Source organism: Chiloscyllium plagiosum, unplaced genomic scaffold (assembly GCF_037043375.1).
Source record: "Chiloscyllium plagiosum isolate Xiang-an unplaced genomic scaffold, Cpla_swu_hap1 HiC_scaffold_38, whole genome shotgun sequence".
Taxonomy (NCBI): domain Eukaryota; kingdom Metazoa; phylum Chordata; class Chondrichthyes; order Orectolobiformes; family Hemiscylliidae; genus Chiloscyllium; species Chiloscyllium plagiosum.
This window is the reverse complement of record NW_028270176.1, coordinates 59609252-59753430: the sequence shown is the minus strand read 5'-3', so window position 1 is coordinate 59753430 and position 144179 is coordinate 59609252.

Here is a 144179-nt window from a genome sequence, read left to right as displayed (position 1 = left end):
TGAAAGATGTGTCTCAAAGCTGCTGGGACCCCCTTTCCAACTTGGACCAACAGCCTGCCACATGCCATTTCATTGTATCTGAGCTTCACAATGCCAGCGCTCGATACACTCGGGATTAAAAGGACAACACCAGGGTAAGGTACAGGAAAACAAACAATTAATTAACTGATAACATGTTGTGAAAATATGGATAAGGAGACGGGGAGTGGGACTAACTGGAGAAGTGAGACAATGGTTGGTCCAATCACAAGAATGAGTGCATTCAATAAAATTATTGCCAGATCAGTTGAAATGGTTGGTTGCATCAAATTGTGAATCTGCCTCACAGAACCATTCCAGAAACCATAAACTGGGACAAGGGACTAGCCAGAATGGAGAGCTTGCAGATCATACTAGAGGACTACTCTATAAACTGGACTATCTGCCCAGCATGGGACCCATTGGAATCCTTTGCCAGTATATTGCTCCGATATGTGCACAACAGAAATGTCTTGCACGGGAAGATTTGTAACCCATGCAGTCAGTGACAGTAACTGGGATCCCACAAATGTGTGGCTCTGCATCTCCACGGCCGAAATTTAAGGCAAGAGATTGTTTGTGTGTGTGTGTTTGTGTGTGTGTGTGTGTGCACGCGCGCGCGCGCGCGTGTGCGTGTTGGTGGCAGTAGACATGAAAATTATTATTTGAGAGAGAATAGACATAGAGGAAATCAGTTTAAATGTGAACAACTGACAGGGCTTTGTGTCATTAACAGAGGGAGATTGAGGACCGTGTCCTAGACAGAGGTAACGATGCGATTGTGAAATTAAAGTAAAGGCATTGCCAGACCCAACAACAATATAAAGCAATCCGTACAGGAATGATGGGATTTTGGTCTGTCTTTAGGTACTAGCCATGGAATACTGACTCAGATTTGGTTAAGCAGCAGCAGATTATTGGCTTTATTTAGACTATGTTTCATAGCTGAAGGTTCAAACAGCAGATGCGATGAACCAGTGAAGTATATTCTGTAGTTGTCAATACTTAAAATTAGGAATAGTCAGGATATGGAGTCTGTAATCAGCTAGTGGCTAAAGGGATCACCGTAGTAGTGACTCGTCTGTTTCAGATTCCGTTATTGGCCAGGGATGAGATGGAGTCAGAGGAAGAAAATAAAGTTTGCATCCAGAACAGAAGACAGTGACCTCCAAGCTTTCAATATTTAAATAGCAAGGGCAGTGATGCAATGAATCATGCTTCATAGCTGAAAGTGAGTAGGTCAACCAACATGCATAGAGACAGAACTAAAGAAGGCGAGAAAGAATGAACAAGTTCACTGTTGTTTTTGTGGTTTGGAGCGTGAATACTTACAGAGTAGGGTAAATGAAAAGAACAGTAATACAGTCGCACATGGTTAATGCAAATAATATATCGACAGTGAAACTTACCAGGGACACCAACAATAGCCAGGAAAGGATAATAAAAACATTGAATAATGGAAAGTGCACATCTGATACGCGATGATAACGGCAACCAATTATATGTAGAAAGAATCCAAACATAATAGGATAAACTCCGGTCCATTGTTGGAACTTTCCAGTCTGTTGTTCTCAGATTCTGATCCACTGTTGGAACTGTCCAGTTGAATGTTCTCAGTTTCTGATCTCTCCCTCTCTCTGGAGCAGCCGATCCCTGTTAGTGCTATAAGTGATACTCCCGCCCATACCATGGGATAACATATTGAATGGAGCCCTTTTATCATTAAAAGATGGAAACACTCCACTGGGATAATTAGAATCCATGGAGACTGACATTAGTCACAGTCACCAAACAAAACAAGTTCAGTTAACCAGTTCCTTACACCATTTTACATAACACAATGAAAGGGAACATTTACTCGGTTTGGATGGAATGGATGAGGTTTGCTGAGGTATAGACCATAAATCTTTCAATCTTTTTAATCTCTCTTCCCTGTATGTGGGAATATTGTCGGAACACTGCACCGTCGTACATGTTTCAACCTGTTTATAAAAGGAGACAGGAATAAAACAACAGACGAGCTGCATAAAATGTTTGGTGGAGACGTTTCTAGATACCTTTGTGTAATGCAGCTCCAAGTTTGAAATTCCCTGTTATCAAGTCCTTTCTTAACCATGTGACAAAATTCAGAGCATTGGAATTGCTGCTCAGGAATAGGGAGAAACAGGAGGGAGTCACTCAACTGCTCGAGACTGAGATACAGGGAAATCTGGAGGCTAGTGAGGCCCCAGATTTCTGTTCCCCAGGAACAGGAGGAGGCTACTCACTACCCACCAGTCTGGGACACTAGGAGAAAAGGGTAATTGGCTTGTTACTAACATAAATATCTGAATAAGTTGCGTGAGCGAGCCATTCAATCCTGCTCCAACATTCTTCAAAACCATGGCTGATCTGAATGTAATTCCCTCATTCCATTTTACACAGATTCCCCTCTCTGCAGACTCTGCTCCATCTGTTGTCATGTTGCAGATTCAGATGCTGTAACTACAGTAACCATGTTTCATCCAGCTTTGTGTCTCCAAAGCCTCTTGTCTTCCTGAATTTCCACAGTAGCTTAAAACACAGCCTCTAGGAAACCATCCCCAGTATTTCCATGAATGTACAAAAACTATAGTTAATTCAAGTGTCAGTCAAATGCAAATGCGAAGCCTGGTCTGAATCACTAACAGTTGTGGGGATCCCTCATGTGACTGAGCACATGAGCAGCAGAGAGTGGTTAATACAGGCGTTCAATGGATAGGCACAGAGCAAGTTACAAAGATGTGCCTCAAAACTGCTAAAATCCCACTCTCCAACATGAAGCACAGGGCAGGACACTGGGACACACACAGAAAAAACACATGCACACAGACACATTAGCATCTTTAAAATATATCTAGATAAGCTATGCTTAAAGATGGGATCAAGGCTTGTTGTGAGAAGGCAGGCGAATTGGCTTGAAAAGCATGTCAGCCATGATCAATAGCTCAGTAGACTGGATGGGCCAAATGGTCTTTTATTCTGCTGTAATTATTACGGTCTACGGTACATGCATTTGTCTGTGCTTGCGTGTATACTTGTATGTGCATGTGTCTGTGTATATGTCCGTGTTTTTGTGCCTGTATTCTTGTGTGTTTGAGTGTGTCTGTGTGTATTTGTTTGTGTGTGTGCTTGAGTGTACTTGTCTGTGTATGTATCTGTGTGTGTGTCTGTGTATGTTTGTGCTCCTCAGTATTTTTAGAAATGGAAATATCAATGTACATTTTTGTAATTTCTATTCTGTTTGACATTCAACTTTTCATCATAGTTTGAGGAACTTTGTTTTCGTCATGAATTTGTTATTTGAACAAATGAAGGAAATCAACCAGACCTCTTCTGAGGATGACCCTGACCCAAAGTGAGACCTATATCATTGGACACATCATCAACCTGGTTACACTGGTAATTTGCTGTGACCAATGGAGAAGTGGCAGTAGAAAAGAAAACAATTACCCAACAACCCAAGGAACTCTGGACCAGTGAGCCTGACATCAGTGGTGGGTGAGTTGTTTGAGGGGATTCTGAGGCAAAGATGGTTTGGGAAGCGTCGCCATGGATTTTTGCATGAGAAATCGTGTCGCACTAATTTGACTGAGTTTGTTAAAGAGGTGACAAAGCAGATTGATTAAGGCAGTGTTGTAGATGTTTTACATACATTCTGGAACAATTTGTTCGACAAGAGTCTGCATATTAGGCAAGTTAGTAAGGTTAGGTCACATGGGAACCATCGCACCCAAGCCAATTGAATCCAAAATTAGATTGAAGAGAGGAAACAGAAGTTGGTAGAGGATTGCTTTTCAGATTGGAGGCCTGTTTTAAGATACAAGGGGAAATATTTTAGAGGGAACATAGATGCAATGTTTTCATACAGAGAAAGGTGTCTATATGGAATTATCTGCCAGAGGAAGTGGTGGAGTCTGGCATCTTGATGGGTAACTGAATAAGGAGGTTTAGAGGTATATGGCCCAAATGTGCTCAAATCAGACACGATCATAATGGGATGTCTGGTGAGCACTAACACATTAGCATGCTTTATGACTCTATAAGAGGGAGGAGCGGAAATTCTAAACAGGCATTTCAAGTGGGAATTCTCTTCACCACAAGTTTGATATGTCTCTTTGTATATATTTATTCAACGTTGAGTTAGTTAAATATTGGACAGAGAAGTGATTCTTGGATAATGGCACACAGACAGGAAAGTGGAGCAGAGACTACAACCAGATCAACGACAATCTTAGTCCCTGGGAGAGAAGGCTCAAAGTGTCTAATGACGCACTCCTGCTCCTCAGTCACATGCTTCTGTGTTTCATTCAGCCCATCAAACCGGCAAGACAGGAGCAATTAGAGTCTACTTACTCCTATCACAGAAACAGAGGAGATCATTCAGCCCCTCAAAACTGTCAAAAGCAGTTTGAGCTGGTTTGGAAAGTGTAAATGGAAAACCCAGGCTGGGGTGTGAAAGAGGCTCCTCATCACTCCTAACCGAGCTTCCCCTTTCTGCAACTTGTGCTTCGTTTGTTGGTCAAGTTGTAGACCCAGTTTCACTGTGAATACAGCCCCCATTGCTCACCCAGAGATGTTCCAGACAATCTGGTAATATTCAATAACAGAGCTTCCAGGAAAATAACAGCCTCTATTTTCCAATAATAGAATGTGAGAAGGCCACTAACAGGGATATGTCATTCATCCACACGCCACCCACCCCCAATATTCACCCACAATAAGATCATAAGGTCTAATATCCTCTTTCATGTCCAATTCTTAACAGCCCTCAACTCTGACTGGTCAAAAAGCACTCCCTTCCCCCACACTGTCACTTATTGATATGAGCAAAAGGCGTGAACACAAGGGCTCAGGGAAGAGTGACCGGCCCTGACATCAAGGTATCATTTAACTAAGGACGGTCTCAAGGAGCCTGAACAGGAGTGCGCATAATGGGATTGAGTTGTAAACTTCCCTGGTTAGAGTGATTTAAAGCATAAACCCAATGATTGTTGTTTGTGTACAAAAATCCATGCAGTCCTGGACATGTCAGGAAAAGATCCTCAAGGTAACTTCCTCAGCAAAAACATCTTCCGCTGCTTCATAAATATCTTGCCCCACCACAAGATTAGAAGTTGAGGTGTTCACTGAAGATCACACAATATGCAGGGAAAATGCAGCTCCTGAACAAGTCTGCGTCCATGTGCAGCAAGACCAGGACAACATTCCGGCCTGTTCTGTTGGAAGTATCGGTAACATTCATGTAACAGTGCTGCTGGAAGCTGCACATTTCCACAGTTAAAAGGAGGAGATTATTCAGCGCCTCATGCTTGCTTCACAGGAATATGAGGAAGTCATTCAGCTCAATGAAATTATTGGAGAAGTGTAGACACAGCCCATTTAGTGCTTCCAACCAATTACACAGGAAGAGAAGGAGTCACGTGTTATGGACTACAGCATAGCTCCTCAAAATATTTGAAGGCGTTGGCCTAGACTCTATTAATAATTAAGTGTTCTGATACAGTAATATCCCATAAACATGTACTTGGTAAAAAGGAAAGATCAGACACAGATTCTCAGATGCAGTTCTCCAATCGAGGAGGGAAAACAAATCAAGTGAAAATTTAGAGAGAGTTATAGCCAGGAAACTTCCACTTAAGATTCCAACTCTGTGGAGACCCCAATAGCTTCTGATGTGACTGAGAAACCAAACCACTTCCTGTTATATGGATGCCAGAACTGCACATAGTATTCTATCCTTGGCCCAACTAATGAAATGTTTAACTCATATTATGTCGCCTCGATGAATAAACACTATGCCTACATTCCCGTGTGATTTCTTAACTGGCTATTAGACTGTCCAATCACATTCAGGGATGTGTGGAGAAATACCTTCTGACCTCACTAGTGTTCTACTATTCATTGAATTCTCCCCTGTCTGGTTCCTTCTTCCAAAGTGCATCACATCATATTTTTCAGGGTTCCATTCCATCTGCCATTGATCTGACCATCTGACCATTCCACCTGTATCTTCCTGTAACATGAGGCCTTCCTCCTCACTGCCAACCACCTGGCCAATCTTTTCGTCAAACAGAAAATTACTTATTGCGCTCAGCCCCTACCTGCACCACCGTCTCCACATTCACATTTACATCATTTATGTTTACCACAAATATTCAGATACACTGCACTGCTCGCTGTGGTACACGACCAGACACTGGTCTATTTCTACCATCTTTCCAGTAACTTGGGACCACATGGCTGTTCTCCAGTCCTCTAGCACCTCCCTTGCGTGGTCAGATTCGACTTAAGCATTTAGGTCAGGACATTTCCTCTCTTGTCTCCAACAGCATCCTGCGATACAACACTTTTGGACTTTTTATCATCCAAAATCATCAATCCCAACTTGCACCTTATATCAAACTGTTCGAGAGCTTCCCAGTCCATCTTCTTGAATTCTGAACCCGCATCTTGTTTCTCCCAAATAACACAGATGTGAAGCTCTCATGTCACAGTCTATGAATGTTCCCCAGTTTCACATTTTGATTACCCCCTTGGTTTAGAAATGGGTCCTAATTTTTCCTTGGTTATTTTGTTCAGCTTAATGTTTTTGTAGAACATCTTGGGTTCCCCCGAATTTTGCCTGCTTCACTTCTCTATGCTCTTGTATTAGTCAGTCTGCTGTGGTTGAGTTTTCTACGTTTCCCTGAGATCACCTCTCATTCTTTGAAACAGTACAGAACACAAGTTTAATCTCATCCACACTACACGCAGTCTGTGCAGAACGCCTTTACTTCGATATTCCAATTTCCGTTAACTGAAGGCCAACTTCACTTTTACCTTTCCATTTCCAATAGTCACCCCTGAACCATGTTGGTTCAATTTTATTTTCTATTCACTTTCTGACCTCTTAAACATCCACTTGAATATCTAATTATATCACGTCCAAATGTTCTCCACTGTCTCCCCCTACAAAGAACAGATTCAAACCATTTCAAAAAAAGTTTCTTAACAGTGATTATTCAGGTGAGATCCAAGATGGCGGCGATCCAGTAGGTCTACCCTGCTGAGCTCTGCACCAGAACCCAGTCAAAGTGATGCATTCACCCTCTCTTTCTTCCCTATTGTGGTAAAATCGGTCGTTTTTGATTCCCAGTATTGCTCTATGCCATTTTAAGTGAGTAATGAAAATGACTAAGGGAAAAGGACCATGAGGATCACAATCAGCAGGGCACTGCAGCAATGGATGCGCCCGCGCCTGTGATGTCGGCCTCTGCGAACGCTCCAGTGGAATTATCTGTGGAGTAGAGCCTGGTCTCGGAGTTCAGAGCCTCGAGAGAAGATTGATTCAGCGATGGAGGAGATCCAAACCAGGCTGGAACTGATCTCAGCCAAACTGCAGAAGCAGGACCAGGAGACGAGACATGTCGGGCCGTGCATTGTTGACGTGGAACAGCGGACGGCGGCTTCGGAAACCATGGCTGAACCCTCGGTGGGTCGGGTCTAAGCCATGGAATGGTAGGTTACGGCCTTAATAGAGTAGGTCGAGGACCACGAAAATCGGGGCCATCAGAAGAACATCAGCCTGGTCGGGCTACAGGAACGAGAAGAAGACGGCCAGCTGGTCAGCCTTTTGGAGCAATGGCTCACACATTTTTTGAAGCTGGAAGTAAGGACTGACTGGGTGCGCGTCGAGTCGGCCCAGTGGGTCGCAGTGTGCAAGCCTGGATCAGACCAGCACCCCCACCCAGTCCAAGTGCAAATCCAGCACGATAAACAAAAAAAAAGTGCTGTAAGCTTCTCGAGCTCTGGGGAAGGATCCATAGACTCTGATCTACTAAGGATCTAGAATTATGTTTTTCGAAGACTTTCTACGGCTGTGATCCGCAAGAGGCAGGTCTTTGATAAGATAAAAAGGAGGCTGAGGGATGCGAATATTCTGGTAGGCTATCTGGCAATATTATGTTTTAGCCATGGAGGGTCTGTATTTAAGTTTGAATCACCGGAAAACGCAAAGGACTTCCTGTACACCTTAAAATAGTCTGTCTGGTTCAAATAATATGGACAATGATGTTGTCTTTGATTTCTCTGGGGTTTCCCTGGTTAACCTCGCTTTCTTTTTTATTATGTGGATGTCCCATTTTTCCCTTTTCTCTCTTCTCCTTTCTTCCTTCATTCCCATTATCCTTTGTTTTTCTAGCATTTGCTTTTCGTTTCTCTCACTGAGCTCTGAATGGGAAAGTGGGTTGGGGATGGTGTGGTGGTTACATTTTGTTTCTCCAGGTCAGCCTCGGGTCAAAGTATGGATGGGACGGATTGAACACCCATTTTACTGTTCTTGTTGTACGACGCGAGCAACTTCTTTAAACTTTGTTTTGATGGGTTTCGGGAGCAGCTTCAGCTAGGAGGAGCCATGGGAGATTAGTGGGTAATATGAACACCGTCTGCAGGAAGGGGGAAAGTCTCCACTTATTTGTGTTATATGTTGGTTCATTGTAGAAATAGTTGTTAGAAGTTTTGATTTGGATGTTATTGCATTTATATTTTCAAGTTTTTATGAACTGTTTACTGCTTACAATTGGCGCTCTATACATGGGTTTCTTCTTCCAGTGGTTATGGGCTGCTTCAGATGGCTATGGCTAACCTCTCTTTTGAATGGTGCACTTGGAACATTAAGGAGAGTCGCTCACCGATTAAGAGTAAAAGATACTTTCAAGCCTCAGAAAGGAAGGGGTCGATGTCGCCTTTCTATAAGAAACACATCTAACCGATAAGGAGCACTTAAAGTTACAGCAGGGAAGGTTCGTCCCGGTGTTTATTTCATCCTTTAAATTGAAAAGTAGAGGAGAAGCTTCACTCATTGATACAAACCTTCCACTTCAGTTGTTTGGCCAAATTAAGGACGAACGTGTGTGGTTTTTGATCCTTAAAGCTTTAAAACATGGAGAGAAATATGGGACCTTGTATAATATTGCCCCAGCACACCCCCTCAAATGCACTTTCCAGGTTGACGACCCTTGGGGAACATCGTACAATTAAAGGGGAGACTTTAGCCGACTTGTGGACCCCGAAATGGATAGGATGTCAAGGGGTCACACGGGTGGACGTTTGAGATGTCTTTATCCTGAAGGTAGGGACTTCACCTTTTTTCTAACCCACGTCAGTGCTATACCAGTATTGACATGTTTTTGTTCCATTGGAGCTTTCAAATTCGATGCTGCCCTGCAAAATTCAGATCATGCAGCAGTGTACGTGGATGTTAAGGCCGATGGCGATGGGACAAGCTCGCAGCACTGGCGCATGGATCCTTGCCTCCTGAAAGATAGCAAATCCATTGAATACTTTTCGCGGGAATTTAAGTCTTTATTGGGACATTAACTTGGGTACGGCCAGCAATCCATCTGTGTTCTGGATGACTGCCAAGGCCTATGCCAGGGGTTTGATTATTTCTTAGTCGGTGACTCAGATGCGGCAGAAGGCAAAGCAGGAGCGTATGTTCAAGGCTTGGCTGAAGGCAGCTGAGACAGCATACTTTGACAGACTGTTTGTTACTAAGTTGCAGCAGATTACAGCCCTCTGGGCTGCTCTGAACACTGCGCTTATCCAGACAGCAAAGAGAGAAATTTCCTTTGCGAAACAGAGGTTATTCGAATATGGTGCTAAACTGAAAAGGTATTTAGCGCACTTGGCCAGAACGTATAGCGCCCCCAATCTATTACATCCATTAGAGTGGGTGCTGGTACTATCACCTGCGCTTCCAAAAGGGTTAATGCAGCATTCAGAAAGTTCTACTCTGGGTTGCTCCAATTAGAGGATTGTGCGGACAGATTGGTGAAAACGGAGTCCATTTTAAGACCCTGGACATCCCAGGAATAACTTCAGAGCAGGAGTCTCTTTTGAATGCCCCTCCGTCATTCAATAAATACAGGATGAGGTCTGGCAGCTCCAGAGTGGCAACCCGACCCAGATGGCTTGTGGAGTGAGATTTATAAGGTGTTCATAGACATGATGGCTAGCCCAATGTTGGATGTATTCAATTATTCTTGCAGACATGACAGCCTCCCATCCTCTCAGAGAGAAGCAAACATTCCTCTTATTCTCAAGAGAGGGAAACCCAAGAGGATTGTCTATTTGTATAGGCCTATAATGTTATGAAACGTGGAATTTAAAATTTTGTCGAAAATACACACGTTGAGGCTGGAGAAGATCTTGTCCTTCATTGTGAAAGAGGACCAGACACGTTTTATTAGGAGTCGTAGTTCCTCTATTAGTGTTAGGAGAGTGCTAAATATGGTTCACGTGTGCCAGCAAGGTCGATTCCAGGCTTGGCAGTCTCCCTGGATGCAGACAAAGCATGTTATTGGGTGTAGTGGCCATACTTTTTTATGTCTTGGAACCGTTTGGCCTTGGAGGTGTCATTGCCTGGTGGATGGCTGAATTATATAGTGACGCAAAAGCAGCAGCAGTTCTCACTAATGGTATAAGGTCTAATGGTATAATTTTAGCATCGGCAGAGGCAGCCGACAAGGGTGCTACTCTCACCATTATTATTTGCATTCGTGATAGAGCCAATGGCGGAGGTCGTCCAGAGGGACCCCAATATAACTATCCTGGAGGTAAAGTCAGGAAGGCATAACATCATCCTTTACACACATGACGTTCTTCTCTTTCTAACTAACCCGATGACATCTGTGCCCCGTTTAATAGAAGTGACTGATTTATTTGGATCTTTCTCGGGTATAATATCAATAATATGAAATCGGAGGCTATGACTGTTGGGGATGTTATTCGAATACCTGATTATGGGAGTGCAATCCGATTCCCTTTCAGATGGTCACAAGGGGGCTTCCTCTATTTAGGCATTTATATTGCACCGGCCTTCGGTCGATTATATAAAGCAAACTTCGTGCAGGTGCTCGAGAAGTTAAGACAGGACTTTCGGCTCTGGGACGATATTCCAATATCCTGGTTGGGTAGAATACTTCCGGTTAATAGGAATGTACTTCTTCGTTTCTTCTATCCAATGTGAATGGTCCTTTTGATGCTCTCCAGGCCGGTGCTATGGAGGCGTTACAGTTGGTTAAGCTTGTTTATCTGGCACCACACGTGTCCTCTTATGAAGCTCGCCAAATTGCAGCTTCTGCGGGAGATGAAGGGTGTGCATTTTCTGGACTTTTAAGAAATTGCAACTAATTTCCCTGCAATCGTATGTGGCTGGTTGGGCTTGCAAAGACCCGCGGTCAGTTTGGCTGGACATTGAGACATCCCAGGCAAAATGCCCCCTCATTAATCTATTGTTCATGGACAAGATGAGGACTGTTATGGACCATTGCAGAAATCCAATTGTCCTTAACATAGTTAAAGCAAGGAAAGTGATGCGACAAAGTGAGAGCAATTTACAAGAAAACCTCCCCTTTTACTCCCATTGTAGGATTGGTAGGTTTCCAGCTGGGATTGATGGATTCTGGCTTTTGGCTCTGGGAGTTTCCTGTTTGGGAGAATTATTTGACGTGGTGGTCATGATGGTTTTTGAGCAGCTTAGCCAGAAATATGAGTTATCTTGCAGAGGCGTCTTTCGTTAATCTCAGATGAGGAATTTTATACAGAAAAAAAGACTACATTAATGGTCAGTCCCTAAAAGTCGGAAATGGAGAGAAGCATGCTTCGGTCCACAGGTGCTCTCTCGGTCAGCGCCCTTTATCATTTATTACGAGGTAGTGTCTCAGAGTACAGAGAGTGGTTGTATTGAATCTGGGCTCAGGATTTGTGGGTGGAGATCTCACCAGAGGAGTGGGAAGATATTTGGGAGAACGTAAGAAAGATTTCAATTTGCAATAGGACGTAGGCGATGTAGTTGAAGGTACTTCATTATGTTCAATTGACACCGGAGCAACATTTCAAATTTAAGACAGGAGCGTCCCCAGTGTGCCCCAGATTGACAATAGATATTGGTATCTTATTTATTGCTTGTGATCATGCCACAATCTTTGTAGGTATTGGTGCACTATAGTAAGTGTTTTGGAAGGAGTCTTGGGAACCGAGGTCAAGGCAGATCTCTTGTCCTTCCTCTTGGGTGCGCTGAACCTCCCCTCTTTGGACTTGCATAGGAAGAAATTATTTAGTATTCTTTCATTTTGTGTGAGGAAGAACATTCTGATGAACTGGCTTCCAGGAAACTTCCCAGGACTCTCAACGTGGTGTAGGTTAGTTATAGAGCCCACCCCCTTGACTTCCTTACGAGTATGGGCATCAGAAATTGGAACATTTTTATAGGACGTGGCGGCCCTATTTCAACCATATAGACATGGTTTTATTGGCTATATTGGTCAGGGCATTTCTGTAACGGTGAGGGCTGTGTCTGGTGGCCCATGGGCCTCTGAGAAGAAGAATTCTGAACAAATATGGGTATGGCAACTCATGCTATTGGTGATGGGGAGCTTTGGTATGATTGTGCTAAGTGTTGTAGCTTCATGTAATTTAATTTAATTTGCCTTGGCTCAGCTCGGTTTAAACTATGTTTTGTTTTGATTTTGTTTTGACATCGGCCCATTGATTGTGTGCACAAGGAAGAGAATGAGTCAATTCAGCCACTCATACCTCTTACACAGCAACCAGAGTAGGTCATTTCTCGCTATGTGTCAATTATACAGGATTGGAGGGAACGAAGAGAATATAGAGAAGTGAGAATCCAAGCTTATCGCCTTCGCGATGTAATATAAAGTAGTGAGAAAACTGCTAGAATTTGAGAAAATTGTTAAAATCGATTATTCTGGAATTAATGAAAGGACATTTGCAGCTTCAAGCCACAATCCATCAGAATCAGCATAACTTTACAAAGGATGAATCGTATTTTCATTATTTGGTTGCGTCTTTAAGAATGGGACAAGCAAGCTGCATAATGGGGATCCTGGAGATATAAAATCTGGACATGCAGAAGACATTGAATAAGGTATGCACAAAGGATTAATCTGCCGAATAAGATCGCATATGGTTAGAAGTAATTTATTCACTTGGACATAGAATTGGCAAAACAAAGAATTGCAGTGAAATGGAATAACTGGTTCATTTTCTGTTTCCAAAAATACATACGGCTCAGTCCCCAGGCCCCAACTATTAGCAATCAATACTATCACTTGTTTGAGGCGATAGATAGCTATAAACAGTTTTTCAGAAGACACTAATTCAGGTGAGAAAATTTAATGAATGGATAAGGATAGGTTTGGCCATTATTTGGCAGATGAAACGATACACTGAAAAGTATGAGGCCGTTTTGGTCGGTGTAACAGAAGGCAACTTATTATCCAAACAGAGGGAAACTACAAAGGGCTTAGGGACAGAGGGATCTGGTATCCTCAGCCATATCGCAAAAAAACACATATGTGGGTTTAGTAGATAATGAAAACGGCAACTGCAAATTTGGCATTTATTTCTGAAAGAATAGATTATAAAGCGAGGGAGGCGTTCCTGCAATAATGCCAGGCATTTGTAAGATCGAATTGAATACTGTGTACAGTTTTGGTGTCCTGACTGTAGGAGGGATGTAATTACCATGGAGGCAGTTCAGCAGAGGTTTACCAGATTTATTCCAGAGATAAGGAGTTTGTCTTCTGAAGAGAGATTGAGCAGTTCAGGCCCATACTTTCAGGAGTTTAGAAAAATGAGAGGAGATGTCACTGAGGTCTGGACAATGTTAAAAGTGATTGATAATGTCGATATACATTGGGTATTTCCTCATGTGGGGCAACCTACAACAATACATCATAGTTTTAGGATAAGTGGAGAGGAATTAAAACGGTGATGAGAGAACTTCTCTCAAAGGATTGTGAATCTGTGTAATTCACTGTTCCAGAGTGCAGTGGATGGTGGGGCATTCAATAACTGAAGGAATATGGTAGGTGGGCCGGAAAGTGGGACTGGGACCGAGATGACATCAGCCATGATTGTATTCAATGGTGGAGCAGGCTGACATCAGCCATGGTTGTATTCAATGGTGCAGCTGGACGACATCAGCCATGGTTGTATTTACTGGTGGAGCAGGCTGACATCAGCCATGATTGTATTCAATGGTGGAGCATGCTGACATCAGCCATGATTGTATTCAATGGTGGAGCAGGTTGACATCAGCCATGGTTATATTTGCTGGTGGAGCAGGCTGACATCAGCCATGATTATATTCAATGATGGAGCAGGCTGACATCAGATAAGATTGTATTCAATGATGGAGCAGGCTGACATCAGATAAGATTGTATTCAATGATGAAGCAGGCTGACATCAGAAATGATTGTATTCAATAATCGAGAAGGCTGACATCAGCCATGATTATATTTAATGGTGGAGCAAGCTGGAGGGCCTGGATTGCTGACTGATGTTCCTCGTCCGCATTCATCCCTTCGAATGTGTTACACAGGAAGAGGAGAAGGCTGATTATCGCACAAAAAGCAGGCACTCCGGATAAATCAGATTTAATCAGTTTAAAAGAATGCAACTGGAAGCGTCACGCAGTGACCAGTGCAGGGTCCTCAGCTATTTACAATCCATATCAATGATCTAGAGTAGTGGAACAAATGTACTGTAACTAAGTTTGTCAATGGAACTAAGATAAACAGGAAATTAAATAATCAATGGAAGTTGTACAGTCTGTAAATGGATATGGACAGGTTAATCAATGGATAAAAGTTTGGCAGGTAGGATTTAACGTCATATATAACCGTCATTTTCTTCCAGGAAGAACGGCAGCAGTATGTTACTGAAAGACAGAGTGATTACAGGACTTAGTGACACCGTGCGTACTGGAAGATTCACTCTGAGCCATTCAGACATGGCAAGTGTTGCTCCATCACTCTGATCGTCTGCTGTCTGATGTTCCCAGCGGGCCTATTGCTCTCATCCATCATATATATCCTCCGTCACTGAATGATGACTCTGATGTTGAGATCGGAGAGATGATGGAGCTGTCACCCTCTGCTGCCCTGAAAGTTCTGGAACATAGAAGCTGAATGAAACTGTGACCCTAAAAGCCACTAGCAGCACCGTCCACCACCCCGCCCCTCCCCCACCCCGGTGTGAACTGTAGATCGTGTTGAAGGAGGTTTAACTGTTCTGTGACCAGCTCCTTGTTCAGTCAGGGCCCCTCAGTCTCGGCTCCTGTGTTAAGTGGAGCTTGGGAAGCTGTTCCTAGAAAACCCGGGGTGGATCCAGCAGATCCCTTTCCACACACACTCACTCCGTGGTTTCAGAGCTTCCCCTCTCTGCAGCCTCTGCTCTATTTTGTGTCCATGTTGCAGACCCAGATGCTGTAACTATCGTCCCCATGCTGCCTCCGGAGTTGGGTCACCAAATGCTCAGTTCTTCCTGAATGTCTGAGGGAACTCACAGCACAACCTCCAGCAAACCATTCCCATCACCTCCACTAACATTCCAATAACAGGAGTCAGTCCGGAGCCCCTCAGTTCCAAGATCGATGCCTGATACTTAACAATAATACTCTAGTGACTTCCTCGTGTAACTGACAGCATGATCAGCTGAGAGGAACAAACACAGATGTTCATTGAACAGGCACAGACCAAGTTACAAAGACGTGACTCAAAGCTGCTGGGACCCCCTGTCCACCATGGAGCACTACATGGAAAACACCGGGTAGTGAACAACAGCCCAACACACACTCCACTGTCCATGGAGAACCACATGGAACACATCAGGAAGTGAACAGCCCGAGACACACCATTTCATTGTTTCTGAGCTTCGCAGTGCCAGCTCTTGATACATTAAGGATCTAAATGGGACCCACTGCTGTGATGTATAGAAGAGCATGAGCCGTGCACTTTGCACATTGTTTCTGAACTTCATAATTACGTCCCCGGGGATTCAGGGATATGAGCACCAACGGCCAGGTTAAGGTACAGAAAGACGGATATTCGTGTTATATTTGGATGATTTCTTGATCAACAAGTTGAATAAATATGGCTCTTCTCAGAGAAATGGGATTAGCTGGAGGAGTCAGACAAGCGGGTCCAGTGACAAGAATAAGAACATAAAATAAATATGCTGACAGATCTTCTCAAATGATCAGCTATGCCAGACACAAAATCCACCTCACAGAATCAGATATCATAATCCAGATGAGATATCTATTCAGCGTGAAGCACTGTGCAGACGAGGCTAATGTACCGCTCAATACAACCCAGCAATCTGTACAGACTGTGCAGATCACATTAGTCCACGGGGAGCTGTGCAGTGAATAACTCTCTAAACCTGGAGCCGTTACCTTCCAGCATGTATACCATCCCAGTGCATTGCTCAGTAATACTGTGTTTGATCACTGCCCAGTGTCAGGAAACTTGCAGCCCATGCTGGAAGTGACAGGATGTGCAACTCCCATCCATTTACAGCTCCATATCTTCATTGTGCCAGGCGCTTTAGAACACCTAGTCAAGAGGATGGATAATGCTTACTTAAGGTTAAGGAGGCAAGGGTTAGACAGGGTTGTAGAAGGTTGCAAGGTAACCAGGAAGGAACTGAAGAATGAACTCAGGAGAGATATAAATGGGCATGAAAAATCCTTGGCGGGTAGGATTAAGGTAAAACCTAAGACGTTCTACACTTATGTGAGGAACAAGAGGATTGCCAGAGTGAGTGTAGGGCTGATCAGGGATAATAGAGGGAACTTGCGCCAGGAGTTGGAGGAGGTAGTGGAGGTTCTTAATGAATGTTTTGCTTCAGTGTTCACTAATGAAAGGGACATTGCCGTTTCTGGGGACAGCATGAAACAGGCAGATATGTTAGAACAGGAGGATGTGCTGAAAATTTTGAAAAACACACGGATAGATAAATTTCCTTGGCGAAACAGGATAAGCCCTAGGATACTATCGGAAGCGAGAGAAGCATTGTGCGATGATCTTTGCATTCTCACTGTCCACTGGAGTCTTGCCAAATGAAAGAATGCTGGCAAAAGTTATTCCCTGGTTCAAGGAAGGGAACAGGGATAACCTTAGGAATAATTGGCCAATCAGTTTTACGTCAGTGACGGGTAAAATATTGGAGAGGATTTGAGAGGCAGAATTTATGAATACTTGGAAAATTATTAATGATTAGAGACAGTCAGCATGGCTTTGTGAGGAGCAGGTCGTGCCTCATAGATCTTATTGAATTCCTTCAGGATGTGACAAAACACGCTGATGAATTAGAGCAGTGGATGTGGTATATATGGATTTTAACAATGGAATTTGATAAAGTTACCCACGGTAAGCTCATTCACAAAGTAAGGAGGCATGGCTTACAGGGAGATCTGGCTGTCTGGATGCAGGATTGGCTGGCCCACAGAAGACAGAAGGTGGTGGTAGATGGGTCATATGCAGCCTGGAGATTGGTGACCAGCTTGGTGATCTGTTCTGGGACCTATTCTCTTTGTGATTTTTTTTAAATACGAGAGTTGGATGACGAAGGAGAAGGGTGGGTTCATAGGTTTGCCGATGTCACGAACTTTGGTGGAGTTGGTGGTTAGTATGGAGGGCTGTTGTAGGTTGAAACAGACATTGTCAGAACTGAGCTGATGAGTGACAGATCGAGATAAATCTGGAACAGCGGGAACTTGGGGCCCATGTCGATAGATGCTAAAAGTTGCCATCCAGGCTGAGGCTGTTGTTTAGAAGCGTATGATGTGTTGGCTTTCACAGCCGGGGAACTCAGTTTCAAAGCTGTGAGGTTTTGCTGCAGCTCTATAATTCCACTGTTTAACCCACTGTGATAAAGTTGAATGCTGTTCTGAATTGAGAGCTTCCAAGTACTTGTCATATGACTAGCTAATATTTTCACGGTGTACTGTACAATTGAAACGATGTTACATTTGGCTGTGAAACAGCTATGTTCAGCTTTGGTTGCTCTTTTGACAACTATTCGAATTTAACCAATCAAGTTGAAATTATGTCCCACTATACTAAACCCAATCGATTTTAAGTTTATTGTTTTGCCAACATAAACCAAGGGAATGAGCTGATGTTGAGGGAATAAAGAGGCGCACATTTTGAAAGTTAGACGGAGAGTAAACTACCATCGTGAGAGTCTGCCATGAACAACATTTTCTGTGCAAGATACATTTTTTGGACGAAAAGCCCTTGCATGAAAAGACAGAACATGACCCTGGGAAATATTCAGTGGAAAGAAGGAGGGCATTGGAGACTACAGCCACTGTCTGGACTATGTAATTTTAACACAGTTTTTCTTTAATTGGAAGAGTATATTGTTACTGGTGGAGGAAGGTAACAAACAGTTCAGAGAAAGGGAAGCTTAGAGTTGGGAATAACTGTTGTTGTTCAATGTTCACTTTTAGAATTAAGGAATACATTGATATTATTTTGTATTAAATAGTGGAATTTGTGAGCTCTCTGTCACTCGACTTTAACAGATTATGAGCGAGGTGAACTTTTCTGAGTGTTTGGTTTCATTAGCAGAGTTTAAACTGTGGAAGCCAGGGGTGTGCCTTGCTTGAATGATTTAGAATTAGTAGAATCCCTACAGTGTGGATACAAGCCCTTAGGCCCAGCAAGTCCATTTCGACCCTTTGAAGAGTAGCCCACCCAGACCCATTCCCCTACCATCCTATATTTACCCTGACTAATGCCCCAGCCTACACATCCATGAACAGTAATGGTGATTTATCAATAGCCAATTCGTCTAACCTGCACAGCTTTGAATCCTGATGCTGTGAGGCCGCAGTGCTATCTACTGAGCCACTTCGTTTTATTTGAGGGAGAAAGAATGACATCATTTGATCAAATAACTTGTAAGTATGGACTACCTAGTAGCGTCCACTTCTTTTTTTTTCGAGATCAGAGAGTTGATTTAAAAAAAAACACACACACTTTTTACAGGCTCTTACAGATCCGATAGAGAAAAGCGGGTGCTTAGTGCTCAGAATACACTCTGTCAGTACCCTTTGTCATTAGTTGGAGAGTGTCCCCTCAGACGAGACTGTGCAGCTTTGTGATGTTTGCGAGAGAGAGTTGCGGGTTCAGAACACCTCGGAGACATGGGAGGATATTTGTGAAAAGGCTCGAAGGATTTTGATCTGTAATAGGACCCATTTCATGCAGTTGAAAATTCTTTATAGGGTCTATTTGACCCCAGATTGTCTCTCAAAGTTCAAAGTGGGATTATCTTCAGCATGTCCTAAATGCAGGATGACTACAGGCACTCTTAATCATAGCTTGTTGTCCTGCTGGAGGCTTCATATATATTGGAGCACTGTGTTAGGTGTGATAGAGTGGGTCTTAGGGACTGAATTGAATATGGACTCTGTTTTTCTTTTCCTGGGCCTGCTCACGGTTCCTTACGCAGATGCACGAGGAAAACATTATATCCTTACTTTCTGTCCTCGGAAAAATATTCTGTTGTGTTGGATGTCTGGGTCGTTGTAAGTTCTTCAAGGAGAATATCCCTTTGAACGTTGTTACCAGTACGGTTCACCAATAAACAGAGATTTATATAATATATCGCAGCCCTCTTTGGATTACCATAATACAGGCTTATCTGCCCCTCTAAGAAGGGCTTATATGTAGCCATGACGATATTGTGTAATTTATCTAATATCCAGCGAGGAAGAATTATGAACATAAAAATGTGTATCAGTCAATGCCCTTGAAGAACGAGAGCTATCATTTTGTTACGCTGAGCTGTATTATTTATTCATTATTTATTGTTTATTTTTGTTTTTTCTTCTGTCCATTCAATGTTTTAAACTTGTTTTGTATGTACATGCACATGAGTGTATTTCTTTTCAGTTATTTGAGTTGTGTCGTTCTTCGGTTATTATTTTATTAAAAATCTCTTTTTTTTAAATTTAAAACGCTAAAATTGATAGAATACATACCCAAAGTACTCTCATTAGACAGACCACTCATGGTAGTTTATCCTGAGGATCACCACACCTCGCCTGATGGGGTGAGGTTGAGAGAGTGTCCTCACCATGGGAACCTCTGTCAGTATGAGGAATTGAACCTCTGCATCACAAACCTGCCGTCCAGCCAACTGAGTGGGAGACAGTGCAACTGTTACACACAGAAACGGTCACAGACAAAGAGCAAGAGAAACTTTCATAATAATGAAAAGGGTTCAATTCAGGTAACAGTCAAAATAACGGCTGAGGGTAAAAACGTTCTCTGCTCGAAATTGTGTTTTATAACAAGACGTGTTTAGAAGCTATTTTTGGTTTGATATTATTAAGGTGAGTCAAGTGAGATAACTCAGAATTACTAAGTGTGATTGGATGTCTATAACCATTGCATAAGTATAGAGTTTTGTTTGGTTTGTGTAAAGCATGCTGACCGTTGCATGAAAGTTTAAAGCAGATGGAATATATTGTTAGGAGTGTCCGTCCCCATGGGAAATGCCCTAGAACAAGCGCTTGAAGAAAACCGGGGAAAAAGTGCCTGAGTGTTGTCTCGTAAGTGACAGGAACCCAGAGGGTTGAAAGACTGAAAGCTCCTGCAACATGGAGCTGGCAAAGCAATTAGATCAGCCGGGACCTTATTTAATGCTAGAGCACGTAAGAGGGCTGAATGGCCTCAGCATTGTTTGAAATGTGGGTGATTTGAAAACTACAATCTCTATTCCTTCCTCTTTGTGTTACACACTGGGGCACTGCCATTTTCCTGAAACTGGGAATTATTTGGAACATTATCTGGAGCATTCCATAATCAGCATTCTCCAGAATATTCTATAACTGTGTGGAAGGTATTGTAAAGGCGACGGAGAGAGAGAGAGAGAGAGACAGAGTGCGAAGGTGCTGCATGCAGTAGTGAGAGTGGTGGAACATGAGCTTTGTTCAGTGGTCGGTGCTATAACAGATAACCAGGGAGTGTGAGGGAGCAGAGACAATACGGTTACCCTTATCCTGACAGAGTGATTTAAGATTATTTTTAACTTTGTACACCCCAGTCCAACACCGGCATCTCCAAATAATGGTCATTGATGCTTGTCCTGTATTGCTGGACATTTCTTCAGACCGCTGATACGGCACTGAGCTGGTTGGTGAGCACAGACCATGCTCGGTGGGTCTGGTCGTGTGGCTCCCTCTGGGAAGAGAATGGTTCCCCTCTGTACTAGCCCACCCACCAGGACCTTCGTGTCCCTGTTGAACCACCGTGGTGTAATTGCCCCTTACCAGCCATGCTCAGGGCAATCTGTGCAGGGCTGCTCAAAACTGAGAAAGGTCAGTCTTGTGCCCCTTGGCCTTTTAAAGATGGCACCAGTGCCAGGGATCACGGAATATCCAGGGGCATCCGGGCGACTGTGAGTACCTCCAATCATGATGGGTGGGACAATCGGGCTGGCATTCAATGAGAGGTGGGTGGGGTGGGGGTTAGTTAATGACGTGTGTTCGATAAGATAGCACCAGGAAACTAGCTCAGCTTTGTACAGACAATCCCTCTGTCACACTCAATGAAAGTGGCACAGAGACAAATTACTGCTTAAAAATATGTTGCTGGAAAAGTGCAGCACGTCAGGCAGCATCAAAGGATCAGGAGAATCGACGTTTCGGGCATAGGCCCGAAGAAGGGGCTCATTTGATGCTGCCTGACCTGCTGCGCTTTTCCAGTAACACATTTTTAAGCTCTGATCTCCAGCATCTGCAGTCCTCACTTTCTCCTAGTTGAGACAAATTACTGTTTTTTACAGCTCAATGAGTCGAAGACTCTGCTGTCCTCACTCCCAATTACAAAGTTGCAGGACAAATGCTCATTTAAAACTGTCCATCGCCTGAACTCACAGCAATATCCCATTCACTCATAATTCTTCATCATACTGACCCGTGCTGCACGATACTATCAAAATGTCTTCATTTTAGCATACTGAAACCTGTGAACATATCCTTCCATGACATTTTGTCTCAGTCTCCCACTCTCTGTGTCAACCCCAAAACCCACTCATTTACAGTTGTACTGCACTGGAACAGGCAGTTCGACCCAGCTGTCACATGCCAACCAAAATGCCCATCCACACTCACCCCATTTCCCTGCCCTTGCTCTGTATCCCTCTAATCCTTTCCTATCCATGTATTTGTCCAAGTGCGTTTTCAGTGTTATTATTAACCCAACTCAACCACTTTCACTGGCAGCTCAGTCCACATGCGTACCACACTCTGTGTAAAAAACTTGTCCCTCGGGTTCTTTTTTATTTTGTTCCTCACTAACCAGAAGCAGATGCCTTCTTGTCCTCGATTCCCCAATGTTGGGAAATAAAAATTGAAGCATTCAACCCTATGCACTGCTCTCATGATTTGATAAGATCTACACTTCTATAACAACCCCCTCAGTTTCCTACGCTGAAATAAGTTGTAACCTGTACAAATTCTCCCTATACCTTCGACATTTTAGCCCAGGAAACATCTTTGTAAATTTGTTCTACACTCTTTCTATTTCAATAGTATCCTCTCTAGAACAAAAATGAACACAATATTCCAAATGCAGCCTTATCAACATCCTGTACAACTGCAACATAACGTCCCAACTTCTATATTCAATGTCCTGATGACGACCAGTGTGCCAACAGCCATCTTCACTGTTCTCTGTATTTGTGACTCAAATTTCAGACAACCGTGCTCCTGATCTCCAACGTCCTTTTGGTCCACTACACTCCTTAAGACCCTCTTATTCATCATTAAACTGCTACCTGGATTTGACTTTCCAAAATGTAAGACTAGATTAGATTACATTACAATGGAGAAACAGGCCCTTCGGCCCAACAAGTCCACACCGACCCGCCGAAGTGCAACCTACCCATATCCCTACATTTACCCCTTACCTAACACTAAGGGCAATTTATCCAATTCACCTGACCTGCAACCCACCCATATCCCTACATTTACCCCTTACCTAACACTAAGGGCAATTTAGCCAATTCACCTGACCTGCACATCTTTGGACTGTGGGAGGAAACTGGAGCACCCGGAGGAAACCCACGCAGACACGTGGAGAACGTGCAAACTCCACACAGACAGTCGCCTGAAGCGGGAATTGAACCCGTGCCGCCCGCGGTGACGTCACACTTACCTACATTAAACCCCATTTGCTATTTCGCAGCCCATTTCCCCAGCTGATCAAGGAATTTCTGCAATTTCTGATAACGTTCCTCACTGTAAACGATGTCTCATAGCATCTGCAAACTTACTAACCTTGCGTTGTGCACTCTCGTCCAAATCTTCGATATAGATAACAAACAGCAATGGTCCCAGCACAGACTCCTGAGGCACTGCACTATTCACAGGCCACCAGTCCGAACAAGCATACCTCCACCATAGACATTTGCTTGCTAACTTTAAGTCAATTATGTCGCAAATTTGCCAATTCACCTTGGATTCCATGAGATTAACTTTCTAGAGTGGCCTACCATGTGGAACCTTATCAAAAACCTTACTGAAATCCATATAGACTATGTCCACGACTTTGCCCTCATCAACCTTCCTAGTCACTTTCTCAAGAAACACTAACAAAATTCTAAGGCATGATCCGCCATGCACAAATGCTGACTGCTGCAAGTCAAACTCTTTCTTTCCAATTGCATGCACATCTTATCTCACAGAACCTTCTCAAGCAGTTTACCGAAAACAGATGTGAAGCTTAATCGTCTATATTTCCCAGGCTTCTCTTTGCAGCACTTCTTGAATAAGGGCACAACATTTGCTACTGCCCGGTCTTCCGGGACCTTGGCCCCTGACCTGTCTTCTCTCACCTCTTGCAGTGCTCTGAGATATATCTGGTCAGGACCAAGAGATTTATCTGACTTTATGCATTCTAATATGTCCAAAGGCACCTCTACTGTGATATGGACTGTACCAAGGTATGACAACTAACCTCCCAAAGGTCACACGTTTTCATGTCTTTCTTCATGGTAAATAAAAAGGTAAATTGAGGACCTCGTCCATATCTTGCAGTTTTGCACGTGCATGTCCATTTTAGATTTTAAGGCGAACTATTCTCTCTCTAGTTTGTTTTTTGCTATACTGAAAGAACATCTTTGAGTTCATCCCAGTCTTCTCAGACAAGCCTATCTCATACCCTCATTTCACCTCGCTGATTTCTTTCTTCAGTGAACTCCTGTATCCCCTGTGTAACTCCAGGGATTCCCTTGATTCCAGCTGTCTGAACCTGAGCCACGCCTCTTTTTTGCTGGTCAGAGCCTCAATATCTTTTGTCATTCAGGGTTCTGTCTTCCAGCCTCACCTTCCCTTCACTCTCACAGGAACACTTAGTCATTGAACTCGAGCTATCTCATATTTTTAAATGCCTCCCACTTGCCCGAGATCCGTTTACCTGCAAGCCCCTATCTAATTCCGACAAAATTCGCCTTGCCCCACTTCAGAACTTGAATCTGTGGAACAATTTTGTCCCTCCTATAACGTTTTCAAAATTAATAAAACTTAAGGCACTTTTCCCAAAATGTTTCCCGACTTTACCACCATCACCTATCCTGCACTATTTCCAAACAGTAGGTCGAGTTTGTTCCTTTCCGAGTAGGACCGTCTATATGCTGCTTGTGGAAACTTTCCTGAACACACTTGACAAATGTCATTCCATCTCCGTCCTTAAACCTCTGGAAGCCCCAGTCTAAATTAGGAAAATTAAATGCACCTGTTATGACAACCCTATTGCTCCTGAAATTTTCACCAATCTCCCTGTATATTTGTTCCTCCAATTCCCATTGATGATTTGAAGGCGTCTAGTACAACCACTATAACATCACCATCCCCCCTTACTTGTTTTCACCATCCACAAAACCTCATCGGATATTATCTCAGTTATTTCATCTTTAAATACTGAGTGATACTCGCCTTAATCAGAACTATTGGTATTTAATTTTTTTCTATTTACATCTCGTCCTCGCAGTGATTTTCACATCCGCAGCACCCCTTGTCAAGGCACAATGGAGATATGGAGCTGTAAATGGATGGGAGCTGCACATTCTGTTACTTCCAGCATTGGCTGCATGTTTCCCCATGCTGGGCAGTAATCTAACACAGTGTTGCCGAACAATGCAACAGATCGGTTTATATAGGAATGACCCAGTGCGGTCTGCACAGCTCCCCACGCTGGACATTTAGCCAATTATTATAGATCAAGCATTGGAGTGGGCTGCACAGAGTTCCACTCTGAACATTACCGGATTGCATGCAGCTGTATGCTAGTTGGATCTACACAGTGCTCCATCCTGAACACATAATGGATGGGCTGGTTTTGTGAGTTGGATTGTGAATGTGAGAGAACTAAACATCCCAAAATGCCTTTATTTTGTGTTTTCATTCTTGTGATTGGATCCTTCAAATCTTGACTCATCTGGTTAGACCGATCACTCAGGATGAGTCATGGTAACTGTTGTTACAGCATCTGGGTCGGCAAACTGACCAACAAATGGAGCAGAGGCTGCAGAGGGGAGTCTCTTTAAAATGGCATGAGGGAATCACAATCAGATCAGCCGTGTCTTAGTGAATGGTGGGGCAGGATTGAATGGATCACTAATGCAACTTATTCATAAGTTTCTGTAACAAGCAAAATCTCCTTCTCTCCAGTGTCCCATACTGGAGGGGAGTGAGTCACCTCTTCCTGTTCCAGAGTAACAGGATCCTGGGGCCTCACGAGCCTCCAGGTTTCCCTGTGTCTCATTCTCGAGCAGGGCAGTAACTGTCTCCTGTCCCTGTGTCCCAGTCTCAAGCAGTTGGGTGACTGCCTCCTGTTCCTGTGTCCCAGTCTCGAACAGTTGAATGACTGCCTCCTGTCCGTGTGTCCCAGTCTCGAGCAATTGTGTCACTGCCTCCTGTTCCTGTCTCCTAGTCTTGAACAGTTGAATGATTGCCTCCTGTTCCTGTCTCCCAGTCTCGAGCAGTTGAGTGACGCTCTCCTGTTCCTGTGTCCCAGTCTTCAGTAGCTGCCTTGAGAACCGCCTACTGATCCAAGGTTTGTGAAAATACATGTCACCCTTCTGTTTCTGTGTAACAGACTCCAATAGCTCTGTGCTCCCCTGCTGCTCCTGTTGAGTGGAGTTGAGGGCCAGAATGGCCTCTTCACATTCATTACAGCTTGTCTTCATGAAAGGCCTTTCTTCTGTTTCTGTAAAACACCATCAAAATCTGAATGATGTATTTTTGAATTTCACTCTCAATAATTGAACAAACCAGCTGACAGAAGCTGAATAACCTCCTCCTCCTCTTCCTGTGTTATACACCCAAGAGTCAATAGAGTCTCAGAGATGTACAGAACGGAAAAAGACCTTTCAGTGCGGTCATCCATACCCACCAAATATCCTAAATAATTCTCGTCCCCCTTGCCAGCACTTGGCCCATCTCCCTCTAAACACTTCCCATGCATGTACCCGTTCAAATGTCTTTGAAATGGTGTAACTGTACCTGCCTCCACCACCTCTTTTGGCTGTTCAATCCATACACACAGCAGTCTCTGTATGAAAATTGTGTCCTTCATGTCCTTTATAAAATCTTACCCATCTCAACTTAAACTTTTGTCTTCTAATTTTCAACTCGCCTGTGCTGGTGTGAAGACGTTGATTGTTTACCTTATCTATTCTCCTTATGATTTTATAAAACTCTTGAAGGTCACCTCTCAGCCTCAGCACTTGAAATTAGCCCCTGCCTTTTCAAACTTTCACTGTAACACTAACCCTGCAACATCTGCAACATTTTTAAAAAATCTCTTCTGCACCTTTTCAAGTTTGACAACATCTTTCCGACAGCAGGGAGACGAGAATTGAAGGCAATATTACAAAAGTGGTCAAACTATTGTCCTGTGCAGGTGTAACATGTCATGCAAACGCTTAGACTCAAAGCACAGACCAATAAAGGGAAGATCAACAAGTGACTTCCTCACAATGCTGTCTACCTGTGATGGCACTTTCAAAAAACTGAGAAACTGCACCATAAGGTGACACAGTAGCTCAGTGGCGAGCATTGATACCTCACAGCACAGCTATCTGGGTTTAATTCCATCCTTGAATGACTGCCTGTGTGGAGTTTGCACATTCTCCCCGTGCTTGTGTGAGTTTCCTGCGGGTGCTACGTTTTCCTCCCACATGCAAAGATATACAGATAAGTGTAGATTGGCCATGCTTAATTGCCCATAGCACCCAACGATGTGCAGGGGATGTGGTTTAGCCATGGGAAATACAGTCTCAGAGGGATACGGTTGGGGTTTGTCCATTGGGATACTAGAGGGTCGGTGTAGACTCCATGAGCTGAATAGCTTGTTTCCTCACTGCAGACATTCCATGATTTCTATGGAGATCTCTTTGTTTGGCAAGTTTCATTAAGACCCTACGTATATGTCTTGCCTAGATTTATCTTGCAAAAATGAAACACTTCACATTTATCTTAAATAAACTCCATCTGCCACTCCTTGGCTCACCTAAGCAAGGTCCCATTATAGTCTGAGATATCATTCTTCACTGTCGAATACACCACCAAATTTGGAATTATCTGCAAACGTACTGACAATACATCATATATTCAAATCAAATGATTGCATAAGTGATAAAAGGCAGTGGGCCCAATTTGAATCTTTGCTGCACGTCACTGGTCACGGGTCTCCAAGTTCAATGAACTAATGTCCACTGTAATGCCCTGTCTCCAATCTTCAAGATAATTTTGGATGCAAATTTCAAACTCTGCCTGGATTCCAGGCAATCTCACCTTGCTAACCAGTCTACCATGTAGAAAGTTTTGTTTATCTTCCTCAATTCCATAAAGACAACATTCACTCCCCTGTGTTCATCAACCACCTTCAACACTTCTTCAAAAAATTCCATCAATCAGTGAAACGTGATGTCCAATGTACAAAGCCCTCTTCAGTTCTTGTCTTTCCAAATGCATATACATTCTTTTCCTCAAGAATGCCTCCAAAAAGTTTGTTACCATTGACGTCAGGCTCAACGGCATACAGTTATTTGGTTTTTCCTTACATTCTTTAATAAATGACACTATGTTAGCAGCCCTCCAGTGTTTTGACACATCACCTGTGGAAATCAATAATACAGATATATCAGCAAAAGGCTGAGCAATCTCTTTCCTAGCTTCCCATTAACTTTTGGGATACAACTGATCAGTTCCCAGAGATTCGTTCACCTTTATGTGTTTTACAATGCCCAACGCCTCCTTGAAATACAGACATGTTTCAAGATATCACAATATATTTCTTCATTATCTCACTCTTGTAACACCCTCCACATTAAGTACTGAGGGGACATACTTGTTTAGTATCCCTCCCATCTCCTGCCATTCCACACATATGTAGCTTTACTTATCTTTGAGGGGCCCTATTTTCTCCCTCGTTAATCTTTTGCCATTAAAGGAATTGTGGAAATTCTTCAATGTTTCGTTAACCTTTTTTTCTAAAGCATCTCAGGTCCACATTTTTCTGGCCAGATTTCCCCATTGACTACACCTACTGCCCTTACACTCCTCTTGGAATTCACTTGATCTCAGCTCTATTTACCTTACATATGCTTCCTTCCTTACCTTGAAAAGAGCATCAATATATCTATCCATTCGGCACTCCCTGCACCCACCAGCCTTCCTCATCTCACTAATACGAAAACATTGGCTCAGGACTCTCTGAATCCAGGTTTGATGGCCTAGCAATTTCCAACCATCCCTTTACCTCTGAATAGGGTAACCCAATCAGCCTTTCACAGGGCTCGTCTAAAACTTTCAAATTTGGCCTTATTCAAAGTTAGAACATTAATGTTTACATCAGGTCTTTCCTATTCCATAACAAATTTAAAACTAATATTTACTGCATAACGGATTTGAAATGCTAAATAAACTCTTCCTGTTCCACTGTACCAGGCTCGAGAGGCTGAATGGCGTCCTCCTGCCCCTGAATAACAGACCCGAGACATTAAATGACACAGCAATCTGTGGATTACGTGCAGCGGTGAAACTGTATCTGACGGAGGTCCATCCCTTCTCAGTTGCAGAAACACAAATAACACATTGTACTCCAGGTGCCCTCTCAGTAACACCTCATACAGCTGCAGCGACACATCTCTTTGTTTTGAAAGATTGTGTTGGCAAAATGTGCCAACATTCCATCTTTCCACCTTTTCAAGTATTAACAAGCTAATATGGGCTGAATGGCCTTCTCCTCTCCCTCTGCAAGAGGCCCATAGGGACAGAATTCCTTCTGCCTGTCGCTGGGCAACGGTCACAATGCCCTGTCTCAAGGTTATGAAAGGATTTGGTAACAGAGCACTTAAAACCAGGAGTAGCCTCAGACTTGTCAGTAAGTACCGTACTTTGTGTTAAGGTACCTAGGAGCTTGCCCATCCGACTTATTTATGCAGCCGATCTGTTATTTTATAACTGTCTCCTTTCATAAACAGAGTGAAGCATATATAGACCCCTGCAGTGTGCTGCTAATACTCTCATACACAAGGAAAGAAAGATTTAAAATATTGAAATATTTATGCTCTATCCCTCAGCAGCGCTCATCCATTCCATCCAAACCCAATAAATGCTCCCTTTTATTGTGATATGAAAAGTGATGCAAGGAACTGGTTAACTGAGCCTGTTTGTTCAGTGACTGTGATTAATGCCAATCTCCAAGGATTCTAGTTATCGCAATGGAGGGATTCCATCTTTTAATGATAAATGGGCTCCATCAATGCGTTATCCCATAACATGAGCGGGAGCATCACGGACAGCATTAACAGGGGATCAGCAATCCAGAGAGAGGGGGAGGAGAGATCAGAATCTGAGAATATTAGACTGGAATTTAACAACACTGGATCAAAATCTGAGAACATTAGACTGGAATGTTCCAACAAAGAATCAGAATCGTAGAATATTTGACTGGAATTTTCCAAGTATGGATCAGAATCTGAGAATATTTCACTGGAATGTTCCAACAATGGATCCGAATCTGAGAACATTAGACTGGAATATTCCAATAATACACAGGAGTTTATCCGATTATGTTTGGATTCTTTCTGAAATGGGTTGATTGTCATTATCATCGCGGATCTATTTCGCTCTTCGCATTATTCAATATATTTATTATACTTTCCTGGCTACCGTTGCTGTCCCTGGTAAGTGTCACTGTCCAGATTTGATTTTGTATAAACCAGTTATGACTATATGGCTGTTCTTTCATATAGTCTACACTTCTTGCCACTATTACTGTTCCTGTTAAAACTCTGAATCCAGATATTTACTCTACAGACCACTATTAACTACATAATGAACGTGTTCAATTACTGTCTCCCTCTCTGCTCTGGCAGTGTTACTCATTGATCTCTATGTTGACCTCCTCAGTTTCAGCGGAGAACCGCAATGTATTGTATCATTATCTTTGTTATTTAAATACTAAGAACATGGAGGTCACTGTCTACTGTTCTGCTTACTAACTCCACTTCCTTCCACTGTTTCCAAACCATCCGTGGCCAAGATCTGCGGTTCAAGCAGACATGTCATAACTGTGGGTGATCCCTTTGACTATGAGCTGATTCCTGATACCATGCCCTGACCATTTGTAACTTGAAATACTCACTATTCCAGAAAGTATCTCACTAGCTTATTCTATCCGTTGTTTGAATCTTGGGCTTATGAAATACAGTCTTATTGAAGCCAATAATCTGCTGCTGACGTTCCCAGCTTCAAACTTGCTGAAGCAAATCTGATTCGAACTCACACCAAACTCCCATCCATCAATCATTCATGTGCATGCCGATGTATATTGCTGTTGAGTCTGGCAATGACTTTATTTTATCATTCTCAAACACTTTACCTCATCTGACCATGAAACTTCTCTCGTTCACTGTCTGTTAATTAACAAAAAGCCTGCCAGTTGTTCATATATAAAATGATTTCCTCATTGTGTATTCGTTTAAAACAGGAAGTTTCGGATTCAAATACGCCAATTGCATACACACAGGTTCTCTCTCTCCCTCTCTGATAAAAAAAACACACACACACGCGCGCACAGACACAAACACACAAACACGCACACACTCATCAAATCTTCCCTTTGTAGGCAGTAATTTGATGCGAGTATAATTTGCATAAAGTTTCCGATACTCTCCATGCTGGGCAGTTAGTGCAGTTTACTGAGTAACACTAGCATGGTCTGCACAGCCCTCCATGCTGGCTTGTCATCTTGTCCCAGTTTATGTTGCTTGAGGTGTTCTATGAAGCAGATTCACAATATGATAGAACAAATCATTTCACCTGATCTGGCAATGCCTTTATTCAATGTTCTCATTCTTGTAATTTTACTCTGGAAGATCTCAATTTTCCAGTTAGTCCCACTGCCTTACGTCCACAATTTTCCTTACGTCCACAACATCTTCTCAGTTAATTAACTGTCTGTTTCTGTCTTTAATGTGAATCTTTCTGTCTTTCTGTATCTTTTCCTGGCATTGGGCTTTGGTTCCCTAGTGTACTGAGTGCTGGCATTGTGTACCTCAGATAGAATGAAATGGTGCGTGCCAGGCTGTTGTTCACTTTCCAGTATGTCCCATGTGATGATCCACGGACAGGGGTGTTTCAGAAGCTGGGACACGTCTTTGTAACTTGGTCTGTATCTGTGTTTGTCCCGCTCAGGTGACCTTGCGATCAGTAACACGAGGAAGCCCACTGAGTAAAGGACCGTTCATCTAAATTGGGTGACAATGTAGTCTCTTAAAAAAAGTTATTTGCTCCTTGTTTTTTTTTTAAATAAGACACCTTAAAGGCCAAGTTGCCTACTGAAAACGGCTCAAGTATATAACTTACGAGGCGTTTAGGGTTTTTAATAAATAGTAGGAACAATGGCCAGCTCACACAGACCAGGCTTTTTAGATGTTTTTCTTGTAGCTGTAACAATCACCAGATGCTTGGGGACCCAGAAGGGTTGGAAGTTTTAGTAAATTATCCTTAGCTGCTAATCTTTCTGAGACCTTTCTTGATGCTGTTTGCTCCTGGATTGGAGAACTGAATACAAAAATGTATGTTGAATGCTCCTTTTTGCCAAGGGTTGTGTTTAGGTGATATTAGTACATTGGGACGATTTATTTGTAGAAGGTACTGTATCCATTATTCGTTTAAGGTTTCCAATAGTTAAGTTATTCTAAATTCTTCTTCATTTTGTATGGATTTCCATTAGAGTGTTGAAGTATATTGTGTTTTAATTAATGTTAAATGGTCTGACTAGCAACGTCACATCTGGAACTTCACATCTATCTTTTAAATAAGGCAAGATTGGCATCACAGCTACCTTCTTAAAATAGTTTGAGGCAGTCTGGTTGGTCCATTGTAAACTGGGGACGCTTGTCTGGTTCTAATTCGATAATACCAAATTGGATTTAGAATTACAATCCCTACAGTGTGGAAAAAGGCCATTCGACCCAACACGTCCACACTGAGCCTTCGAGGAGCAACGTCCCCATTCCTCTACCTTATTATCAAATGTTTCCGCCGCCTAAGGCACCTAATCCACACATCCATGAAAACTATGAACAATTCAGCATGGCCAATTCACCTGACATGCACATCTTTGGATCGTGGGAGGAAACCAGAGCATCCAGAATAAGCTCATGCAGACACTGGACATTATTCACCGGGAGGCTATTGCGTTCAAAGGTCGTGTATGGTAGTTGTTAGTGTCTTTGGTTCCGGATGTTGAATTCGGTTGGTTTGAACAGTGCTTTGTGAATAAAGATTCTTTCAGTCACCAAGAGTTCTCTGGGTGTGGAAGAAGTGAAGTTGGGGGTTTTACAAAAGGTAATGAAGGCAAAGCTGGAGTGGGTTGCGTTTGTCTGTGAGAAAATGCGAGATAATTACAACTAAAGCTCGGCAATTACATTTGGTGGAAACGCCATCAGAATCTTTAGAAATGGCGAGAATGCAGTTTCAAATGAGGCACTTTGAACATGATAAGGAATTCAAACAGTTTGAATAATGATGAAAAGCAGAAATAAAAGAAAAGGAAATGAAGAAGAAAGAGAGAAAAAGAGACAAGAAAAGCAGAGAGTTTCAACTACAAAAGTGAGCAGTTAGACATGAACCCAAGGTCCCGGTTGAGGCCCTCCCTATGGGTACCGAATTTAGCTATCAACCTCTGCTTGGCCACTTTTCACTGCTGCCTCTCCAGAAGTCTGCCTTGCAGGATGGTCACCCGAAGGTCCGAGGCTGAACGTGAGCAGTTAGAGAGGAAAGTTGACATAGAAGGCGGCGATGAAGGTAGACGGTCGGTGGGATCAGGAGGATAGTGAGGATGAGCAACCCTATAGTAGCCGAAGGCCTAATGGGATTCTGTTTAAATACATCCAGGCATTATCTACACTTGATGAGAAGGATGGGGGAGCCTTTTTAATTTCGTTTTAGAAAGTGTCTAAACGAATGCAGTGACCATGTGGATTTAGTTGATCCAAACCAAGCTGATAGGTATTTGCAGCCCCATCGGAGACGGTATCTGGCCAGTATAGGGAGGTGAAGAAAGCCTTCTGAAGTGCATATGACCATGTGCCAACAGACAGTGTTTGAGGATTCTAAAGTAGCGTCCCTGGTTAAATGTACATTGAGTTTGAAAGGATCAGACAAAGTAATTTTGAAATGTGGGTAAGGGTATTAAAAGTAGAGCAAACCTATGATGCTCTTAGATTCTTATTTTGGAGAAGTTCAACAATTCACTTCCTGCAGTCGTGAGAACTCGTGTGGCAAGATTAGAAGCTGAAATGGCTGATGATGATGATTGGGTTCAGAAATCAAAGTTTGGTTTCCTTGAGAGGTTGAGAAGAATGTGCCTTTAAAAAACTGCCAAACCTCAAATAGATGATTCTTCATAGCAAGCTGCCCAGTTTTCAGGACAACGCCATACAACCCTGTCACAGTAGGCGCTGCAATACATATCAGAGTCCTCCATTACATGTGAGGACTCCTCCCACCATGTACGTGGCAAGTACTTATGCGACTCAGCCAACGTTGCCTATCTTATACGTTGCAGACAAGGATGCCCTGACGCATGGTACATTGGGGAAACCGAGCAAAGGAAACGGCAATGGATGAATGGTCACCGCATAACAATTAACAGACAGAAGTGTTCCCTCCCAAGTGGGGGACACTTCTGCGGTCCAGGACGTTCAGCCTCGGACCTTCGGGTGACCATCCTGTAAGGCAGACTTCTGCAGAGGCAGCAGTGAAAAGTGGCCAAGCAGAGGCTGATAGCTAAATTCGGTACCCATAGGGAGGGCCTCAACCGGCACCTTGGGTTCATGTCACACTACAGGTGACAACCAATGCACTATATACACGCACGGACACACACACAGAGTCATTCCTATACATACATGTGCACAGACACGCACACAGACCCTCACCCACACCCTTACAGACACACAAACTCCGAAACTCACATATGCAGCCTCTCAGAGACTTTGACCACTCTACATTCATGCACAGACATATACCCTCTCTCACACAGACACTCACAACCTCCCACTCCAGACACACACACACTCCCACACTCACACATTCACCCCCTCACAGACTTAAGACACTCTACACTCACTACACACACATGTACACCCTCTCACACTCACAACCCCCAACCCAGACAGACACACACACAGACAGACAAAAAAAGCCACAGGCACACTTATATGCTTGTGAGGTGAATTTGTACTTACAGAGTTACATTGTACTTTGCTCAAAAACTGCACGAATTATTGTAAAACTCGATTATCTCACTTTTTAGATTAGAATCAATCTAAACATCATAGACATAGACAGAGAACACAGGGCGCTAATACCCTTGACATATTGTGTAACTAACCCAATTGTTACAGTTAACCTGAGAATGCAACTTTTAAAAAGAAGTGAAACTATCATGGTTGTATTCGAACAGATGAAAGACTCAACGGAAAATCAAGGTAATCTTAGTTACATCACACTGTAAACTTTTGCTATAAATTCTGTGCCTTGCAATTGTGTCCTCCACTATCACCTGATGAAGAAGCGTCGCTCCGAAAGCTAGTGTGCTTCCAGTTAAATTTGTTGGACTATAACCTGGTGTTGTGTCATTTTTAACTTCACAGTATGGGTGGTAGAGATAGACCAGGGAGTACTAGATCACTGTTAGCGAAACTACTGGAGAAAATATTGAAGGAGAAAATTGAACTCCAATCAGAGTAGCAAAGTTTCATCAGGGATAATCATCATGACTTTATCAGAAGGAAAGCACATCTAATGAATTTGCTTGAATTAGTTTGAGGAGGTCGCTTAATTAGTTTTGCAGCAAGGCCTTTGACGAAGCTCCATTTGGAAAACTTTAAAATAAAGTAAAATCTCATGGAATCAAGAATAATGTGACAAGTTACAACGAAAAATTTCTTATTGGCAGGAGACGGAGGGTGGTGGGAGAAGGTTGTTTGTGTGACTGGAGACCAGTGTCCCCTGGTGTACTACAGGGATCTCTGTTGTGTCCCTTATTATTTGTGGCATTCATAAATGGTGCAGATGTGAATGAAAGGGTGGGTGAAAGGGTTGGGGATTGTGATAAGTAAGTTTGTGTTTGCCCGCTTGGTTGGCAGTGAGGAGAAACCTCTTAAGTTGCAGGAAGATACAGATGGAATGGTCAAATAGTCAGATCAATGGCAGTTGGAACGGAACCCTGATAAATGTGATGTGATGCACTGCGGAAGAAGGAACCAGACAGGGGAGGACTCAATGAATTGCAGCACACTTTGAAGCTCAGAGGGTGCTTCTCCACACATCCCTGAATGGGACTGAGTAGGGTAATGAACTAGTTAAGAAGTGGACCTTGGGTGTAGCGTTTATCAATCGAGGCATAGATTATAAGAGCTATACAGAATGTTAGTTAGGCCAAGATGGAGTACTCTATGTAGTTCTAGAAGCCACATAAAAGAAAGGATATGGTATGTATGCAGATGAGATTCACCATGATGTTCCCTTGGATAGAGCATATCAGCTATGGAGAGAGGCTGGGTAAGTTCGGGTTGTTTACTTTGGATCAGAGAGGCTGAGTGGGATGTGATTCAGAAGGATAAGATTACGATGAGCATGGACATGTGTGGATAGACAACAGCTGTTCCTTTTAGTCAGATAGTCGAGAACAAGCGAGCACACTTTTAAATTGAAGGATATGAGGATTAGAGAGAATTTGAGGATTGCTCTTCACCAGGGGACTGTTGGGGTCTGGAATGCTCTTCCTGAGAGGGGGGGTTATCTCAAGTAACCTCACAACGATCAAAAAGTACTTGAACGAGCAATTGGAAGTGTCATAACATTCCCTGCTATGGACCTGGTGTTGGAAAGAGGGAACAATATAGATCGTGCTGTATTTCTGTTGGTCTATGCTCCTGTGAGTGTATGGTGTGGAAGGTCAATTACTGAGTGGCTGAAGGCAGCATTTGATGGGTTTCTGAAGAGCATATTCACAAGTGTTATAAGAGTGAACTGGAATAGCTTGTCAAATCATGTCAATGTGAGAAGTATAAGAGAACAAGTGCAGTTTCCTGACAATCTGAAACCCGAGAATTGTGAATAGGGAACAGGAAATTGGCAGAACAATGAAACAGCTACTTCAGTTCTGTCTTCACAGAACTTTCTAACAATACCAGGTGTGGAAAAAGGGTCTAGTACATGGAACATAGGACATAATAAGTAAATGGTTTAGGAGAAATAAATGGTCATAAACAGTAACACGGATTTATCAAATGGTAATTATGTTTGAAAAACGGACTGGGAGACAAGCGTTTGGATTTTCAGGAATGTTTTGGTAAAGCTAGTTTGTAAAATGAAACCTGAGTGGATTGAGTTGAATATATGGGCATGTTTCTAGAATGGGACAGCTGGCAGGAAGCAGTGAATAAAATGAACAGACTCGTCAAGCAACAGCATGACTTTGTCTGTAAGGTATGATTCTGTGAGTACGAGTATGTCCCAGACAACCCATCATCTTCTCCGGATATCTCCTGTCTCACCAGCAGGACAGACACAGCAAAAGTGGCGGCGCAATGGGATACAGTTGGAAGGAAATTTCTCTGGAAGTCCTCAACAGTGACTTCATATCCCATGAAGTCTTATGATGTTAGTTTACACATGGGAAAGAAAACTTCAAACTGAATACCATGTACCAGCCTATCTTAACAGATGAATCAGTACTCCTCCATGCTGAAAAACACGTGGAGGAAGCACTGAGTGTGGCAAGGACGCGAAATGTACTCTGGCTTGGGGATTTCAATGTCCACCACCAAGTGTGGCTCAGCTGCAGCATTACTGATCGAAGTAGTCGGGTCCTAAAGGATATAACTGCAAGACTGGGTTTGCCGCAGTTGGTGAGGGAACTAACACGAGGGAAGAGACATTTGACCTCATCTTTACTAATCTGCCAGTTGCAGAAGTATCTGTCCATGACAGTATCAATAAGAGTGACCATCGCATAGTCATTGTGGAGACAGTCACACCTTCACATTGAGAATAACCTTCATCATATTTGGCGGCACTATCAACTAAACAGGACAGACTTTGAATACATCTAGTAGTTCATTTCTGGGTTTCCATCGATAGCAGCAGAACTCTACTCCCGCACGGCCTCATGGCCTGGCATAGCCCACTTGCAACAATTACCATCAAGCCAGAGGATCAACCTTGGTTCAATGGATGTGCAGGATGGCAGAAGCAGCACCAGGCATACCTGAAAATGAGTTGTCAGCCTGACGAAGCCACCAAACAGGACAACTTGTGCGCCAAACAGCATAAGCAGTAAGTGATAGACAGAGCTATGTGAACCCACAAGCAACGGATCAGATCTAAGCTCTGCAGTTCTTCCACATTTTGTCCAGAAACGGTAGGGACAATTAAACAAGTCATTGGAGGAGGAGATTCCACAAATATCCCCATCCTTAATGAAGGAAGATCCCAGCACTTCAGTGTATAAGATAAGGCTGATGCATTTGCAACAATCTTCAGTCACAAATTCTGATTGGATCATCCATCTCAGACTCCTCCAGTGGGTCTCAGTAATTCTGTTACCAGCATCAACCAATTCAATTCAGTCCATGCAATATCTAGAAACAGTTGGAGACACTGAATACTTAAAAGGCTACATACCCTGACTACATTCTGGCAATAGTACTGAAAACTTGCGCTCAAGAACTTGCCACGTCCCTAGCCATGCAGTTCCAATACAGTTACAAGAATGACTTTTACCCGATTGTGTGGAAAAGTACCCAAGTATCTCCTGTACATAAAAAGCAGAACAAATCCAATCCGGCCAATTACCACCCCATCAGTCTACTCTCGATCATCAGTAAAGTGATGGAAGGTGTCAGTGCTTTCAAGCAGCACCTGCTCAGCAATAACCGGGTCAATGACGCCCAGTTTGGCTCCACCAGGGTCACTCAGCTCCTGACCTCATTACCTTGGTTAAACATGGACAAAAGAGCTGAATTCCAAAGGTGGGGTGACAGTGACAGCCCTTTAAAACAGGTTGCCTTTGACCAAGCGTGGCATCAAGGGGCCTTAGCAAAACTCGAATCAATATTTATCAGAGGCAAACTCCCCGCTGGTTAGATTCATACCTGACACATAGGAAGATGGTCATGGTTGATAAAGATCAGTCAACTCAGCTCCAGGACAGGTCTATAGGAAACCCTCGGGGAGTGGCCTAGGCACAGGCGTCTTCAGGGCTGCTTCATCAATTACCTTGCCTCCAATATAATGTCAGAAGTGGGGATGTTCGGCAATGATTGCATAATGTTCAGCAACATTTGTGGCTCCTCAGATACTGAAGCAATCCATGTCCAAATGCGACAAGATCTGGACAGTATCCAGGCTGACAGGTGGCAAATAATATTGACGCCACACAAATGCCAGACCGTGATCATCACCAATACAATGCATTTACAACACTGCCACTTGGCATTCAATTGTGTTAGCATCACTGCATCCCTCAATATCAAAATCCTGTGGGGTAATCATTGCTCAGAAACTCACTGGACTCGCCCACACAAACGAAGTAACTACAAGAGTAGGTCAGAAGCTATGAATACTGCGGCGAGTAACTCACCTCATGACTTCCAAAGGCCTGTCCATAATCTATAATGCATAACTCAGAAGTGTGATGGAATACTCCCCATTTGCCTGGATGAGTGCAGCCCCAACAACACTCAATAAGCTTGATACCAACCCCGTTTGACTGTCACTTCATCCACAATGCTCCACCATCAAAATTCACCAGCAGCAGTTTTTTTTTCCTATCTTCAAGCTGCACTGATATGATTCACCAAAGATCCCCAGACACAATTTTCACAACAAACGACCACGTCTATCTAGAAGGACAAGGGTAGCAGATATATGCGGACACCACCATCTTCAAGTTCCCTCCGAGCCGTTCACCATCCTGACTTGCAAATAGAACACAGAACACTACAGCAAAGAACAGGACCTTCAGCCCATGATGTTGTGCTGACCACTGATCCTCATGTACGTACCCTCAAGTTTCTGTGACCATATGCATGTCCAGCAGTCTCTTAAGTGTCCCCAATGACCTTGCTTCCACAACCTCTGCTGGCATTCCACGTTCTCACAACTCTCTGCGTGAAGAATCCGCCTCTGCCACCGCCTCTTTCCTTTCCTCCAACCAGCCAAAAATTATGACCCCTCGTGTTAACAATTTCCGACCTGGGGAATAGTCTCTGGCTATCAACTCTATCTATGCCTCTCATTATCTTGAATACCTCAATTAGGCCCCTCTCCTCCTCCTTTTCTCCAATTAAAAAGTTGGAGCTCAGTCAACCTCTCTTCATAAGATAAGCCCTCCAGTCTAGGCAGCATCCTCGTAAATCTCCTCTGAACCCTCTCCAAAGCATCCACATCTTTCCTATAACAGGGCGACCAGAACTGGACACATTATCCCAAGTGCGTCTAACCAAAGTTTTATAGAGCTGCAACAAGATCTCACGGCTCGTAAACTCAATCCTCCTGTTAATGAAAGCCAAAACACCATATGCTTTCTTAACAACCCTGTCCACTTGGGTGGCCATTTTAAGGGATCTAAGTACCTGCATACCAAGATCCCTCTGTTCCTCCACACTTCTAAGAATCCTGTCTTTGATCCTGTACTCAGCTTTCAAATTTGACCTTCCAAAATGCATCACCTCGCGTTTATCCAGGTTGAACTCCATCTGCCACCTCTCAGCCCATCTCTGCATCCTGTCAATGTCCTGCTATGCCTACAACAGCCCTCTATACTGTCAATGACACCTTCAACCTTTGTGTTGTCTGAAAACTTGCTGACCCATCCTTCAATCCCCTCATCCAAGCCATTAATAACAATTACAAACAGTGGAGGCCCAAGGACAGAGCCCTGTGGAACACCACTCATCACAGACTTCCAGGCAGAATATTTTCCTTCTACTACCACTCGCTGTCTTCTGTTGGGCAGTCAATTCTGTATCCAGACAGCTAGGTTGACCTGTATCCCATTCTTCCTGACCTTTTGAATGAGCCTACCATGGGGAACCTATCAAATGCCTTGCTGAAGTCCAAATACAACACATCCATGGCTCGACCCTCATCCACTTTTCTAGTCACATCCTCAAAGAACTTGATAAGGTTTGTGAGGCATAACCTGCCCCTCACAAAGCCGTGTTGACTGCACTTAATTAAGCCATGCTCTTCCAGATGGTCATAAATCCTATCCCGCAGAATCCTTCCTAACACCTTGCAGACGACAGACCTGAGACTTACTGGTCTGTAATTGCCGGGGATTTCCCTATTTCCTTTCTTGAAGAGAGGAATTACATTTGCCTCTCTCCAGTCCTCAGGTACGACTCCGGTGGAGAGCGAGGATGCAAAAATCTTCGCAAGTGGCGAAGCAATTGCATTTCTCGTTTCCAAAAGTAGCCAAGGACAAATCTGGTCCAGGCCTGGCGATTTGTCAATCTTAATGTTTGACAAAATTTTCAGCGCATCAGCTTCCTCTATCTCTATCCATTCCAGCATGCACACCTGCTCTTCAAAGGTTTCATTCACTACAAAGTTCGTTTCATTCGTAAAGATAGAAACAAAAAACTCATTTTGGGCTTCCCACCTCCTCAGACCCCACACACAAGTTCCCTATGTTATCCCTGATCGGCTATACTCTTTCTTTGACCATTGTCTTATTCCTCACATAAGTGTAAAATGCCTTTTTGTTCTGCCAAGCCTTTATCGTGCCCCCTCCTGGCTCTCCTCGGATCATTTTTGAGCTTCTTCCTCACCTGGCTGTAATCCTGTAGAGCTGACCAAGACGCTTGCTTCCTCCACCTTACGTAAGCTGCCTTCTTGCTTTTGACGAGAAGCTCCACCGCTCTCGTCATCCAAGGTTCCTTTATCTTACTCCTTCTTGCCTGTCTCAGAGGAACACATTTGAGCATCACTTGCAACAACTGTTCCTTAAACAGTCTCCATATGTCTATAGTGCCCTTTCCATGGAGCAATTGCTCCCAGTCCATGCTTCCTAACTCATATCTAATCGCATCATAGTTTCCACTTCCCCAATGAAATATCCACCCATTTTGCCTAATCTGCTCCTTCTCCATAGCTATGTAGAATGTGAGGCAGCATATATCACCATTCCTTCACTGTCCTGGGTCAGAATCCTGGAATTCCCTCCCTAATAGCATTGGAGGTCAACCACAGCGTGGACTGCAGCGGTTCAACAAGGCAACTCACCACCGCATTCTCAAGGGCAACTAGGGACGGACAATAAGTGCTGGCCCAGCCAGTCACACTCAGATTCACGAAGTAAAGAATTTTTTAAAAACCATTTTTCTTTAACAGAGGAAGGTTGCTGAAGTATCACAGGGATCAGTGCTTGGCCCCAGATGTTCAAAATACCCATTAAACATTTGGTTGTGGGAGTTAAATACAATATATCCAGGACTGCTGACAGCACAAAAGGATGTTCGATTGTGTTTCATGTGGAAGTCGTAAAAAAGCTCGAAGGTGACTGAGACGAGTGGAGTGAATGCACAAGTACAGGGCAGTTGGAGAGCAGTGTGAAGAGAGGTGACGGTGGCAATGTTGATTGGCAGCCTATCGTTTGAAAAGGGATTGTTTGAAACATGTTGATCGCCAAAGGAGCGTATGCTCCTTTTCATTGTTTCCTTCTGCATAAACCACCTAGGCCCATGTAGGGCAGTGAGTTCTGAAGTCAGAAGTCAATACTAGGAATGGCATTGGCACGCTGACCAGTATACTTTGAACCACCAGGTGGGGAGCTGTAACACTGAAAATGATCTGGATCTCCCTGTAAACCAGTCACTGAAATCATTATTGCAGGAACAGAAAGCAGTTAGGAAGATAAATGGTGTGTTGACCTTCATTGCAGGGGATTTGAGTCCAGGAGTAAGTGTGTCTTACTGCAGCTGTACAGGGCTTGATGAGACCCCATCGCGAACATTGTGCAGTATTGTGTGCAGTTTTGTTCTCCTTACCTAATAAAGGACAAACCTGACATCGAGGGAGAGCAGTGAAGGATGACCAGACTGATCTCTGGGATGACAGGCTTTTTGTGGGAGCAGTGTTTGGGGCGACTGAGCCTGTATTCCATGGGGTTTAGGAAAATGGGTGGAGATCTCAGTGAAATATATAAAACTATGACAGGGTGAGACAGTATGGAAGCACGGGTGATAATTCCCCCTCTTTTCATTTGATGCTGTCCCTTACTTGCCTCATCACTCATGGCTGCCTTGTCCTCGCATGAGTATGTTTCATCTTTTTTCAGATGAATTTCATTATGTTCCGAATTATCCCCAGAAACTCCTGTCTTTGCTGCTCCATGGTCTTCCCTGCTCAGATCCCCTTCCAATTAACTCTAGCAACTCCTCCCACATGTCTTTGTCGTGACATTGCTCAATTATAATCACATTACATCAAGAAGAGAGCAATAGATATAAACCAAAAGAAGGAGTTTTGAGAGATGGCACACAAAGCATAATTGGGGGATTTCTTAACGAGATACAAAGAGATAACGAGAGACAGGATGTCGATCTGGAGCTAAGAAAAATGAGAAAACTAGATTATTGAAAGAATTAGATGTACATCCCTCAATGTTTTGGCTATTCCTGTGTGCTGTGATCCTTTGTACAGTGCATTTACAACCCATTAACGTGTTCAAATGCTGAATCTGTTGCCAGAATTTTTATCTCCAGTAATATGAAGACATTAGCTTTGTAAAGACCCAGCAGGCCAATATATTTAATTCCCGGTAGGAAGGGGATTAACTGAAATAAGTTGGGATACCATGAGCAAGATTTATAACATACAGCCTGATAAGAATAAGAGACAAGAGTAAGGAATCCCAGAAAAGGAGGAACGTTGAGACAAGGGGAACATATCACTTCAGATGAGCATCAAATGATGTTTTCATGCTTTTTTAAATATTATACATCATGTGCACCATTTTTCTTTAACCGTGTCACCATTGTTCATTCAGAAAGTGTTGTACACATTGGAACAATCTTCCTTATCTGAACACACACAGATTAAACAGTGTATGTTGTGCTACTAGGATACATGAACACCAGCTGGCCACTAAAAGACATGACCCACTATCACTAGTTTCCATACATACAGACAAAGAAGGACAACACTTTGAATGGGACTACACACACATCCTAGGACAAGCGAAACAAGGACATGCACGAAAGTTGTTAGAGGTACGGCATTCTAACCAGAAGAACATTAATAAAAATATCAATTTAGATCCTTGTGAACTTTTGTTTAAATAGCAGAATGTAGGAGATCTGTGTCACTCATATTTTAAACGATTATGAGGTGAGGCGAGCTTTTCTGGGTGTTTGGTTTTAATTAACAGAGGGGTTTGACTCCACATTTAAAATATCCATCCACGCTAACCCCATTTCCCTGCAGTTGGCCCATATCCTTCCAGTCCTTTCCTATCCACATATTTATCCAAATGCTTTTGAAATGTTGTTAATGTACTCCCTTCAACAAGACCTGCTGGCAGTTCATCCACGTACCATCCTCTGTGTGAAGAAGTGGTCCCTCAGGTTCCCTTTTATTCCTTCCCCTCTCAACGGAAACTGATCCCCTCTAATCCTCGACTCTCTAAACCTTGGAAAAAGACTGAGAACATTAACTCTATCCATACCCCTCGTGATCTTATACAGCTTTACAAGGTTCCCCCTCAGTCTCCAACATTCTAAAGAAAAGGTCCTAGCTTGTCCAACCTCTCCCTATAACTCAATTCATTGGGTCCTGGCAATGTCCTTGTAAATGTTTTCTGCAGTCTTTCGAATTTCATAGCATCCTCCCTAACACAACGTGACAAAGACAGAACACAATACTCCCAAGTGCGGACTTGGCAATGTCCTGGGGTAACTGCAACATAAATTCCCAACTTCTATACTCAGTGCCCTGATTCATGAAAGCCAGTGTGCCAAAAGCCTTCTTCAGTGCCCTGTCTACCTGTGACTCCACTGTAAGAGAACCGTGCACCTGAACTCCAGGGTTATTCTGCCCACTACATCCCCGAAAGCCCTCCCATTTACCATGAAACTCTTACTTTGATTTGAGTTTCCAAAATGCAAGACCTCACACAACAATATTAAATTCCATTTGCCATTTCTCGGCTTACTTCCCCACCTGATGAAGGTCCTGCTGCAATTTCTGTTAAACTTCCTCACTGATCATGCTCCCACTTATTTTAGTGTCATCTGCAAACTTACTAAATATGCCTTGTACATTTTCAGCCAAATCGTAGATACCAAACAACTATGGACCGAGCCTCTAGTCTGACCTTCATCCTTCCACTAAACCCTCTGCTGCCTACCATTAAGCCAACTGTCTCTCCAATTGGCCAGTTCCGCCAGCATTTCACGGAACAGAACCTTCCAGAGCAGCCTGCCATGTGGGACCTTATCAAAGGCCTTACTAAAATCCATTGAGACGACGTCTACCACTCGGCCCTCATCAACCTTCTTGATCTATTCATCAAAGGACTCTAACAAATTTGAGAAGCATGGTCTCACAAGTCACAAGTCTATGCTGACTGCTCTGAATCAAACCCTGTGCAAGTAATGTGTGCAGTCAATGATATGCTGTCCTTCATTGTAAGATGATTCCAGTACATAAGTAAAGCCATCTTTCTGCTGTTGTAGAGCCTTGCTGAGAGAGCATTTGGGGAACTCTCTACAGATTTGTTCACCTTTGTAAGGAATGATCTCCTTACCACAGACATGGCTGATGGTAACATGAGGGCAGAGTAAAGAAGCTGTGTGTTTAATCTGTAGAGCTGTGAGAGACGAGGAAATGGTGACGCTGAAACACGAGGAGTGGCCGCAATCACTTATTTCCAAAACAGACATTGACAGGGAGAGAAATTCCATACTTTACCCAGGATTGATTAGTTTGATTTATTGCCACGTGTATCTCAGTACAGAGAAATACTTTATTTATGAGCAATGGAGGCAGATCATAGTAAGCATGGCCAGACAGATCATCGGATGGAAATAGACTTGGACAGAGTAAGGCATGCAAGTTACACTGCACAGGATGTGCACTAGACTAGATTAACATGAACAAGATCAGCATTATTTGAACATATAGAGTCCATTTAGCAGACCAACATGGCGTTCCTAATAGTCTATGCGCCTTAATTAACTCTCCCCACGTTATTGTGCAGTCAGCATGTGAACCAGCACTGAACGTCATATTGTTCACAATCCCCACGAGCAGCCACAATACCTTGCATCTGAAATAAGTATTCATTCCCATCCATTTCCGCCCTACAAAGAGAATAACAGGCTGTATTCTTGGAAAAGGAAGATGCCTTCTTGAGACTTCATTCAAGACATATGGCTTCCCTCCTCACCGCTAGAAAACCAGGTTAAAGTCCCACCTGTGTATCATGAGCAACGGAGCCAGGAGGAACAACGTGGCGCAGTCTGTCTGTGCAGCCTCTGCTCCACTTGTTCATTATGTTAGAGCATCAATTAGGAAACAGTGAGGACTGCTAATGCTGGAGATCAGAGTAGAGAGTGGATTGCTGGAAAAGCACAGTAGGTCAGCCAGCATCCGAGGAGCAGGAGAATCGACGTTTTGGGCATAAGCCATTTATCAGGAATCAGCATCAATTACCTCATTTTGCCCCTTTGCAAGCGATTTGAGAAGGGAATGGCCTCGTCCTATTCCTGGGTAAGTGACTGAAGGGGTTGAATTGCCTCCTCCTGTTCCTGTGTAAGAGACCCAAGGGGCTGAATGGCCTATTCCTATTCCTGTGTAAGACACTGAATGGGCTGAACGGCCTCATCCTGTTGCTGTGGAAGTGACTTAACGGGCTAAATAGCCTCTTCCTGTTCCTCTGTAAGAGACTCAAGGGACTGAATGGCCTCATCCTATTCCTGTGTAAGGGACTCAAGTGGCTGAATGGCCTCCTCCTGTTCCTGTGTAAGTGACTCATGGGACTGAATGGCATCTTCCTCGTCCGAATGGACAGGACCAAGGGCCTGACTGGGTTACCCCTGGTTCCTGTTTGACAGCTCGATGTACTGACAAGTGTGATGATGCTGCAGTTAAAGAGGTCATTTTTGTCTTCGTTTCCAAGCTGGTTAGTTAAGGCCACTTGAGTAAACAATTAAGGAGGCCTTAGGTTAATTTTAATGCAGCCTAAATGTGTGTGGCCAGCTTTCACAGCTTAGGATCTCTGGGTTTTGGTTTCTCAGTAATATCAGAAACTATTGGGGTCTCAAAATAGTTGGAAGCTTCAGTGAATGTCTCCTGGCTGCTACTTTCCCTATATGCAGTTTTTAATTCCTGGATTGGAGAATTGTTTGTGATATTCTGTGTCTGAATTTTCCTTTCTGCCAGGGACTGTGTTTATGGGATTTTCCTATATTGGAACAGTTAATTAGTAATAGCTCCTAGATCCATTATTCTGTTAACTTGTCCAATAGAATTACCTTATTCTAAATTCTTCTTCCTTTAGTTTAATTTTATCTGTCGTGTTTAAATAAATGGTGTTTTGCTTCACAGTGAGTAGATTGACCAGTCACATTGCATCTGTAAACTTACTAACTATGGCCCCGATATTCACATCCTAATCCTTGAAATAAATTATGAAATGCAATAAACTCAGAACTGATTCTTACAGTACACTGCTGCTCACAAGCCTCCAGCCTGAAAAAAAACCTCTCTTCCTTCAAGCCAATTGTGACTAGCTTCCTCTGTATCCCTTCTGAACGAAACCTCCTAATCTACCAATCGGAATGTTGTGAACACCTTACTGAGGTCCATGTAGACAATGTCTACCAAACTGCCTTCGCCAGTGTTCTTTGTCACCTCTTCATAAAACTCAATCAAATTAATGAGACCAGATTTCTCACGCAGAAAGCCACGTTGACAACTCCGATCAGCCCTTGCCTTCCCAAATGTTTGTAAATCCTGTCCCTGAGAATCCCCTCCAACAATTCACCCTCTACTGACATCAGGCTCACCGGTCTATAATTACCTTGCTTTTTGGGTCACTGTTTCATTTTCTAAACCCACTCCTCCACTGCTCACAACAGATGTTAAATATTACCAGGTTGGTGAGATAGCCGAAGATGTTAGTCTCAGACTGGGTCAGGGTCAGTTTTAGGAACAAGTCAGGCTAGTTTCTTTCATAAGCTGAAATAGCACCTTTATGATCCAGAGCAATGTTACTCAAACTATGATAAAAAGATGAATGACAAGCGGTTTGGATATTGCAAATAAAGAATGGATATTTCCATTTCTAAAAACAGTGGCACGTGCACACACAAACGTTCCCCATGGTAGACTAATGGAGAAATTGAAGTCATATGATGTGCAGGTTGTTTTAGCTAGGTGGATAAAGAACTGTATGAGAAACAGGAGACAGAGAGTAGTAGTTGAAGGGAGGTTCTCGAAATGGAGAAAGGTGAGTCGTGGTGATCCACAGGGGTCAGTGTTGGGGCCATTGTTGTTTGTAATATATATAAATCATCTGGAAGAGGGCACTGTTGGTATGATTAGCAAGTTTGCAAAAGACACGGAGATGGGTGGAGGAGCAGAAAGCACAAGGGACTGTCAGAGAATACAGGAGGATATACTGGAGAGTTGGGCGGAAACTTGACAGATGGTTTTTAATCCAACCAAATGTGAGGTGATGCATGTAGACAAGACTGATTCGAGAGCGAATTCTACAACGAACGGAAGAGCCTTGGGAAAAGTTGATGTGCAGAGAGATCTGGAAGTGTCGGTCCATTGTACCCTGAAGGTTGCTGCACAGGTGGATAGAGTATTCGAGAAGATATGCTTGCCTTCAATTGGCAGGGTATTGAGTATAAGAAGTGGCAAGTCATGTTAACATTGTACAAGTCCTTGGTTCGGCCGTATTTAGAATACTGTGTACAGTTCTGGTCACCACATTGCCAAAATAATGTGGACGCTTTTAAGAGCATGCAAAGAAGGTTTACGAGGATGTTGCCTAATATGGAAGGTGCTCGCTATGAAGAAAGGTTGAGTAGGTTAGAAAAAAGGAGATTGAGGGGGGACCTGATTGAGGTTTACAAAATCATGAAGGGTATAGACAGGGAGGATAGAGACAAGCTTTTTTCTCAGGGTGAAGAATTCAATAACGAGAGGTCACGGTTTCGAGGTGAGGGGTGGAAAGTTTATGGGAGGTACACACGGCAAGTACTTCACACGGAGGTTAGGGCTATTGGAACGCGTTGCCATCATAGGAGGTAGAGGCAGGCATGTTAGATTTATTTAAGATGCATCTGGATAAATGCATGAGTAGATGGGGAGCAGAGGGATACAAATGCTTAGGAATTGACCGACAGTTTTCGACAGTAGAGTTGGATCGGCTCAGGCTTGGAGGACTGAACGGCCTGTTGCTGGGCTGCAAATTGTCTTTCTTCTTTGTACTCTTACACAAACACATGCATACACACACACACCCTCACACACACACACCCACACACACACATGCACACACATACATTCACACACACACACAAACTCTCTCTCTCACACACACACTCACACACACTCACACACACACACTCTCACACATACACACACTCACTCACACACACACACAAACACACACACACACAAACACAACACACACACACACACACACACACACACACACATAAACAAAATATCTGCAATTTCAAGTTGAAGGAACTTTGCCCAGATATTAGTGTAACTTCTGATAAAAGTAAAAATTGAGAGATTGTCCAAAATGTTATTCTGAAGATATTCTACTCGCACAAGTTGCTAGCAATGGGACTTCATCCGGAACAGTTGGATTTGGCTGAATTCCCTTTGCATAGGCAGTGAGGAGATTCCAATGAATTCTCGTCAGGGATCGCCCAAAGAGCAGCACGGTGGCTCAGTTGTTAGCACCGCAGCTTCCCAGCACCAGGGACTTGGGTTTGATTCCAGCCTCGGGCGACTATCTGCGTGGGGTTTCACATTCTCCCCTGTCTGTGTGAGCTTCTATTGGGTGCTCCAGTTTCCTCCCACAGTCCAAATCTGTGCAGGTTAGGTGGATTGGTCGTGCTAAATTGTCCACAGTGTTCAGGGATTTTTAGGTTAGTTAAATTAGTCAGGGGTAAACGTAGGGTAACGGGTCTTAGAAGGTTGGTATGTACGTGTTGAGCCAAAGGGCCTGTTTCTACACTGCAGGAATTCTATGAAAACAAGAATGGTAACGATGACTGTAGCGTTTTGTTTTTAGCTCGCACACATTGCTGTGATGAGGAACAATGAAGGAAAGAGAGTGCAATAGGGCAGATTACATTTTCTCCCTCTCTGAGCTGAATCACACAATAATGTCATCCTCTCCCAAACTTGACCATGTGAGGTCTCCTTGTACATTGCCCAAACAATGTCTCCATCACATTCCCTGCTCCATGTCGGTGCATCATTGCTGCTGTCATACACAGAGCCATATGCTGAACAGAAAATGGTCTCCATCGATTTGAAGACAGGTTTACATGACCCTGAGTCATTAAAAAAAATAAAATGTGTAATGTATTCAGAATACCTGTATTAAAATGAATGCATTTTTGAACAAATACAATAATTGCTGGAAAAGCTCGGCAGTTATGTCACCATCAAGATGCCTTTTACATGCTGTAGTTGTACCAGCCTCCACCACTTCCTCTAGCAGCTCATTCCATACACACACCACCCTTTGTGTGAAAAGGTGCCCTTTAGGCCTCATCAAAACCTTTCCCCTCTCACTTTCAACCAATGCCCTCTAGACTAGGACGTCCCTAATCAGGAGGAAAACCCTGACTATGACCATTCGGATTTTAGAAACTTCTACTGCTGCGAAATGTGACTTCAATCAACACGAATGGCTGTACTTTCAGTTATCCTGGGCCTACAGTCTGAAATTCAATACTGACACCTCATTCTTCTCCAACAAGTCACAATTCTAAATCTATTTCAATCAGTTTGTTCAGATATATCATGGCACATTTTTGTGAGATTTACACCTAGACCTTTGGGCCTGGAGCTGTGTTTGCTCCTCAGCCTGTTCTGACATGCTGCGACATACCTCTGCAACAGGCGGGACTTGAATCCAGACCTTCAAGTTCAGAGCTATGAGCACTACCGCACGAATTCAGGAATTAGAATCAAATCCAGAGTACTAGCTCAGAGGCAGGGACACTACTATACCCAGATTTTGGGTCATATTCTAAGTGTCAGCTTTCAGCTCGGTGTGGATTTATTATAATCAGGTTACCATTACTGAATTACACAAAACACTTTGTATTGTTAAACAAATGCAAGATATTTGTCTCAACTGTAGGATATTGAGTGTACGTGCTGTGCCATCGAAATTAACTATGAACATCTTTAATTGCTATTATCTGTTGTCTGCATAATTAGGGAAATAAATCCTGCAGACACACTCTGCACTATGAAGGGTCTCGAATAGGTATTTATTACTAATCACCAGAGACGGAGAAAGACCATAATTTCTGGCCCCAAAACACCGATCAGTATTACCCAACTCTCACGTGTGTCTGCCCTCTACCTAAAACCATGAAATGACACCAGGCCGCTGATTACTGTCCAGCCTCCCCTCCCCACCCCCCGACTGTGTCTGCAATCTGTCCCTCCTCCCCCTAACCACACAAGGCAACCCAAGCTCAGGGTCTTTGTGAAAATCAAGGCCGGAGTGTGCAGGCCTCCTGGAGATGGGGAGGGTATTTTAAAATTAAATGGGGAAGGTGAGGAGGCAGTAATATCACACACTGGGCTGAGGGGTGACAGAAGGAGTTTAGTTTGGATTAATGCGAGGTATTGGATTTGGGAAATCAAACAAGAGATGTACCTATACAATTAAAAGTAGGGCCTTTGGCAGTGTTGTAGGACAGAGACCTAGGCCGTCAGGTATAATTCTTTACAATTTGCGTCTCATACAGATAGTGTGGTTAAGAAGGTGTTTTGCACACTTGTCTTCATTGGTCAGACCTTTTAGTATCGGAATTGGGACGTCATGTTGAGGTTGTACAGAACATTGGTGAGGCCTCTTCTGGAATACTGTGTCCAGTTGGTCACCCTGCCCGCTCATACCATAGGCACACCACCCTCTGGGTGAAAACGCTGCCCCTTAGGTCGCTTTTAAATGTTCCCCTCTCACCTTAAGCCTATGCCCTCTCGTTTTGGTCCCCTCTACCGTTAGAAAATACCTTGACTATTCACCCAGATATTACTGACCTTGATATTATTAAGCTGGAGAGGGTTCAGAAGAGAATAACCTGGATGTTTCTGGGAATGGAGGGAATGATCGATAAGGAGAGGCTGGACAGACTGGGACTTTTTTCAGTGGGGAGTATGAGATTAAGGGGTAACTTTACAGAGGTATATAACATTATGAGGGGTACAAAGAAGCTGACGGGCTGATGTCTTTTCCGTCGAGTTGGGGATTCAAAACTGGGGGATATTTAAAGGTGCAAGGAAAAAGGTTTACAAAAGTCATGAGAGGTAATTATTTTAGACAGAAGCTGGCTTGTGTGTGGAATGAACTTCCAGAGGAAGTGGTGAAAGCAGGGACAGTTACAATGTTTAAAGGACATTTAGATCAGTACATAGATAAGACATCAGTTTGGATGGTGCAGTGGGCAGCTGCCCGTTCCCTCCCCCTCTCTGAATGAATCCCTGTTGGTTTTCACCCTCTGCCAATGTCTGTGCAGTGGCGTGTGGAGGCCAGCAGAGGGTGGCATTGCATTACTTTAATCATCACAGAGACTGCCAGACCTGCCTCACACAGGGACACACAGACACACACACGGGAATGGTGAGGGCACTGCCTGAAGCTCATCTGGTAACTTAAATGAAACATAAAGAAATGCTCAATTCGCCTCGTAAACTGTTAAAATGAGGGACAGAGAACTCCCAAATTCCACTGTTTAAATAAAAATATCAATTTATTTTTTCACTCTGAAAATGAACATTTTACATGAACTATTCACAACTCTGGGACCCCCTTTCTCTTAACTGCTTATTACCCGACTCCAGCTCTATAGCAATATACTGTTTCTGGGTCTGCCATCCTCTCATATCACAGGTGCTTGTCAGCTCTCAGTTCAGAACAGCATTCCCTCTCTCTTAAAGGTACAGTACACACTTCCAACTTCATCACATTATACCCTGATGAATATTGATAAGTGGATCCTATCCGGGTTTCTTTTGCTCTGTGGTTTATCAATATTTCATTTGCTCCGTCTGGTGTGTGTCAGGAGATTTGTTGCTCCATTGACAGCATGTCATTATTCAACTCTGTCCATGGGAATATAGCAGTATTTCACTTGCTCACACTCGTGAGTGTGGGGCAGGATTTCAGTTGTTTCAGGGGGACTGTGACGCTATAACAATCTCAGTGTTTGTAGATGGCACCAAACCTGGAAGAACTCTGAAGTCTATGGAGGACAGTGTGGAACTCTAACAGGACAGTGAAACGTTGGTGTACTGTTCAGGTGTATCGCAGCTGGGGATCAATGCAGAGCTGAGTGAGGTGATACACTTTGGGAGGAAAGACAATGAAAGACAATGACCACAGTTTATTGAAGGTATCAGGACAAGTTGGAAGGGAAGTAACTATCACAGATTAGTTTCAGTATCCAAGCTGTTTACAGGGGGAGGTGTAGGAGGGGGTCTCCGTGCTTCTTCCTAGGAAGTGGTGGTGACGATGTGTTGTGAGCCCACTATCCTGACCACCGAGACCGTGGGGATCCCATTTGTACCAGCTCGACACAAAAGGAAGATGGTATCAGGGCCACGGCTTCTACGTTGTGTAGAGCAAAAGGAGATGCCCGTGGATTTAAAGTGTGAATTGCCCTTCACTGAACATTGCTCCTTACATCGGTGGGATGTGGATGTTGAGACGTCCCTGTGCTCTCGAGCTCGTGGCGGGGGGAGGGGGGATGAGGGAATGGATATCCGGCACTCCACCACCCGGCTTTGCCTTTCTGTCCTATTCCAGGCTCTTTCTCCTGGAATGGGAGAAAGGGAAGGAGAGAGTGAGGGTGGGAGTGGGTAGCCCTACTGTTAGTGCTGGTGTCGGTGGGGATAATGGCAAATGGTGAGGGAATCTGTCGACAGCGTTGTATCCATGCAGTGTAATTAATATGGGGGGTAAAGTGGACGGGGTTACAGAGAGAGAGAGGGAGAGACAGAGACAGAGAGAGAAAGTGAGAAGGCGCTGCATGCCGCAGTGGGAGTGGTGGAGCATAAGCCTTGTTCAGGGGTCGGTGAGAACAGATAAAGAGTGAGTGTGAGGGAGTAGAGAGAATATGGTGAACCTTACCCTGACAGAGTGGGAATGGTTATTGATGAATGTCCTGTATTGGTGGGCATTTTGTCAGACCGCAGATACTGCACTGAGCTAGGTGGCGAGCTCAGACGATACTCGGTGGGTCTGGTTGTGTGGCCTCCTCTGGGACGAAAATGGTCTCCCTCTGTACCTGCCCAATAACCAGGCCCTCAGAGCCACTGTCGACAAACTGTGGTGTAATTGCCCTTTATCTGCCATGCTCGGGGTAAACTGCATAGGGCAGCTCCTAACGGAAAAAGCTCAACCGTGTGCCCAGTTGCCTTTTTCGGATGGCGCCTGTGTCAGGGATCATGGAATATCCAGGGGCATCCGGGCGATGGTGAGTACATCCAGCCATGATGGGTGGGAGAATCGGGCTGGTATTGAATGGGAGGGACACCATGGGGTGGGTAGCTATTGAAGTGAGTTCAATAAGATAGCACCAGGAAACTAGCTCGGCCTCGTGTAGATGATCCCTCTATCACAGTCAATGAAAATGGCACTGAGACAAATTATTGTTAGATTTAGCCCAATGAGTCAAAGACTCTGCTGACCCTACACCCAGATACAAAGCTGCAGAACAAATACTCGTCCAAAACTCTGCATCATCTGAACTCCCAACAATATCCTGTTCACCTACCATTCCTGGAAACACTGGCTTACAGGATGCTGTTGAAATGTTTTCATTTCAGCATTCTGAAACCTGGGAACACATCCTTCCATAACAATGTCTCTCATTCTCCCCGACTCTGTCTCGTTCGCATACCTCTCCCATTTGTTATTGTTTAAACTGATTCCCCCTCCATCTCTGTCTCTCTCTGGAAGTGAAGTTCACCCCCACAGCACCCCCTTCTCAGGGCATAATGGAAGGATGGAGCTGGAAATGGATGGGAGCTGCACATTCTGTCACTTCCAGGATGGGCTGCGAGTCTCACCACACTGGGCAGGGATCTAACACAGTTGTAACTAAACAATGCACTGGCATGGTATACATAGTCCTACATGCTGGCAGGGAAAATGCTCCTGGGTTACAAATAAATCCACTGGGGTATTGTACACGGTCTTAACATGCTGGGAGGTTAAAAGCTCCTGGTTTACAGACGAGTGCACTGGGGTGGGGTACACAGTCCTACATGCTGGGAGGGTAACTGCTCCTGGTTAGAGAGCAATGCACTGGGGTGGGGTACACAGTGTTATATACTGGGAGGGTAAGTCCTCCTGGTTTTTCAGATCAATGAACTGGGGTGGTGTACGCAGTCCTACATGCTGGGGTTGTAACTGTTCCTGGGTTACAAATCAATGCACTGGGATTGTGTACACAGTTCTACATGCTGGAAAGCGAACTGCTCCTATTTAACAGATCAATGCACTGGGTTGGTGTACGCAGTCCTACATGCTGGGAGGTTAACAGCTCCTGGTTTACAGATCAATGCACTGGGATTGGGTACACAGTCCTTCATGCTGGGAGGGTAACTGCTCCTGGTTTACGGATCAATGCACTGGATTGGGTATACATTTCTACCTGATGGGCGGGTAACTGCTCCAGGTTACAAATTGGTCATCACTGTACAGCTCCCAGTGCTGGACAGAAATTTAATCCGGGTTTATCGATCAATGCATGGACATGGTGCACACTGCTTCCCACACTGAACAGGCAGGAGGCTGGAGGAACACAGCAAACCAGGCAGCATCAGGGGGTGTGGAATTTGACATTTCCTGTGTAAACCTTCTTCAGGATTCGTGCAGAAGGGTTACTCCTGAAACGGTCGACTTCTCCACCTCCTGTTGCTGCCTGGCTTGCTGAGTTCCTCCAGCCGCCTGCCTGTCTACATTGGATTCCAGCATCTACAGTTTTTTTGTCTCTATCCCAGTTTCCCATACTCGACAGATGGTTTAAAGATAAGTGCTGTGACATGATCTGTGCAGTGTTCCACTCTGGACAGATTGTTGGGTTGTACTGAGCAAAACACTGGTCCGGTCTGCACAGTGTTCCACGGTGAACAGATATCTCCTCTGGGCTAGTTCTGTGAGGTGGATTGAGAATGTGGTAAATCTAACCATTTCAGAAGATCTTTATTTCCCATTCCTGTGATTGGACCCTCCGTCTCTCACCCCATTAACGTTACAGTTTGTCCAGGTGCAGTACATAATGTTGGTGAATACCCACTCTCCTGGCAGCAGCCCCAGCCTCTTCATTCAGAAGCGGGCAGCAATTCACATTGTCCTCGGGTCTCCACGGAGAAATGAATGATGGCCTTTCAGATAAAGGCTGTCCCGTTGGTACAGTGGTCAAAACATCCTCCGCCTCACCCAGCCGCACCACCAACCAACCACATCAAAATATCCGGTGTGTACTGAGAGTAATGGGGCCACTGGGAACATCAGGGAGCAGACCATAAGAGCGATGGGGCCACACTTCCCATGTCTGGACAGTCAGAGTGAACCCTCCAGTACACACGGTATCACTAAGTCCTGTAATACCTCTCCATTTCTGTAATACACAGCCTGTTATTCTTCCTGAAAATAAAAGTCACAGGTTCACTGTTACCCACATTATATTCGATCAACCAAGTTGTTGTCCATTACTTATCCATTTACAGGTTCTCTACCTCCCCTTGATAACCTCAGTTTCTCTCGATCTTAGCGTCAGTTTAAATTTAGTTAGAACATGTTTGTTCAATTTCTGGAAACTATTGATGTAGTTTGCAAATAGTTGAAGTCCCATCACTGGTCACTGTGTCACTGCAGTAGTTAATTTGTGTGAAACTGATAGAGACTGATTTCTCCCTAATTTATCCCTGCTCTTGGCTCAGTAACCCGTCCCCCCGTCCTCCCGAATTTCCTGTGTAGCAGCTTTGAAAGGCTGAATGTTCCCTTCCATTTCCTGTGTAACAGGCATGAGAGATTAAAAGATCTGCTCCAATCGCTGAGTAACAGCCTCCAATGGCTGAATGGCCTCATTCTGTTCCTGTTTAAAACTCTTGATGGGCTGAATAGCCTGCTTCAGTATAGGTGTAGTTGTGAATGGTGCTGAATATTTTGAAACCATCAGTGGACAGCCCACTTCTAACTTTATGATGGAGGGAAGGCCATTGATTTTGCAGCTGCTGCTAGCCCACCGTGCCCCATGGATGGCCCGATTCCATGTGCTCGGTCCTTTAGAAGTATGTCCTACTTCACAGAAGGAAGTGCCACATAACACAGTGGGCAGGGTCTTCAATATGAGGCTGAGACTTTCCCTCCACCAGGACTGTGTGCTGGCTGCTCCTACAGATACTGTCAGGGACAGATCCCTCTGGGACAAGGAGTTTGGTGAAAAGGTTTCCCTCTTTTTCGTTCCCCCTTCACTTCCCCCAGTCTGGCTGCTGTGTATGTGAGGTCTCTCCCTGCTCAGTAAGAGCTGGGCCTGTGGAGACATACTTGGTGATGGACATTGAAGTCCCACACCCAGAGAACGGTCTCTGTCCTTATCACCCTCAGTGCTTCCTCTGATTTGTTTTCAACATCGAGGCGAACTGATTTATCACCAGGGATAGGGGTGGGGGCAGGAGATGACCGTCCTCAGGCGATTTCCTTGACCATGTGACCTGTTACCATGAGCCTTCCGGGTTCTGGAATCAATTTTGGGGAATTGCAGGGTAACTCCTTCCCTGATTGTAATCCGGGGTGTCCCCACCTGGTGGGTCTGTCCTGCCGGTGGGACAGGATATACCCAGGGATGGTGATAGGGCTTCATGAAACATGACCTATCAGGTCTGGTCCCGTGAGTATGACGGTGTTAGACTGTTTCCTGACTGGGAGTTTGGTGCTGAAAACGCACAGCAGGTCAGGCAGCATCCGAGGAGCAGGGGAATGAATGTTTCAGGCATAATCCCTTCATCAGGAATGAGGCTTGTGGGCAGAGGGTCTGAGAGATAAATTAGAGGGTGCTAGGGCTGGGGTTGGGGCTGGGGCTGGGGGAAAGGAAGCTGGGAATGTGATCGGAAAATGGGGGTGGGGAGAAGTGATAGATCAGAGAGGAGGGTGGAGTGGATGGGAGGGAAAGGTGATTGAGAGTTCAAGGTTCCCCAGAACGTTCTGTCCCTGACATTCTATAAATGCCATTCCCTGGAATATTCTGTCCCCGACATTCCATAACTGACATTCCCCGGAACGTTCTGTCCCCGACATTCTATAACTGACATTCCCCGGAACGTTGTGTCCCTGACGCTGTTTGTGAACGGCCAGACGTCAGTGAATTGAACAAACGATAAGATCCCGAGGGAAGATTCCCGTTCCAGGGAGAAGGAGACACTGTTCCGAAGGCCCCTCAGGCAGTTAAAGGGGTGAATACGTTTTCCCTGCGTTTACATTTCTTCACGACATGGGATCAACCACAATTTAAACCAAAATAAAGGAAGTGAAAATATGTTGTTGGAAAAGCGTTGCAGGTCAAGCAGCATGCAAGAAACAGGAGAATCGACGTTTCGGACATAAGCCCTTCTTCAGGACTTATGCCCGAAACGTCGATTCTCCTGTTTCTTGCGTGCTGCCTGACCTGCAGCGCTTTTCCAGCAACACATTTTCAGCTCTGATCACCAGCATCTGCAGCCCTCACTTTCTCTCGAAAATACAGGAATTCCCAAACTCCGTTTGTCTTCAGGAAACTGGGAGAGAATCCTTCAGGACAGCAACGTTTCCACCCTCCGTAATAGGAACTGGGAACGAGTGACCTGTGTCTGCTCTCGAGTGATGGAGTGTGTGGGAATGTTCTCGAAACCATCTGTCCTTATGGATGTGTCTCTATGTGTTTGGGGAGGGAGGGTTTCTTGTGGTTTATGTCACATTTTCTCAATAATTCCGACCTTCCCATTTGTTGTTCAAACTCCAGTTATTTTAATAAGTCCCTGAAGGCAGGGACACATTTGAAAATCTCACTGGGTCCCTGATCAAACGGGTCCCTTTGCCTCCAGACTGATGGATAATGGGTTTGTTTTCCTTCCTCACAGTTAACTTAGTGACCATCTACGTTCTGCTTTACAAAGATTGTGGATTGTCTCCATGTGTCAGACGTTACCTGGGGGCCATGGCAGCGGCGGATCTCCTGGTCATTATCCTCGACCTGATCCTGAGACACATTCCCATTGTTTATCGGGAACAGTTTTATTTCCTGTACTCCGTCCCCGTGTGTAATATCCACGCTGTCCTGCTTTATGCAGCCACTGACTGCTCTGTCTGGATCACCGTCACTTTCAACTTTGATCGGCGTGTGGCCATTTGTTGCCAGAAGCTGAAAAGTAAATATTGCAGTGAGAAAACTGCGGCTGTGGTTCTGGGAGCAGTGACTGTGCTGAGATATTTAAAGAATATTTCCTGGTATTTTATGCTCACGGCTCGGTATTGGCTGCAGAACGCCCCCAGGTTTTGTGATGTAACAGTCACTGTTCAAATCTCCAGTGTCTGGGTCACAATCGAGTTCCTCCACCACATTCTAACTCCGTGTGTCCCATTTCTCCTGATTCTGAGGCTCAATGCTCTCACCGTCAGACACATTTTAGTGACCAGCAGAGCCCGCAGGAGACTCTGCGCTCACAGCAATGGGGACGGTCAGTCTGACACTGAACTGAGAAACCGAAAAAAATCCATCATTTTACTGTTTCTGATCTCGGCCAATTTCAACCTATTATGGTCAACGTTAATGCTGTTTTCTATATGGTACCGGATGATTGATATTGTCGTTTCCCCTCTGTATCTCATGACTTTGTGCAGGGATTGGGCTTCATGCTGCCGCTCCTCAGCTGCTGCACAAACACCGCGATTTATGCCGTGACCCAGACTAAGTTCAGGCAGCAGCTGAAGAATGTGCTGAAATATCTCTTTACCCAAATCAATCCATTAATCAAATTCCCTCATTAATCAATCCATCCGGGATTTTCTCATTTCAGTTCAGTGTTTCAGCGATGGAGCAGCCTGTCGCTATGGTAACAGACTGAGGGTAACGCTGGTTTGTCCATCCTTATCCCACAGGGGGGTTACAGGGAAACATTTCAATGTTTCTCACAACTCAGGGGCCAGTGAGAAAAGGCACCATCCCACTGACTGTATCCATCACTTCCATTTGTAACCAATAAAAATGTTTATTAAAGCGTGCCGAGCAGCAGAGTGACCGATGTTGTTGTGTGTCTTTATGTTGGACAAACTGAGCTGGAGAGAGACAGACTCAGCCCCAAGTCCTGGTCCTCAGGGAAGGGGAGGGCACCGCGCCCTGAGCTCAAGAGCCGGGTTTAACTCCCTCTGTCCTTACTTTCACCTCTCGGTCTCCCACTCCAACTTGGCTCTCAGCAGAATTCACCTTGCTCACTTTGTCACTCACCCTCCATATATCCCTCCCACTCTCACACTGCACTGCTATTTCTCTCTCCTTTTCCCATTTACACACTCAATTCCACTGTCCTTGCCTTCCGCAATCTCATTGACTCTCTCTCCATCATATGATCATAACCTCCCAATGTTACTATCTTCCTCGAATCCTTCGGTGCTGGGGGAACAGAAGAGGGTTGTCGATCTTCAGGCCGATGTAAGGGAACAGAGATTGGGACGACATATCAGGCTATTGCCAGGGCAACGGTATGGAGTTTGGGCCAAACGCTATTTCTCGGGACATAGTGGATGTGAGAACATGAGCCGTTACCAGGGGGTAACAGTTGGAGTGGCACCATAGGCAGTGGCTTAGACTGGTACAACAGGATATCACAAACAGAACACATTGTGTGGGACATACTGTCTGTTACTCAGGAAATAGAATGGGGATGGGGTTAAAGTCCATTTAGACGGGATCAACTGGGTCGGTGTTCACAGGAAGGAGCTCAGTTTAAGGTGTGTGAGGAGTGTGATGGTGAGAGACTGCGTGGGCATGTGAGCGTGATGCTGGGGGTGTGTGTGAGGCAATGAGCATGATGGTGGGGGAATGTGTGGGGAGTGAGTGTCATGCAGGGCGACTGTGCAGGAGAGTGAATGTGACGGTAGGGGAGTGTGTGGCAGAATGGTGGATTATGCGGGGGTGAGCGGGAAGGTGAGAGTGGTGTGGTGCAGTGTGTGGGGGTCAGCGTGATGGTGGGGATTGTGTGGGCAGTGTGTGTGAGTGTGGTGGAGTGTGTGGGATGAGCGTGACGGTGGGGGTGGTGTGGGGCAGTGTGTGTGATAGTGGTGGAATTTGTGGGGGTGAGTGTGACGGTGGGGATGGTGTGGGGAAGTGTGTCTGACGGTGGTGGAGTGTGATGGGGTGAGCGTGACGGTGGGTGTGGTGTGGGGCAGTTTGTGTGATGGTAGAGGAGAGTGTGGGGGTGAGCGTGACAGTGAGGGTGGTGGGGAGCAGTGTGTGTGATGGTGGTGGCGTTTGTGTGGGTGAGCATGACGGTGAGGGTGGTGTGTAGCAGTGTGTGTGAGGGTGGTGGAGTGTGTGGGGGTGAGTGTGAAGGTGGGGGTGGAGGGGGGCAGTGTGTGTAATGGTGGTGGAGAGTGTGGGCGTGAGCGTGACAGTGAGGCGGATGGGGGCAGTGTGTCTGATGATGGTGGCGTTTGTGTAGGTGAGCATGACGGTGGGAGTGGTGTGGACCATTATGTGTGAGGGTGGTGGAGTGTGTGGGGCTGAGCGTGATGGTGAGGGTGGTGTGGAGCAGTGTGTGTGATGGTGGCGGAGAGTGTGGGGGTGAGCACGACGGTGAGGGTGGTGTGCGGCAGTGAGTGTGAGGGTGGTGGAGTGTGTGGGGGTGAGCGTGACGGTGGGGGTGGTGTGTGGCAGTATGTGTGAGATAGGTGGAGTGTGTGGTGGTTAGCGTGACAGTAAGGGTGGTGTGAGGCTGTGTGTCTTATAGTGGTGGAGTGTGTGGGAGTGAGCGTGACAGTGGGGGTGGTGTGCGGCAGTGTGTGCGAGGTTGGTGGAGTGTGTGTGGGGGTGGTGTGGGGCAGTATGTGTGAGTTTGGTGGAGTGTGTGGTGGTGAGCATGACGGTAGGGGTGGTGTGGGGCTGTGTGTCTGATGGTGGTGGAGTGTGTGGGAGTGAGCATGACAGTGGGGGTGATGTGGGGCAATATGTGTGAGTTTGTTGGAGTGTGTGGGAGTGCGAATGACGGTGGGGGTGGTGTGGGGCTGTGTGTTTGATGGTGGTGGAGTGTGTGGGAGTGAGCGTGACAATGGGGGCGGTGTGGGGCAGTATGTGTGAGTTTGGTGCAGTGTGTGATGGTGAGCATGACGGTGAGGGTGGAGTGGGGCAGTATGTGTAGGTTTGATGGAGTGTGTTTTGGTGAGCTCGACGATGGGGGTGGTGTGGAGCTGTGTGTCTGATGGTGGTGGAGTGTGTGGGAGTGAGCGTGACGGTGAGGGTGGTGTGGGGCTGTGTGTGATGGTGGTGGAGTGTGTCGGTGTGCGCGTGACGGTGGGGGAGGTGTGGGGCAGTGTGTGTGATGGTGGTGGAGTGTGTGGGGATGAGCGTGACGGTGGAAGTCGTACGGGGCATTGTGTGACATAGTGAGTGTGAGGGGGTCAGTGTGTTGGTGATGGAGTGAGTGTGATGGGGTCAGGTTGATAGTGACGGAGTGAGAGTGAAGAGACCAGGGTGACAGTGATGGAGTGAGTCGGATGGGGTCAGGTTGACGGTGACGCAGTGAGTGTGAGGGGATCAGGGTGACAGTGGTGGAGTGAGTGTGATAGCGTCAGGGTGACGGTGATGGAGTGAGTGTGAGGGGAACATTGTGACAGTGATGGAGTGAGTGTGAGGAGGTCAGGGCGATGGGGATGGAGTGAGTGTGGGGAGATGAGTGTGATGGTGATGGAATGAGGATGAGGAGATCACGGTGATGGTGATGGAGTGAATGTGAGGGGGTCAGGGTGACGGTGATGGAGTGAGACTGAGGGGGTCAGGGTGACGGTGATGGAGTGAGACTGAGGGGGTCAGAGTGACGGTGATGGAGTGCGTGTGAGGGGGTCAGGGTGACGGTGATGAAATCAGTGTGAGGGGGTCAGGGTGACGGTGATGGAGTGATTGTGACTGTGTCAGGGTGACAGTGATAGAGTGGGTGTGAGGGGATCAGGGTGACGGTGAAGGAGTAAGTGTGAGCGGGTCAGGGTAACAGGGATGGAGTGAGTGTGAGGTTGTTAGCGTGAGGGTGATGGAGTGAGTGTGAGGGGGTCAGGGTGACGGTGATGGAGTGAGTGTGAGTGGGCCAGGGTGAGGGTATGAAATGAGTGTGAGGATGTCAGGATGACAGTAATGGACTGAGAGTGAGGGGATCAGGGTGACGGTGATGGAGTGATTGTGAGGGGTTAATTTGACGGTGATGGAGTGAGTGTGAGGGTGTCAGTGTGACGCTGACAGAGTGAGTTTAATGGGGTCAGTGCGACGGTGATGGAGTGAGTGTGAGGGGGTCAGGGTGACGGTGATGGAGTGAGTGTGAGGGGGTCAGGGTAGGCTGATGGAGTGAGTGTGTGGGAGTCAGTGTGACGGTGATGGAGTGAGTGTGAGGGCTCAGGGTGACGGTGATAGAGTGAGTGTGAAGGGGTCTGTTTGACGGTGATGGAGTGAGTGTGAGGGAGTCAGAATGACGGTGATGGAGTGCGTGTGAGAGGGTCAAAGTGACAGAGAAAGAGTGAGTGTGAGGATGTCAGAATAACGGTGATGGAGTGAGGGTGAGGATGACAGGATGACGGTGATGGAGTGACTGTGAGGGACTCAGGGTGACGGTGATGGAGTGAGTGTGAGGGTGTCAGTGTGACGCGGACAGAGTGAGTTTAATGGGGTCAGTGTGACGGTGATGGACTGATTGTGGGGGTGTCAGGGTGACGGTGATGGAGTGAGTGTGAGGGGGTCACGTTGACGGTGATGGAGTGAGTGTGAGGGGGTCAGGGTGACAGTGAAGGAGTGAGTGTGAGAGGATCAGTGTGACGGTGATGGAGTGAGTGTGAGAGGGTCAAAGTGACGGAGAAGGAGTGAGTGTGAGCGGGTCAGGGGGACGGTGATAGAGTGAGTGTGAGAGAGTCAGGGTGACGGTGATGGAGTGAGTGTGAGGATGTCAGAATAACGGTGATGGAGTGAGGGTGAGGATGACAGGATGACGGTGATGGAGTGACTGTGAGGGACTCAGGGTGACGGTGATGGAGTGAGTGTGAGGGTGTCAGTGTGAGTTTAATGGGGTCAGTGTGACGGTGATGGAGTGAGTGTCAGGGTGACGGTGATGGAGTGAGTGTGAGGGGGTCACGTTGACGGTGATGGAGTGGGTGTGAGGGGGTCAGGGTGACAGCGAAGGAGTGAGTGTGAGATGATCAGTGTGACGGTAATGGAGTGAGCGTGAGGGGGTCAGGGTGACGGTGATGGAATGAATGTGAGGGGGTCAGGGTGACAGTGAAGGAGTGAGTGTGAGAGGATCAGTGTGACGGTAATGGAGTGAGCGTGAGGGAGTCAGTTTGTCAGTGATGGAGTGAGTGTGAGGGGGTCAAAGTGACGGAGATGGAGTGAGTGTGAGCAGGTCAGGGTGACGTTGATGGAGTGAGTATGAGGGGTCAGTGTGATGGGGATGGAGTGAGTGTGAGGGGGTCAGGGTGACGGTGAAATTGTGAGTAGGAGTGGGTCAGGGTGACTGTGATGGAGTGAGTGTGAGGGTGTCAGGGTGACGGGGATGGAGTGAGTGTGAGGGGGTCAGGGTGACGGGGATGGAGTGAGTGTGAGGCGTCAGTGTGACGGTGAAGGATTGAGTGTGAGGGGGTCAGTGTGATGGTGATGGTGTGAGTGTGAGGTTGTTAGGGTTACGGTGATGGTGTGAGTGTGAGGGGGTTCGTGTGACGGTGATGGAGTGAATGTGAGCGGGTCAGGGTGATGGTGATGGAGTGAGTGAGTGTGATGTGGTAAGGTTGACAGTGATGGAGTGAGTGTGTGGTGTTCTGGGTGTCTGTGGTGAAATGTGTGTGACGGGGTCAGTGTGAGGGTTATTGAGTGAGTGTGAGGGAATCCGGCTGACAGTGACACAGAAAGCGTGTGGGGCTAAGGGTGATAGTGACATCATCAGTCTTAGGGGGTCAGCGTGACAGTGACACAGTAAGCGTGTGTACGTCAGGTTGGCAGTGACACAGTAAGTGTGAGGGGGTCAGGGTGACAGTGACACAGTAAGCTTGTTTGGGTAAGGGTGATAGTACCGCAGTCAGTGTGAGGGGGTCAGGGTGACAGTGGCACAGTCAGTGTGAAGGGGTCATGACGATAGTGACGCAATAAGTGTGAAGAGGTAAGGGTCAACGTGAGACAGTAAATGTGAGTTGTCAAGGTGATAGCGACACAGTAAGCATGTAGGGGTCAGGGTGACAGTGACACAGTAAGTATGAGGGGGCAGGGTGACTGTGACGCAGTAAGTGTGAGGGGTTCAGGGTGATATAGATGCACATAAATGTGATGGGGTCAGGCTGGTAGCGACGCAATAAGTGTGATAGTGACGCAGGGAGTGTAAGGGGTCAGGCTGATATTGATGTAGTAAATGTGAGGGGGCCAGGGTGACAGTGACACAAACTGTGTGAGGGGTTCAGGGTGATTGTGACGCAGTCAGTGTGAGGGGGTCAGGGTCATAGTGATGCAGTAAGTGTGATGGGTCAGGGTGATAGTGACACAGTAAGTGTGAGGGGATCAGGCTGATAGTGATGCAGTTAGTGTGAGGGGGTAAGGTTGAACGTGATGCAGTAAGTGTGAGGGGTCAGTCTGATAATAACGCAGTAAGAGTGATGGGTTCAGGGTGACAGTGACACAGTAAGTCTGAGAGAGAGAGGCTGACAGTGACGCAGTACGTGCAAGGGGGTCAGGCTGATAGTGACACAGTCAGTGTGGGGGTTTTAGGGTGTTAGTGTCGCAGTAAGTGTGAGGGTGTCAGGGTGATAGTGATGCAGTAACTCTGAGGGGGTCAGGATGATAGTGACACAGTAAGTGTGAGGGTGTCAGTGTGATTGTGATGCAGTAACAGTAAGGGAATCAGGGTGATAGTGATGCAGTAATTGTGAGGGTGTCAGGGTGATAGTGTCGCAGTAACTGTGAGGGGGTCAGGGTGATAGTGTCGCAGTACGTGTGAGGGGATCAGGCTGATAGTGACGCAGTTAGTGTGAGGGTGTCAGGGTGATAATGTCGCAGTAACTGTGAGGGAGTCAGGGTGATAGTGTCTCAGTAAGTGTGAGGGGTTAGGGTGATAGTGTCGCAGTCAGTGTGACAGGGTCAGGGTGATAGTAATGCAGTAAGTGTGAGGGGATCAGGGTGATAATGACGCAGTGTGAGGGGTCAGGGTGAGAGTTAGGGAGTCAGTGTGAGGGGGTCCGAGAGATAGTGACGCAGTAATTGTGAGGGGTCAGGGCGATAGTGACATAGTAAGTGTGTGAGAGAGAGAGGCTGGCAGTGACGCAGTAAGTGTGAGCGGGTCAGGCTGATAGTGACGCAGTGAGTGTGAGGGGGTCAGGCTGATAGTGACACAGAGTGGGGTTGTTAGGGTGACAGTGTTGCAGTCACTGTAAGGGGCTCAGGGTGACAGTGACACAGTCAGTGTGAGGGGGTCAGGATGATAGTGATTCAGTAAGTGTGGGGGGTCTGGGTGATAGTTACGCAGTAACTCTGAGGGGTCAGACTGTCAGTGACACAGTAAGTCTAACGGGGTCAGGGTGACAGTTATGCACTAAGTGTGAGGGGTCAGACTGACAGTGATGGAGTAAGTGTGAGGGGGAGAGGCTGGTAGAGACACAGAGACTGTGATGGTGTTAGGTTGATCGTGACGCAGTAAGTGTGAGGGGGTAAGTCTATAGTGACGCAGTAAGTGTGAGAGGTTCAGGGTGACACTGCCACAGTAAGTGTGAGGGGGTCAGGCTGATAGTGACACAATAAATGTCGGGGTATTAGGATGATAGAGACACAGACAGTGAGGGAGCGTTAGGGGGATAGTGACGCAGTAAGTGTGAGAGAATCAGGGTGACCGATCCAGTCAGTGTGAGAGAGTCAGGGTGACAGTGACGCAGTAAGTGTGAGGCGAAAAGGCTGGTAGTGACACAATAACTATGTTGCTGTGACGGTGTTATGTTGATCGTGATGCAGTAAGTGTGAGGGGTCAGGGTGATAGTGATGCAGTAAGTGTGGGGGTTGAGGGTGGTAGTGGTGCAGTGTGAGGGGCCAGAGTAATAGCGACGCAGTCAGTGTGTGGGTGGAAGGGTGATAGTGTCGCAGTCAGTATAAGGGGGTCAGGGTGACAGTGATGCAGTAAGTCCGAGGGGGTCAGGGTGACAGTGAAGCAGTAACTGTGAGGGGTCAGACTGTCAGTGACGCAGTATGTCTGAGGGATCAGTCTATAGTGAATCAGAACGTGTGAGGGGGTCAGGGTGATAATGACGCAGTAAGTGTGAGGGAGTCAGGCTATTAGTGAAGCAGTAAGTGTGAGGGGTTCAGGGTGGTAGTGACAGACTAAATGTGAGGGATCAGGGTGACAGTGATGCATTAATTGTGAGGGGGTCAAGGTGATAGTGAAGCAGTAACTGTGAGGGGTCAGAATGACAGTGACGCAGTATGTCTAAGGGGTCAGTCTATAGTGACGCAGAAAGTGTGAGGGGGTCAGGATGACAATGACACAGTAAGTGTGAGGGGTCAGTCTATAGTGGCGCAATAAGTGTGAGGGGTCAGGGTGACACTGACGCAGTAAGTGTGAGAGAGTCAGGCTGTCAGTGAAGCAGTAAGTGTGAGGGGTTCAGGGTGGTAGTGACAGACTAAATGTGAGGGATCAGGGTGACAGTGACGCAATAAGTGTGAGGGGGTCAGGGTGACAGTGAAGCAGTAAGTGTGAGGGGGTCAGGGTGATAGTAACAGACTAAATGTGCGGGGTCAGGGTGTCAGTGATGCAGTAAGTTTGAGAGGGAGAGGCTGGTAGTGACACAGTAAGTGAGTCGGTTTTCAGCGTGACACTGATGCAGTCAGTGTGAGGCGGGGAAACTGGAAGTGACACAGTAAGTATGGGGGGTCAGGGTGAGAGTGAACCAGTAAGTGTGAGGGGGTAAGGGTGACAGTGATGCAGTGAGTGTGAGGGGTCAGGCTGATAGTGATGCAGTAGGTGTGAGGGGTAAGGCTGATAGTGATGCAAAAATGTGAGGGGTCAGGGTGATAGTGACGCAGTAAGTGTGAGGGGGTCAGGGGTGACAGAGACGCAGTAATTGTGAGGGGCTAAGGCTAATAGTGACGCATAAATGTGAGGGGGTCAGGCTGATAGTGACGCAGTAAGTGTGAGAGGGTTAGGGTGACAGTGACTCAGTAAGTGTGAGTGGGTCAGCATGACAATGACCTAGTGAGTGTGAGGGGATAAGGCTGATAGTGACGCAGTAAGTGTGAGGGGGAGGGTGACAGTGACGCAGTGAGTGTGAGGGAGTCAGGCTGACATTGATGCTGTAAGTGTGGGTTGTCAGGGTGACAGTGACGCATTAAGTGCGGTGGGGTCAGGGTAAGTGTGAGGGGTAGATGCTGGTAGTGACGCAGTAAGTCTGATTGTGTCAGGGTGATAGTGATGCTGTAATTGTGGGTCAGGTGATAGTGACACAGTGAATATGAGGGTGTCAGGCTGATAGTGACGCAGTAAGTGTCGGGGTTTTAGGGTGATAGTGACACAGTCAGTGTGAGTGTGTAAGGGTGACAGTAACGTAGTAATTGTGAGGGGGTCTGGGTGATAATGACGCAGTAAGTATGAGAGGGGCCTGGGTGAAAGTGATGCAGTAAGTGTGAGGGGGTCAGACTGACATTGTGCAGTACGCATGATTGTGCCAGGGTGATAGTGATGCAGTAGGTGTGAGAGGGAGAGGCTAGTAGTGATGCAGTAAATGTGAGGGGTCAGTCTGATAGTGACGCAGTAGGCGTGAGTGTGTCCAGCTTGTAGTGAAGCTGTAAGTGTGAGGGGGTCAGGGTGATTATGATGCAGTAAGTGTGAGGTTGTCAGGGTGACAGTGATGCAGTAATTGTGAGGAGGTCAGGGTGATAGTGATGCAGTAAGTGTGAGGGGGCTGAGTTGGCAGGGTGACAGTGACACAGTAAGTGCGGTGGGGTCAGGGTGATAGTGATGCAAATGTGTGATTGTGCCAGGGTAACAGTGACGTAGTAAGTGTGATGAGGAGAGGGTGGTAGTGATGCAGTAAGTGTGAGGGGTCAGTCTGATAGAGCCGTTGTAGGTGTGAGTGTGTCCAGATTGTAGTGAAGGTGTAAGTGTGAGAGGATCAGGGTGATAGCGATGCAGTAAGTGTGAGGGTGTCAGGGTGACAGTGATGCCGTAAGTGTGAGGGGTTCAGGGTGATAGTGACGCAGTAAGTGTGAGGGGGTCAGGGTGATATTGACACACTAAGTGTGAGGGGGTCAGAGTGATTGTGACGCAGCAAGTGTGAGGGGGCAGGGGATAATAACGCAGTAAGTGTGAGGTGTCAGGTTGAAAGTGACACAGTAAGTGTAAGGGAGCTCAGGGTGATAGTGATGCAGTAAGTGTGATTGTGCCAGGGTGACAGTGATGCAGCAAGTGTGATGGGGTCAGGGTGATAGTGACGCAGTAAGTGTGATGAGGAGAGGCTGGTAGTGATGCAGTAAGTGTGTGGGACTCAGTCTGAGACTGACGCAGTAGGTGTGAATCTGTCCAGCTCGTAGTGACGCAGTAAGGGTGAGGAGGCCAGGGAGATAGTGACGCATCAGTGTGAGGGGATCAGGGTGACAGTGATGCAGTTAGTGTGAGGAGGTCAGTGTGATAGTGATGCAGTAATTGTGTGGAGGTCAGGGTAATAGTGACGCAGTAAGTGGGAGGGGGTCAGGGCGATAGTGACGCATGCAGTGTGAGGGAGTCAGGGGATAATAACGCAGTAAGTGTGAGGTGTCAGGATGAAAGTGACACAGTAAGTGTAAGAGAGCTCAGGGTGATAGTGATGCAGTAAGTGTGATTGTGCCAGGGTGATAGTGATGCAGTAAGTGTGATTGTGCCAGGGTGATAGTGACGCAGTAAGTGTGATGAGGAGAGGCTGGTAGTGATGCAGTAAGTGTGTGGGACTCAGTCTGAGACTGACGCAGTAGGTGTGAATCTGTCCAGCTCGTAGTGATGCAGTAAGGGTGAGGAGGCCAGGGTGATAGTGACGCATCAGTGTGAGGGGATCAGGGTGACAGTGATGCAGTTAGTGTGAGGAGGTCAGTGTGATAGTGATGCAGTAATTGCGTGGAGGTCAGGGTGATAGTGACGGAGTAAGTGTGAGGGTGTAGTGGTGACAGTGACGCAGAAAGGGTGAGCGGGCAGGATGATATTGATGCAGTAAGTGTGAGGAGGTCAGAGTGATAGTGACACAGTAAATGTTTGGAGGCCAGGATGATAGTGATGCAGTAATTGTGAGGGGGTCAGGGTGATAGTGACGTATGCAGTGTGAGGGGGTCAGGCTGATTGTGACACAATAAGATTAGGGGTTTTAGGGTGAAAGTGACGTAGTCAGTTTGGGTGTGTAAGGGTGACAGTGACATAGTAAGTGTGAGGGGGCAGGATGATAATGATGCAATAAGTGTGAGGTGGTCAATTTGATAGTGACGCAGTCAGTGTGAGGGAAGAGGCTGATGGAGATGCAGTAAGTGTGAGTAGGTCCAGTAATTGTGATGGGTCAGGGTGATAGGGACACAGTTAGTGTGAGGGGGTCAGGATGATAGTGACACAGTTGGTGTGAGGGGGTCAGGGTGATAGTGACACAATCAGTGTGAGGAGAGTCCTGTTGATAGTGATGCAGTAACTCTGAGGTTTCTCTCTGACTGAATCACTCTTCCTTCTGTCCCTCCCTCTCTCTCTGACACACTCTGTCTCCCTGGTCCTTCACTCTCCCTCTGACACAGTGACTGGGTGGTTTGGGGATGAGGTTGCATGTGGGTGGGGGGGTTGGGGTGAGATGTGGGAGAAAGGGAAAATTGTGGGAGGGAGACAGCGATGTCAGGACAGTAAGAGTGAGCGGGAGGGGGAGGGGGAGAGGAAAGCGTGGAGGCAGGTGGAGAAACCAAGGTTGGGGGTGAGAGAGGGGGTACGAGGGAGAGTGAAAGGGAGAGGTGGTGAGAGTGAGTGAGTGTGCAGAGAGAGAGGGGGAGAACTGAGGAGAAAGAGTAGGGGAGAAGAAATGGGGAGGTCAGATTGGAGTGGGGGGACAGAGGGAGTGAATCCCAGCTCCTGAACTCAGGACGCGGTGCACTCCCCTTCCCTGAGGGCCAGGACTTGGGGCTGAGTCTGTCTCTCTCCAGCTCAGCTTCTGCAACACAAAGACACACAACAACATCGGTCACTCTGCTGCTCGGCATGCTTTAATGAACATTTTTATTGTTTACAATTGGAAGTGATGGATACAGTCAGTGGGATGGTGCCTTTTCTCACTGGCCCCTGAGTTGTGAGAAACATTGAAATGTTTCCCTGTAACCCCGCTGTGGGATAAGGATGGACAAACCAGCGCTCCCCTCAGTCTGTTACCATAGCGACAGGCTGCACCATCGCTGAAACACTGAACTGAAATGCGAAAATCCCGGATGGATTGATTAATGAGGGAATTTGATGGATGGATGGATTTGGTTGAAGGGATATTTCAGCACATTCTTCAGCTGCTGCCTGAACTTAGTCTGGGTCACGGCATAAATCGCGGTGTTTGTGCAGCAACTGAGGAGCTGCAGCATGAAGCCCAATTCCTGCACAAAGCCATAGAAAGACACAGTGGTATCCACAATCCACACCATCCGTCACCACATAGAATACAGCATTAACATTGACCATAACAGGATGAAATTGGCCGAGATCACAAATAGTAAAATTATGGAGCAGTCAGTGGCTGCATAAAGCAGGACGGCGTGGAAATTACACACGGAGACGGAGTCCTTCAGGAAATAAAACTGTTCCGATAAACAATGGGAATGTGTCTCAGTATCAGGTCGAGGATAATGACCAGGAGATCCACCGCTGCCATGGCCCCCAGGTAACGTCGGACACATGGAGAAAATCCACAATCTTTATAAAGCAGGACGTACATGGTCACTACGTTAACTGTGAGGAAGGAAAACAAACCTATTTTCCATCTGCCTGGAGGCAAAGGGACCCGTTTGATTGGGGACCCAGTGAGATTTTCAAATGTGTCCCTGTATTCAGGGATTTATTCAAATAATTGGAGCTGGAATAACAAATGGGAAGGTCGGAATTACCGACAAAAATGTGACATAAACTACAAGAAACCCTCCCTCCCCAAACACACAGAGACACATCCATAAGGACAGATGGTTTCTAGAACATTCCCACGCACTCGATCACTCGAGAGCAAACACAGGTCACTCCTTCCCAGTTCCTAATACGGAGGGTGGGAACGTTGCTGTCCTGAAGGAGTCTCTCCCAGTTTCCTGAAGACAAACGGAATTTGGGAATTTCTGTGTTTTGGTCTAAATTGTGTCGCGAAACACAGGGAAAACATATTCCCCACTTTAACTCCCGGAGGGGCCTTCGGAACAGATTCTCCTTCTCCCTGGAACGGGATCTCTTCCCTCGGGATCTTATCGTTTGTTCAATTCACTGACGTCCGGCCGTTCACAAACCATGTCGGGGACAGAACATTCCGGGGAATGTCAGTTATAGAATGTCGGGGACAGAACATTCCGTGGAATGTCAGTTATAGAATGTCAGGGACAGAACGTTCCGGGGAATGTCAGTTATAGAATGTCAGGGACAGGACGGTCCGGAGAATGTCAGTTATAGAATGTTGGGAATAGAATGTTCCGGGGAATATGAGTTATAGAATGTCGGGGACAGAACGTTCCGGGGAATGGCAGTTATAGAATGTCAGGGACAGAATGTTCCGGGGAATGTCAGTTATAGAATGTCAGGGACAGAACGTTCCGGGAACGTCCGTTATAGAATGTCAGGGACAGAACGTTCCGGGAAATGTCAGTTATGGAATGTCAGGGACAGAACGTTCTGGGAAACGTCAGTTGTAGAATGTTGGGGACAAGACGTTCCGGGGAATGTCAGTTATAGAATGTTGGGGACAGAACGTTCCGGGGAACGTCCGTTATAGAATGTCAGGGACAGAACCTTCCAGGGAATGTCAGTTATAGAATGTCAGGGACAGAACGTTCCGGGGAATGTCAGTTATAGAATATTGGGGACAAGACGTTCCGGGGAATGTCAGTTATAGAATGTTGGGGATAGAACGTTCTGGGGAATGGCATTTATAGAATGTTGGGGACAGGATGTTCTGGGGAATATCAGTTATAGAATGTCGGGGACAGAACGTTCCGGGGAATGGCAGTTATAGAGTGTTGGGGATAGAACTTTTTGGGGAATATCAGTCATAGAATTTCGGGGACAGAACGTTCCGGGGAATGGCAGTTACAGAATGTTGGGATGGAACGTTCCGGGGAATATCAGTTATAAAACTCCTTGACCTGTCCATCACCTTTCCCCCCCACCCACCCCACCAACATGACGTACAGTACCTGGACATACTGTAACATTAATGGGGTGAGGGACGAAGGGTCCAATCACAGGAATGGGAACTACAGGCATTGCCAGATCAGCTGAAAGGGTTAGATATATCACATTCTCAATCCACCTCACAGAACCAGTCCAAACACCGTAAACTCAGGGGAGATATCTGGTCACCGTAGAACACTGTGCAGACCAGACCAGTGTACTGGTCATTACAACGCAGCAATCTGTTCAGATCCATCTATTGCACTGGTCAATAGAATCCAGGCAATATGTCCAGAGTGAAACACTGCACAGATCATGTCAGAGCACTTATCTTCAAACGCAGACTAGACATCTGTCAATTTGGGAAGTTGTGATAGAGACGGAAAAGCTGCAGATGATGGAGTCCAAAGTAGACAGGCAGGAAGCTGGGAGAACACAGCAATCCAGACACCATCAGGAGGTAGAGAGGTCGACATTACGGGTGTGACCGTTCTGTAAGAGTCCTGAAGGAGGGCTACACCTGAAACATCAAATTCTACACCTCCTGATGCTGCATAGATTTCGGTGTTCCTCCAGCAAGTATTCAGCATGGGAAACAATGCAGACCACACACATGCATTGATCTATAAACCACGACTAGATATCTGTCCAGCACGAAAAGCTGTGCAGACCACAGCAGTGCATTCATCTATAAACCCAGACTAGATATCTGTCCAGCACGGGGATCTGTGCAGACCTCAGGAGTACATTGATCTCTCAACCTGCGCTAGACATCTGTCCAGCACGGGGAGCTGTGCAGACCACAGCAGTGCATTGATCTATAATCCCGGACTAGATATCTATCCAGCACTGGGAGCTGTGGACCTGAAACAAATATCCATTCAGCATAAGAAACTACACAAACCACATCATTGTATTATCTAGAAACCACAACCAGATAGTCTGACCAGCACAGCGACCTGTGCAGTGATCACCCGTGAATTAATCTGTAAACCAGGAGCAGTTACCCTCCCAGCATGTAGGACTGTGTACACCACCCCAGTGCATTGATCTGTATACCAGGAGCAGTTACCCTCCCAGCATGTAGGACTGTGTACACCACCCCAGTGCATTGATCTGTAAACAGGAGCAGTTACCCTCCCAGCATGTAGGACTATGTACACCTCCTCAGTGCATTGATCTGTAACCCAGGAGCAGTTACCCTCCCAGCATGTAGGACTATGTACACCACCCTACTGCATTAACCTGTAACCCTGGAGCAGTTACCCTCACAGCATGTAGTGCTGTGTATCCCACCCCAGTGAACTGCTCTGTAGCACTGTGTTAGATCCCTGCCCAGTGTGGGGAAACTTGCAGCCCATGCTGGAAGTGACAGGATGTACAGGTCCCACCTAATTACAGCTCCATATCTCAATTGTGCCATGACAAGGGGGTGCTGAGGGTGTGAGAGAGATGGCGGGGGAATCAGTTTAAATATCACCTTAATGGGAGGGGTTTGTGGTATAGACGGAGATGGGGAGACTGAGAGACAGTATCATGGAAGGATGTATTCCCAGGTTTCAGAATGCTGAAATGTAGACACTTGGATAGCATCCTGTAACATGAGCCAAGTTGAAACTTTATTGCTGGAACAGCACAGCAGGTCAGGCAGCAACCAGGGAACAGGAGATTCGACGTTTCGGGCACAGGCCCTTCTTCAGGACTCTGCTCATTCATGAAGAAGGGCCTGTGCCCGAAACGTCGAATCTCCTGTTCCCTGGATGCTGCCTGACCTGCTGTGCTGTTCCAGCAATAAAGTTTCAACTTTGATCTCCAGCATCTGCAGACCTCACTTTCTCCTGTAACATGAGCCAGTCTTCCCAGGAAAGGTGGGAAAAAGGGAGATTGGTGTGAGGTCAGATGATGAAACAACAGCTACTGTGTGGTTTTGAAATTACGTTTATGTAATTTTAATAAGTGTCATTTTGAAACAGTATATTGCTATAGAGCTGGAGTAGGGTAATAAGCAGTTAAGACAAATGGGGTCTCAGAGTTGTGAATAGTTGATGTAAAATTTTCACTTTCAGAGTTAAAAAAAATTGATATTTTTGTTTAAACAGTGGAATTTGGGAATTCTCTGTCACACATATTTTAACAGTTTACAAGGCAAATTGAGCATTTCTTTATGTTTATTTGAAATTACCAGATGAGCTCAATGTTGTGTCCTAACAATTGCTGTGTGTGTATCTGTGTGGGGCAGGTCTGGCAGTCTCTGTGGTGCTTAAAGTGATGCAATCCCACCCTATGCTGGCCGCCCCACGCCACTGCACATACATTGGCAGAGGGTGAAAACCAACAGGAATCCATTCAGAGAAGGGGAGGGTGAGGGAGAGAGCAACTGCTCACAGCACCATTCAAACTGATGACTTATCCATGGACTGATCTAAATGTCCTTTAAACCTTGTAACTGTCCCTGCTTTCACCACTTCCTCTGGAAGTTCATTCCACACACAAGCTAGATTCTGTCTAACATAATTACCTCTCATCACTTTTGTAAATCTTTTTTCCTTGCACCTTAAAATATCCCTCAGGTTTGAATCCCCAACTCTAGAGAAAAGACATCAGCCCTTCAGCGTTTCTTTAACCTTCATTATTTTATAAACGTGTGTAAAGTTCCTGCTTAATCTCATATTCTTCAGTGATAAAAATCCCAGCATATCCAGCCTCTCCTTATAGCTCACTCCCTCCTTTCCCAGCAACATCCAGGTTAATCTCTTCTCAATCCTCACCAGCTTATTAATATCAAGGTCAATAATATTAAAGTGAAGAGTCAAGGTATTTTCTAAGGGTATGGTGAGTCCAAAACTAGAGGACATAGGCTTAAGGTGAGAAGTGAAACACTTAAAAGTGACCTAAAAGGCCGCTTTTACACCCAGAGGGTGGTGTGCCTATGGAATGAGCGGGCAGGGTGACCAGACTGGACACAGTATTCCAGAAGGGGTCTCAGCAATGTTCTGTACACAACATTGATGTCCCAATTCTGAGACTCAAAGGTCTGTCCTTTGAAGACATGTGTGTTAAAAAACTTCTTAACCACACTATCTATATGAGATGCAAATTTTAAAGAATTAAACCAGACGGCCTAGATCTCTGTACTACAGCACTGACAAAGGCTCTACTTTTAATTGTATTGGTCCTGCTGTTGTTTGATTTACCAAACCCAATACCTCAAATTAATCCAAACTAAACTCCATCAGATACCCCTCAGCCCAGTGTGTGATATTAATGCCACCTCCCCCTCCCCCTTCAATTTTAAAATGCCAATCCGTCTCCAGGATGCCTACACACTCCGGCCTGATTTTCACAAAGACCCTGAGATTGGGATGCATTGTATTGTTCGGGGGAGGAGAGACAGATTGCAGACACAGTCAGTGGGGAGGAGAGGCTGGATAGTAATCAGCGGCCTGGTGTCATTTCATGGTTTTAGGAAGAGGGGAGTCGCACGTGAGAGTTGGGTAAGAGTGTTGGGTGTTTTGGATTCAGACATTAAGGTCTTCCTTCGTCTCTGGTGTTCAGTGATAAATATCTATTTGAGACCCTTCATTTGGCAGAGTGTGTCTGGAGGATTTCTTTCCTTAATATTGCAGACTCCAGATAATAGCAATTAAAGATGTTAATAATTAATTTCGGTAGCATAGCAAGTACACTCAATATCCTAAGTTGAGACAAATATCTTGCATTTGTTTAATAATACAAAGTGTTTTTTGTCATTCAGAAATGCTAACCTGATTATAATAAATCCACATCGAGCTGAAAGTGGGCACTTAAAATATGACTCAAAATCTGGGTATGGTATTTGTCGTGGGTAGTGTCCCTGTCTCTGAGCCAGAGGTCTGGATTTGATTCCAATTCCTCAACTTGCGTGGTAGTGTTCCTAGCTCTGGACTAGAAGACCTGTATTCAAGTCCTGCCTGTTGCAGAGGTATGTCACAGCATGTCAGGACAGTCTGATGAACAAACACACAGGAGAATACTGTTACAGCTTTGTCGGTATTGCTGAGTGATGCTAGTATCCCTACTTCTGGGCACAAAGGTCTAGGTGTAAAGCCCACAGAGGTGTATCATGATACATCTGTACAAACTGATTAAAATGGATTTAGAATTGTGACTTGATGGAGAAGGAAAAGATGTTAGGATTGTAATTCAGAATTTAGGCCCAGGATGAGTGAAAACACAGCTATTCGTGTTGATTCGAGTCACATTTTGCAGCAGGAAAGGTTTATGAAATCAGAACGGTCATGGATAGGGTGAGTAGTCAGGGTTTTTCCCCAGGTTAGGGGCGTCCAAAACTAAAGGGCATTGGTTGAAAGTGAGAGAGGAAAGGTTTTGATGAGGCCGAAAGGGCACTTTTTCACACAGAGGGTGGTATGCATATGGAATGAGCTGCCAGAGGAAGTGGTGGAGGCTGGTACAACTACAGCATGTAAAAGGCATCTGGGTACTGACAGACCTGGCGAGCCTTTCCAGCAATTTCTGTATTTCTTTAAAAAATGCATTCAGTTTAACACAGGTATTCTGAATAAATTAAACATTTTTATTTTTTAATGACGCAGGGATATATATACATATCTTCAAATTGACCGAGACCATTTTCTGCGAAGGATGTGGCTCTGTGTATGACAGCAGCAATGATGCATCTACATGGAACAGAGAATGTGATGGAGACATAGTTTTGTACAATGTACAAGGAGACCTCACATGGTCGAGTTTGGGAGAGGATGACATTCCTGTGTGATTCAGCTCAGAGAGGGAGAAAATATAATTTGCCTGAGAAGGAACGGCCTATTACATTCTCTCTCCTTCATTGTTCCTCAACACAGCAATGTGTGCGAGCTAAAGAAAAAAACCTCTACAGTCATCATTACCATTCTTATTTTTATGGAATCACTGCAGTGTTGAAACCGGCCCTTCGGTCCAACAAGTCCATACCAACCTTCCCAACCCATTCCCCTATATTCACCCCTGACTATTGCACATAACCTAGAAATCCCAGAACACTACGGACAATTTAGCATGATCAATCCACCGAACCTACACAGTTTGTAGTAGGAAACTAGATCACCCGTTAGAAGCTCACACCGACAAGGGGAGATTGTGCAAACTCCACACAGACAGTCACCCAAGGCTGGAACCGAACCCAAATACCTAGTTCTGTGAGGCAGCAGTGCTAACCACCGTGCTACCCTTTGGGTGATCACTGACCAGAATTCACTGGAATCTACTCACTGCCTAAAGCGAAGGGAATTCAGCCAAATCCAAACTCTCCCAGAATGAAATCCCATTGCTAGCAGCTGGTGTGAGTACAATATTTTCAGAAGCAGAATAACGTTTTGGACAATCTCGCAATTTTTCCTTTGTCATGAGATCCAATAATATTTGGACAAAGCTCTTTCAAGTCAAACTTCCAAAGAGTGTGTGTGTGTGTGTGTGTGTGTGTGTGTGTGTGTGTGTGTGTGTGTGTGTGTGTGTGTGTGTGTGTGTGTGTGTGTGTGTGTGTGTGTGTGTGTGTGTGTGTGTGTGTGTGTGTGTGTGTGTGTGTGTGTGTGTGTGTGCTTTTCTTAGAAAGGGAAATATTGATTATATATTTGCAATACCCAACCAGTTTGCCATTCACTTCGATGCGGCCAATAGGAGGACGGATCAGTGGGTAAAGTAACAGTCGCGGCTAAATAGTCTAGCTCGGGGGTGCCCACCCAGCGGGGGCTTTCCTCGCACAATTGTTTGGAGAGCCGAATAATGTGGCGACCTGTAATGATCAAGATTCTGGACGGTCTCTAATGTGGGATTTTTAAATGTTTCTCTCAATCTTGTCAGGATAATTGCCTTTTGTTCTGGTGCTTGGGCAATCACCAGGTCCAACCTTTCCTTATGCAGGGCAAAGCTATCCAGTAGTAACTGACTGTGAATAGGCATGTCCCCACTGTCCCTGCAGTGTCACCAGGGCACTCCGGGACGTGCTGTCCTGAGGTGAGTCAACTTAGGTGGTCCGAAATTCAGGTCCCCCATGTCGGATCTCCCCTGAAGGGAACCGCTTCAAAAACAGTACGTCTTTCAAAACCTGACCTTCGCGTGGCAGATCTCTGCTCTTAACAACCGGTCTAAGGCAGACGTCTGTACGGTTACACCCTTTTCATAAGAAGAGCTCCGACCTCTGTCACCCCGGGTATGTTTGGTGGTCACAACAAATATATACAAACCAAGAGTCCGTCAGGTTTAAGTGCTCAGTAACATGGATCCAGGAAGTCGAATATGGTCAGCGCTCAGGTAGGAAACGTCAGGTAATCGTCAGGCAGAACTATCTGCAAAATCGGGCAAAACAGATATGCGCTCTGGCTCCAAAAGCCACGCTAGAGATTCAGGGGAAAAAACACACGGGAAAAAACACATGCGCTCCGGCTCCGAAAGCCACGCTAGTGATTCACACTCTGGGTAAAAATATATATGCGCTCCGGCTCCGAAGGCCACGCTAGAAATTCACACACTGGGTACAAATATATATGCGCTCCGGCTCCGAAAGCCACGCTAGAAATTCACACACTGGGTACAAGTATATATGCGCTCCGGCTCCGAAAGCCACGCTAGAAATTCACACACTGGGTACAAGTATATATGCGCTCCGGCTCCGAAAGCCACGCTAGAAATTCACACACTGGGTACAAATATATATGCGCTCCGGCTCCGAAAGCCACGCTAGAAATTCACACACTGGGTACAAATATATATGCGCTCCGGCTCCGAAAGCCACGCTAGAAATTCACACACTGGGTACAAATATATATGCGCTCCGGCTCCGAAAGCCACGCTAGAAATTCACACACTGGGTACAAGTATATATGCGCTCCGGCTCCGAAAGCCACGCTAGAAATTCACACACTGGGTACAAGTATATATGCGCTCCGGCTCCGAAAGCCACGCTAGAAATTCACACACTGGGTACAAATATATATGCGCTCCGGCTCCGAAAGCCACGCTAGAAATTCACACACTGGGTACAAATATATATGCGCTCCGGCTCCGAAAGCCACGCTAGAAATTCACACACTGGGTACAAATATATATGCGCTCCGGCTCCGAAAGCCACGCTAGAAATTCACACACTGGGTACAAGTATATATGCGCTCCGGCTCCGAAAGCCACGCTAGAAATTCACACTCTGGGTACGTCAAAAGGTTAGTAAAAGCTTACCAGTCAGGACTCTGCGATGCTGCTGTCAAATTGATCAGGTTTTTTTTTTTTTGGGTTGGTGAGGGTCGGAGAGCAGACAAGAAACTAACTGAGAGTAAATCTAACTACTGGAAGCCTTGGATTTAACAGGCGCTTCCCCACCTTTAGAAAACTTCGGCCGAAGGTTGTCTGCTCCCTGATCCGCCAACGTTGCCAACTTGCCGTTGTCTCTTTCCCTTCCCGCGTCAGGCTCACCAAATGTTAAGACGGACCGGAGGGTCCCGTCTTTGCGTGTTCTTTTGGAAGGAGAGACTCACACTGGCAACTATGATTAGACGCAGACAGCAGTTTATTCACAGAATCTTAACTGATACAACGAATCTACAGGCATGCATTCGTTGGAGAAGGCGTTCTGCCTTCCCGTTCAAAGTTGACACAATTATACTTCGCGCTGCCTGGAGTCCCCGGTCAGTTCGCCTTCCCCATTGGTCCATTCATCTGCGCGCGCTGGGGATCCGTCCTCCTATTGGCCGCATCGAAGTGCCTGTCCAGCTCCTGCTGTGCTTGACAATGGCTCAGCCATCCCCGGGAGCGGTTCCGATCCCGTATTCAATAGTCCATTGTGTCAAGGAATTACTATGCGTCTGACAGGCTAGCCATTTTCAATAGTTTTAGTTTAACTAAATTGTCAATTACACTTATCATCTTTGGACTTAAATAGAGCCATTCACACTCACTAGTTACAGGTTCTGATAGAGCAATTCACACTTGTCTAACAGTTACAGATTCCGATCAGTTTCTTTATTAATCCCGAGTTTCGATGGGGCAATTGATACTGGCTGGTTTTTACAGGCTCCAAGATTTAATTAACATTATGCATATCCCTTACAAGCTCCAGCAGTCATGCAGTCGCCTGCAGCAGCTCGCTTGGCTGTTGTTAACCATTTCAGGGCTGGAAGTGTCACCCTCCCTAGCCCTACATTAAACACCGCAGTGAAATCTCCCCAACAATTGTCACACTAGTCTGTATAACGAGCTGTCAAACAGGAACCAGGGGTAACCAGTCAGGCCCTTGGCCATGTCCAATCGGACGAGGTTGAAGCCAGTCAGTCCCTTGAGTCACTTATACATGAACAGTAGGAGGCCATTCCCACCTCAATGGGGGCAGAATGAGGTAATTTATGCTGATTCCTGATGAATGTCTTATGCCCAAAGTGTCGATTCTCCTGGTCCTCGGATGCTGCCTGATCCGCTGTGCTTTTCCAGCAATTGATGCTCTGCTCTGATCTCCAGCATCGGCAGTCTTAAGTGTCTCCTAATTGATGCTCTAACATGATGAACAAGTGGAGCAGAGGCTGCACAGACAGACTGCTCCACGTTGTTCTTCCTGAGTCCGTTGCTCATGATACACACGTGGGACTTCAACATGGTTTTCTAGTGGTGAGGAGGGAAGCCATATGTCTTGTGTGAAGTCTTAAGAAGGCACCTTCCATCTCCGAGAAGACAGTTGTTTATGAAGGGCCGAAGCCGGTGGGAATGGCTACCTGTTTCAGACGGAAGGTATTGTGGCTGCGATTGGGGATTGTGAGCAACATGACGTTCAGTACGGGTTCACACGCCGACTGCACAATAACGTGGGGATAGTTAATTTATGCATATAAACTATTAGGAAAGCCACGTTAGACTGATGAATGGACTCTCTAAGTTCAAATAATGCTGAACTTGTTCATGTTGATCTTGTCTAGTGTGAGGGGTTCAGGGTGGTAGTGACAGAATAAATGTGAGGGATCAGGGTGACAGTGATGCAGTAATTGTGAGGGGGTCAGGGTGATAGTGAAGCAGTAACTGTGAGGGGTCAGACTGATAGTGACACAGTATATCTGAGGGGTCAGTCTATACTGATGCAGAAAGTGTGAGGGGTCAGTCTATAGTGGCGCAATAAGTGTGAGGGGGTCAGGGTGACAATGACGCATTAAGTGTGAGGGATTCAGGCTGTCAGTGAAGCAGTAAGTGTGAGGGGGTCAGGGTGATAGTAACAGACTAAATGTGAGAGGTCAGGGTGTCAATGATGCAGTATGTGTGAGAGGGAGAGGCTGGTAGTGACACAGTAATTGAGTTGGGCTTCAGCGTGACACTGATGCAGTCAGTGTGAGGGGAGGAAGCTGGTAGCGACGCAGTAAGTATGAGGGGGTCAGAGTGAGAGTGAACCAGTAAGTGTGAGGTGGTCAGGGTGACAGTGATGCAATGAGTGTGAGGGGTCAGGCTGACAGTGATGCAGTAAGTTTGAGGGGTAAGGCTGATAGTGATGCACAAATGTGAGGGGTCAGGGTGATAGTGACGCAGTAAGTGTGAGGGGGTCAGGGGTGACAGTGACGCAGTAAGTGTGAGTGGGTCAGGGTGATAGTGATGCAGTGTGAGGGGGTCAGGATGACAGTGATGCAGTAAGTGTGAGGGGGTAAGGCTGATAGTGACGCATAAATGTGAGGGGGTCAGGCTGATAGTGACGCAGTAAGTGTGAGAGGGTCAGGGTGACAGTGATGCAGTAAGTGTGAGTGGGTCAGAATGACAATGACCTAGTGAGTGTGAGGGGATAAGGCTGATAGTTACGCACTAAGTGTGAGGGGGAGGGTGACAGTGACGCAGTGAGTGTGAGGGATTCAGGCTGACATTGATGTTGCAAGTGTGAGTTGTCAGGGTGACAGTGCCGCTTTAAGAGCGCTGGGGTCAGGGTAAGTGTGAGGGGTAGATGCTGGTAGTGACGCAGTAAGTCTGATTGTGTCAGGGTGATAGTGATGCTGTAATTGTGGGTCAGGTGCTAGTGACACAGTGAATATGAGGGGGTCAGGCTGATAGTGACGCAGCAAGTGTCGGGGTTTTAGGGTGATAGTGACACAGTCTGTGTGAGTGTGTAAGGGTGACAGTAACGTAGTAATTGTGAGGGGGTATGGGTGATAATGACGCAGTAAGTATGAGAGGGGCCCGGGTGACAGTGATGCAGTAAGTGTGAGGGGGTCAGACTGACATTGATGCTGTAAGTGTGAGTTGTCAGGGTGACAGTGACACAGTATGTGCGGTGGGGTCAGGGTAACAGTTGTGCAGTACGTGTGATTGTGCCAGGGTGATAGTGATGCAGTAGTTGTGAGAGGGAGAGGCTGGTAGTGATGCGGTAAGTGTGAGGGGTCAGTCTGATAGTGACGCAGTAGTTGTGAGTGTGTCCTGCTTGTAGTGAAGCTGTAAATGTGAGGAGGTCAGGGTGATAGTGATGCAGTAGGTGTGAGGGTGTCAGGGTGACAGTGATGCAGTAATTGTGAGGAGGTCAGGGTGATAGTGATGCAGTAAGTGTGAGGGGGTCAGGTTGATAGTGACGCAGTCAGTATGAGGGGTTCAGTGTGATAGTGACGCAGTAAGTGTGAGGGGGTTAGGGTGATATTGACGCAGTAAGTGTGAGGGGGTCAGAATGTTTGTACGCAGCAAGTGTGAGGGGGTCAGGGGATAATAACGCAGTAAGTGTGAGGTGTCAGGGTGAAAGTGATGCAGTAAGGGTGATTGTGCCAGGGTGATAGTGACGCAGTAAGTGTGATGAGGTGAGGCTGGTAGTGATGCAATAAGTGTGTGGGACTCAGTCTGATACTGACGCAGTAGGTGTGAGTGTGTCCAGCTTGTGGTGACGCAATAAGTGTGAGGAGGCCAGGGTGATTGTGACGCAGTCAGGGTGAGGGGGTCAGGGTGATAGTGATGCAGTCAGTGTGAGGAGGTCAGGGTGACAGTGACGCAGTCAGTGTGAGGAGGTCAGTGTGATAGTGATGCAGTAATTGTGAGGAGGTCAGGATGACAGGGACGCAGAAAGTGTGAGCGGGCAGGATGAAATTGATGCAGTAAGTGTGAGTGGGTCAGGGTGATAGTGATACAGTAAGTGTGAGGAGGTCAGAGTGATAGTGACACAGTAATTGTGTGGAGGTCAGGATGATAGTGACGCAGTATGTGTGAGGGGGTCAGGGTGATAGTGACGCATGCAGTGTGAGGGGGTCAGGCTGATAGTGACGCAGTAAGTTTAGGGGTTTTAGGCTGAAAGTGACGCAGTCAGTGTGGGTGTGTAGGGTGACAGTGACATAGTAAATGTGAGGGGGCAGGATGATAATGATGCAATAAGTGTGAGGTGGACTGTTTGATAGTGACGCATGCAGTGTGAGGGAAGAGGCTGATAGTGATGCAGTAGGTGTGAGGAGGACCAGCAATTGTGATGGGTCAGGATGATAGTGACACAGTTAGTGTGAGGGGGTCAGGGTGATAGTGACACAGTTAGTGTGAGGGGGTCAGGGTGATCGTGACACAATCAGTGTGAGGAGGGTCCTGTTGATAGTGACGCAGTAACTCTGAGGTTTCTCTCTGACTGAATCTCTCTCCCTCCTGTCCCTCCCTCCCTCTCATTCTGACACACTCTGTCTCCCTGGTCCTTCCCCCTCCCTCTGACACAGAGTCTGGGTGGTTTGGGTGTGAGGTTGCATCTGGGGTGGGTTGGGGTGAGATGTGGGAGAAAGGGAAAATTGTGGGAGGGAGACGGCGATGTCAGGACAGTGAGAGTGAGCGGGAGTGGGAGGGGTAGAGGAAAGCGTGGAGGCAGGTGGAGAAACCAGGGTTGGGGGTGAGAGAGGATGTACGAGGGAGAGTGAAAGGGAGAGGTGGTGAGAGTGAGTGAGTATGCAGAGAGAGAGGGAGAGATATAAGGAGAAAGAGTAGGAGAGAGGAAATCAGGAGGTCAAATTGGAGTGGGGGACAGAGGGAGTTAATCCCAGCTCCTGTGTTCAGGACGCGTTGCCCTCCCCTTCCCTGAGGACCAGGACTTGGGGCTGAGTCTGTCTCTCTCCAGCTCAGCTTCTCCAACACAAAGACACACAACAACATTGGTCACTCTGCTGCTCGGCACGATTTAATGAACATTTTTCTTGTATACAAATGGAAGTGATGGATACAGTCAGTGGGATGGTGCCTTTTCTCACTGGCCACTGAGTTGTGAGAAACATTGAAATGTTTCCCTGTTACCCCGCTGTGGGATAAGGATGGACAAACCAGCGCTACCCTCAGTCTGTTACCATAGCGACAGGCTGCTTTATCGCTGAAACACTGAACTGAAGTGAGAAAATCCCGGATGGATTGATAAATGAGGGAATTTGATGGATGGATGGATTTGGTTGAAGGGATATTTCAGCACATTCTTCAGCTGCTGCCTGAACTTTGTCTGGGTCACGACATAAATCGCGGTGTTTGTGCAGCAACTGAGGAGCTGCAGCATGAAGCCCAATTCCTGCACAAAGAGATGGAGATACATAGGACTATACACAATCCTCCTTATCTGGTTCCATATAGAATACAGCATTAACGTTGACCATAACAGGATGAAATTGGCCGAGATCACAAACAGTAAAATGATGGGGTTTTTTCGGTTTCCCATTTCGGGGTCAGAGTGAGCATTCCCATTGGTGTGAGCGCGGAGTCTCCTGCGGGCTCTGCTGGTCACTAAAATGTATCTGACGGTGAGAACATTGAGCAGCAGAATCAGGAGAAATGGGACACCCGGAGTTAGAATGTGGTGGAGGGACTCGATTGTGGACCAGACACTGGAGGATAGAACAGCGTGTGTTACAACACAAAACCAGGGGCGATTCCACAGCCGATACCGAGCCGTGAGCATAAAATACCAGGAAATGTTCTTCAAACAGCTCAGCACAGTCACTGCTCCCAGAACCACAGCAGCCGTTTTCTCACTACAATATTTACTTTTCAGCTTCTGGCAACAAATGGCCACAAACCGATCAAAGGTGAAAGTGACGGTGAACCAGACAGAGCAGTCAGTGGCTGCATAAAGCAGGACGGCGTGGATATTACACACGGGGACGGAGTCCTTCAGGAAATAAAACTGTTCCTTGTAAATAATGGGAATGTGTCTCAGGATCAGGTCGAGGATAATGACCAGGAGATCCGCCGCTGCCATGGCCCCCAGGTAAAGTCTGACACATGGAGACAATCCACAATCTTTGTAAAGCAGGACGTAGATGGTCACTACGTTAACTGTGTGGAAAGAAAACAAACCCATTATCAATCAGCTGGAGGCAAAGGGACCCGCTTGATTGGGGACCCAGTGAGATTTTCGAATGTGTCCCTGTATTCAGGGATTTATTAAAATTATTGGAGCTGGAAAAACAACTGGGACGGTCGGAATTACTGACAAAAATGTGACATAAACCACAAGAAACCCTCCCTCCCCAAACACACAGAGACACATCCATAAGGACAGATAGTTTATAGAACATTCCCACACACTCGATCACTCGAGAGCAGACACAGGTCACTCCTTCCCAGTTCCTAATACGGAGGGTGGAATCGTTGCTGTTCTGAAGGATTCTCTCCCATTTTCCTGATGATAAACGGAGTTTGAGAATTCCTGTATTTTGGTCTAAGTTGTGGTCGATCCTGTGTCGTGGAGAAATGTAAACGCAGGGAAAACGTATTCACCCCTTTAACTCCCTGAGGGGCCTTCGGAACAGTGTCTCCTTCTCCCTGGAACGGAATCACTTCCCTCGGGATCTTATCGTTTGTTCAATTCACTGACGTCCGGCCGTTCACAAAAATGTCAGGGACTCAACGTTCCGGGGAATGTCAGTTATAGAATGTCGGGGACAGAACGTTCCGGGGAATGTCAGTTATAGAATGTCAGGGACACAATGTTCTGGGGAGTGACAGTTATAGAATGTCAGGGTCAGAACGTTCCCGGGAATGTCAGTTATAGAAATGTCAGGGACAGAACGTTCCGGGGAATGTCGGTTATAGAATGTCAGTGGCAGAACGTTCCGGTGAATGGCAGTTATAGAATGTCATGGACAGAACATTTCGGGGAATGTCAGGGACACAACGTTCCGGGGAATGGCAGTTATAGAATGTCAGGGACAGAACATTTCGGGGAATGTCAGGGACACAACGTTCGGGGGAACTCCTTGACCTGTCCATGACCTTCCCCCATTCTCTCTGACCTATCACGTCTCCCCCATCTCCGTCTCCCAATCACATTCCCAGCTCCCTTACCCCAGCCCCAGCACCAGCCCCAGCCCCAGCCCCAGCTTCAGCCCCAGCCCCAGCTCCAGCCCCAGCCCCAGTTCCATTACCAGCACCAGCCCCAGCCCCAGCCCCAGCCCCAGCCGCAGCTCCAGCCCCAGCCCCAGCCCCAGCCCCAGCCCCAGCCCCAGCTCCTGTACCAGCCCCAGCCCCAGTCCCAGACCCAGACCCAGCCCCTGCACAGCCTTCTCCCATTTATGTCTCAGCTCCCAGCCCACAATCCTCATTCCTGATTAAGGGATTATGCCTGAAACATTCATTCCCCTGCTCCCCGGATGCTGCCTGACCTGCTGTGCTTTTCCGGCACCACACCCCCAGTCAGGAAACAGTCCGAGACCGTCATACTCACAAGATCAGGCCTGATAGGTAATTTAGATTAGATTAGATTACCTACAGTGTGCAAACAGGCCCTGCAGGCCAACAAGTGCACACCGACCCGCCGAAGCGCAACCCACCCAGATCCATTCCCCTAAATTTACCCCTTCACCTAACACTACGGACAATTTCCCATGGCCAATTCACCTAACCTGCACATCTTTGGACTATGGGAGGAAACCAGAGCACCCAGACGAAACCCACGCAGACACGGGGAGAATGTGCAAACTCCACACAGTCAGTCGCCCGAGGCTGGAATTGAACCCGGGTCTCTGACACTGTGAGGCAACAGTGTCAACCACTCTGCCACCGTGCCATCCATAATGTTTCATGAAGCCCCATCACCATCCCTGGGTATGTCCTGTCCCACCGGCAGGACAGACCCACCAGTGATGGGGACACCCTGGGATACAGTCAGGGAAGGAGTTACCCTACAATTGCCCAACATTGATTCCAGAACTCAGGAAATCTCATGGCAATATTTCATGGTCAAGGAAGTCGCCTGAAGATGGTTATCTCCTGCCCCCCCACCCCTCCTCTTGGAAACAAATCAGAGGAAGCACTGAGGGTGACAAGGACACAGTCCCTCCTCTGGGTGTGGGACTTCAATGTACATCACCAGGAGTATCCCCACAGGCCCACGGCTGCCTGAGCAGGGACAGGCTTCAATACACAACAGCCAGACTGGGGGAAACATTCTCACCAAATTCCTTGTCCCAGATGGATCTGTCTCTGACAGTATCTGTAGGAGCAGCCAGCACACAGTCCTGGTGGAGGGAGTCTCAGCCTCATATTTGACATACTCAAGATTAGTGTGTTCCTGGAAAAGCACAGCAGGTCAGGCAGCATCCGAGGAGCAGGAAAACCACCGTCTCGGGCAGCAGACCTTCATCACGAATGAGGCTGAGAGACTCCGGGATGGAGAGATCAATCATATTAGGCGTACTGCTCACTGTGTGATGTGGCACTCCCTCCTGTGAAGTAGGACATACTTCTATCGGGCTGAGCACATGGAAACTTGGCATCCATGAGGCACTGTGGGCTAGTAACAGCCGCAGCATCAATGGCCTTCCCTCCATCATAAAGTCAGAAGTGGCCTATTCACTGATGTTTTCAAAATATTCAGCACCATTCACAACTGCACCGATACTGAAGCAGGCTATTCAGCCCATCAAGAGTTTTAAAATGGGACAGGATGAGGCCATTCAGCCATTGGAGGCTGTTACTCAGCGATTGGAGCAGATCTTTTAATCTCTCATACCTGTTACACAGGAAATGGAAGGGAACATTCAGTATTTCAAAGCTGCTACACAGGAATACGGGAAGCTGTGTAGACCACAGCAGTACATTGATCTACAAATCCGGACTAGATATCTGTCCAGGATGGGGAGCTGTGCAGAATTCAGCAGTGCATTGATCTATAAACCCGGACTAGATATCTGTCCAGCACCGGGAGCTGTGCAAACCACAGCAGGGCAATGATCTATAAACCCGGACTAGATATCTGTCCAGCACGGGGAGCAATGTAGACCAAAGCAGTGCATTGATCTATAAACCCAGACTAGATATCTGTCCAGGACATGGAGCTGTGCAGACCACAGCAGGGCATTGATCTATAAACCCGGACTATATATCTGTCCAGCACCGGGAGCTGTGCAGAATTCCGCAGTGCACTAATGTGTGAACCTGAAAGAAATATCCATCCAGTATTTGGAGCTGCACGGACTACACCATTGCATTATCTATGAACCTCAACCAGTTAGTCTGACCAGCACAGGGAACAGTGCAGTAATCACTGTGAATTAATCTTTAAAAGGCGAGCAATTACCCTCCCAGCATGTAGGACTGTGTACCCACCCCAGTGCATTGATCTGTAAACCAGGAGCAGTTACCCTCCCAGCATGTAGGACTGTGTACCCCACCCCAGTGCATTGATCTGTAAACCAGGGGCAGTTACCCTCCCAGCATGTAGGACTGTGTACACCACTCCAGTGCATTGATCTGTAAACCAGGAGCAGTTACCCTCCCAGCATGTAGGACTGTGCATCCCACCCCAGTGCATTGCTCTGTAACACTGTGTTAGATCCCTGTCCATTGTGGGGAAACTTGCAGCCCATGCTGGAAGTGACAGGATGTGCAGCTCCCACACATTTCCAGCTCCATATCTCCATTGCGCCATGGTGAGGGGTTGCTGTGGGTGTGAACATCACTGCCAGAGAGAGATAGCGGGGGAGTCAGTTTAAACAATAACAAATAGGAGGCGTTTGGAAAATAGTCAGAGAGGGGGAGACCGAGAAACAGTGTTATGGAAGGATGTGTTCCCAGGTTTCAGAATGCTGAAATGAAAACATTTCAACAGCATCCTGTAACATAAACCAATGATTCCAGAAATGATATGGGAACAGGATATTGGTGGGAGTTCAGATGATGCAGAGTTTTGGATGAGTATTTGTTCTGCAGCTTTGTATCTGGGCATAGGGTCAGCAGAGTCTTTGACTCATTCGGCAAATCTAACAATAATTTGTCTCAGTGCCATTTTCATTGAGTGTGACAGAGGGATCATCCACACGAGGCCGAGCTAGTTTCCTGGTGCTATCGTATCGAACTCACCTCATTAACTACCAAACCCCACCCCATGGTGTCCCTCTCATTCAATACCAGCCCGATTCTCCCACCCATCATGGCTGGAAGTACTCACCATCGCCAGGATACCCCTGTATATTCCGTGATCCCTGGCACTGGTGCCATCTTTAAAAGGCCAAGGGGCACACGGTTGAGCTTTCTCAGTTAGAAGCTGCCCTGCACAGTTTACCCCGAGCATGGCAGATAAGGGGCAATTACACCACGGCTTGTCGACAGGGGCACGGACGGCCTGGTGGATGAGCAAGTACAGAGGGGGACCATTCTCCAACAGACCCACCGAGCATGGTATTAGCTCCCCACCCAGCTCAGTGCAGTATCTGCGGTCTGAAGAAATGTCCAGCAATACAGGACAAGCACCAATAACCTTCCCCGCTCTGTTAGTATAAGGGTCACCGTATTCTCTCTCGCTCACGCTCACTATATATCTGTTATAGCACCGACCCCCAAACAAGGCTCATGGTCCACCACTCACACTGCTGCATGCAGCACCTTCTCTCTCTCTCTGTCTATGTCTCTGTCTCTGTCTGTCTCTGTCTCTGTCTCTGTCTCTCTCTCCCCCTCTCTCCGCTTTACCATCCTACACTAATAACATTGCATGGATACAACACGGTGGACTGACTCCCTCCGCACCCCTCACCATGACCCTCTTCCCCACCTCCTCCAGCACTAACAGCAGGGTCAGCCTCCCTCCCTCCCTCTCCTTCTCCCATTCGAGGAGAAACAGCCTGGAAAAGAACAGAAATGTCCAAGCCGGGTGGTGGAGTGCCGGATATCCGTTCACTCACCCGCCTCCCCCTGCCATGTGGGGAATACCCTGGTAGCAGCCGGAGAGAACTGGGACGCCTCGTGTGGAGATTCTGAAACTTCCACGTCCCACCGACCGAGTAAGGAGCAATGTTCAGTGAAGGGCAATTCTCACTTTAAACCCACTGGCAGCTCTGTTTCCTCCCGGCACAATTTAGAAGCCGTGGCCCTGATGCCATCTCCCTTTTGTCTCGAGCTGGTACAAATAGAACCCCGCGGTCTCGGTGGACAGGAGGGTGGGCTCACAACACATCGTCACCATCACCTCCCAGGAAGGGAGCACGGAGACTCCCTCCTACACCTCCCCCTGTAAACAGCTCAGATACTGAAACTAATCTGTGATATTTACTGCTCTCCCCACTTGTCCTGACATCTTCAACAATCTATGCTCATATACACCCAGCGCTCTCTGCTCGTGTGCTGCCATTATAATGGTACGACCTGTATTAAACTGTCTTTCATTGTCTTTCCTACCACAGTCCATCACCTCACACTGCTCTGCATTAATCCCCATCTGCCTTACTCCTGAACACTACACCAACCTATCACTGTCCTGTTTGAGTTCAGCACTGACCTCCATAGACTTCAGAGTTCTTCCAGGATGGGTGCCATCTACAAACATTGAGATTGTCATAGCCTCACAGCCTCCATGAAACAACTGAAATCCTGCCACACTCACGAGTGTGAGCAAGTGAACTACTGATATATTCCCACGGACAAAGTCGAATAATGTCGTGCTATCAATGGAGCAACAAAACTCCTGACATATACGAGACAGAGTAGATGAAATATTGACAAACCTCAGAGCAAGAGAAATGCGGATAGGTTCCACTTATCTATATTCATCAGGGTCTAATGTGATGAAGTTGAAAGTGTGTACTATACCTTTAAGAGAGGGTGAATGCTGTTTTTAACTGAGAGCTTACAAGCACCTGTGATATGAGAATATGTCAGACCCAGAAACAGTATATTGCTATAGAGCTGGTGTCGGGTAATAAGCAGTTAAGAGAAATGGGGTCTCAGAGTTCTGAATAGTTAATGTAAAATGTTCACTTTCAGAGTCAAAAAATAAATTGATGTTTTTATTTAAACAGTGGAATTTGGTAGGTCTGTCACTCATATTTTAACAGTTTACGAGGCGTATTTATGTTTAGTTTAAATTACCAGATGAGATTCACGCAGTGTCCTAACAATTACTGTGTGTGTATCTTTGTGTCTCTGTGTGGGGCAGATCTGGCAGTCTCTGTGGTGCTTAAAGTGATGCAATGCCACCCTCTGCTGGCCTACCCACGCCACTGCACTGGTATTGACAGAGGGTGAAAACCAACAGGGATTCATTCAGAGAGGGGGAGGGAGAGGGCAGCTGCTCACAGCACCATCCAAACTGATGTCTTATCCATGTACTGATCTAAATGTCCTTTAAACATTGTAATTGTCCCTGCTTTCATCGCTTCCTCTGGAAGTTCATTCCACACCCAAACCAGCTTCTGTCTTAAATAATTATCTCTCATGACATTTGTAAATCATTTTTCCTCCCATCTTAAAATATCCCTTAGTTTTGAATCCCCAACTCTAAGGAAAAGACATCAGCCCTTCAGCTTATCTGTACCCCTCACGATTTTGTAAACTTCTGTGGAGTTAACCCTTAACCTCATCCTCTCGAGTGAAAAAAGTCCCAGCCTATCCAGCCTCTCCTTATAGCTCACTCCCTCCATTCCCAGCAACATCCAGGTTAATCTCTTCTGAACCCTCTCCAGCTTAATAATATCAAGGTCAATAATATCAAAGTGAATAGTCAAGGTGTTTTCGAAGGGTACGGGGAGTCCAAAACTAGAGGGCATAGGTTTAAGGTGAGAGGGGAAACATTTAAAAGTGACCTAAGGGGCAGCGTTTTCACCCAGAGGGTGGTGTGCCTATGGAATGAACGGGCAGGGTGACCAGACTGGACACAGTATTCCAGAAGAGGTCTCACCAATGTCCTGTACAACCACAACATGACGTCCCAATTCCGATACTCAAAGGTCTGACCAATGAAGACAAGTGTGTTAAACACTTTCTTAACCACACGATCTATATGAGGTGTAAAGTTTAAAGCATTATACCTGACGGCCTTGGTCTCTGTACTCCAACACTGCCAAAGGCCCTGCTTTTAATTGTATCGGTCCTGCTCTTGTTTGATTTACCAAATCCAATACCTCGCATTAATCCAAACTAAACACCATCTGTCACCCCTCAGCCCAGTGTGTGATATCACTGCCACCTCAGCCTCCCCCTTCAAATTTAAAGAGCCCATCCCTCGCCAGGAGTCCTGCACACGCCGGCCTTGATTTTCACAAAAACCCTGAGCTTGGGTTGCCTTGTGTGGTTTGGGGGAGGAGAGACAGATTGCAGACACAGTCAGTGGGGAGGAGAGGCTGGACAGGAATCACCAGGCCTGGTATCATTTCATGGCTATAGGAAGTGGGCAGTCGCACGTTAGAGGTGGGTAATACCGCTCGGTGCTTTGGGGCCAGAAATTAAGCTCTTCTTCGTCTCTGGTGTTCAGTAATAAATATGAATTTGAGACCCTTCATTGGGCAGAGTGTGCCTTCAGGATTTCTTTCCCTAATATTGCAGACAATAGATAATAGCAATTAAAGCCGTTCATAGTTAATTTCGATAGCATAGCACATACACTCAATATCCTTCAGTTGAGACAAATATCTTGCATTTGTCTAACAGTACAAAGTGTTTTTTTGTAATTCAGTCATGGTAACCTGATTATAATAAATAGGAGAAAGTGAGGATGGCAGATGCTGGAGATCAGAGCTGAAAAATGTGTTGCTGGAAAAGCGCAGCAGGTCAGGCAGCATCCAAGGAGCAGGAGAATCGACGTTTCGGGCATAAGCCCTTCTTCAGGATGAGGCTGGTGTGCCAAGCAGGCTAAGATCAAAGGTACGGAGGAGGGACTTGGTGGAGGGGCATTGGGAATGTGATAGGTGGAAGGAGGTCAAGGTGAGGGTGATAGGCCGGACTGGCCTTTCGCAGCTACACTGGCACCATCCCCCACCTTTTCCTCCGCGACATCGATGACTGTATCGGCGCTACCTCGTGCTCCCACGAGGAGGTTGAACAGTTCATCCACTTTACTAACACCTTCCACTCAACCTCAAATTCACCTGGAACGTCTCAGAATCCTCCCTCCCCTTACTAGACCTCTCCATTTCTATCTCGGGCGACCGACTCAACACGGACATTTTCGATAAACCGACCAACTCCCACAGCTACCTAGATTACACCTCCTCCCACCCTACCCCCTGTAAAAACGCCATCCCATATTCCCAATTCCTTCGCCTGTGCTCCAACTGCTCCCAGGAGGGCCAATTCCAATACCGAACAACCCAGATGGCCTCCTTCTTCAAAGACCACAACTTCCCCTCAGACGTGGTTGACGATGCTCTCCACCGCATCTCCTCCACTTCCCGCTCCTCCGCCCTTGAACCCCGCCCCTCCAATCACCACCAGAACAGAACCCCATTGGTCCCCACTTACCACCCCAACAACCTCCGGATATATCGTATCATCCTTCGTCATTTCCGCCACCTCCAAACAGACCCCACCACCAGGGATATATTTCCCTCCCCTCCACTACCAGCGTTTCAGAAAATCCACTCCCTCCGCCACTCCCTCGTCAGGTCCACAACTCCAACAACCCAACCTCCACTCCCGGCACCTTCGCCTGCAACCGAAAGAAATGTAAAACCTGCGCCCACACCTCCCCCCTCACTTCTCTCCAAAGCCCCAGGGGATCCTTCCATATCCGCCACAAATTCACCTGCACCTCCTCACGCTTCATTTACTGCATCCGCTGCACCCGATGTGGTCTCCTCTACATTGGAGAGACAGGCCGCCTACTTGCAGAACATTTCAGAGAACACCTCTGGGACACCCACACCCACCAACCCAACCACCCCGTGGCCCAACACTTTAACTCCCCCTCCCACTCCACCACCGACATGCAGGTCCTTGGCCTCCTCCATCACCAGACCATGGTAACTCGATGCCTGGAGGAAGAACGCCTCATCTTCTGCCTAGAAACCCTCCAACCACAAGGGATGAATGCAGATCTCTCCAGCTTCCTCATTTCCCCTCCACCCACCTTATCTCAGTCCCAACCCTCAGATTCAGCACCGCCTTCTTGACCTGCAATCTTCTTCCCGACCTCTCCACCCCCAACTCCTCTCTGGCCTATCACCCTCACCTTAACTTCCTTCCACCTATCACATTCCCAACGCCCCTCCTCCCTACCTTTTATCTTAGCCTGCTTGGCACACCAGCCTCATTCCTGAAGAAGGGCTTATGCCCGAAACGTCGATTTTCCTGCTCCTTGGATGCTGCCTGACCTGCTGTGCTTTTCCAGCAACGCATTTACAGCTCTGATTACAATAAATCCACACCGAGCTGAAAGCGGGCACTAAAATATGTCCCAAAATCTGGGTATGGTAATGTAGTGGGTAGCGTCCCTGCCTCTCAGTCAGTGCTCTGGATTTGATTGCAATTCCTGAACTTGTGTGGTAGTGTTCCTAGCTCTGGACTAAAAGACCTGGATTCATGTCCTGCCTATTGCAGAAGCGTGTCACATCACGTCAGAACAGGCTGAAGAGCAAACACACAGGAGAAGAATGTTACAGCTTTATGGGTATTGCTGAGTGGTGCTAGTGTCCCTACCTCCGGGCACAAAGGTCTGGATGTAAAGTCCACAGACGTGTCTCAGGATACATCTGAACAAACTGATTAAAATGGATTTAGAATTGTGACTTGATGGAGAAGGAAGAGGTGTCAGTGTTGCATTTCAGAATTTAGGCCCGGGATGACTGAATGTACAGCTATTCGTGTTGATTGTAGTCACATTTCGCAGCAGTAAAGGTTTATAAAATTAAAATGGGCATGGATAGGGTGAGTAGACAGGGTTTTTCCCCAGGTTAGGGGTGTCAAGAACGATAGAGGATTGGTTGAAAGTGAGAGGGGAAAAGTTTTGATGCGGCCTAAAGGGCACCATTTCACGCAGAGGGTGGTGTGTGTATGGAATGAGCTGCCAGAGTAAGTGGTGGAGGCTGGTACAACTACAGCATGTAAAACGTATCTGGATGCTGACAGACCTGTCGAGCTTTTCCAGCAATTTCTGTATTTCTTTAAAAAATGCATTCATATTAACACAGGTATTCTGAATAAATTAAACATGTTATTTTTTAATGACGCAGGGCCATGTAAACATATTTCAAATCAAACGAGATCATTTTCTAGTAAGAATATGGCTCTGTGCATGACAGTAGCAATGATGCACCTGCATGGAGTAGGGTATGTGATGGAGACATAGTTTTGACAATGTACAAGGAGACCTCACATGGTCCAATTTGGGAGAGAATGACATTACTGTGTGACTCAACTCAGATTAGGAGAAAATGTCATCTGCCTGAGAAGGAACGGCCTATTACACTCGCTCTCCTTCAGTGTTCCTCATCACAGCAATGTGTGCGAGCTAAAAAAAAAACATTCTTATTTTTATGGAATCCCTGCAGTGTTGAAACAGGCCTTTCGGCCCAACAAGTCCATACCAACCTTCCCTACCTATTCCACTATATTTACCACTGACTAATTTACCTAACCTAGAAATCCCTGAACACTACAGACAATTTAGTATGACCAATCCACCGAACCTACACAGTTTGTGGGAGGAAACTGGATCACCCATTAGAGGCTCATACAGAAAAGTGGAGAATGTGTAAACTCCACACAGACAGTCACCCAAGGCTGGAATCGAACTCAAGTCCCTAGTGCTGTGAGGCAGCAGTGCTTTCGACCGTGCTGCCCTTTGGGTGATTACTGACCAGAATTCACTGGAATCTCCTCACTGCCGAAAGCAAAGGGAATTAAGCCAAATCCAACTGTCTCAGGATGGAATCCCATTGCTAGCAACTGTGTGAGTACAATATCTTCAGAAGCAGAATAGCGTTTTGGACAATCTCACAATTTTCCCTTTTGTTATGAGTTCCAATAATATCTGGACAGAGTTCTTTCAAGTTAAGTGTGTGTGTGTGTGTGTGTGTGTGTGTGTGTGTGTGTGTGTGTGTGTGTGTGTGTGTGTGTGTGTGTGTGTGTGTGTGTGTGTGTGTGTATGTGTGTGTGTATGTGTGTGTGTGTGTGTGTGTGTGTGTGTGTGTGTGTGTGTGTGTGTGTGTGTGTGTGTCAGTGTTTTTAGAAAGGGAAATATTGATTATATACTTGCAATACCCAAACAGTTTGCCATTCATCTTTCCATCATATTTTGAGTAACATTGTTGTGGTCATAAACGTGCTATTTGTGCAGATTAAAGAAACTAACCTGACTTGTTCCTAAAACTGACCCTGACTCGGTCTGAGACCGACATCATCGGCCATATCACCAACCTGGTTACATTTAACATTTATTGTGAGCAGTGGAGGGGTGGGACTAGAAAAGGAAACAGTGACCCCAAAAGCCGGGGAACTAAAGACCGGTGAGCCTGATGTCAATGGTGGGTATGTTGATTAGCTTGAGGTGCTTTTTCCTGGAGTGTCAGAGGCTGAGGGGTGACATTATAGAGGTTTACAAAACCAGCAGTGGCATGGATATTCTGAACAGCGACGTTCTGCTCCCCAGGGTAGGGGAGACCAGAACAAGAAGGCATAGGTTGGAGGGAAGAGGGCGAATGATTTAGAAGGGACATGAAGGTAAATGTTTCACACACAGACTGGTGTGTGCATAGAAAGTGCTGTCAGAGGACGTGCTGAAGACGGTTACAATCGCACATTTAAAAGTATCTGAAAGAGGAGGGATATTGGCTAAATGCTGGCAAATGGGACTGGATCAGATTTGATATCTGATCGGAGTGAACAGGTTGGACTAACGGGTCTGTTTCGGTTCTGCATGACTCTCTGATTCTATAAGAGGGATGTGGAATAATTCTGAAAGCACCTTTCAAGTTGGAATTTTCTTAACTGAAAGTTTATCGTGTCTCTGTGTTCACATTGATTGAAAGCTGCATTAGTTAAATATTTGACAGAGAAGTGAGTCATGCATAATGGGATATAGACAGGGAAGTGGGGCTGAGACCACAACCTGATCAGCCACAATCTTAGTGCCTGGTGGAGAAGGCTCAAAGTATCTAATGACCCACTCCTGCTCCTCAGTCCCATGTTTCTGTGTTCCATTCAGCCTCTCAAACCTGCTAGACGGGAGCAGTTGGATGCTACTTACTGCTATAACCTGTTGCACAGAGACAGAGGAGACCATTCAGCCTCTCAAAACTGTCCCACATGCTTTAAGGTGATTTGGGAAGTGTAATTGGAAAACCCAGGCACGGGTATGAAAGAGCCCCCTTATCTCTCTTGACAGAGCTTTCCCTCTCTGCAACTTGCGTTTTTATTTTTGGTCATGTTTAGACCCAAATTCACTGAGAATACAGCCCCCTTACCTCACCCAGAAATGGCTCACAGAATCCTCTGGTCTCCCTGACTGCAATATGAAATAGCAGAGCATTCATGAAAATAACACCCACTAACTTTCCAATAACAGAATGTGAGAACATCAGAAACAGGGTCAGGTCGTTCACTCACCAAACCTGCCTTGTCGTTCACTAAGATCATGACTGATCTGCTCTCGGTCTGAAAACCTCTTTAATGCCCAATTCCTCATAGCCCTCACCTCTCTGACAGGTCAATATGCATCTAGCTCCTCTTCAAATACTTTCAGTCATCTCGCTCCCCGAGCTCTCTTGAGAAGAGAAATCCTGACATTCAATCCCTTCTGTTTGAAGAAAACCTTTGCTGCTCCTATATCATGGTTTATTGATATGAACAAAGGAGGTTGGCTCAAGGGTTCAGGTAAAAATGACTGGCCCTGATATCAAGGCTGTGGTTGACTTCTGTTGACATCAAGGAGCTTAACAAAACTGGACTTAATGGGAATCAGAGTAAACTCTCCAGTGTTTGGAGTCAAACATGGCACAAAGGAAGATGTTCATCATCTCAGTCCAGGGTCACCTCTGTGCGAGATACTCAGGGTAGCTTCCTCTTCACAAACATTTTCAGCTGCTTCATCAATGTCTCCCCGCTCCCATCCTCCCCACCATAAGATCAGAAGTGGGGATGGTCACTGAAGATTCCACAATGTTCAGAACATTTTGTCCCCCGTCAGCTCCTGAACTGGTCTCTGTCCATGTGCAGCAAGGCCCAGACACCAGTCAGGCTTGTGCTGTTAAAGTGCCAGTAACATTCCTGTAACAGCACTGCCTGACACTGCACATTGCCACAGTAAAATAAGTGTTCATTCAGCACCTCACGCTGGTTTCACAGGAATATGAGGAAGCCATTCAGCCCATTGATATTATTGGAGAAGAACAGGGACAGCCCATTCAGTGCGTCCAGCCTATTAATCAGGAAGAGAAAGAGTCCAGTGCGATGGACCACACCAGAGCCCTTCGAAAAAATTTGAAGGCAATAGCCTAGACTCTAATGTTTTCTTATTTTAAAGGGAATGTAAAGTGTCTGTTCCAGATGAAAAGTGACAGCATCAAGAGAAAATTCAGAGAGTAGCAGTCAGGAAACATTCACTGAAGCTTTCAACTCTGTTGAGACCCCAAAAGTTTCTGATGTTACTGAGAAACCAAAACCCAGAGATCCTAATCTGTGAGAGCTGGCCACAACCCTTCAGGCTGCATTAAAATAAACCTAAGGCCTCCCTCGCTGTTTACACGAGCGGTCTTAACTAACCAGCTTGGTAACGATCGTTCAATCTCTATCTTAAAAGAAACCAGGACAAAATAATCTCTTAAAGCTACAGCATCATCACACTTGTCAGTACATCGAGCTGTCAAACAGGAACCGGGGGTAACCAGCCAGGCCCTTGGCCCTGTCCAATCGGACGAGGAAGAAGCCAATCAGCCCCTTGAGTCACTTATATAGGAACAGTAGGAGGCCATTCCCACATCAATACACTTACACGGGGGGCAGAATGTGTTAATTGATGCTGATTCCTGATGAATGTCTTATTCCTAAAACGTCGATTCTCCTGCTTCACGGATGCTGCCTGACCTGCTGTGCTTTTCCAGCAATCGACGCTCTACTCTGATCACCAGCATCGGCAGTCGTAAGTATCTCCAGATTGATGCTCCAACATGATGAACAAGTGGAGCAGAGGCTGGACAGACAGACTGCTCCACGTTGTTCCTCCTGGCTCCGTTACTCATGATACACACGTGGGACTTTAACATGGTGAGGAGGGAAGCCATATGTCTTGTGTGAAGTCTCAAGAAGGCACCTTCCATCTCCGAGAAACCAGTCTGGTGTTCTCTATGTCGGGTGGAAGCTGGTGGGAATGGCTACCTGTTTTAGATGGAAGGTATTGTGGCTGCTGTTGGGATTGTGAACAACATGACGTTCAGTACGGGTTCACACGCCGACTGCACAATAACATGGGGAGAGTTAGTAAAGGCATATAAATTATCAGGAAAGCCATGTTAGACTGATGTATGGACCCTCTAAGATCAACTAATGGTGATCTCGCTCATGTTGATCTTGTCGTGTACTTGTCTTGTGCAGTGTAACCTGTATGCCTTATTCTATCCAAGTCTATTTCCACCCTATGATCTGCCTGGCCATGCTTACTATGATCTGCCTCCACTGCTCATAAACAAAGTGTTTCCCTGCACTGAGGTACATGTGTCATTAATCAAACCAATGAATCCTGGGTAAAGTATGGAATTTGTCACTCTATTAATGTGTCTTTTGGAAATAAGTGATCGCTCCTCGTGTTTCAGCGTCACAATTTCTTCGTCTCTCACAGCTCTACAGGTTAAACACTTAGCTTCTTTACTCAATCCTCATGTTACCATCTCCCATGTCTGTGGTAAGGAGATCATTCCTTACAAAGGAGATCAACTCTGTGCAGAGTGCCCCAAATGCTCTCTCAGCAAGGCTCCAAAACTGCAGGAAGATGGCTTTACTTTATAAAATGAAGGACAGCATACCATTGTCTGCACCCATTACTTACACAGGGTTTGATTCAGAGCAGTCAGCATAGAGTTGTGATTGCGAGATCATGCTTCTCAAATTTGTTAGAGTTCTTTGATGAAGTGACCAGGAAGGTTGATGAGGACAGAGTGGTAGACATAGTCTCTATGGATTTCAGTAAGGCCTTTGATAATGTCCCACACGGCAGGCTGCTCTGGAAGTTTCCATCACGTGGAATGCTGGGGGAACTGGCAAATTGGATACACAGTTGGTTTGGAAGCAGAGGGTTTAGTGGAAGGATGCTTGTTAGACTCGAGGCTGGGTCCATAGCTTTTTGTTATCTATGAATTGGTTGAGAATGAACAAGGCATGATTAGTAAGTTTGCAGATGGCACTAAAATAAGTGGGAGCATGGTCAGTGAGGAAGTTTATCAGAAATTGCAGCAGGACCATAATCAGGTGGGGAAGTGGGCTGAGAAATGACAAATGGAATTTAATATAGATGCGAGACGTCTTACATTTTGGAAACTCAAATCAAGATAGGAGTTTCATGGTGAATGGGAGGATCTTCAAGGGTGTAGTGGGCAGAGAGACCTTGGAGTTCAGGTGCACCGTTCACAGAGAGTGGAGTCACAGGTAGACAGGGCAGTGAAGAAGACTTTTGGCACATTGGCCTTCATCATGTAGGACATTGAGTATAGAAGTTGGGAATTTATGTTGCAGTTACCCAGGACTTTGGTAAGGCCGCACTTGGAGTATTGCGTTCAGTTTTGTCACGTTGTTAGAGGGAGGATGCTATTAAATTAGAAAGAGTGTAGAAGAAATTTTCAAGGACGTTGCCAGGACCCAATTGTCTGAGTTATAGGGAGAGTTTGGACAAGCTGGGACCTTTTCTTTAGCATGTAGGAGACTGAGGGAGTCCTTATAGAGCTGAATAAGATCACGATGGTAGGGTTAATGCTCTCAGTCTTTTTCCAAGGTTTAGAGAATCGACCACGAGAGAGGATCAGTTTAAGGTTAAAGGGGAAGGAATAAAAGGGAACCTGAGGGGCCACTTCTTTACACAGAGGATGGCACGTGGTTGGCACAGAGGATGAGCTGCCCGCAGATGTGGTTGAGGGGGGTACATTAACAACACTTCAAAAGCATTTGGATAAATATGTGGATAGGAAAGGACTGGAAGGATATGGGCCAACTGCAGGGAATTGGGGTTAGCGTGGATGGACATTTACAAGGTGGAGTCAAAACCCCTTTGTTAATTAAAACCAAACACCCAGAAAAGCTCGCCTCATCTTAATCTGTTAAAATATGAGCGACACAGATCTCCTACATTCCACTATTTAAACAAAAATTAACAAGTTAGTTTCTAAACTTTAATAGTGAACACGAAATAACAACTATTCACAAATACAAGCTCCTTTTTTCTTAGCTACTTACTATCTGTCTCGGACTCTGTAAAATATGCTGTTCCAACAGCCCACATATTAAGCATTACAATCTCAAGACCACACAGTCTCCATCTTCCCCGCTGTGTTCAATCTTCCAGCTGCTGATTTCCCTGGATCTTTTTTTTAAAGCAAGTAGATTTGGCATGAACATGTATCTTTTAAAGAGAGTGTTTGAGATGGCCAGTTAGCACTCCTGCTGTACAGCAGTTACTCTGCTGTTGGATGGCAGTGGCTCTCCCTCTAGTGTCCAAATACTGGGTTCATATACTCCCCATGAAACAACAATTCTCATAATTTGATTGCTTTCCAGGTACCCAAACAATAATATTCAAATTCCGTTGGCTTCTGGTATCCTGACCATTATTTAAACTTTTTGGTTGTATTTGAATTTTTGTCAAAACAGGAACCAAAACTTAGGTGTCCATTTCCCAGCTAATTGTGACATATGGAACAATCTGACATTTAGCTGGCATCTGTGCTGTACTTTCTATTCAACAAAACCCGTTCTGTCTTAAAGTGACCTGACATGCTTTCGGCTTCATAACACCTCCCTCCTTCAGGAAAAAAAAAAGAACCAGCAGAATGAAAAGATGGCATCATTCCTTTTCCTATAATTCTTAATCCCATTATTATGAAATACAAAATAATTAATCTCAGTTATATCATTCATATTAATTTTGCACACCTATTTAAACTGGAATAAGTCAAATCTTATATAAACGTTTTCCTTTAAATCCACGATAACACATCTTCTATCACATTTTAGAATAGAATTTTCAAAGGGTTTCAAAATATTTGGCATAGCTAAAACTGGTGATGTGATTAATCCTGCTTCAAAATTCTTAAATGCCTCCTGGCATTGTTCTGTCCACCACAATTCTGTTTCCTTCTTTACTAAGTCCATCAGTGGTGCCAATACGCTGCTGAAGTTTGGAACAAACGTCCGATAGAATCCACTCAGTTCCAAAAATCGAAGCACCTCTTTCTTCGAGGATGGTCGTGGAAATTCCTCAAAGCCCTTTGTCTTTGTGTTCCATGGGGTCAACCTTCCTTGTCCAATGTAATGTCCCAAGAACATCACCTCTAACTTCGCGAATTCTGTTTTCTTTAAGTTTATTACCAAGTTTGCTTCTTGTAATCGGTCAACATGCTCTGCCAACTGTAAAATGTGAGCTTTCAATCACTTGCTAAAGGTCACTACATCATACAGGTAAACTACACAATTTGTTCATCTGACCATAACTCTGTTCCTGAGTCACTAAACCTGGTTTTGAAGGGAATTCCTATCACTGGTGGCAATACTAATACGTCATACACACAGGAAATCGTCAAAATTTTAGAGTTATTATCTGCCACGTGCTTCATTCTATGCTGTGCTCTTCAGGTGCTGTTTAGCTAACTCACCTACTCCATCTAATCTCTCCCACATCTCACGTACATAATCCGAGTGTGAGATCTCTGACTTCGGTCCTGTTAATTTATATTCAATTCATTCCAAAGGACCTCTAACTTCAAATATTAACTCAAAGGAAGTAAATTGAGTAGATTTATTTGGGGCAAATAATTTTTGTCTAATGGCAAACGATTTAATGAGACACCGTCATTCCAATCATTCCGGTAATCCTGACAGCACGCAGTTAATATGGTCTTCAGCGTCTGATGCTAACTTTCCAAGGCTCCGTGAGATTCAGGATGGGACGCCCTTGATTTAAACTGCTGTATGCCTCAGCTATCCATGACTTCGTTAAACAGCTGAGCGGTAAAAATGAGACCTTGGTCTGACTGAATCTCTTTGCGGAGCCCACAGTGAGTAAAGAAAGCTACCAACTCCTCCACCTCCCTTTTTACCTTAACACTCCATAATAGAATTGCCTCTGGGAATCTGGTAGAAACATCCATTATGGCTAGCAAATATTGGTTTCCACTTTTATTTTAGATAGGGGAGCTACACGACTAATCATAACCCACGTGGAATGTTCTTCGAATGCAGGAATTGGTAACAAAGGTGCTGGCTTTAGTACTGCCTGTGACTTCCCTACCATTTAGAATGTTTGACATGTACATCAAAAAATAACCACGTCCGTGTGCATTCCAGGCCACTAGAAATGCCTCTGTACCTTAGCCTGAGTCTTCTGTACACCTAGGTGACCCCCTGCAGTTAGTTTATGTGCTTCCCGTAACATTGTACGCTACCTCTGAAACAATCTGGTGCACGTCGGCCCATTTCCCTTCTGCACTAACCTATCGGGGTCTCCATTTTAATTTTAGCATTCTATCTTTAAGTTAATAACGTTCGACAATATATTTTGATTCCGTTTCTGTGTGTGTGCATTTGTATGTGTGTGTGTATATATATCTGTTGTAAGTCCATTCGCCTTTCAGGACTAAACACCCCTGCCTGATCCTCTGCCTGTTCAGGCTTTTTCTGCACCGTGACATCGTGGGCGGCACGGTGGCACAGTGGTTAGCACTGCTGCCTCACAGCGCCTGAGATCCGGGTTCACTTCCCGCCTCAGGCGACTGACTGTGTGGAGTTTGCACGTTCTCCCCGTGTCTGCGTGGGTTTCCTCCGGGTGCTCCGGTTTCCTCCCACAGTCACAAAGATGTGCAGGGTCAGGTGAATTGGCCATGCTAAATTGCCCGTAGTGTTAGGTAACGGGTAAATGTAGGGGTATGGGTGGGTTTCGCTTCGGCGGGTCGGTGTGGACTTGTTGGGCCGAAAGGCCTGTTTCCACACTGTAATGTAATCTAATGTAATCTAATGTAATCTAATCTAATCTAATCAAACAGGGTGTCAGTTAACTGCACATCACCTCCTTTGGCTTTTTTTTTCGGTTTTCCTTCCTGCTCTAACTTATGACAGTGGAATCTTGTTACTATACAGTTAGGAAAAAATCCTGGGTATTGTTCTTTTAACTCCCCAATTCCCCAGTTTTCCTTTTGCCTTCTCCAACACAAGGGGTGCTACTCCCACCTTGGATCCTGTTAAATCGTTCACAAGAACAAACAGTATTCCTGGAAATGACACTCTGTTACTCACTGTCACTGTTACTTTCCCAACCTTGATTTGGCATTCCATCCTGATGTTACACAAGGGAATGCTTAATTTCTAACCCCATTCCACAAATTGTCACGATCTTGATTAATATGTCAGAAAGAGTGAAAATCTTTCATCTCTCACTATTCGAGGCCGAGAGAAAGTGAGGGCTGCAGATGCTGGAGATGAGAGTTGAAAAGTGTGGGGCTGGAAAAGCATAGCCAACCAGGCAGAAGAGGGGCAGAAGAGTTGACGTTTCAGGCATAAATCCTTCATCAGGAAAGTGGGGTGTGGAGTAAGGGAGAAGGAAGGGGGCCGAGAAATAAATAGGAGGGTGGGAGTGGAGCTCGGTGTAAGATAGCTTGGAAGGCGATAGGTTGCTGGAGGTGGGGTGTGATGGTGATAGGTCGGAGAGGAGGGTGTTGTGGGTAGGTAGTAGGACAACTAGAACCCTCAAACTAAAACCATCATCAACGTTGACTTCACCAAATTCCAAATCTCCCCTCCACCAACCTCTCCCAGATCCAACCATTCAACCTAGCACTGCCCTCTTGAACCGCCCAAACTGGCCAGCTTACTTCCCACCTACCGACTCCACCCTCCGAACCGACATATCACTATTACTCCCACCTACATCTTCTTATCGCCTTCCCAGTGACCCTCCCACCAGCCCAACTACTACCCTCGTATTTATCTTTCAGCTCCCTTGTCCCCCACCACATTCCTGACGATGGGTTTATGCCTGATATTGATTGTCCTACTGTTCGGATGCTGCTTGATCTGTTGTGCTTTTCCGGCGCCTCACTTCTCAACTATTACAGACTGAGCAGATCCCATATCTCACAAAATTATAACTCTTGTCCTTCTCCCCCTGTTATTTCTGAGTAAACTTTATCTACAGAGGCGAATTCTTTATAGTGATCAGGTACTGACTCCATACCCAGCCCCTGCCTCGGCTGTATACTCTCCTTCAGCTCCTCGGCTCTACTTGGGGTCTCCTTTACCAGGTTCACTAATGCCACTGGCTTAGCCTCTTCTGCCACATCTTTCCCAAAAGTGCCTTCCTTCAACGACCATCACAGTGTGTCCCAGCTTACTTTAATGAAAACACCTTTTCCCAGTGCCCTTCTTAAACCATCGGCACTATCATTTTATGTGTTCCACGCCTTTATAGTGAGAACACCTGAGGCCTTTCATCTCCTTTCAACGCCTTTGGGCTTCTTTTTTCACTTGTGGTAAACTATTATGCGCTACTGTTTGCTTTGTAATGTATGAACTTCCCTTCTCCCAATTTCTATCCCTCATAACATGGAAATTCTCCCGGAAGCTAAATTTCATCGCATGCACCAATGCATATTTACCTGCAATTTCTGCCACGCTTCTCGCTTCTTGAACTTTCTGTTCATTCACATGAATTCTCACCATCTCTGGAAGTGAGACTTTAAACTTCTCCAGCAGAATAATGTCGCTTTGAGCCTCACAGGTCTTATCTATTTTTAAAGAGAAAATGAGGTCTGCAGATGCTGGAGATCAGAGATGGAAATGTGTTGCTGGAGAAGAGCAGCAGGTCAGGCAGCATCTAGGGAACAGGAGAATCGACGTTTCGGGCATGAGCCCTTCTTCAGGAATGAGGAAAGTTTGTCCAGCAGGCTAAGATAAAAGATAGGGAGGAGGGACTTGGGGGAGGGGCGTCGGAAATGTGATAGGTGGAAAAAGGTCAAGGTGAGGGTGATAGGACAGATTGGGGTGGGGGCGGAGAGGTCGGGAAGAAGATTGCAAGTTAGGGAGGCGGTGCTGAATTTGATGGATTTGACTGAGACAGGCTGGAGGGAGGGGAAATGAGGAAACTGGTGAAATCCGTGTTCATCCCTTGTGGTTGGAGGGTTCCTAGCCGGAAGATGAGGCGTTCTTCCTCCAACCGTCGTTTCGCTGTGGTCTGACGATGGAGGAGTCCAAAGACCTGCATATCCTTGGTGGAGTGGGAGGGGGAATTGAAATGTTGAGCTACAGGGTGGTTGGGTTGGTTGGTCCGGGTGTCCCAGAGGTGTTCTCTGAAACGCTCCGCAAGTAGGCGGCCTGTCTCCCCAATATAGAGGAGGCCACATCGGGTACAGAGGATGCAATAGATGATATGTGTGGAGGTACAGGTGAATCTGTGGCGGATATGGAAGTTTCCTTTGGGGCCTTGGAGGGAGGTGAGAGGGGAAGTGTGGGCGCAAGTCTTGCACCTCCTGCGGTTGCAGGGGAAGCTGCCGGGAGTGGAGGTTGGGTTGGTGGGGGGGGTGTGGATCTGACGAGGGAGTCACGGAGGGAGTGGTCTTTACGGAATGCTGATAGGGGAGGGGAGGGAAATATATCCTTGGTGGTGGGGTCCGTTTGGAGGTGGCGGAAATGACGGCGGATGATGCGCTGTACATGGAGGTTAGTGGGGTGGTAGGTGAGGACCAGTGGGGTTCTGTCCTGGTGGCGGTTGGAGGGGCGGGGTTCAAGGGCGGAGGATCGGGAAGTGGAAGAGATGCGGTGGAGGGCATCGTCGACCACGTCGGGGGGGGGGGGGGGAAATTGTGGTCCTTGAAGAAGGAGGCCATCTGGGATGTGCGTTTTTGGAACTGGTCCTCCTGGGAGCAGATGCGGCGGAGTCGAAGGAATTGGGAGAATGGGATGGCGTTTTTGCAGGGGGCAGGATGGGAGGAGGTGTAGTCCAGGTAGCTGTGGGAGTCGGTCGGTTTGTAGTAGATGTCCGTGTTGATTCGGTCGCCTGAGATGGAAATAGAAATGTAGAGGAAGGGGAGGGAGGAATCTGAGACTGTCCAGGTGAGTTTGAGGTCGGGGTGGAAGGTGTTGGTGAAGTGGATGAACTGTTCCACCTCCTCGTGGGAGCACGAGGCGGCGCCGATACAGTCATCGATGTAGCGGAGGAAAAGGTGGGGGGTGGGGCCAGTGTAGTTGCAGAAGATGGATTGTTCCACATATCCTACGAAGAGGCAGGCATAGCTGGGGCCCATGCATGTGCCCATGGCTACTCCTTTCGTTTGGAGGAAGTGGGAGGATTGGAAAGAGAAGTTGTTCAGGGTGAGGACCAGTTCAGTCAGTCTATTTTTAAGTCCAGCACCCATCTATCAAAATGACTGCAGTTAATTCTTTCAAGCTTAACATAAATCTGACCTGGTTCCGCCTCTATTTTTATGAACCTCTGTCTATATGCTTCTGGTACCAATTCATAGCAAATCAAAATAGCCAATTTGACATCTGCATAATCTCTTGACCCCTCATCTGACAGCGCTGCACATGCCTCACCAGCTGTGCCCACCAGCTTATTCTGAACTAGCATTACTCGCAAGTTCACTGGACACGTAATCTGCCGAGTCATTTTTTTCAAATGAAATAAAAAAGGTTTTGACATTTTTCTCACCGAAATATGGCAAGGTACTAACATAGTTGTATACATCCCGACGTTCTCCCTTCATCTCCATCCTGTTAATTTAACTTTCTTGTCTAATTCCCAACTTCTGAATTTCAAATTCTCTCTCTTTCTTTTTCCTCTCCTTCTCATTTTTCTCTCTCTGTTTCCGTTTCGTTCTTTATTTTCTAACTTCAGTTGCCATATTTGCAATTTAAGTTTTTTCTAACTCGACTGCACTTGTTTGTTTCTTTGATACATCAAAGTGCTTGACCAACTCCATTATAATTTCAGGTTTCCTTTTGTCCCTGGTTAAACCCAATTCCAACCTATTTGCTAATTCTAAAAAATGTCCTGCTTCTGTCTTTCTAAACTGTCTTGGCAAATTTGGGAACCTCTTTAGTAATGTTAAAAGCCATTTCTCTCACTTTTAATTTAAACAACCACAGTTAAACAGATTTTCCGACCGGTTTTATTTGAAGATCTAGGTTACTAATTGCAACGTGTTGGAATTTGCTGGGACATTTTGTACCCGAAATCTGTTCAAATCTGTCCAATTCCCATACGGCAGGGCCCCAAACTCTGAAGACATCAATGTCGAGCACTTCTGTTAATTAAAACCACAAACCCAAAAAAGCTCACCTCACCTCGTAATCTGTTAATACATGAGTGACAAAGAACTCCCAAATTACACTAATGAAAGAAAAATAACATGTATGCAAGTTAGCTCGCTGTGCTTTAAGGTTTGTTTTCTGACGATTAGACACTATAACTAGGTAACATCATCAGTGAGAGTCTCTGCTGAAGCACTGGTGGTTTTTCGTGCCTCTCTATTTATAGGTCTTGGGTTCTTAAGATGGGTGATGTCATTTCCAGTTCTTTTGTGTTACAAGAGAAGGTAGATAGGATCTAAATTGGTGTGTTTATTCACAGACTTCTGGTCAGAATGCCATTTCTGTAAGAACGTCCTTGCGTGTCTTAGTATGTGTGTGCGTTGTCCCAATCAAAGTGGTGCCCTTCTTTGCCTGTATGTATGGAACATAGTGATAATGGGTCATGCCTTTTGGTGGCCAGTTGGTGTTCATGTATCCTGGTAACACGACAACAGGACCATTTCAATGGCGGAAAAATGATTTTATATACACTGTTTAATTAATGTGTGTGTGCAGATATGTAACATTTTTCATATGTGCACAACACATTCTAAATGAACAACGGAGACACAGTTAACAAAAAGTGATGCATATGATGTATAAAATTTATAAAACATTAAAACATCATTTGATTCTCATCTAAAATGATATGTTCCCCTTCTCTCAACGTTCCCTCCTTTTCTGGAATTCTCCAATCTAATCTCTCATTCTTATCAGGATGTGTGTTATAAATTCTTGCTTCTTGTGTCCCAACTTATTTCAGTTAATCCCCTTTCTACCAGAATTCAATATATTGGCCTTTTGGGTACTTTCCAAAGCTAGTGTCTGTCATATTATTGGAGATAAAAATTCTGGCATCAGAGCCAGTATTTGAACATATATTGCTCTGTTGTATATGCACTGTACAAAGGACCACAGCACACAAGAATTGCCAAAACATTGAGGGATGTACATCTACTTCTTTCGATGATCTAGTTTTCTCATTTTTCACATTTCCTCATCTATGTTGTCTCGCTCTTTCTCTCTTTGTATCTAGTTAAGAAGTTTACCAATTATTCTTTGCGTCTCTTCTCTCAAAGCTCTTTCTTTCGGTTTATATCTATTGCTCTCTTCTTGATGTAATGTGATTATAATTGAGCAATGTAACTACAAAGACATTCGGGAGGAGCTGGCCAGAGTTAATTGGAAGGGGAGCCAAGCAGGGCAGATCATGGAGCAGAACAAAGTGAGGTCTGAAGAAGGGCTTATGCCCGAAACTTCGGATCTCCTGTTCCATGGATGCTGCCTGACCTGCTGCGCTTTTCCAGCAACACATTTTCAGATCATGGAGCAGCAAAAGCAGGAATTTCTGGTGTTATTTCGGAGGATATTAGAAATTCTCCCAAAGGAGATGAAACATACTCATGGCAGGAAAAGGCAACCATGAGTAATAAGGCATCAAACCAAAAGAGGAAACATACAATGTGGTGAAGATGATTGGGAACCCAGAGAATTCATTGGCTCTGAAACTACATAAAGCTGACAACACTGATATTACAGATCTCTTAATCATGGTCAGGGAGAGAAACAGAGGAAACACATTCACTTTAAACACAGAAGATGGTATTACTCAAGGAAAAAGATTCAGATGAATTAAGCAATTGAATTAAAATCAGTTAATTGGTTTTGCAGAATGTGTCAGATTGAAAGCATGACCCGGGGAGAGACCCTCAGCAGAATGAAAGTATGAAAATGCAAGTGTTACCACATCAGAAACCAGAGTAGATCACTGAGTACATGACTGATGGGTGAATGGGTCTCGATGTGAACTAAGGGACAGAGAGCAGAATTGCATTGCAGATATTGCAGCTCAAAACTGCGTATTTATGTTGTGCTGCAGCAGGAGAAGCAGAACAGCATTCAACCACAACCTGTAACTTTTAGCCTCGAATAATTTCCTCAGTCAGCCATTACCATCAATACGATCTATGTTTCAGTAATGACTGTGGGTGAACATGACTGGATCAGAACCACGTGAACCTAAACCTGACGTGAACCCATTAAAGCTACCACCCTTGACAAACAGATCTGATCGAAGCTCCGCAATCCTGTCACATTCTGTCATAAATGGTGATGGACGATTAAACAAATGACGAAGGAAAGGGCTCCACAGATATCCCCATCCTCAGTAATCGAACAGCTCTGCACATCAGTGTAAAAGACCAGGATATGGTAGCTGCATCAACCTCACCCAGAAGTGTTGAGTTGATGATCCACCTCACCCTCGCCATTATACCCACAGAATCCCAGATGCCAGTCTTCAAACAATTCAATTTGCTGCACGTGACATGAAGAAACAGCTGAACACAGTACGTCCGAAAAAGACAATGGCCCCTGACACCATTTCTGCAATAGGACTGAAGACTTGTGCTGCACAACAAGCCGTGTTCCTGGGGAAGCTGTTTCATTCCAGCTCCAACTCTGAAATCTCCCTGGCAATGTGGAAAATTACTCAACTCTGTCCAGTTCCTAAGAGGATTATAATTAAAATCTGACCAGTTACCTCCCCCTCAGTCCCACCACGACAGTCAAATTGGTGGGAGTTCTTTTTGACGGAGTTATCAAACAGCACAGAAATAACCTGCTCAGTATGATTTCAGATATGTCCCCATGTAGAGATGGTGCTGCTGTGGAAAGGTCACTGGATTACTAATCCAGACCAGGCTAATGCTCTGGCAGCTGGTGTAAGTTAAACACAATTGACAAAATATTAAGATGCAAAATCTGGTGTCCGTAAATAGTGACTTTCAAGCCAATGTCGATTGTACACACCAATTTGCTTCACAAATGTACTTTCAGGAAGTGAATCTCACGTGCTTTCCTGGTCTGGTCTAAACGTGACTGCAGACACACAGACATGTGATAAACTTTTCAATGGTCTCTGAATCCGCCAAACAAGACATTCTATTGTATCAAACTTCCGAGGTCTAAAGGATAAAACCAGACAGAACACCCGGTCCCAGACTCAGTATCGGAAAAGGGAATGAGAAATACAGTCCTGTTGACCCTGCAGAGACATCCTTCCTAACATCTGAGAGCTTGTGACAACATTTACAGACTACACAGAAACATCGGGAATGGAGTAGGCCATACAACACATTGAGCCTTCCCCATTCCAGTTCATTTTCAAACATCTCCTCAATGCACTTTTTCCACACACTATACACATCCCTTAATGTGATTAACCGTGCGAAGCAAAAAAGTAGGAAGTGCAGAAGTCCATTTAGTCTGTCGAGTTTGCTACCCAATTCAATATAATGATACCTGGTCCTTTATTTCCATATCGTTCTCCTTCTCTCTCACTATTCCTTTACTGACTCTAAGTCCGTATTTATATTCAGTGTCTTGTCTTCCAGGTTCGAGCCCATTCCCCAGGTTCACCAGTCTCTGAGTGCAGACATTTATTATCATCACATTGTAGAATGGTCTGTCTGTACCTAATACTGTGGACCCTTGTTTTAGACACCAGAGCCTGGGGAATTATTATCCCTGCTTCCAATCCGTCTCACCCTGTCAGCGCTTTATATATCTCACTGAGATCTCCACCCATTTTCCTAAACCCCATGGAATACAGGCCCAGTCGCCCCAATCTCTGCACCCACAACAAGCCAGTCATTACAAAGATCAGTCTGGTCATCCTTCACTGCACTCCCTCAATGTCAGGTTTGTCCTTTATTAGGTAAGGAGACCAAACCTGCACACAATACTGAACAGTGTTGTCTCACCAACGCTCCGTACAGCTGCAGTAAGACACCCTTACTCCTGGATTCAAATCCCCAAGAAATGAAGGTCAGCACATCATTGATCTCCCTAACTGCTTTCTGCTCCTGCAATATTGCTTTCTATGACTGGTCTACAGGGAGATCCAGATCCTTTGCAATGTTGCAGCTCCCCACTTCGTAGGCCTATGTACACTGGGCAGCGTGTGAATGCCATTCCCAGTATTGACTTCTGGCTTCAGAACTCACTGCGCTGCAGGGACCTTGGAGGACTGCGCAGAAGGAAACAACAAAAAGGCGCATACGTCGCTTTTTAGATCAACATGTTTCAAACAATCTATTTTCAAATGAAAAGCTGCCAATCTCTTGTTCCCACCAAAGGGCACACCGTTACCTCTACCCACATTGCTCTCCATCTGCCACATATTTGCCCATTCACTCGACTTGCCTTAGTCACCTTGAATTTTTATTACAACCTCCTCACCCACTCGCAATCCAACATCTTTTAGTTCTATCAGTAGGTTGGGATATATTGCATTTGATTCCCGCAACCAAATGGTTAATGGATATTGTGAACAGCTGGGACCCGAGCACCGATCCCTGTGATACCTCAGCAACCTTCCTCTGTTAACAAAAATCTGGTTTTTCAATTTATTTATTTCGTGAATCTGGGTGTGACTGGCTGGGATAGCATTTATTGCCTGTCCCTGGTTGCCCCTTGAGAAGGTCGTGGTGAGCTGCCTTGTTGAACCGCTGCAGTCCACTGTGGGTTCAGTGATGGTAACACCATTGAATGTCAAGGGCAGTGTTTAGATTGCATTTTAGTGGTGATGGTCACGGTCTGGCAATTGTGTGACGTGAATATTACTTGCCACTTGTCAGCCTGGATACTGTCCAGATCTTGTTGCATTTGGACATGGACTGCTTCAGTAATAGAGGAGCCACAAATGTTGTTGAATATTGTGCAATCATTGGCGAACATCCCCACTTCTGACATTATTATAGAGGGAAGGTCAGTGATAAAGCAGCCCTGAAGATGTTTGGGCCTAGACCACTGCCAAGGGACTCCTACAGACTTGTCCTGGAGCTGAGTTGACTGGCCTTTATCAACAATGACCATCTTCCTACGTGCCAGATATGATTCTAACCAGCGGGGAGTTTGCCCCTGATACACATTGATTCCAGTTTTGTTTACGCCCCTTGATGCCACACTTGGGCGAAGGCAACCTTGTTTTAAAGGACTGTCACTCTCACCCCACCTCTGGAATTCAGCTTTTTGGTCCATGTTTGAATCAAGGTAATGAGGTCAGGAGCTGAGTGACCCTAGTGGACCCCGAACTGGGCGTCATTGACCAGGGTATTGCTGAGCATGTGCTGCTTGAAAGCACTGAGACCGTCCACCACTTTACTGATGATCGAGAGCAGACTGATGGAGTGGTAATTGGCCGGATTGGATTTGTTCTGCTTTTTATATACAGGAGATACTTGGGGTAATTTTGCACGTAATCGGGGAAATGTAATTGTTGTAACGGTATTGGAACAGCTTGGTGAGGGCAGTGACAAGGTCTGGAGAAAAACTTTTCAGTACTATCGACAGAATGTTGTCAGAGAATGTACCCTCTGTGGTATCCAGTATCTCCAAATGAATCTAGATATCGCGTGGAGTGAATCAAATTGGCTGATGGCTCGTAACTGGATTGCTGAGGACCACTGGAGGAGGCTGAGGTGCATCATCCACTCAGCACTTCTGACTGAAGATTGTTGCGAATGTATCAAACTTATCTTTAACACTGAAGTGCTGGGCTTTTCCATCATTAAGGATGTGGATACTCGTCGAATCTCCACCTCCAATGACGTGTTTAATTGTCCATAACTATTCTCAACTAGAAGTGGAAGGACTGCAGAGCGTAGATCTGATCCTTTGCTTGTGGGATCACTTAGCTCTGTCTATCACTTACTGCTTATGCTGTTTGGCGCACAAGCAGTCCGGGTTGGTGGCTTCACCAGGCTGACACCTCATTGTCAGGTATGCCCGGTGCTGCTCCTGCCCTCCTGCACACTTCATTGAACCAAGGTTGATCCTCTGGTTTGATGGTAATTGTTGTGAGGGGGATATGCCAGGCCATGAGGTTGTGCTGGAGTACAATTCTGCTGCTATTGATGACCCACAACACGTTATGGAAACCCAGATAGATCTGTTCGAAGTCTGTCCCAGTTAGCACGGTGATAGTGCCACCTAAAATGGTGGAGGTTATTCTCAATGTGCAGGAGTGTCTTTGTCTTCACAATGACTATGCGGTGGTCACTCTTACCGATACTGTCATGGACAGATACTTCTGCAACTGGCAGATTAGTAAGGCTGTGGTCAAGTATAGCTTTTCCCTCTTACAGGTTCCTTCGCCACATGCCGTCGACCCAGTCTATCAGTTATATCCTTTAGGACACGGCCAGCTGAATCAGTAATGCTGCTGCTGAACTACTCTTTTTGTGGACATTGACATTCCCAACCCAGAGTACATTTTGTTCCTTTGCCACCCTCATTGCTTCCTCCAAGTGTTGGTCAGCTTGGAGGAGTACTGATTCATCAGTTGGGAGACGCTGGTACATGGTAATCAGCAGGAGGTTCCCTTTCCCATGGGTAAACTAACGCCAGGAGACTTCATGGGATACAGAGTCACTGTTGAGGACTCCCAGAGCAATTCACTTCCAACCGTATGCCACTGTGCCACCACTTCTGCTTTGTCTGTCCTGCTGGTTAAACAGGAGATATCCGGGGAAGGTGATGGAGTGTCTAGGACATAGTCATAATCACAGAATCATACCTTAAATACAATGTCAGGCTGTTGCTTCACGTGTCTGTTTCCTGCCAGCTGTCCCATTCTAGAAACATGGCCATATATTCGCCCCAATCCACTCAGATTTGATTTTGCAAACTAAGCTGGGAGCTTAGTTTCAGTCCCACTTTTAGTCCCAATAATTTCTCCCAAACCATTTACTTACTATGTTCTGTGTTCCATGTACTATATCGTTTTCCATACCAAACTTGGTTTTCCTGGTATTGTCAGAAAGTTCTGTGAAGACAGAACTGAAGTTGTGGATTCATAGTTTTGCCATTTTCCTGTTTCCCAGTCTCCATTCTCTGGTTTCAAACTGGAAAAAACCTGCACTGTTTTTTCATACTTCTCACATTGATATAATTTGACAAGCTATAACAGTTCACTCTTACAACCTTTGTGAACATTATGCTCAGAACCCCATCAATTCCTGTCTTAAGCTGCTCGGCTCCACATCATATACTCACAGGAGCATAGTTTCTGTACCAACAGAATTACAGCACGATCTATATTAGTCCCACTTTCCAACACCAGGCCCATAGCCTGGAATGTTATGAAACTTCCAAGTGCTCGTCCAAGTACTTTTAATGGTTAAGCGGTAAGCCGTGATAACTCCCCTTTCAGGAAGTACATTCCAGACCTCAACACCCTCTGCGTGAGAAAAAGTAATGTTTAAATCCTCTCTGAACCTCAAACCCTTCACTTTAAAAGTGTGCTCCCTGGTTCTTGACCCTCTGTCTAAAAGGAACAGCTGCTGTCTATCCACCCTGTCCATGCCCCTTGTTAACTTATCCTTCTGAATCACATCCCCTTCAGCCTCTCTGTCCAAAGTAAACAACCAGAGCTTATCCAGCCTCTCTCCATAGCTGATATGATCCATCCCAGGAAACCTCCTGGTGAATCTCCTCTGCAACCACTCCAGTACAATCGCATCTTTCCTGTAATGTGGCTCCCAGAACTACATACAGTACTCAATCATGTACTGAACAAAGCCCTGTATAGCACTTATAATCTACTTCCTGAATAATAAACGCTACACCCCAAGGTTCAATTCTTAACTTGTCCATGACCCTGTTCAGTCACATTCACGGATGTGTGGAGAAACACCCTCTGAGCTCCCTAGTTGCTGCCAATCATTGTGTACACCCAATGTCTGGTTCCTCCTTCCAAAGTACATCACCTCATATTTATCAGGATCACATTCCATCTGCCATTGATCTGTCCATCTGATCATTCCACTTGTATTTTCCTGTACAACCAGAACTTCCTCCTCACTGCCAACCACCCGGCCAATCTTTGTGTCAAACATAAACTTACTTATCACAACTCCCACCCCTCCACCCACTCCCCCTCCAGATTCACATCTATACCATTTATGAATGCTACAAACAATAAGGGACACAGCACTGATCCCTGTGGTACACCAGGGGACACTGGTCTCCAGTCACACAAACAGCCTTCTCCCACCACCCTCTGCCTCCTGACACTAAGACAATTTTCATTTTAACTTTTCAAGTTATGCTTGATACTGTGAGATTTTACTTTTTTTTTCAGTTTCCCATGTGGAACTTTGCCAAAGGCCTTGATGCAAAACTAAATAAGCGACCTCCTCAAACTAATTCAATCAAATGCATTAGGTGTGACTTCACTCTGATCAAGTCATGATGATTATCCCTGATCAAACGTTGCGACTCTGATTGGAGATCGATTTCCTCCTTCTCTATTTTCTCCAGTAGTTTCCCGAACAGTGATCTAATACTCGCTTGTCTATAGTTACCTTGGCAAAGCTCTACCACCCTTAGTGTGAAGTGGAATCATATTAGCTCCTCTCCAGTCCTCTGGCACCTCCCCTATGGTCAGATTCCAATTAAAGTTTCCTCCCTTGACTCCAACAGTATCCAGACCTGCGGATTGGTCCAATTTTATACCAAACAAAGCCTCAAACCCCCGCTCGTATTTTACATCAATCTCTTCAAGAGCTTTCCAGTCCATCTTCTCGAATTCTGTACCTGCATCCTCCTTCTCCCAAGTAAAACAGCTGTGATGTTTACATGTACCAATCTATCAATGTTCTCTGGGTTGACGCACTAATTGCCCCCCTTTGGTTTCTAATGGACACTAACTGTTTGCTGATTATTCTGTTCTACTTGTACGTGTGGAATATCGTGGGCTTCTGCCTAATCTCGCCTGCTTGCACTTCTCCATGTCCCTCTGTTATTCAGTCCCCTCTATGTTTCTAAGTTTCTAAGTTTCACTACAATCACCTCTCATCTTTTGAAATTCGAGATCACAGGCTGAATGTCCCCCATCAGACAATCTTGCCATTTTATGGATTAATCTGGAGAATACCTTTTGCAGTTCCTCTGTAGTCAGTATCTTCAATCTTAGATTGGGACTCCAAGCGGTACACAATACTCTAAGTTTAGTCTCAGCAACACTATGTGCAGCTGGTGCACGACATCTTCTATATTCCAATTACATACACATGAATGTAAACCTAATTTTTCGTTTCTTTTTTGCATGTGTTCTTCCCAATTCCTTTCACTTTAACTTTTCTTATGATGTTAGTGGGAGAGTTCTTAAAAAAAGATCCTCCTGAATATCCAACGATACGTTATCCATTAGCTCCTCGTTGCCTACGTCCATAAGAATTATCTTCAAACCGTTTCAAAAATGTTTGCCACTTATGGTTTTCATTTCATCGATGCATTATCACACTCCCCAGTTTTCCCATTACCTTTTATATATCCAGTAACACGTTCTTTGTAATCGAGCCCAACAGACACCCGACTGCGGATGACAAGATACTGCTCCTTACTTCACCACTGTCCATCTTCATCCTTTCTTAAACTGTTGGATAATATTTGTAACCTTTGCCTTATCCAGATTGGCTACATATCCTTCGGGACTGCATTGTAAATAACGTGAAAATCTGCGATGCAATCAATATGCCTATTGCTGCTTCCTCTGAAATTCTTGTATGAAGTACATCTGATCTGTCAGATTTATAAATACTCAATCCAGCTTTCTTTTAAAAGATGACCTCAACACTGATAAGAATGATCTTAGCCTTTACTTACACAAGTCCCATGGTCACTTGGTATTTCTGGGAGAATTTCTGGATATTCTGCCTTGAAGATAGACACAAAGAAACTGTTTCTTTCCACTGTGATTTCTCTGTTCACTTCAACAAATTACCCTATCCGCACACCCACTTTTCCACATTTGACCTTGTTTTTACTTTTGTTTCATACACTGATGTACGTTTTTTTTTTAGCAGTCATTATGGATTTTTTTAGCAGTCGTCATGTTTTTCTTTTGTATGCATGCTTTTTCGCTTTTTGATTTTCTTCTCAGTTTCTTGGTCATCCGTTACTGGGTCGTATATTTCTCCGAATCCACTGGCTTACTACAACACTTTGCATTTTTCTCAGCTGCTTCCTTTGGTTTAATAGATAGTTGAAAGTGAGGCTGAAAGGGTTAGGTCTGAGAGGAGGGTGGACCAGATTTATGGAATGGAAGATGAACACATAGGAACGTTCAAAAGGGGGAGTGTGCTGAGTTGGAAGATTGGACTGGGATAAAGTGGAGTTTGCGAAAATGGGGAAACTGGTGAAATCTACATTAATCCCCTGTGGTTGGAGGGTCTCAAGGCAGAAGAGGAACCTTTCTTCATCCATGCTTTGGGTGGTTAGGGTTTGGCGATGGAAGAGGCCCAGTACTCTCATGTCCTTGGCAGAGTGGAAAGGAGAGATAAAGTGTTCAACCACAAGGTGGTGGAGTTGGTCAATGTGGCTGTTCCAGCGATGTTCTCTGAAATAATCCACGTATGTCTCGCCAATGTAGAGAAGACCACACTGAGTTTAAAGGATGCAGTAGTTGAGGCGTTCTGTCTCCCTTCATCACTTATCACTTTCAACCCACCTTCATCTACCTATCGCATTCCTAGCTACCTGCCTCCTGCCACACCACCTTCTCATTTATCTATCATCCCCCTTGACCCAGAAGTCACATTCCTGCTGAAGGGTTGTGCCCGAAACGACAATGCTCCTGCTCCTAGTAAACTGACTGACTGTGCTTTTACAGCATCACTGATCTCCAGCATCTGTCGTGCCCACTTTCTCCTCAGGCCTTCAGGGCTTGCATGATTCAGATTTATAACAGTTACTTCAAATAAAACAAAAACTACTGTGTTCTCAAACAGCATAAAAGAAAACCAATGCATTGTGGCCAGTGATCCCAAAAGGTCTTCTACAGCAAAGATTTCAATTAGTTTTTCTGATCATCCAACGCCAATTCCTAAATAACCTGATCTCCAGCTCAGTGCTCGACAAAATGTTAATGCCAGCTAACACATACTCATGAAATCCATTTTTCCCAGCATGAGCATTCAGTTGTGTTAACACAGTTTAGATATAATGTAAACAGTACATTATTACTACAGTACCCACAAATGTGTATATCTCATTTTCCTGTTTTTTAACCTGCCCAACATTTGTATTGCAGCTTTCACTTTGATATATAACTCCCATCAATGTTTCCTTCTCCTTGCTGTTTTTACACTCCACTTTACAAGATTCTGTAGAATCTGAGCGACGTGGGCTTTGGGAAAATTAATGGTAGAGAGCATCTCGCCACATCATTTATGTTCTTCTTAAGCATCATTGTGACATTTTCTCCAGATCTCCCGTTATGCTAGTGGAGTAGAGAAATACAATGATCGTTCAACAATGCTCTGTATTTCCCCCAGAGAGCTGAGACTGCTATAACCTTGGTGGGAACCTTACAGCAGGCTGGTAAACCATTGCTGCTGCTGTACAGGATCTTAGTGAGATCACATCTGGAGTAGTGTGTACAGATTTAGTCTCTTCAATGAAGAAATGATATTGTTGTATTGGAAGCAGCTCAGAGATGGTCCCCTCAACTGATTCCTGCAATGAAGATGCTAGCTTAGAACGAAAGGATGATCAGGTTGATCCAATAGCCATTAGAGTTTACAAAAATGTATGAAGATCTTATTTCAACATAGATAACAGGAAGGAGTCAACAACTGAAGAGAATTACACAGATAATGGAGGAATCCATTCCGTTCTCCAGCCTGTTACACACGAACAACAGAAGGATATTCAGGCCTTTGACCCTGTTACACCAGAATAGGATGAGGCTGCTCAGCCCCTGGAGCCTGATGTATATTTACAGGAGAATGCCAATCAGCCCCTCGAGCCAAAACACTGGACTCAGAGTAGGCCATGCTGCACCAGTATCCTATCCCACCGCAGGAGGCCATTCAGACCCACCGAGCCTATTGCAAGGGAATTGGATAAGGATAAAAACTATCTTAGACTTATTTCATGAGAAAGGAGGAGGTAATTCAGACACGTATCTGTTGCATGGGAACAAGAGAAGACCAATCGCACCCTATAATCTATTCAAATGCTTTAGTTAAAATACAACCAAAGAAAAGATCATTTTGGAATGGCTTATAAGTTGGAACACTTACACAAACAATAGATATCGCACCTTCTTGGTATACACCGCTTGGCACAAAGATATATTCAAATACAGATTCTTACATGCAGTTTTCTGATCCTGGAAACGTCAACATCGACAGAGATCTCAGAGAGAAAAGCAGCTGGGGATCATGTATTCAAACTCCGAACCATTCTGGGATCCCCAGCAGCTTCTGAATGCTGCAGCTAAAACAAAACGAGGAAACCTGGTCTGGGAGATCTGGCCACTGCCCTTCCATTGTTCCCACCGTTTTAATAAAACCTAAAGGCTTTCTCAGTTATTTACTTAAACTGTTTTCAGACAGCAGTTCTGCACATCTGCCTTTAAAACCTCTCGTCAAAAAAACCCAAGAGAAAATAACCTTTTTACAGTGATAGTATCCTCACAACACCACCTTTAATAAAATGATCCATTAATATAAAAAGATGGATTCATTTTAGACTCATAATCTTCCTCTATTAGTAGACTGGAATGAATATATATATATAACATTGACTGTGAGCATACAGATGTTCACAAATCGATTCGATTTCAGTCATTTTACTCCTGCCACAGAATGCCTTTTGTCTTTGTTCATCCAAGTCAACACAATGTGTCAAAACGTACTTTTTCTCGCCCTGTCAACTTTATAATTTCAAATTGAATGGCAGCAAGAATAAGCTCAGTCGAAACAGACTGCTATTTGTCTCCCTAAACTTCTCCCAAAACTTTAAGGGGTCACGATCAGTGATAAAGATTTGTCTCAGGTATTTTATTGGCAATTTAAATGCTGAAATGTTGTAACGGCAACACCAAGCTCAAGGCCTGCTTCCTCATTGTGGAATAAATCTGTTGATGTTTCCACTGGACACCCTGACCACACGTTACATAATGGAGCACGTCTCATCTCTCCAATAGTCCTTCTGAATTTGTGAAGGGCAGGTCGTGCCTCACAAACCTTATTGAATTCTTTGAGAAGGTGACTAAAGAGGTGGACGAGGGGAAAGCGGTAGATGTGGTGTATATGGATTTTAGTAAGGCGTTTGATGAGGTTCCCCATTGTAGACTACTGCAAAAAATACGGAGGTATGGCATTGAGGGTGAGTTGGAGGTTTGGATTAGGAGTTGGCTGGCCGGAAGAAGACAGAGGGTAGTAGTTGATGGTAAAGGTTCATCTTGGAGTGCCGTCACTAGCGGTGTTCCGCAATGATCTGTTTTGGGACCATTGCTGTTTGTTATTTTTATAAATGACCTTGAGGAGGGGTTAGAAGGTTGGTTGAGCATGTTTGCGGATGATACGAAAGTCGGGGGAGTTGTAGACAGTGAAGAAGGACGTGGCAGGTTACAGCGGGATATAGATAAGCTGCAGAACTGGGCATAAAGGTGGCAAATGAAGTTCAATGCAAATCAGTGTGAGGTGATTCACTTTGGTAAGAGTAACAAAAAGATGGGGTACTCGGCTAATGGTCGGATACTTGGTCGTGTGGATGAGCAGAGGGATCTTGGTGTCCATGTACACAGATCTTTGAAAGTTGACAACCAGGTAAATAGTGCGGTGAAGAAGGCATATGGCGTACTGGCTTTTATTGGTAGAGGAATTGTGTTCCGGAGTACTGAGGTCATGTTGCAGTTGTATAAGACTCTGGTGCGGCCGCTTCTGGAGTATTGTGTGCAGTTTTGGGCGCCATACTATAGGAAGGATGTGGAGGCACTGGAACGGGTGCAGAGGGTTTACCAGGATGTTGCCTGGTATGGTAGGAAGATCGTATGAGGAAAGGCTGAGGCACTTGGGGTTGTTTTCATTGGAGAAAAGAAAGTTTAGGGGTGACTTGATAGAGGTGTACAAGATGATTAGGGGTTTAGATAGGGTTGACCGTGAGAACATTTTTCCACGTATGGAGTCAGCTATTACAAGGGGGCATAGCTTTAAATTAATGGGTGGTAGGTATAGGACAGATGTTAGGGGTAGGTTCTTTACTCAGCGAGTCGTGAGTTCATGGAATGCCCTGCCAGTAGCAGTGGTGGACTCTCCCTCATTATGGGCATTTAAGCGGGCATTGGATAGGCATATGGAGGATAGTGGGCTAGTGTAGGTTAGGTGGGCTTGGATCGGCGCAACATCAAGTGCCGAAGGGCCTGTATTGCGCTGTATTCTCCTATGTTCTATGGTCTATGTTCTATGAATGGCATAGCTGCTTATATCTCAGCATAAAAATATTACATCCTTCTGTGCCACTTAATGCTGTAACGTTTTTACCTGCTACTCCTGGCCTACGCCAGTAAACCTTACTCTCACAGGGATATGTTTTAAGAAGAACTCACATTCTTCTCAATCCCTCACCGAAACCAAACTTTGATTTCTGAACCAAATCATCATCAGCCATTTCAGCTTCTAACCTTGCCATTGTAACTCTCTGCCCTTCCACATGAGTTCTCAACGACTGCAGGAAGTGAATTGCTGAAATTCTCCAAAATAAGAATCTCTCTAAGCGTGTCATAGATTTGCTCTGTTTTAATACCCTTACACACCTTTCAAAATTACTTTGTTTTATCCTTTCAAACACAACGTGTGGTTAACCAGGGATGCTATTTTAGATTCCTGAACCACTGTCGGCTTCTGGCACAAGCTCATATGCACTTCAGATGGCTTTCTTCACCCCCTCCGATAGGGATGCAAATATCAATCAACTTTGTTTGGATAAACTAAATCCAGATGTTCTCTGGCCACTGCACTTGTTTAGCCACTTTCTGAAATGAAATTAAAAAGGCTCCCCCATCATTCTCATCGCATTTAGATAAAACCTGAATGTATTTAAACAGATCCTGATCAGGTCTTTGGCTACCATAGGGTTGCTCATCCTCACTATCCTCTAATGGAAATCCATACAAACTGAAGAGGAATTTAGAATAACTTAACTATTGGAAAACTTAACCAAATAATGGATACAGTACGTTCTACAAATGAACTGTTCAATCTATTAACATCACCTAAAGACACCCCTTGGCAAAAAGGAACATTCAGACATCCATTCTTGCATACAGTTCTCCAATCCAGGAGGAAACACCATCAAGTGAGGCTTTAGAGAGAGTGGCAGCTAGGGATAATTTACTAAAACTTCCAACCCCTTTGGGACCACAAGCACCCGGTGATTGTTACAGCTGCAAGAAAAAACAAACTAGAAAGCCTGGTCTGTGCGAGCTGGCCATTGTTACTACTATTTATTAAAAACCCTAAAAGCCCCGTAAGGTATTTACTTGAGCCGTTTTCAGGAGGCAGTTTGGCCTTTAAGACCTCTTACTAAAAAAAGAGAAACGAACATTTTATTTAAAAAAGTAGCAGCATTGCCACACAATTTAGATGCCTTGTCCTTCACTCAGTGGGCTTCCTCGTGTTACTTATCGCAAGGTCACCTGAGAGGGACAAATTCAGGTACAGACCAAGTTACAAGGATGTATCTCATAACTTCTGAAACACGCCTGTCCAAGGACCATCACATGGGACATTCCAGGAAGTGAACAACAGCTTAACACACACCATTTCAGTACTTCTGAGCTACCGAATGCCAGCACTCGATACACTAGGGAGCCAAAACCCAAGGCCAGGGTAAGATACAGAGGGACAGAAAGATTCACATTAAAGACAGAAACAGACAGTCAATTCACTGAAAAGATGTTGTGGAAATATGGGGAAATAGACAGGGCAGTGGGACTAACTGGAGAAGTGAGATCTTCGTGAATAAAATTACAAGAATGAGAACATTGAATAACGGCATTGTCAGATCAGCTGGAATGGTTTGTTACATCAAATTCTGAATCTGCTTGACAGAACACCACAAACGACATAAACTGGGAGAAGATGACAGCCCAGCATGGAGAGCTGTGTGTTGCTCAGTAAACTGCACTATCTGCCCAGCATAGAGAGTATTGCAAACTTTACTATCATATGCAAACTATACTCGCATCAGATTACTGCCTACAATGGGAACGTTTGTTCTGTGTGTGTGCGCGCGCGATTGGCGTGGTTGAATGTGAAACTCATTGTTTGAGAAGGAACGCACATGGAGGATTTTTTTTTTAAATACGAACAACTGGCAGGCGTTTTGTTAATCAACAGAGAGGGAACAAGAGAAGTTCCATGGACAGATGAGATAAAGTGTTTGAGAATGTCAAAATAAAGACACTGCCAGACACAACAGCAATATATATCGGCGTGCACATGAATGACAGATGGATGGGAGTTGGTGTGGGTTCGAATCAGATTTGCTTCGGCAGGTTTGAAACCGGGAGAGTCAGCAGCAGATCATTGGCTTCATTAAGACTGTACTTCATAGCTCAGGATTCAAACAGCAGATGGACTAAACCAGTGAGATATATTCTGGAGTGGTGAGTATTTCAAGTTAGAAATGGTCAGGTCATGGTGTCAAGAATCAGCTCATGGTCAAAGGGATCTCCCACAGTTGTGACTTGTCTGCTTCAGCTGCATATATTGGCCAGGGATGGGATGAAAACAGTGGAAGGAAGTGGAGTTTGTAACCAGAGCAGTAGACGGTGACCTCTATGCTCTTAACAGCAAAGGCAATGATACAGTTCATGTGGTTCTTCCCTGAAACTGAATAGATCAACATAGAGACCCGTGAGTAACACTGCCAGAGCAGAGGGATACAGTAATTGAACACGTTCATTGATGTAGTTAGTAGTGGTCTGTAGAGTGAATATCTGGATTGAGAGATACAACAGGAACAATAATAGTGGAAGGAAGTGTAGACGATTTGAAATAACAATAATACACTCATAACTGGTTTATAGAAAACAAAATCTGGACAGTGACACATACGAGGAACACCAACGATAGCCAGGAAGAGATAATAAAAGTATTGAATAATGAGAAGAGCGTAATAGATCCGCGCTGATAATGACAACCAATCAAATGCAGAAAGACACCAAACATAATCGGATAAGCTCCGAAATATTGTTGAAATATTCCTGTCTAATGTTCTCAGATTCTGATCCATTATTGAATATTCCAGTCTAATGTTCTCAAATTCTGATCAATTGTTGGCACATTCCAGTCTAATGTTCTCAGATTCTGATCTCTCCTTCCCCTCTCTCTGGATCTGCTGATCCATGTCAGTGCTGTTGGTGATGCTCCCGCTCATAGAACATAGAACATAGAAGAATACAGCGCAGTACACGCCCTTTGGCCCTCGATATTTCCGCCGATCCAAGCCCACCTATCCTACACTAGCCCACTATCCTCCATATGCCTATCCAATGCCCGCTTAAATGCCTATAAAGAGGGAGAATCCACCACTGCTACTGGCAGGGCATTCCATGAACTCACGACTCGCTGAGTAAAGAACCTACCCCTAACATCTGTCCTATACCTACCACCCATTAATTTAAAGCTATGCCCCCTTGTAATAGCTGACTCCATACGTGGAAAAATGTTCTCACGGTCAACCCTATCTAAACCCCTAATCATCTTGTACACCTCTATCAAGTCACCCCTAAACTTTCTTTTCTCCAATGAAAACAACCCCAAGTGCCTCAGCCTTTCCTCATACGATCTTCCTACCATACCAGGCAACATCCTGGTAAACCCTCTGCACCCGTTCCAGTGCCTCCACATCCTTCCTATAGTATGGCGCCCAAAACTGCACACAATACTCCAGAAGCGGCCGCACCAGAGTCTTATACAACTGCAACATGACCTCAGTACTCCGGAACACAATTCCTCTACCAATAAAAGCCAGTACGCCATATGCCTTCTTCACCGCACTATTTACCTGGTTGTCAACTTTCAAAGATCTGTGTACATGGACACCAAGATCCCTCTGCTCATCCACACGACCAAGTATCCGACCATTAGCCGAGTACCCCATCTTTTTGTTACTCTTACCAAAGTGAATCACCTCACACTTACCTACTTTGAACTCCATTTGCCACCTTTCTGCCCAGCTCTGCAGCTTATCTATATCCCGCTGCAACCTGCCACATCCTTCCTCACTGTCTACAACTCCTCCGACTTTCGTATCATCCGCAAACGTGCTCACCCAACCTTCTAACCGCTCCTCCAGGTCATTTATAAAAATGACAAACAGCAATGGTCCCAAAACAGATCCTTGCGGAACACCGCTAATAACGGCACTCCAAGATGAACCTTTACCATCAACGACTACCCTCTGTCTTCTTCCAGCCAGCCAATTCCTAATCCAAACCTCCAAGTCACCCTCAATGCCATACCTCCGTATTTTTTGAAGTAGCCTACCATGGGGAACCTCATCAAACGCCTTACTAAAATCCAGAAACACCACATCTACCGCTTTCCCCTCGTCCACCTCCTTAGTCACCTTCTCAAAGAATTCAATAAGGTTTGTGAGGCACGACCTGCCCTTCACAAAACCATGCTGACTATCCTTGATCACATTATTCCTATCCAGATGTTCATAAATCCTATCCCATACAATTCTCTCTAAGATTTTACCCGCAACAGAAGTGAGACTCACCGGCCTATAGTTACTAGGGTTATCCCTACTCCACTTCTTGAACAGGGGAACCACATTTGCTATCCTCCAGTCTTCTGGCACTACTCCTGTAGACAACGAGGACATAAAAATCAAGGCCAATGGCTCTGCAATCTCCTCCCTTGCTTCCCAGAGAATCTTAGGATAAATGCCATCTGGCCCAGGGGACTTATCTATTCTCACTCTTTCCAGAATTTGCAACACCTCTTCCCTAAATACCTCAAAGCCATCCATTCTATTTAATTGTGACTCAGTATTCACATCGGCAACAATGTCCTGTTCCTGAGTGAATACTGACGAAAAGTATTCATTCAGTGTCTCCCCAATCTCTTCAGCCTCCACACGCAACGTCCCACTATTATCCTTGACTGAACCTATTCCTACCCTGGTCATTATTTTATTCCTGACATACCTGCAGAAAGCCTTAGGATTTTCCCTAATCCTACCAACTAAGGACCTTTCATGTCCCCTCCTTGCTGTTCTTAGCTCTCTCTTCAGGTCCTTTCTGGCTACCTTATAACTCTCAATCACCCCAAGTGAACCTTCACGTCTCGTCTTTACATAGGCCGCCCTCTTCCATTTAACAAGGGATTTCAAATCCTTATTAACCACGGCTCCCTCACACGACCCTTTCCTCCATGCCTGACAGGTACATACTTATCAAGGACACTCAATAGTTGCTCCTTGAACAAGCTCCACATATCAATTACGCCCTTGCCTTGATGCCTACTTTTCCAAGCCACGCATCCTAAGTCATGCCACACCGCATCATAATTTCCCTGCCCCCAGCTATAACTCTTGCCCTCAGTGCACACTTATCCCTCTCCATCACTAGAGTAAAAGTCACCGAATTGTGGTCACTGTCCCCAAAGTGCTCACCTACCTCTAATTCTAACAGCTGGCCTGGTTCGTTACCCAGAACCAAATCCAGTATGGCCTCACCTCTTGTTGGCCTATCGACATATTGTGTCAGGAAACCCTCCTGCACGCATTGGACAAGCACCGACCCATCTAACGAACTTGAGCTATAGCTTTCCCAATCAATATCAGGAAAGTTAAAGTCCCCCATAACAACCACCCTATTACTTTCACTCTTCTCCTGAATCATCCTCGCAATCCTTTCTTCTACGTTTCTAGGAGTATTAGGAGGCCTGTAAAAGACTCCTGACAGGGTGACCTCACCTTTCCTATTCCTAACCTCAGCCCAAACTACCTCAGATGGCGAGTCTTCATCCATCGTCCTTTCCACCGCTATAATACTATCTTTGACAAGCAATGCCACACCTCCCCCTCTTTTACCCCCATCTCTGACCCTACTAAAACATTTAAACCCTGGAACCTGCAACAGCCAATCCTGTCCCTGTTCTACCCATGTCTCCGTAATAGCCACAACATCGAAGTTCCAGGTACTAACCCACGCTGCAAGTTCACCTATCTTATTTCGTATACTTCTTGCATTGAAGTATATACACTTCAAGCTACTTTCCTGTTTACAGGCACCCTACTTTGAGATTGATGCCTTGTTCCTAACCTCCCTAAACTCCAAATCCTGCACCCTAAAGCTACAGTCTAGGTTACAACGCCCCTACAGAGTTAGTTTAAACCCCCCCTCCAAGAGCACTCGCAAACATCCCGCCAAGGTTACTGGTGCCCCTCAGGTTCAGGTGTAGACCATCCTGTTTATAGAGGTCCCACCTTCCCCAGAAAGAACCCCAGTAGTTATGGGCTAACACATTGAACAGAGCCAATTTATCATTAAAAGATGGAAGCCCTCCACTGGCATTGTTAGAATCCATGGAGATTGGCATAAATTGCACTTACTGAACAAATAGGTTCAGTTAACCTGTTCCATACATCACTTTTCATTTACTGATTTTGGATGAAATGGATGAGGGTTGATGACGGATGGATCATAAATCTTTAAATCTTTTAAATCTTTTTATTAACTTGTATATGAGAGTATTAACAGAACACTTCAGCGGTCTATATATGTTCCACTCTGTTTCTGAAAGGAGGCAGTGAAAAAATAACAGATCGGCTGCATAAAAAAAAGTCGGGTGGGCAAGTTTCTCGATACCTGAATAAAAAGTATGGTACTTATTGACCAGTGTGCGGCCACTCCTGGTTTTAATGCCCTGTTGTCAAATCCTTTCATAACCTTGAGACAGAGCATTGAGACTGCTGCTCAGGAACAGGCCGAAGCAATTCTGTTCCTATGGGCCTCTTACAGAGGGATAAGAGAATGTCATTCAGCCCATATTAGCCAGTTGTTACTTGAAAAGGTGGAAAGCTGGAATATTGGCACATTTTGCCAACAGAATCATTCAAAACAAAGAGCAGTGTCGCTGCAGCTGTATGAGGTGTTACTGAGAGGGCACCTGGAGTAAATAGCGTTGTTTGAGTTTCTGTAACTGAGAAAGGATGGACCTCCATCAGATACAGTTTAATGGCTGCTCGTAATCCACGGGTTGCTGTCTCATTTAATGTCTCGGATCTGTTACACAGGGACAGGAGGAGAACTTTCAGCCGTTCCAGTCTATCACAGTGAGCCACGAGGAGCCCATTCAGCCTCTCGAGCCTGTTTCAGAGGGGCAGGAAGTGTTTCTTTAACATTAAGTCTGTTACACATAAATATTAGTTTTAAACTAATTGTGGAATACGAAAGACCTGATATAAACTTTAAAAATCTAACTTTGAAAAAGACCAATTTTGAAAGTGTTAGGCGAGCCCTGTGAAAGGCTGATTGGGATACGCTATTCACAGGTAAAGGGATGGTTGGAAAATGCAAGGCCATCAAAACGTGGTTTCAGAGAGTCCAGAGCCAACGTGTTCCTATGAGTGAGATGGGCAAGGCTGGTGGGTGCAGGGAGTGCTGGATGGCTAGATATATTGATGCTCTGGTCAAGGTAAGGAAGGAGGCATATGTCAGGTAAACAGAGCTGAGATGAAGTGAATCCCGAGAGGAGTATAAAGGCAATAAGTGCATAGTCAATGGGGAAATTGGGCCAGAAAAACGTGGACATGAGATGGCTTTACGAATAGGGTTAACGAGGCATTGAAGCAACTCTACACAACCTTGAATTGCAAAATATTAACTAGGGAGAGAATAGGGATCTTTAAAGATCAGTAAGGCTACGTATGTGTGGAACCATAGGAGATGGAAGGGATACTAAACAAGTATTTTTCCTAGTATTTAATGTAGAAGAGGTTACAAGAGCGAGAGAATGAAGAAATACATAGTGATATCTTGAAAAGTATCGATATTACAAGGAGATGTTGGATATTTTAAAACATATAAAGGTGAACAAAGCCCTGGGACCTGATCAGTTGTATCCCAGAATGTTGTGGGAAGCTAGGAAAGAAATTGCTTAGCCTTTTGCTGATATATCTGTGACATTGATTTCCACAGGTAAGGTGGCAAAAGACTGGAGGGTTGCTAACATAGTGTCATTATTTCAGAAATTAAGGAAAACCCAGGTAACTATAGATCGGTGAGCCTGACGTCAATGGTGACTAAATTGTTGCAGGGGATTTTGAAGGAAATGATGTATATGCATTTGGAAATGAAGAGTTTTTGTACATTGGAGATCACATCTCACTGACTCGGTGGAAGGTTTTGAGGAAGTGATGAAGATGATTGATGAAGGCAGGGCAGTGGATGTTGTCTTTATGGAATTCAGTTAGAAAACCAAAATGGTCTACATGGTAGACTGGTTACCAAGGTTAGACTGCCTGGGATCCAGGGATAGCTCGCCATTTAGATCGAAACTTTTCTTGAATATTGGAGACAGGGCGTGACAGTGGAAATTTGTTCATTAAACTTGGAGACCTGTCACCAGTGGCGCTGCTCGCAAAGATCAATAGTGGGTCACTGCCTTTTGTTACTTATACAAATGATTTGCACTTGAGTATATGAAGTATTGTCAGTACGTTTGTAGATAATTCCAAATTTGGTGGTGTAGTCGACAGTGAAGAATGATCTCTCAGAATATAATGGGAACTTAATTAGGTGAGCTGAGGAGTGGCAGATGGAGTTTATTTTAGATAACTGTGAGGTGTTGCATATTGGCAAGAAAAATCAGGGCCAGACATATAGGTAGGATTCTGTCGAAAGTTGCCAATCAAGGAGAACTCCATAGAAATTATAGAATCCCTACAGTTTGGAAACAGGATTTTCGGCCCATCGAGACCACACCATCCCTCTAAACCGTATCCCACTGGACAAACCCCTACCCTATCCCTCTCAGCCTGCATTTCCCATTTCTAATGCACCTCGCCCTCATATCCAAAGGTACTATACACAATTGAGCATGGCCAATCTACCCTTACCTGTATATCGTTATTCTGTCGGAGGGAAACATAACACCCGGAGGAAATTCACACAGACACGGGGAGAATGTACAAACTCCACACAGTCAGTCATTCAAGGATGGAATGAAACCCAGATCGCTGCCCTGTGAGGCACCTTGTGGTGCAGGTTCTCCGTTCCTTGAAAGTGCCGTCGCAGGTAGACAGCGCAGTGAAGAAGGCACCCTTTATTGGTGCGTGCTTTGAGTCGAAGCATTTGCATGACATGTTAAATCTGTACAGGACATTGGTTTGGCCACTTTTGTATATTGCCTTGAATTCTGGTCACACTGCTGTCGGAAGGATGTTGTCAAACTTGAAAGAGTGCAGAAGAGATTTAAAAGAATGTTGCAGGTGTTGGAGGGATAGAGTTACAGGGGTAGTTTGAATAGGCTGGGGCTATTTTCAAGTGTTGAAGCTGAGGGTGGACCATAAAGAGGTTTAGATAAGGTAAACAGTCAATGTATTTTCCCAGGATAGACGATTCCAAATAAAGAATATAAAGGCTTAATGTGAGAGGAGAAAGATTTAAAAAGGGACATGAGGGACAACATTTTCACACAGAGACTGCTGTGTGTATGGATTGAACAGCCAAAAGAGGTGGTGGAGGCAGGTACAGTTACACCATTTAAAAGGCAGTTGGATGGGTATGTGCATGGGAAGTGTTTAGAGGGAGATGGGCCAACTGCTGGCTGGGGGGACGAGATTAATATAGGATATTTGGTTGGTATGGATGACCAGACCGAAGGATCTTTTTCCATGCTATACATCTCTAAGGGTCTATTGACACTTGCGTGTTTAAAATGGGATCAGGAAGAGGCTATTCAGCTTCTGAATTCTGTCAGTCAGCATGTTTGCTCAATTACTGAGACTCAAATACAAAAATACATCATTCCGATTTTGCTGGTGTTTTACAGAAACAGAAGAAAGGCTTTTAGTAAAGAAAAGCTGTAAAGAATGTGAAGAGGCCATTCAGTCCCTCAATTCCATTCCACAGGAGCAGCAGTTGAGCACAGAATTATTGGAGCCTGTTTCTCTGAAGCAGTTGGAGGACATCTATTTTCACAAAACTTCGATTAAGTCGCAGTCACTCAGCTGCTGAAGACTGGGACAGAGGGACAAGAGGCTTTCACTCAACTGCTCAAGACTGGAACACAGGAACAGAAGGGTGTCATCCAACTGCTCGAGACTGGGACAAAGCAACAGGAGGCAGTAACTCAGCTGCTGAAGAATGGGACATAGGTACAGGAGACAGTCATTCAACTCTTCGAGACTGCGACACAGGAACAGGAGGGAATCATTCAACTGCTCGAGACTGGGACAGAGGAAAAGCAGGGAGTCATGCAACTGCTCGAGACTGGGACACAGGAACAGGATGCAGTCACTCAACTGCTCGAGAGTGGGACACAGGAACAGGAGGCAGTCACTCAACTGCCCGAGACAGCGACACAGGAACAGGAGGGAGTCACTCAACTGCTCGAGACTGGGACACAGGAACAGGAGGGAGTCACTCAACTGCTCGAGACTGGGACACAGGAACAGGAGGCAGTCGCTCAACTGCTCGATACTGGGGCACAGGAACAGGAGGGAGTCATTCAACTGCTCGAATCTGGGACACAGGAACAGAAGACTGTCATTCAACTTCTCGAAACTGCGACGCAGGATAGGAGGGAGGCACTCAACTGTTCGAGACTGGGACACAGGAACAGGAGGGAGTCACTCAACTGCTCTAAACCGGGACACAGGAACAGAAAGCAGTCATTCAACTGCTCGAGACTGGGACACAGGAACAGGAGGCAGTCACTCAACTTCTCGAGACTGGGACACAGGAAAAGGAGGGAGTCATTCAACTGCTCGAGAGTGGGACACAGGAAAAGGAGAGAGTCATTCAACTGCTCGAGACAGCTACACAAGAACAGGAGGGAGTCATTCAACTGCTCGAGACTGGGACTCAGGAACAGGAGGTAGTCACTCAAATGCTCGAGACTGGGGCACAGGAACAGAAGGGAGTCACTCAACTGCTCGAGATTGGGACACAGGAACAGGAGGGAGTCATTCAACTGCTCGAGACTGGGACACAGGAACAGGAGGCAGTCACTCAACTGCTCGAGACTGGGACACAGGAACAGGAGGGAGTCATTCGAATGTTCGAGACTGGGAGACAAGAACAGGAGGCAGTCACTCAACTGCTCCAGACTGGGACACAGGAACAGGAGGTAGTCACTCAAATGCTCGAGACTGGGACACAGGAACAGGAGGGAGTCACTCAACTGTTCTGAACTGGGACACAGGAACAGGAAGCAGTCATTCAACTGCTCGAGACTGGGACACAGGAACAGGACGCAGTCACTCAACTGCTCGAGACTGGGACTCAGGTACAGGAGGGAGTCACTCAACTGCTCGAGACTGGGACACAGGAACAGGTAGGAATCACTCAACTGCTCGAGACTGGGACACAGGAACAGGAAGGAGTAATTCAACTACTCGAGACTCGGATACAGGAAGAGGAGGGAGTCATTCAACTGCTCAAGACTGGGACACAGGAACAGGAGGGAGCCGTTCAACTGCTCGAGAGAGCAACACAAGAACAGGAGGGAGTCATTCAACTGGTCGAGACTGGGACTCAGGAACAGGAGGTAGTCACTCAAATGCTCGAGACTGGGACACAGGAACAGGAGGCTGTAATTCAACTGCTCGAGCCTGGGACACAGGTGCAGGAGGGAGTCATTCAACTGCTCGAGCCTGGGACACAGGTGCAGGAGGGAGTCATTCAACTGCTCGAGACTGGGACACAGGAACAGGAGGCAGTCACTCAACTGCTCGAGAGTGGGACACAGGAACAGGAGGCAGTCACTCAACTGCTCGAGACTGGGACTCAGGTACAGGAGGAAGTCATTCAACTGCTCGAATCTGGGACACAGGAACAGGAGGCAGTCACTCAACTGCTCGAGACTGGGACACAGGAACAGGAGGGAGTCATTCGAATGTTCGAGACTGGGAGACAAGAACAGGAGGCAGTCACTCAACTGCTCGAGACTGGGACACAGGAACAGGAGGGAGTCATTCGAATGTTCGAGACTGGGAGACAAGAACAGGAGGCAGTCACTCAACTGCTCGAGACTGGGACACAGGAACAGGAGGGAGTCATTCGAATGTTCGAGACTGGGAGACAAGAACAGGAGGGAGTCATTCAACTGCTCGAGACTGGGACACAGGAACAGGAGGCAGTCACTCAACTGCTCGAGACTGGGACACAGGAACAGGAGGGAGTCATTCGAATGTTCGAGACTGGGAGACAAGAACAGGAGGCAGTCACTCAACTGCTCGAGACTGGGACACAGGAACAGGAGGGAGTCATTCGAATGTTCGAGAGTGGGAGACAAGAACAGGAGGCAGTAACTCAACTGCTCCAGACTGGGACACAGGAACAGGAGGTAGTCACTCAAATGCTCGAGACTGGGACACAGGAACAGGAAGCAGTCATTCAACTGCTCGAGACTGGGACACAGGAACAGGACGCAGTCACTCAACTGCTCGAGACTGGGACTCAGGTACAGGAGGGAGTCACTCAACTGCTCGAGACTGGGACACAGGAACAGGTAGGAATCACTCAACTGCTCGAGACTGGGACACAGGAACAGGAAGGAGTAATTCAACTACTCGAGACTCGGATACAGGAAGAGGAGGGAGTCATTCAACTGCTCAAGACTGGGACACAGGAACAGGAGGGAGCCGTTCAACTGCTCGAGAGAGCAACACAAGAACAGGAGGGAGTCATTCAACTGGTCGAGACTGGGACTCAGGAACAGGAGGTAGTCACTCAAATGCTCGAGACTGGGACACAGGAACAGGAGGGAGTCACTCAACTGCTCGAGATTGGGACACAGGAACAGGAGGCTGTAATTCAACTGCTCGAGCCTGGGACACAGGTGCAGGAGGGAGTCATTCAACTGCTCGAGCCTGGGACACAGGAACAGGAGGCAGTCACTCAACTGCTCGAGAGTGGGACACAGGAACAGGAGGCAGTCACTCAACTGCTCGAGACTGGGACTCAGGTACAGGAGGAAGTCATTCAACTGCTCGAATCTGGGACACAAGAACAGGAGGGAGTCATTCAACTGTTCGAGTTTGGGACACAGGAACAGAAGGCTGTCATTCAACTGCTCGAGACTGCGACGCAGGAACAGGAGGGAGTCACTCAACTGTTCGAGACTGCGACACAGGAACAGGAGGGAGTCACTCAAATGCTCCAGACTGGGACACAGGAACAGGCGCTGGTCACTCAAATGCTCGAGACTGGGACACAGGAACAGGAGGGAGTCAATCAACTGCTCTAAACTGGGACACAGGAACAGAAAGCAGTCATTCAACTTCTCGAGACTGTGACACAGGAAAAGGAGGGAGTCATTCAACTGCTCGAGAGTGGGACACAGGAAAAGGAGAGAGTCATTCAACTGCTCGAGACAGCTACACAAGAACAGGAGGGAGTCATTCAACTGCTCGAGACTGGGACACAGGAACAGGAGGTAGTCACTCAAATGCTCGAGACTGGGGCACAGGAACAGAAGGGAGTCACTCAACTGCTCGAGATTGGGACACAGGAACAGGAAGGAGTCATTCAACTGCTCGAGACTGGGACACAGGAACAGGAGGCAGTCACTCAACTGCTCGAGACTGGGACACAGGAACAGGAGGGAGTCATTCGAATGTTCGAGACTGGGAGACAAGAACAGGAGGCAGTCAATCAACTGCTCCAGACTGGGACACAGGAACAGGAGGTAGTCACTCAAATGCTCGAGACTGGGACACAGGAACAGGAGGGAGTCACTCAACTGTTCTAAACTGGGACACAGGAACAGGAAGCAGTCATTCAACTGCTCGAGACTGGGACACAGGAACAGGACGCAGTCACTCAACTGCTCGAGACTGGGACTCAGGAACAGGAGGGAGTCACTCAACTGCTCGAGACTGGGACACAGGAACAGGTAGGAATCACTCAACTGCTCGAGACTGGGACACAGGAACAGGAAGGAGTAATTCAACTACTCGAGACTCGGATACAGGAAGAGGAGGGAGTCATTCAACTGCTCAAGACTGGGACACAGGAACAGGAGGGAGTCGTTCAACTGCTCGAGAGAGCTACACAAGAACAGGAGGGAGTCATTCAACTGCTCGAGACTGGGACACAGGAACAGGAGGTAGTCACTCAAATGCTCGAGACTGGGACACAGGAACAGGAGGGAGTCACTCAACTGCTCGAGATTGGGACACAGGAACAGGAGGCTGTAATTCAACTGCTCGAGCCTGGGACACAGGTGCAGGAGGGAGTCATTCAACTGCTCGAGCCTGGGACACAGGTGCAGGAGGGAGTCATTCAACTGCTCGAGACTGGGACACAGGAACAGGAGGCAGTCACTCAACTGCTCGAGAGTGGGACACAGGAACAGGAGGCAGTCACTCAACTGCTCGAGACTATGACTCAGGTACAGGAGGAAGTCATTCAACTGCTCGAATCTGGGACACAAGAACAGGAGGGAGTCATTCAACTGTTCGAGTTTGGGACACAGGAACAGAAGGCTGTCATTCAACTGCTCGAGACTGCGACGCAGGAACAGGAGGGAGTCACTCAACTGTTCGAGACTGCGACACAGGAACAGGAGGGAGTCACTCAAATGCTCCAGACTGGGACACAGGAACAGGCGCTGGTCACTCAAATGCTCGAGACTGGGACACAGGAACAGGAGGGAGTCAATCAACTGCTCTAAACTGGGACACAGGAACAGAAAGCAGTCATTCAACTTCTCGAGACTGGGACACAGGAACAGGAGGCAGTCACTCAACTTCTCCAGACTGGGACACAGGAAAAGGAGGGAGTCATTCAACTGCTCGAGACAGCTACACGAGAACAGGAGGGAGTCATTCAACTGCTCGAGACTGGGACACAGGAACAGGAGGTAGTCACTCAAATGCTCGAGACTGGGGCACAGCAACAGGAGGGAGTCATTCAACTGCTCAAGATTGGGACACAGGAACAGGAGGGAGTCGTTCAACTGCTCGAGATTGGGACACAGGAACAGGAGGCAGTCGCTCAACTGCTCGAGACTGGGGCACAGGAACAGGACGGAGTCATTCAACTGCTCGAGAGTGGGACACAGGTAAAGGAGGGAGTCATTCAACTGCTCGAGACAGCTACACAAGAACAGGAGGGAGTCATTCAACTGCTCGAGACTGGGACACAGGAACCGGAGGTAGTCACTCAAATGCTCGAGACTGGGGCACAGGAACAGGAGGGAGTCACTCAACTGCTCGAGATTGGGATACAGTAGCAGGAGGTAGTCATTCAACTGCTCGAGCCAGGGACACAGGTGCAGGAGGGAGTCATTCGAATATTCGAGACTGGGAGACAGGAACAGGAGGCAGTCACTCAACTGCTCGAGACTGGGGCTCAGGTACAGGAGGAAGTAATTCAACTGCTCGAATCTGGGACACTGGAACAGGAGGGAGTCATTCAACTGTTCGAGTTTGGGACACAGGAACAGAAGCCTGTCATTCAACTGCTCGAGACTGCGACGCAGGAACAGGAGGGAGTCACTCAACTGTTCGAGACTGCGACACAGGAACAGGAGGGAGTCACTCAAATGCTCCAGACTGGGACACAGGAACAGGAGCTGGTCACTCAAATGCTCGAGACTGGGACACAGGAACAGGAGGGAGTCACTCAACTGCTCTAAACTGGGACACAGGAACAGGAAGCAGTCATTCAACTGCTCGAGACTGGGACACAGGAACAGGAGGCAGTCACTCAACGGCTCGAGACTGGGACACAGGAACAGGAGGCAGTCGCTCAGTTGATCGAGAATGGGGCACAGGAACAGGAGGGAGTCATTCAACTGCTCGAATCTGGGACACAGGAACAGAAGGCTGTCATTCAACTGCTCGAGAATGCGATGCAGGAATAGGAGGGAGTCACTCAACTGTTCGAGACTGCGACACAGGAACAGGAGGGAGTCACGCAAATGCTCCAGACTGGGACACAGGAACAGGAGGTAGTCACTCAAATGCTCGAGACTGGGACACAGGAACAGGAGAGAGTCACGCAACTGTTCTAAACTGGGACACAGGAACAGGAAGCCGTCATTCAACTGCTCGAGACTGGGACACAGGAACAGGAGGGAGTCACTCAACTGCTCGAGACTGGGACACAGGAACAGGTGGGAATCACTCATCTGCTCGAGACTGGGACACAGGAACAGGAGGGAGTAATTCAACTACTCGAGACTCGGATACAGGAAGAGGAGGGAGTCATTCAACTGCTCAAGACTGGGACACAGGAACAGGAGGGAGTCGTTCAACTGTTCGAGCGTGGGACACAGGAACAAGTGGGAATCACTCAACTGCTCGAGACTGGGGCACAGGAACAGGAGGGAGTCATTCGAATGTTCGAGACTGGGAGACAGGAACAGGAGGCAGTCACTCAACATGCTCGAGTCAGGGACACAGGGACAGGAAGCAGTAACTCAACTGCAGGAGACTGGGACACAAAAACAGGAGGGAGTAATTCAACTGCTCGAGACTGGACACAGGAAGAGGATGGAGTCATTCAACTGCTCAAGATTGGGACACAGGAACAGGAAGGAGTCACTCAACTGCTCGGGTCTGGGGCACAGGAACAGGAGGGAGTCACTCAACTGCTCGAGATTGGGACACAGGAACAGGAGGCCGTCATTCAACTGCTCGAGCCTGGGACACAGGTGCAGGAGGGAGTCATTCAACTGCTCGAGACTGGGATACAGGAACAGGAGGGAGTCATTCAACTGCTCGAGAGTGGGACACAGGAACAGGAGGCAGTCACTCAACTGCTCGAGACTGGGACACAGGAACAGGAGGCAGTCACTCAACTGCTCGAGACTGGGACACAGGAACAGGAGGGAGTCATTCGAATGTTCGAGACTGGGAGACAAGAACAGGAGGCAGTCACTCAACTGCTCGAGACTGGGACTCAGCTACAGGAGGAAGTCATTCAACTGCTCGAAACTGGGACACAGGAACAGGAGGGAGTCATTCAACTGTTCGAGTTTGGGGCACAGGAACAGAAGGCTGTCATTCAACTGCTCGAGACTGCGACGCAGGAACAGGAGGGAGTCACTCAACTGTTCGAGACTGCGACACAGGAACAGGAGGGAGTCATTCAACTGCTCGAGACTGGGATACAGGAAGAGGAGGGAGTCATTCAACAGCTCAAGACTGGGACACAGGAACAGGCGGGAGTCACCCAACTGCTCGAGATTGCGACACAGGAACAGGAAGCAGTCATTCAACTGCTCGAGACTGGGACACCGGAACAGGACGGAGTCATTCAACTGCTCGAGACTGGGACTCAGGTACAGGAGGGAGTCACTCAACTGCTCGAGACTGGGACACAGGAACAGGTGGGAATCACTCAACTGCTCGAGACTGGGACACAGGAACAGGAGGGAGTAATTCAACTACTCGAGACTCGGATACAGGAAGAGGAGGGAGTCATTCAACTGCTCAAGACTGGGACACAGGAACAGGAGGGAGTCGTTCAACTGTTCGAGCGTGGGACACAGGAACAAGTGGGAATCACTCAACTGCTCGAGACTGGGGCACAGGAACAGGAGGGAGTCATTCGAATGTTCGAGACTGGGAGACAGGAACAGGAGGCAGTCACTCAACATGCTCGAGTCAGGGACACAGGGACAGGAAGCAGTAACTCAACTGCAGGAGACTGGGACACAAAAACAGGAGGGAGTAATTCAACTGCTCGAGACTGGACACAGGAAGAGGAGGGAGTCATTCAACTGCTCAAGACTGGGACACAGGAACAGGAGGGAGTCGTTCAACTGTTCGAGAATGGGACACAGGAACAGTAGGAAGTCACTCAACTGCTCGGAACTGGGACACAGGGACAGGAAGCAGTCACTCAACTGCTCGAGACTGGTGCACAGGAACAGGAGGGAGTCATTCAACTGCTCGAGACTGGGACACAGGAACAGGAGGGAGTCATTCAACTGCTCGAGACTGGGACACAGGAACAGGAGGGAGTCACTCAGCTGCTCGAGACTGGGACAGAGGAACAGGAGCGAGTCATTCAACTGCTCGAGACTGGGACACAGGAACAGGAGGGAGTCACTCAAATGCTCCAGACTGGGACACAGGAACAGGAGATAGTCACTCAAATGCTCGAGACTGGGACACAGGAACAGGAGGGAGTCACTCAGCTGCTCGAGACTGGGACAGAGGAACAGGACGGAGTCATTCAACTGCTCGAGACTGGGACACAGGAAAAGGTGGGAGTCATTCAACTGCTCGAGAAAGCTACACAAGAACAGGAGGGAGTCATTCAACTGCTCGAAACTGGGGCACAGGAACAGGAGGGAGTAACTCAACTGCTCGAGATTGGGACACAGGGCTAGGAGGCAGTCATTCAACTGCTCGAGCCTGGGACACAGGTGCAGGAGGGAGTCATTCAACTGCTCGAGACTGGGATACAGGAACAGGAGGGAGTCATTCAACTGCTCGAGACTGGGACACAGGAACAGGAGGCAGTCACTCAACTGCTCGAGACTGCGACACAGGAACAGGAGGCAGTCACTTAACTGCTCGAGACTGGGACACAGGAACAGGAGGCAGTCACTCAACTGCTCGAGAGTGGGACACAGGAACAGGAGGCAGTCACTCAACTGCTCGAGACTGGGACACAGGATCAGGATGCAGTCGCTCAACTGCTCGAGACTGGGGCACAGGAACAGGAGGGAGTCATTCAACTGATCGAATCTGGGACACAGGAACAGGAGGGAGTCATTCGAATATTCGAGACTGGGAGACAGGAACAGGAGGCAGTCACTCAACATGCTCGAGTCAGGGACACAGGGACAGGAAGCAGTAACTCAACTGCAGGAGACTGGGACACAAAAACAGGAGGGAGTAATTCAACTGCTCGAGACTGGACACAGGAAGAGGATGGAGTCATTCAACTGCTCAAGATTGGGACACAGGAACAGGAAGGAGTCACTCAACTGCTCGGGTCTGGGACACAGGAACAGGAGGGAGTCACTCAACTGCTCGAGATTGGGACACAGGAACAGGAGGCCGTCATTCAACTGCTCGAGCCTGGGACACAGGTGCAGGAGGGAGTCATTCAACTGCTCGAGACTGGGATACAGGAACAGGAGGGAGTCATTCAACTGCTCGAGAGTGGGACACAGGAACAGGAGGCAGTCACTCAACTGCTCGAGACTGGGACACAGGAACAGAAGGGAGTCATTCAACTGCTCGAGACTGGGACACAGGAACAGGAGGCAGTCACTCAACTGCTCGAGACTGGGACACAGGAACAGGAGGGAGTCATTCGAATGTTCGAGACTGGGAGACAAGAACAGGAGGCAGTCACTCAACTGCTCGAGACTGGGACTCAGCTACAGGAGGAAGTCATTCAACTGCTCGAAACTGGGACACAGGAACAGGAGGGAGTCATTCAACTGTTCGAGTTTGGGGCACAGGAACAGAAGGCTGTCATTCAACTGCTCGAGACTGCGACGCAGGAACAGGAGGGAGTCACTCAACTGTTCGAGACTGCGACACAGGAACAGGAGGGAGTCATTCAACTGCTCGAGTCTGGGATACAGGAAGAGGAGGGAGTCATTCAACTGCCCAAGACTGGGACACAGGAACAGGCGGGAGTCACTCAACTGCTCAAGACTGGGACATAGGAACAGGAGGGAGTCGTTCGAATGTTCGAGAATGGGAGACAGGAACAGGAGGCAGTCACTCAACATGCTCGAGTCAGGGACACAGGGACAGGAAGCAGTAACTCAACTGCAGGAGACTGGGACACAAAAACAGGAGGGAGTAATTCAACTGCTCGAGACTGGACACAGGAAGAGGAGGGAGTCATTCAACTGCTCAAGACTGGGACACAGGAACAGGAGGGAGTCGTTCAACTGTTTGAGAATGGGACACAGGAACAGTAGGAAGTCACTCAACCGCTCGGAACTGGGACACAGGGACAGGAAGCAGTCACTCAACTGCTCGAGACTGGTGCACAGGAACAGGAGGGAGTCATTCAACTGCTCGAGACTGGGACACAGGAACAGGAGGGAGTCATTCAACTGCTCGAGACTGGGACACGGGAACAGGAGGGAGTCACTCAAATGCTCGAGACTGGGACACAGGAACAGGAGGGAGTCACTCAGCTGCTCGAGACTG